The sequence below is a fragment of the Trachemys scripta genome, chromosome 3 (assembly GCF_013100865.1).
Source record: "Trachemys scripta elegans isolate TJP31775 chromosome 3, CAS_Tse_1.0, whole genome shotgun sequence".
Lineage (NCBI taxonomy): Eukaryota > Metazoa > Chordata > Testudines > Emydidae > Trachemys > Trachemys scripta.
In genome coordinates, this window is record NC_048300.1 from 141,717,217 (window position 1) to 141,861,395 (window position 144,179).

General features: G+C 41.8%; 1 protein-coding gene across 1 annotated transcript; it reads left to right on the top strand.

Annotated features, from left to right (window-relative positions):
• The first annotated feature begins 68,419 nt into the window (after positions 1-68,419).
• On the top strand, positions 68,420-72,711 carry TENT5A (terminal nucleotidyltransferase 5A). Its single transcript, XM_034766145.1, has 3 exons — positions 68,420-68,677; positions 68,936-69,457; positions 70,518-72,711. Exons 2-3 carry the CDS (start codon positions 69,002-69,004, stop codon positions 71,295-71,297), a joined length of 1,236 nt encoding a protein of 411 aa, XP_034622036.1. The 5' UTR covers positions 68,420-68,677; positions 68,936-69,001; the 3' UTR covers positions 71,298-72,711.
• Positions 72,712-144,179: the final 71,468 nt, after the last annotated feature.

Here is a 144,179-nt window from a genome sequence, read left to right on the forward strand (position 1 = left end):
ATGCCTTCATATTTTCTTACCTTGACCATTGCAACTCTCTTCTTCACAAGCACATAGGATAGTGTAATTGCCTGGCAGACTGAGGTTAGGGATGAAAAACCACTAGAAAAGGGACTATATGTGTTGGTGAGAGAAGGAACTAGGAGTTGGACAAAGGAGGTCCTGTAGGGAAGACCTTAGGAATGTCCAAGCTTGGGGAAATATCTGTTGTGTTATTACCAATGAAAGCAATTCCAGGAATGGGCTCAATTTGGACTATACATATAGGCAATGTGTGACTCTTGTGTTTGGGGAGGCTGGGTGTGAGTGCCAGATGCTCCCTAGAAGTGTGTGTGGGGGCACCGGTGCCCAGACTGTGGCCCTGCCTCCTGCTCTGCCCCGAGGCTCCACCCACACTTCACCCAAGCTCAGCCTCTTCCCCCGAGGCCACGCCCCCACTCTGCCTCTTCCTACCCCCACTCCATCTCTTCCCGTCCCCACTCTGCCTCTTCTCCTGAGGCCCCTCCACCCACGCCTTTCCATCCCCTCCTTCAAGGCCACCCACTGCTCACTCTTCTCCTCTCCTGAGGCCTCCCCGCCACATCTCTCTGCCCCCTCCCTTGAGGTACCCGCTGCTCGCCTCTCCAGCCCCTCTCCTCAGGGGAAGAGACGGGGGTGTGAAGAGGTGGAGCGAGAGTGGGGCCATGGGAGAAGAAGCCGAGTGGGAGTGGGGCCTCAGGGCAGAGTGCAGGTGGTGCCATGGTCCGGGCGCTGGTGGATCCTCCATTTCTTGAGAGCTTCTGGTGGCGACGCTCCAAAGGTGGCAGGCTGGCATGCCTCCAAAGGGAGGTGCACTGCATCCTGCATTTCTTGCCCGGTTTGGGGAGGCTTAGCCTTCCCAGGCCTCTTATACAGGACTATACAGGGTGGGAACTGCAGCTGCTTGCAGACTGTGGTGACAGAGTTAACATCAAGCATTTCCAGAAAAAAAGGTCCCATGGGCTACTACTTGTTTTACATATTCACTCCTGTTCCTATATTTCTTTCTTTCCTGTGCTACAGCTACGTTATTTAATACTTTGAGTTGTGGATAAATTTTGTGTGCAAAATGCTTAAGCATGTGCTTGAGTACAGTTCTCTTTGGCCCCAGTTCAGCAAAGCAATGTTTACCTGATACTTTGTCACAAATAGGGTGACCAGACAGCAAATGTGAAAAATCAGGACGGGGCTGGGGGGTAATAGGAGCCTATGTAAGAAAAAGACCCAAAAATCAGGACTGTCCCTATAAAATTGGGACATCTGGTCACCCTAGTCACAAACATCTGATATCTAAGACTGATATCAGTGATGGCCTATTATAGGCAGGGCCACCCAGAGGGGGGAGGCAAGTGGGGCAATTTACCCCAGGCCCTGGGCCCCGCAGGGGCCCCACGAGAGTTTTTCGGGGCCCCTGGAGTGGGGTCCTTCACTCGCTCCAGGGACCTGGAAAACTCTTGCAGGGCCCGGGCCCCCCAGAGCTTCTTCTGCTCCAGGTCTTCGGCGGCAGTTCGGCGGTGGGGGGGGTCCTTCCGCTCCGGGACCCGCCGCCGAAGTGCCGAGTCTTCGGTGGCAATTCGGCGGTGGGGGCCCCCTGCCGCCGAAGACCCCAGGCCCCCTGAATCCTCTGGGCAGCCCTGATGATAGGGGAACGCTCTAAGAACTCTGTGGTTCTCACTGATCTGCATAGGATTGTGTGACCAACTTCAGCTAAGCCAGGCCGCATTTGATCCCATGACTCATGCTGCTGCACCTCATTCAAATAATAGATAGCAGCTCATATTTCGTAAAGTAGGCAAAGTTAGCTTTTCAAGACTTGAGATAATGAAACACTAGGAGCAGCTTTACAGCTCCTTTTCGGGGGACCATGTACATTTTCAATAGACATTCATAATATTCTGAATTTTTCTTGGCTTTAACTAGTGTACCTCACCAATGGAGAGATGGCAAACATCAACTGAGCACTGTAACTGAACACAAGAGCATCTTGCGAATGAATTAACCTTGTTTTTTCTATAAAAGTGTAAAATATGGCATTTCATGTTATCTTTTACAATATTTCTTCTATTTTTGAAAAAGAAATACAATCTAAAGCAGAATCAAATGAATACCTTTAAAGGATATGTTGCCATATAAAAGCATTTAATGTCTGAAACGCCCTTGTTTGGATTACCCTATACTTTTATAGTTAAGTACTGCAGTGGAACAGAGAGAGTTCCTTTTTTTTTTTTAAACCATGCCTTCATTCATGCCAAAAACACAATATATGTTTCTGGTAGGGAGACTGTTCAGTTCATATTTATGGATAGATCAGTAACCAAAACCAATAGTGAAAGCTAGTGATCTTGTATATGGAGAAAACGCCCTGTAATTTGCTATTGGCATCACAATGCCTGGGATTTTAATCTTTATTCAAAAACTATATGTGTTTAAACACAGGTTCATCGTCAAAAAATGTTTAGATCTCATGTAAACAAACAGTAGCTAGGAAATTCACCACATCCTGTGCAATTCACAACTTTAAAGGAGATTTAAACCTCTTTTTTATTGTATATTTTCCCATAAAAGTTCTACTTACTGTATTTAGCAGAAATGAGTTTGTTTGGACGTGAGTCTAGACACACTGTAATTTGAAGGGAACAGGTACATTCTTACATGTCCTGTCAGAAAATCTTTTGTCTTCCCAGGAATATCCAGACAATTAGTTAGTGTCACTGGTAGAAAGAACACTTTACACAAGTCAGCCCAGAGAGTGAGATGGTGTGGGTCGTTGTGAAGAGGATACTGACTTTGCTTTTCCAGATGAGAGAACACTGTTCAAAACAGTTGCATAAAGAACAAAACACACTAGGACTATGTAAGTGTCATCATTGGTTTAGCTGTCTATATTTCTTGAATCTTTCTGTCTGGAGGCAAGATGGAATTTTGTGTCCAGATGTGGCCTGCTCCCAAGGGGGGAGACAGTGTGCTTTCTCTTGGAGACCTTAATTTTGCTCTTCTTTATTTCTGAGGTGACCATGGATTTATATAATGGCATTATGGTATTTTCTGTTTTATTATCTATCCCTTTCTTAATGGTTCCTAACATTGTTAGCTTTTTTTGACTTCCACTGCTCATTGAGTGGATGTTTTCAGAGAACTATCCATGATGACTCCAAGATCTCTTTTGAGTGGTAACAGCTAATTTAGACCCCATCATTTTGTCTGTATAGTTGGGATTACTTTTTGCAATGTACTTTGCACTTGTCAACACTGAATTTCATCTGCCATTTTGTCGCCCAGTCACCCAGTTCAATGAGATCCCTTTGTAAGTCTTTGCAGTCTTTGGACTTGACTAGTTTGAGCAATTTTTTATCATCTGCAAATTTTGCCACATCACTGTTCATCCTCCTTTCCAGATCACTGATGAATATATTGAACACCACTGGTCCTAGTACAGATCTGCTGATTACCTCTCTCCACTGTGAAAACTGACCATTTATTCCTATCTTTTGTTTCCTATCTTTTAACCAGTTACTGACCCTTGAGAGGACCTTTGCTCTCACCCAATGACTGTTCATTTTGCTTAAGAGCCTGTGGTAAGAGACCTTGTCAAAGGCTTCTCTGGAAGTCCAAGTACACTGTATAAACTAGATGACCCTTGTTCACATGCTTGATGACTCCCTCAAAGAATTCTAATAGATTGGTGAGGCATGATTTCCCTTTACAAAAAAAACGTGTTGACTCTTCCCAGTGGCGCTGGAGCAAGTTTTTTAGTGGGGGTGCTGAAAGCCTTTGAACAAAACTGTAAACCCTGTATCTGATCGAAAACACTTCAAGCTGGGGGTTGCTGCTGCACTCCCAGTACCTCTAAAGTTCCAGCACCCATCCTCTGCCCAACAAATTGTGTTCATCTGTGTGTCTGATAATTCTGTTATTTACTATAGTTTCAACCAATTTGCCTGGTGCTGAAGTTAGATTTATTGGCTTGCAGGATTGCTTCTGGAGCTTTTTAATAGAATTGGCATTACATTAGCTACCCTCCCATTGTCTGTTACAGAGACTGATTTAAGCAAGAGGCAACATAGCACGTTTAGTAGTTCTGCAATTTCATATTTGAGTTCCTTCAGTGCTCTGGGGTTAATACTATCTGGTCCTGATGACTTATTACTGTTTAATTTATCAATTAGTTCCAAAAGCTCCTTTACTGACACGTCAGTGTACACTGCACACCACTTGTGACAGCACATAGGATATGTGTAGCTGAACACTGCATTGAAAAGCAGCTTGTGTCCAGGCTGCGGTGTGTAGTTACATATGTCAATGAAAGGCTCTGAGAGAGCTGCCAGAGCAGGAAAATCTCTGTCAGGGGGAGGCAGCAGACACTACACTGCTTTAGCAGTGTAGATCAGGGAGGCACTGCTTGGGCCAGCAGAGAGCCATGCATGGCACTGGTTCTCAACCTTTTTTCGTTTGCACACCCTTAAGAATTTAGAATGGAAGTGCGGACCCCTTAGGAAATCTATTGTCTCCATATGTAGTTGAAGTCTTTTCAGTCAGTTTTCAGTATAAGTCTTGTGGACCCCTCAGATCTAATCCGCGGACCCCCAGCAGTCTGCGGACCAGAGGTCAAGAGCCACTAGTGTAGGATACATACCCACAGGGTTCAGGCTCACCTAAGCACTGCCTCACTGTCTATACTGCTATTTGTACCCATGCTTGGTGGACGTGCAGTGTATGTACTCTACACCCCACCGAAAGGAGCGTGCAGTATAGACGTACCTTTAGTTACCCATCTGTACATTGGGGATGATGATAATACTCCCCTAGCTCATAGTGGTAGAAATATTAAAGAGTGTGAAGTGCTCCGATACTATTATGATGGGGACATAAAGACAAAATGAAAATCTTATGAAAAATCTAATGCTTTTGCAAATGCCCAAATAATCTCTTACCAAAGAAACATCAATTTACATAAAAATAACATATATGAATAGAACAAAGCATCTCTCATCTTGAGTCTTCATTTCTACAAATGAAGCAACATTTCATTGTTGCTTTATAGTAACAGTCTAGGAGAAAAGTCAAGCTTGCAGAACTTCTCAATATAACTGCCACAAGATTCTCTGGTGCTTTGAGGCAAAAGCCAACCAGTGCTTTTTTTCTCAGCCCTTTACTGAGCTAATCATGCTAAATGACTCCCAGCAGATAAGTAATTCAAAAAGGATCTGACCTATTTTGAAATATACTTTTCTTTTAATTGCAATGAGTGAATGATGCCCAGATTCCCATAAATTACGTTAATTTGATAGGGTTACATGAAGCAGCAAAGGCGGATTAATAAAAAAATTATGGTGTCTTGCAAATGAATAACAGGGTATTTAGTGTCAAGGTATTGCAATGTAGAGACCATTGACTGTTCATTGAAATTAAGGCCTATGGCCAAGAGAGAATTATTAAACTTTAGCTAATAATGTTTATTGCTTTTCATACGGTGTCATTGTGGAAGACCATAATGCTTCAGTAGTTAAAGGAAAATGAGACAGGAGCAATATAGCAGGTAAGGCACTATTAAATTAGCTTCTAAAAGAAACACGGTCAATGTTTAATGCTAACACTGGACAGAGAAAAATTCAGCTGTAAAGAATTTCATTAAAATTACAGTGTTCAGTGTTTCATTTGATCATAATGGAAAATTTATGACAGACTGAAATAACAAAGTTGCTCCTAAGAGAGGGTGGGGGAGAGAATCGCTAGCATTTATTTAACTGTGTAACCATGGGGCTTAATTTTCTATTTGCTCTGAGTCTTTCCAGAAACCTCCCCACCTTCCCCAACACACATTTAATAAGATCATCTGTTTACCAAGCAGTCTGGTTTATATTCTGATGGTTAAAATATTTTTTTTAAAGCCCTAGTTTCTTTCAAATTGAAATACCATCACTTTTCAGATTTGAAAATCAGATTCATTCCACAGTGCTCAGAGTCAAATTCTGCTTTCAGCCCGATGTGTATGAACCACGCCTATTCAAAAGGTTCAGACCTATTTTAAGGTTGTATGTTGCCTAGGAGGTGCTGAATTGTCCCCTGGACACCACCTGCAAGTATCCCAAGGTGGAATTTGGCCATCAGTTTGATCTTGGAAGTGATAAGTTATGGTCACAGCATTTATTAATGCCGTAAATTTTTAATCATCTGTCACAGCAAATTCTGCCCCCCCACACACATTTATTGCACTTTCATTACGTCCCCCCCACTCCCCCAAAAAAAGACTCTGCTGGGTACAGTTTCAGGGATATGTCTTCATGAAGTCTTCTAGGTTCTTGTAAAATATACAGAGAGGGATATAAAATAAATGACTGCATTTGCTTTAACTTCTCCAAAACCAAAAGTATTACTGTGAAACATAGTGGACTAGAGCCTCAGATGATTTCAGTAGAGCTACACCAATTCACACCAGCTGAGGATGTAGTCCAGTGTCCTCCCATTAGCTACTCTGACTGGATATGAGAAAGGTGAAAGTGGACAGAGTTAGTGCTAAACTGAACATGTGTACAGGAACTGTGCAATATTGGGCCAGATCTTCACCTGTTGTAAATTGGCAATGCTTCATGTGCAAAGGCATTACATTGTTGGCTCATAGGAAATTTGTGACCCATTATAACCCCGAGATCCAGTTCAGCAATACTACTGTTCAGCCAGTTATTCTCCAGTTTGTATTTGTGCATTGGATTTTTTTTCCCACTCTAAGCAAAACACTTTGCATTTGTCTTTATTGCATTTCATCTTGTTGATTTCAGACCAATTCTCCGATTTGTCAAACTCATTTTGAATTCTAAACCTGCCCTCCAAAGAGCTAGCAAACCCTCCCATCTTAGTGTTATCCACAAATTTTACAAGTGTGCTCTCTACTCCATTATCTGACTCGTTATTGAAGATATTGAACAGTATCAGACCCAGGACAGATCCCTGTGGGACTCCACTAGATACATTCTCCCAGTTTGACAGCAAACCATTAATAATTACTCCTTTCAAGCAGTTGTGCATCTATCTTACAGCAACTTAATCTAGACCGCATTTCCCTAGATTGCTTAAGAGGATGTCATGTAGGACTGTGTGAAATGACTTACTAAAATCAAAATGTATCATGTCTGCTGCTTTCCCCTTTTCAGTAGGCCAGTAAGCCCATCAAAGAAGGAGAATAGGTTGGTTTGGTGTGATTTGTTCTTGACAAAACCATGCTGTCTATAACTTATTATCCTATAGTCCTCTAGCTGCTTACAAACAATTTATTTAATAATTTGTTCCAATATCTTTCCAGGTATTGAAGTTAGGCTGACTGGTCTATAATTCCCCAGGTCCCCTGCCCTTCTCCAGTACTCTGGGTCCTCACCTGTCCATCGTGAATTCTCAAAGGTAATTGCTAATGGTTCCAATTTCTTCAGGTAGTTCCTTAAATACCCTAAGATAAATTTCATCAGGCCCTGACAATTTGAATACATCTAATTTCTTTAAATATTCTTTAACTTGTTATTTTCCTATCTGGCTTGTGTTCGTTTCTCCTTGATGTTAATATTAATTGTGTGGAGGAAAAATGGACTAAGGCCTAACTTTGGTCAGGTGAACTGTATGTATGAAACCACTGAGGGTTTACAATTAACCTTTCTAGTGAAGATGAAGCAAAATAGGTATTAAACACTTTAGCCATCTTGATATCATCCATTATTCACTCTCCTTCCCTGCTAAACAGCAGACCTACACTTTCCTTCATCTTTCTCTTGCTCCTAATGTATTTATAGAACTTCTTCTTATTGTCTTTTATATTTCTTGGTAGGTGTAACTCATTTTGTACCTTAGCCTTTCTGATTCTGTCCCTACATGCCTATGCTGTTTTTTTTGTACTCGTCCTAGGAGTTTGTTCATGTTTCCACTTTTTGTAGGATCCCTTTTCGATTTTCAAGTCATTTAAAGAGCTCCTGATGGAGCCACATTGGCTTCTTACTATTCTTCGTATCTTTCCTTTATATCAGGATAGTTTGCAATTGTGCCTTTAATATCGTCCCTTTGAGAAATTGTCAGCTCTCCTGAAATCTTTTTTGCCTTAGATTTTCTTCCTATGGGACCTTCCCTACCAGTTCTCTGAGTCTGTTCAAGTCTGCTTCTCTGAAGTCTGTTTGGCTTTAGTCTGCTGCTCTCATCGATTCCTTTCCTTAGAATTTTGAAATCTATCCTTTCTGTGATCACTTTCACTCAAATTGCCTTCAGATTCACAACCAATTCATCCCTGTTAGTCAGAATCAAGTCTAAAATGGCTGTATCTCTAGTTACTTCTACCACCTTCTGAGACAAAAAGTTATCCTTAACATATTCCAAGAATTTATTAGATGTTTTTTGTTTTGCTGTATTACTTTTCCAACAGATGTCTGGTTAATTAAAGTTGTTGCCTGATCTTTAGATTTCACAAGGCAATTAAGCCAAAAACAAGCCCCATTTCTGCGTTTTTTTTTCACGGATTTGGCATGTCTGATTTTCAGCTCCCCAAATATTTGGGGTTTTCCGTTGGGCCATTTATCTGTGCAAAGTTTATCTGTTCAAAGTGCATAGGCCTCAAGCCTTATGCTAACTTGCTGAAGCTAATGTCTTACAGGATGCAGGCCTGTAGGTTTCTTGCATTGCTGCTGAATATAATGCAAAGCAGTAAATATAATAGAGGCAAGCTAGCCCACTGGGCTACAAACTACCCCATCACTACCAGATCTTGTGTTCTGGATATTTGTTATTTGTTCTAGAAATGCCTCATCCACCTCCTCTTCCTGAATTCCTGGTTCATAGGAAATCCTTATCATGATATCACAATATCTAGGCCTCTGTTCATGTCACCTTATTTTAATACCTATCTCTAGGCTTTTGTCAGTGCCCCCTTTGATACTAGTTTAAAGCACTAGATTGTGAATTGGTGTCTGAAGATGCTTTTTTCCTTAGTCAGGTGGATCCCATCTCTCCCCAGTAGTCCTCCTTTCCCCAACAGCATCAAATGCAGTGGGAGAAGGCCCTAATACCTTAATCCAAAAATGCAGATTATGGTGTTTACACATCTGAGTAGCCTCATTGAATTCAGTGGGGCTACTCACGTGCTTACAGTTGGACATATGCTTAAATACATTACTGAATCAGGGCAATAGGCTCAAAAGAGCTTCCATTAAACGCCATGGAAAATTTTTTATTGCCTTTAATAGGAGTTGGAATGAGACCTACATGTTTGTGATATGTGCATATACCAATGTGGAATGAGCCAGCCATCTTGTAGGAATTTAGGGGACATTTTAACAGCTTTAAAGATTGTGAGAACATCAGCAGCATTCCACTGACGACATCAGTCCAGACAGACAAAGCAAAAATGCATTTGTAAATTGGCAAAAATAAAGGAATTGATGAAGAGTTCCAGAATCTCATTTATGGCAGACTGGGGGAGTGTTAGGCATGGCCACAGAAGTTGAATAAGAAAGTGCTGAAGCAGCCCAGAAGGACAGTTCAAGACTAGGTAATCTTTGCACACCTTACTAAGACAATTGTGTTGTCACACCCTAGATGCATTTGGCAGGATGGGGAATACTACAGCTGTGAGGCACATATGCCAGAAGGAAAGTAAGAGCAATACACATCTGTCTTGAAGACTGGCACCTTTTAGAGCCAACATTCTAAACAAAGGAACAGCATGTTACATGTAGCCTCAGCATAACTATAAATGTAAAGTAAACAGCAGTTTGATATGTAGACATAAAATATGCTTAGAAAAAGGCTCTGCTTATGTTTGTTTCAAACTATCTCATGCAAACTTTTCTCTAAGTTTCTATACCCAAGTAGTGGGCCATTAGCTGAGGCAGTGTGACCAGTCAGACGCCCACTTTTATGCAGTGGAAGGGATCATAAAAACATTGTATGCATTATTTGTATTTAAAGTCACTCTTAACTATGTGGGTTATAGTTGAGACAGGGACATCACATCACAGCGAAGAGAAGTGAGATTTCTTCTCTAGCTCATGTAAAGTCACACCTTGATTAGCATATGTATTTCTCAAAATCTCACCATCAGAAAGGCTGGAGAAAATTCAGAGAGTGCAACACAAAGTATTGGTGAACTGGATCGATGAACATATAAAAAATGATAACAAGAAAACTATACAGCTTGGCTAACTGATGACGAAGTAAGAGGCATAACTGTCTGAAAGTACTAGAAGGATGTAAATTGTAAGGATGTAGAGGAATTATTTAAGGTAGTAAAAAATGGTATTTAGGAGTTGGAGCTGGTTGAACATTTCCAAAATCTCAAGGGAAACATGACAAAAAATGTCCAGCATCGTTTGACCAGCTCTAATAGGAATGATGGGATGAAATTACAAAAGGGGACCATTTAGGCTGAACTTGAAGGAAAATGTTCTAATGATCTAAGACTACAGAGCAGTAATACAGAGTAAGTGGCAGAACCCTCATTGCTTCAAGCATCAAAAGCTAGACTAGATGAAGAATTGGAAAGTATAGTGTAAGAGGAATGATGGGGGAACAACAAGATGAACTGATAGGTCATAATTGTGTTCTATAGCCATATTCCATGAATGAATGGAATGATTCTCTGAGTGTATTTATTTATGTACACTATGGATATCTGTTCCTTTAAATGCGTTAAATAATTGTTTATCAGAATGTAGTCAACCCTAATTGTCTTTATGACTAAAGTTGGGCCCAGAATGATGCTCCTCTTTCTGGAGCCCATGTCTGGTGGTGGTATTACTTTGCTCTGTCTTCCCATCATGCTGCAGGTTCTCAGTAGCTTTTGTGGTTAAGACTCAGTTTCAGAGGTTTCTCCCCATCTGCTGAAGAAACTCTTCTTTCTGTCATTCTTTCCCTTCTGGACACTTTCTCCCTCCCTCACCTTGCTGTTTTCCCAAAATCATGGCTCTTGCACTCCAGCCATGAGTGTTCTTAAAACAGCTCAACATCATGCTCATGCATAGGCATGAGTTGGTCTGTTCAGTGTTCTTCTGGAGCCTTCCACGCCTAACATGTAACTAAGTTCCCCTTTATTTTTAGACTCAGGATTCAATATCCATAAAAGCAGAGTCAAGAAAGGCCCAAGGATGATCTGTGGCAATCAAGTTTTGCCTTAAATAAAGATCTTTGGATATTTTGTTCAGTGCATCTTATTGCTCGTGATCTGAGTACCAGGATTCTTTCCAATAAATGTTTTCAATACTGATTGAATGTTGCTATTGGTATCTGAGACTGGGAGAAAAGTGGAAGAAGAGTGTGAAGTAAACATCTCAAGAAACTTGTGCAAACAACCGTTTACTCCCTTGTTCAGCTCAGGGCAGTGAGGGCACTGAAGGAAATAGAATTGCTATCTTAAAAGAAAACCCAAAGCATTAAGTAGAGTCACTGTTGCTACATTTGATAACCACTTTGTGTATTCAAGATTCAATTGCAGTAACCTGCCTAATGCAAAGTTTCCAGTTGGTTAACGATCTCAGCTGGAGGTGGAGATATTGTGCAATGTTTGCTTAACCCACGTTGGTGCAATTGGACTGTTTGCTACCCAACTAGAAATGAAAGCAAGTTTAAAACTTAGAAACTGGGTTGATACTGAAAAGATAGGATTCATGATTTTATCAGCTCAACAGGACAACTTAAAACTCCATTAGCCAAGTTGTGTTCAAAGCTGTATTTTTTAAAAAATGGGTTGAATGGAGGGGTTACAGTCTAACACACATTACTCTGATGAAGGTTAGGCAAAGAAGCCATATTTCAGTGCTGGAGGAGATAATATGTCTGCAGTACACTAGGAATTGAGCTTGTTTTCCCCTGCCCCTGGACCTAGATGATAATTATAATAATGTCTTGAACTGAATAGGCTCTTTATCCAAGGATCTGAGAGCACTTTTACAAACCTGAATGACCTAAGCTTTTGGCAAGCCTGTGAAGTAGGCAAGTCGTAGTATCCTTATTTTACAGATGGCGAAAACAACAAGCCATTAAGTCTCAGATCTTCAAAGTTGTTTAGTCTCCTAAGTAACTTGCTCAATACTATACAGAGAGACAGTGGCAGAGAGGGGACTAGAACTCAGGACTCTTAACTCCCAACCCATGCGCCAAGCACTAGACATATATCTTCAGCAGGAGGAGGATTTTTTGACGGATGTAATGTGTGGTTAATTGTTCCTGAATCTTTACAGCTCCAACCATATTTTTGGTTGTGATTATTAAAGTTTTGCAAATAGATATGCTTTGAAGAGATTAGGATTATATTTTGTTGCTGTGTATCTAACTGGGATTGGGTATTTCTCCCTCATGGGAAACTGTTGGTAAACTACCTGTTTAGTTATCTAGGTTTTACTGAGCATCAAAACCAAACCCACAAATAGCTGTGGTGTTTCTAGCCTTGAAATACCACAAAGAATTCTTTGATATTTAATGTTTAATTCTACGAGGAGTGTTCAATTAAATTTATTGCTGTTAAACCATGCAGTGTTCTAATACTTAGCAGCTACATAGGGCTAAATTGCGGCTTTGCCATGAGCTCTGAGCAATGCACTGCCCCAAATTGGAAGACTGGTGGTGACTCTGAGAGGAACAGTCAGCTTTCCAGGTTCCCCCTTGCTCAGGTACCATGCACCAGATCTATACCTGGCAAACTCTACACCTTACCCACCCCGTTCCCAGAGCGGCAGTGCAGCTATATACTGGCTGACACGTTGGGAGAAGCAGCAATGACTTGGCTCACACTCCATTCTGTCCTGCCCAGATGTGGTGTTAGGGAACCAGTGGCTCTGCACAGGCCACACAGAAGCTCTGCTGTGTCTCCCACTCTTCTGCTACCTACCATAAAGAGGTGCTTTACACTCCCTTGCTTGCCTATGTAATCAAGTGAGTTGGGCCATGGTCCACAGTGCTTTATATTTAAAGTGCTGTACAAGCCATAACTAACTTCAGTAGGACTAAGAGGAGGCTGTACTGCATATAAAGAACAGAAGCACATCCAGGGTTTGGGGGGCTTCCCTCTTGCAGAGAGAGAGAGCAATGCCTGAGAGCGCCTACTCTCTTACAGAGATGGAGACCTCCAGGGTTGAGGGAGGTCTGCCTTCTTGCTCTCTGTCAGTTCATTTGTAGGGATTAAACCAAAGTGCAATTTAGATCTTCTTGCTTGGATGTGTCTGTTTAGAATTCTAAACAACTTTCCACTAAAATCTGTGAAAGTGGAGAGTAAAGTGGAGGAAAATGATCATTTATCAGACTCTTCGCTTGCAGGACCCTATGTCTATTCATCAGAATCTTACATGGGCTTTAATTCAACTTTCCCATAAACAGCTCTGCGTGGCTGCTGCAGTGTGGCCAACACATACTCTTTTTTTTCTTCTTCTTTGTGCCACTGAAATGTAATGGCAATCATTGCATTGTCTGCACAGGACTTGCTTTTCTTACTTCACCTACTAAAAGCTAAATCTTGCTTTACAATGAGAAAGAACTCGATGTTAAAGATCTTGTTGCTTCAGCATTGTTGAAATTCCATAGCTAGTGTTAATGGGACATTGTCAACTTGAAAAACCAATCTCAACGTCCGTCTGAAAATGTTTTTTACCTCCTGTTGTTACAAGTAACCAATTAAATTAATGCGGCTGAAAGAAGAGAGAAAATATCTTTCTCTGTTGTTTTTTGGATTTTGTGCATTTGGCAGCACTTTCTATAGTTGGCTTTACAGTCAGTTTCCCATGTTAGTGGTGGTCTTTCATGCAGCAAAAAGGGAAAGAAAAGCATTTTTAATAATTGGGATGGGGTGCAGTTGGGGAATTGTGGCTGCAAAACCACCAACACTATCTCGATGATTCAGGGAAAGGTGTAGTACCTGAAATTACTCTTAACTCATTTTGGGATTTCAGGTCAATTATGTCGCTTTAATTTTTGCTTGTTATAATTTGTTTTCAATTCTTGCCACAGGAGGAAAGGGCTGAGGTGGTACTTATCATGGGAGGTGACAGCCTTTCCAGTTTTAGCTTTGTGTTTTCCTAGAGTAAATACGTTGGGCCAGGTTTAGCACTGGTGTTAATAGGCACAGTTCCATGATGTGGGGCATGTATAAGCCAATGGGGAGTTTGGCTTACTGGGCATTCCTAAACCTACTAAAATGCAGTGTTAATTTAATACTGTATCTGAAACATACTCTACTGCAGGGATTGGCAATCTTTGGTACGCGGCTCACCAGAGTAAGCACCCCAGCGGGCCGGGCCAGTTTGTTTACCTGCCATGTCCGCAGGTTCGGCCGATCGCAACTCCCACTGGCCGTGGTTCGCCGTTTCAGGCCAATGGGGGCTGCGGGAAGCGGTGCAGGATGAGGGATGTGCTGACCGCTGCTTCCCACCGCCTCCATTGGCCTGGGACAGTGAACCACGGCCAAAGGTTACCGATCCCTGGTATAGCTATTGATAATGTTTTCAGCCAGATCCTTAGATAGTGTATATCAGTGTCATTCCATTTAAGTCATTGGACCTAAACACAAGTTATGCTCCTAAGTAAATTTTTGAAATTAAAGGATGGTAATGAAAGGGTTAAAAATGTGTATGACAGTTTCTTTTGGAGAGAGCTCTTGGATTGAAGATTTACAATTTAAAAATGAAATCACCTGATCTTCCCATCTCTGTCCTCTTTGTTTTCCTCTCTGCCACATCCCACACTACACCCCCTTCTTTTATTCTTTGTTAACTCTTCAACAGTTAGTGGGTGCGTGCTGGGAAAAAAGCCTGACCCAAAATCACTAAGTAATGCCATCAAGGTTGACAGTGTAACTACGTTTGGAAGGTTAGTAGGGAGCTGTCCTTGGAAAATTGTGTCAGACCCCCACTAATCCATACTTCTGGGACATAATGAAGGTTAGGGAATATTCTTTAGCATAATGGAGAGGGCAGTGCTGAAGGTTTTCTTGCCCTTTAGTGGAGTGTGAATGAGGAATAAATGTTAAAGAAGCAATTTTATCTTACGCTGTTCTGTTAGCAGGTTTTACTGATGCATCCTTGTCCCCTCAGTGATATGTTATAACCCTCATAGGAATATAGGAATTGTCATCGCAAGTTAGACCTGAGATCTGTGTCATCCCATAACCTGTCTCTGACAGTAGCCTGAGCCAGATGCTTGAAAAGAAGGTGCAAGAACCCCCCAGAGACAACAGCAAGGAAAGTAACCAATGCCTGGGGAAGGTGTCAAACAACCATCAAAGCCATTGTCCAGCAAGGGAGCTACAATTCAATGACTCACCTACATAAGGCCAGACCAGGGGAATTGCTCAACCTTGCCTGGGGACTCAGCAATGCCCACCAGACATTCCTGGACTTGTGTTCTCTGAGCACATGGACTAAGGGTATAAAACAGAACACAGGGGGCCCATGCTTTGCCTTTCTCCTGCCTCCACGTATGTTGCAAGCAACAAGGACGCCAAGAAGACTTAAGACTTCAACAGAGGAGGCTGGCCCAGGTGTACTATGAACTGCAACATCCAGTGGGGTGAGAAAAACTGCTTAATCTAGATGTTGTCCAGTCTAATAGAGTTGAGAGTTTAAACTGTGTGCTTATATTTTATTTTATTTTGGTAACCACTCTGACTGTTTGCCTACAACTTATAATCACTTAAATTTTATCTTTTGTAGTCAATACATTTGTTTAACTGTTTATCTTTACCAGTGAGTTTTCCAGAAGTGTGTGGTAAATCTGCTCAGGTTTGCAAAGGCTGGTATATGTCCACTTTCCACTGATGAAGTGGTGAACCTCTTAATAAATTTGCACTGCTTGTCTTGAGCAGTGCAAGATGGTATATTCCTGAGGTGCAAGGCTGGGAGCTGGGGGGATTTGGCTGTTGCCTTTCTCTGTACAACTCATGAGTGGCTCTGGGAGCATTCATGCAATCAAGCTGGGTGTGGGGCTCCACATGTGGTTGTGCTGAGTGATAACAGGGCCTGGAGGGGTTTGCTGCTTGTCACTAGCAAAGCATTGTGAGAGACAACCGAGGCTGGAGAGTTAAGGAGGCACATCGGTCCCACCGTCTCAGGCTGCACCCAGGGATCCCATCACAAAGGGATAATCTGTTCACAAGGAAGTTATCATCCTAATTCCTAATGGCTAGAGATTGGTATAAACCCTGAAATGTGAGGTTTTATATCCTTTCCAAAACTGTTTGTTAGCATTAATTATTACAATTCTGGATATTTTTGTTATCCTTGTAAATGTGAAATCCTTTCACTGAGGCCAAGGAGTTACACAGTCTAACTACACTGTATGTGAAAAAGTGTTTTCATTCATGAATTGTACATCTGCCACCTCTTGATCTAGTTGATTCCCTTGTCCTTGTGTTCTGAGACAAAGAACAGAAGCTCTGGATCCAACTTCTCACTGTCTTTTCTAAGCTAAACAATCCCAGTCTTTTCAATCTCTTTTCCATTCCCTCAATCATTTTTGTCACCCTTCTTCAAATCTCCTTCTGTTCTGCAAATGCTCCACTCAAATTGCACACCTATTGAATATTACATTAGTGCAAACTATACTATTAGTTTATACTACTTACACTTTTTTCTGAGCAGTTAACACCACTGTTTATTTTGCTCTTCACTGGTCGACTAGAAACTTGCCTGGGAGATGCATCCATTTATAACTTGTCTGAATCTGACCCAGGCTCCTGGGAGTGTTGTGAAAACAACACTCCCAGCACTTGTTGGGAAGAGTGCCTCACGTTGGATAGCACCTCTTCTGGTCAACATGGCAATGGTGTTGACTGCCTCTAGTTATTCAATTATGGCTCTCAATATAAGTCTGGTAAATCCAGTAGTAGGTATTTACTGTAATGAACTGTTATATATTAAAGAGTAAATGAATGACATCTTGTGCTGAACTCTTCCTTAGTTATACCTGTTCAACTCTATCGCTATGACAAATGTACATGGCAAAGATATTAGAATGCATGACAATAAGAAGTTGACCAAAGGAAAACTGGATGCTAACAGTAACAAGAGGTACATCATCCAAATTCAAGGAGGCTGGCCATGTGAATATAAATCAACTTGATGCACTTACTATCAAGAAGAAAACAGAAGTCTTACAGTTGAAAATGACTGCTCATTCACCCAAGAACACAGATTATATTCCAAGATAATCTTTTTTGTACTTGAATTCTCATGGCTGAGTTCCACAGACAACAGTGTGGGTCTTGACATCTCTGAGAGAGGTTTACTCCAGCTGTACATCTTGGACTTCCTAAAGACCAATTGAGGATGCCTAGCAGGCTTTAGCAAGGGCCTTCAATTACTGTCGCAAAAACCAAAATTTTCAGTATTATTTCCAAAGTAACCTGCATGGCCTTTGAACATCCTCGCATAGTATTTCTCGTCGATACTTGTTTATAATTGAATATGAAGGTGGAAGAGTTTCTTAATGTATTTTCTGTAAAAGAGCACTGTGGGCCTGATTCTCAGCTGGGGTAACTCAGTGTAACTCTATCTTTAATGGAGCATGTTGTCTTTAATGTTGTCTGATTGATGCCAGCTGACCCTAGATCTCTGAGATTTAAGGTAGTTGCTTAGAGAAGGACTGATTCTGCTCCTGTGTCTGGTCTGCAAGTAGAGTACATTGAACTATTCATAGCATATGTTTGTCAAATTTAGCCCCTTTTTCCTCTTCACATGTTGTCCACACACAAATGATGATTTTTCGACTGTTGTTCAGAGTTGCTCATTGACTATTTTCTGAGAATGAAGTTTGGCATGTGGGTTCTTTGTGACCTGTTTGCTGTACTGCTTCAAATGTTTCATATTTATGTGATCACTGTCACAGGATGAGATGGCCCTTTAAGGGAGTCCTGGGTTCAGCCACCCCGGTCACTAGTTTACTTTACCATCCAGGTGTCATGGGATGGGAACATATCATTAGAAACCAGACCTGCTGAGAAATATAAGGGCAGCCTGAGAGTTCAGTCAGAAACTGTTTGGGGAGCTCGGTGAGGAAGGGCCAGGTTGATGGCAACTCTCCAGAAGGCCAAGGCAGAGGGCCAAGGGAGTAGGAAGGTTCCTGTAGGAGACCCTGGGTCAGACAGGACCTGGTAATGGGCTCTCCTCACCAGCCAGGTGAAATGGCCTGGCTGGACCTAACTTCCCGGAAGGTAGTAGGAAGAAGCCTTAAGAGGAAGAGACCTTGGGAAACTCCAGGTAGTAGGACCTGGGTTTTGGGAAGGAGCTATGGAGCACAGCAAAGGATTGAGGGAACTGTAGAGTTGTGGAAAGACTGGTTTTAAGTTAACATTGAGCTAATTAATAACCAGCCCCCCAAGAAAGGGGTGATATACGGCTCATGAGAGCCTGCGTGTGACTATTGGGGAGCCCAGGAAGGGGAAGCAGAGGCAGAGGATGGGCCCAATGCTGGCTTGGGTGAGCCCTGCTACAGAGATATACATTATAATATTTCTATTCCTTGATTGGGTGCTCTAGTTTTTTATCAAGAAGTGCTGTGCCTTATCAGCTAATTGTGCTTTTGTTTAAGTTGGGGAAAGTGTGGGAGGATTTTAGAGAGAGAGAATGATCAGAAGATAAACAGGTCTAGGAATTTAATCTGGTCACTTCAAACATTTTCCTTTCTCCTTTTCCATAAAAAAGAACAATATATTTGTCTGCAATCATAGACCAAGATGTTAAAAAAAAAAAGAAACTGGATTTCTTCCTAACTGGGAGACAGATAAGCCAGATTTATTGGCTGTCCAGGAGAATTCACATTCAGTTGTCTGTTGCCATGATGTCTAACTTTATTTGCATGTATGCATGCAGTCCTATTGGTTGTGGTTGCATATCAGGTCTATCTCCTTTAATTAGCTGCCTCAGTGTCAGGCCCCTAGGTGGGGAGCAGGATGGTGGGCTGATGAAGGTTGGAAAATTGCTGTGTTGAGTGTTCTGCCATATACAACTCCTTAATATTTGCTAAATGCAATGATCAAATGTCCCTATTCTGTCACTGCTGTCATCTTGCAAACAATATAGTAATTACATCTGGGCTGTGTCCCAGCTGTGAAGGGTACATAGCTGCATATCCTTGTCCTCTTCACAAATTGTCCTGTGACCTTTTCTTTTCTCACTCGTTCCCTGCCACCTTTCACTCCCAAAGCCTAGAGACTGTATGGTTTGGATGAACTTCTGAGCTATCAAGTGTTCAAACCAAGCGTTCAAATAATAAATGTATTGTCATGAATACAAGATCTGTTTACATAGAGGTAGCCGTGTTAGTCTGTATCAGGAAAAACAATGAAGAGTCCTTGTGGCACCTTAGAAACTAACCAATATCTCTGTTTAGAGGTTGCAATATGTTTGAGAATATTTTTTGCCTCTGCTTGCCCAGCTATAATTACAAGTATTCCTTCATAGCCTTTAAAGAACAGCTAAAGAGAAACTAGTCATGCTTATTGAAATGGTCATAACCCCCTGCATGCTGCGGATATAATAATCTCCCGCAGACTGATTTCTGAGCTCAGCAGCAGCAGACACAGAGTGACATAATCATGGAGGGGCAATGCTAACTCTGACTTGCTTTGCTTTGGATTGTAGACACATGTTTACCATTGCTTAAATGAGTGCATCATAGGAATATGAAATATGTACACAGATTATATTTAGAAGCTATATTTTATTGGTAAACATTTTGCCGTTGGTAAACTAGGCGTGCTCAATCAAGCTGGGGATACATGAAGCGATTGTACTTTAGTAAACTCTTCCTGGCACTTGTCCAATCCTAATGAAACGCATTGTGTGACACTGCAAACCCAGTGAGTCAATTTAAACATACCCAAGGTGTGTTCCTATATCCTGGAGATCATCAAGATCCTGTGCAGAAGCATTGGCTCGCTTTTCCTATCCTGTTATGGAACCTACGTAGATGCACTCTAATAGTATTACACAACAATAAATGAAGCCTTTCTCCTTCTTATCTCCAGATAAACTGCCTGTTTAAAAAGGGTGTTTCCTCATCTGGGCAAGCCTCTAAAAGGTCATACATGTCTGATTGCAGCTGTCTGCAGATAGTCTATTTTATAACAAAAAGAGTAAGTGAACACCTGTGACACAATTGTGAACAAGATTGCTTTCAGATTAATGTCTCCAGAGCATTTGATATTTTTTGGCAGGAACATGGTCAGTTGTTTGATATACTATAAAGAGCTGGCCTTTGAAAGATAACTTCTAGTGAAAAGCTAGAGCCCCTCCTCCTCTGTGAAAATAAGATTGTAGCTATGGGGAAGTAGATTTGTAGGCAGCTTCTAACTTCTGAGCCCGATAAAAACAAAGCAAGCACTTTTGTAGATGGAATTCAACACAGCACCGATTTTTCTCCATCCTCCTATTTTATACTAAAAACTTCCTGTACAGTTCCACCAGGGCAAATAGGTAGGATTATGCACTTCTACTATATGCTTGTTTCATCTTACAGCTCTTCCGTCATGCAATAAAATCCATGCACTTCATTCAATTCCCTGTTGATAGAATACTGAAATGCAGGAGACTTTAGAGTGTTCATTAGAGAAAATTGGAAAAATTCTATCCAAGCAACGTTTCAGTGAAAAACGGGAGAAATAAATTCTAGTATTAAGTAGTGGTGGACAATTGGACAAACCGCAAAAGGCTTGGTGGTTTGATTCAGAGAAGAAATAGTTGCTTATCTGAAAACCTGGACTGGGAATCTTACAAAAACAAGCTCTCATGAGAGTTCTGGAACTTACTACTTCACATTAGACAAAAAATACTGAGAAAACAACCTCTCATATTGTGCTTTCAGTCCCAGCTGGAGCCCAGAGGGCAGAGTCATGCAAAAATGAAAAATAATGGCAAAATTGTAGCCAGATTCTGAAACCTCAAAAGGTTGATCTGAGTTTTAAGAAAATGTTCAAGAAGGGAATGGCAGTTGAGTTCTAGTTTAGCTGAGTTCCTGGCTTCTATATTCATCTTATCCTCCAACGTCTCTGGGGTTGTGAATCTTTAGAATCTGGATCTTGTGAAAGCAGGTGGGTACTATCCATGTTTGTACCTCTGTGGCAGTAGGGCTAAGGAAATGCCTTTCTTTTCTCTTCAGGCTGACTGCCAAATTAGCCCCTTTTCAAGTAGGTTTAGAAAACTTCCTGTTGTAGAAGGAATTGATTTGGCACATCTGGGGCAAATTTATTCCTGTTGCAACTGTATTTATGGCTTTATGCCAACTCTACTTTTCTTTGTAGTTACAGTGCACTCCTTTTGTAAGAATCACATCCGTCCCACATTATTTGATTCTTCTAAGTGGTTGATTCTTACAAGCAGAGTATTTTTAGTTACTATAGGAATGATTTTGTCCCAGTGGTTTTGATCACTATAGGCAATTGATTCTTATATCAGTGATTCTTATAACTAGAGTGCACTGCATTTAATATTTGTAACTGTAAAGCACTGTAGGATGCTTTTCTAATAGGTGCTATATAAATAAAATGTGTAACTGTCGGAGCTGGAACACTTATCCCTACAATTAACCTTCTTGTTCTGGTGCTATACTGGCATCTAATCACAAGAGCTTCAGCAAAGAATACTCCTTTGATTTTTGATCTGAGGATCTCAAAGCTCTTCATAAACTTCCATTAAGCTTCAAAGCATCTTTATCCCCAATTAACTGATGAAGGAATTGGATCACAGAGAAGTTTAGGTCCAAATGTCAAGTGTCTAGTAATCGTGAGTACCATTGCTTTTGGCTGCCCAATTAGTGATATTTATGGCCTAATTTTTCATGTGCTTATTTGTACAGGTTGATGTTGTTTGGATTTGTGAGTGCTTAGAACAACTGAAAATGAGATGCCTAGAGTCAGAAGGTAGACCAACAAATTAGCTGCTACTTTCAGTAATGTCTTTTCCTCATGACTTGCTCATCATTACACAGCGAGTCAGTGGCAGAGCTCTGATGAGCTCATATGAAACCAACAAAAATCTAACCAACCTAGGTCAACATACTAGTATTTAGCTAACATGATACATTACAACACATGCAACATTTTAATTATACCTTGTCAAGCAGGACATGCAATGTTCAATTTCTGTACAATAAGTAAAAAGAACAGGAGTACTTGTGGCACCTTAGAGACTAACAAATTTATTAGAGCGTAAGCTTTCGTGGACAACAGCCCACTTCTTCGGATGCATCAACATTCCCAATGGTAATCCGCTGGTCAGGAAACTCCTGCAGCTTTCTGAACAGTTCTGTGTTCTTAAAGGTGCGAGTGTCATGCACCTTCCCTGACCAGCCCACAGTGATGTCAGTGAAGGATCCCGATAATCCATCAGTGCCTGCATAACCACAGAAGAGTAGCCATTTCTGTTGATGTGCTCTGTGGCAAGGTGATCTGGTGCCAAAATAGGGATGTGTCTGTCGCCTCACTGCAGTTCGGGAACCTCATTGCTGCAGATCCAGCCACTATGTCCTGCACATTGTCAAGAGTCACAGTCCTGCATAGCAGGAGGCTATTAATGGCTCTGTACTTACATGACAACAGCCCCTGTGGTGGATTTCCCAATTCCAAATTGATTCCCTACTGACCGGTAGCAATCTAGCACTGCAAGTTTCCACAGTACCATCGCCACTTGCTTCTCAGTTGTCACTGCAGCTCTCATTTTGGTGTCCCCATGCTGGGGTGAGTTCAGCACACAGATACAGGAATGTGCTCTTGAGCATCCAAAAGTTCTGTGGCTGCTGCTCATCATCCCAAACCTGCATTACTATGTGATCCCAACAGATGGTGCTTATTTCTCAGGCCTAGAACTGGCACTCTACCATCTCCAGCTGCTCCATAAATGCCACCCACAATCCTGAATTGTTTCTTTCTATGTCCCACAGGAACCTGGCCTCCAAGAAATTGTCATGTTTCCACGGCTCCTCTTGAGGCTCTGCGAATACTGCAGGATCATGCACCCTGTACTTGCAGAGCTCATGACAATAGTGCAGAGTTAGGCTGGCTCCATGCTTCTGTCAGAAATGGCTGACAGCGAGGAGAGATGTGGGATTTTGAAAAGAAGGCATGAAAATTATGGGATGCATATGAAATGATGGGAGGGAGAACACTGCATCATGGGAAGTTGACCCCAATGTCCCTGTCACCCTGTGTGACTCATTTTGGCCCCATCAGACAAGGCAAAAGAGAATATACTGCAGCCATGATATTGTACTACATAAAATTTCTTTACCAAATCAAATAGATTTGCAGTCTAACTTTGCAATAGCTACTGTAAAGGATTATTTTTTTTACTTCGCAGTGTGAGAAATGAGTTTACTTGGGACCTGCTATATGAATAAATAAGAGTAAGCAGTTTTATTTGTCTAGGTTTTTTGTTGTGATAAATAATTGGTATGTGAAAATTTTATCAGACAGAATATCTTGGATGTTTCTAGTTCAGATGTGAGTGTGTGGGTTGTTTTTTTAGTTTTTGTTTTTTAAAGAAGTTCCCATTAAGTGAGATCCAAACCAAATCTATCCTTTCCAAAGGAATGTCATTCTGGGCAGCAAATCCTTTAAATCTGGAGATTGGTTTCAAGATTTCACTGGGGACTTGATATATTTTTTGTGTTGATATAATTTGGTATTTTCTGATATTTTCCCGAACTGTAATAGATTGGAACTATAATAGATGATGATAAAATAACCTGTAAGTAGTATCTAATTTGTTCACATCAAATTTTGGGATAAAGTTTAGTAAACAGAATGGGATAATCCTGTAGTTTTGTAGTTGGTCTTTAAACTGAAAAATTTCGGTTAGCTTTTAAAGTATCAGAGTAAAGCCAGGTACTATTTTTTTAAAAAATCTTCTTTTTTACACACTTTTTAAACCTCATTTTACCAATATCTATGCAGAGAAGTTTATTTATCTACAGTGCATTAAATGCCCCATTCCAATGATTGACACTTAAGTACAGCTACTATATCTCAGTACTCCTAAGATCTCCAAAATTGTTAGTGTTTAACTTGCTCTGTCAGCAGAATTACATTGACTGACAACAGTAACAACTGACTTCAGAGTGAACACCCACCCAGCATTCTACTGATTTATTATTGCAAATTAATCCCATCTACTTGTCCACGAGAACCTATTAAGGCAGAATACTAACCAAAAAGCACTGAGATTCAGATTCACTAAAAAAACTACTGCTTGCAAGGCATTTTCAGCCACACCTTTTTAAATTATTATTATTTATTATGTTATCCTTTTGTTGTTTCCTAATAAATCTAATTTTCTTCTCTTGTTATTTCTGGAAACATTTCAGACTTCAAGTTTCCACGTACAGGAGACATATTTTGGCACTTCTGACCATCCCATTCTGTGGACGATTAGATTGAACTAAAGTGGTTGCCAGATGACTAGTCGACTTATTACAAAATAGCAGGTCTCACTGGAGAATGAACAGCCTCAACTCTTTATAGCCTCAACTCAGTGAAGCGTCTGGAATTTTCTTAGCTAATAGGAGAGATCAGTTTGAGATTTTTACGATGCTACTTACATATAATTTAGCAGCTGGTCTAATTAAAATAGAACATGCAATTCTTATGTTTTTACCTTGGACAGATTTAGGCTTATAGTGTAGGTTTACAGTCCCTTCCCACAGTGTGTATGCCTGCACATGCTGGTCGGGGGAGGGGGAGTAAAGAGAGGCCATGCACTGATGGGTGCTGAAAGCATTCAAGCTGAATGAGTCAGTATTCTTCTGTGTTCACTGATAGAATGCGTACCACCTCAGGAGCTTCCGCCACCCTTTAGAAGGGAGCAGCATGTACCTTTTGCCCTCCCACAGCTCAGCTGCACTGTGTTCCAGGAAACCTGGTATCAGTGGCCGTGTGAGACACACAGTCCCTGCTGGGCTATGGTTTGCCTCTGCACAGCAAAGTGGGAACTCCTTGGATACTCTTCTCCTACTTTGCAAACTTGCACAGGGCCAGCTACAATCTCAGAGCCCAATTCACAACTCCGTTACACCAGTTAAACACCAGTGTGACTGCAAGGGAGTCACCCTAGTAAAATGGCTACCTTTGGTAAAATTGCTACATCGTAATATATTATGGCCTATATTCCCAAAGGCTTTGAATATTAAAGAGGGCCTTTGTACCTGTAATAGTAATTAGAAGTGGAATTAGTTCCCAATAAGCATTTTCAAAGGAGAGCTCACTTGGGGTGCAAGTGAATTGTGGACAGCCCAAAAGATGTTCCTGCCAGAAAGGATATCCTGTGAAGTTGGCCAGGAAAATACACCCACATGAAAGAAGTGAGTCTGGGTACAATTGGTAACAGCAACCTCAAAATCTTGCCCCAGAAACTACACCTGGCAATACCTACTGATGCCCAGTTTGAACACAAGCTGCCCTGCATTGAATCACTAGACCAAACTTGTGATATCCAGCAGCACATAAAATCAATCAGGCAGTCAGCTTTGTGGCAGCTTGGCACTGCAAAACCAAATGCTGTGACCTAACATTGGAGCCAGCCCCAAGCTCTGAGATGACAAGCTGCCATAAAACCCGCCGAACTTCCTGTGAGGAGTTACTAGACAATGTGGAAATTCACACGCTCATGAGCCATGCTAGGCATGCGGGGGTGGCTGGCAGTCCCGTGCACGGGGAAGACAGCAGGAAAATAGACAAATGGTCAGGGGAAAAGCCAGGGATGCCACAAGGCTCAGGCAGAAGCCACTCTGCTTCTGCCATTTGTACAGAGCAGAGCCAGAGCCAGAAAATGTTATTTATTAAGATAGATTCCCCCTTGAATGGGAGCAACAGCAGCAAGTTCCAAGCCTGTTAGATGACATTGGACAGGGCACAATCAGACCCTGTTGCTGGTAGTTTATAGGAAGAGGAAACCACAGAGATGCTGCTCATGCTTTGAGAACAGTGACTGAGCCCAAACTCCCCCCCAGGATGGTCATACCGCAGTGTGCCAAGACAGCCTGATCTCTTCTAGTGGGAAAAGGGGCTGCCCGTATAGCAGGTATCTGACTCTTCATCTTCCATGGACGTGGGGAGCATGCTGATGGAAGTGTGCATAAGAGTGCGATTGCTGGTGTAAATAGGAGTGGCACACAACATATGCTCCTAATTTGCATGCATCTGAAAAATGAACCTATTGGATGAAAATGACAGAATCACCATTTTTCATTTGGGGCATAAATTATACTGGGTTTGTACTGTGGCCTGTCTGTGTCAGTTCACTTGAACCCACATTATTTACTGCCTCCTCTCCACAAAACACAGATCACTCCTTATGCTGGCTGCTGGGAATGGGGATGTACACAGCAAAGGCCTGCTCTGAAATCAGTGAAACCAGGAGCAAGCCCTGAAGGCCTTCTCTACATCACAGATTTGAATTGTTATTGGTTGGACCAATGGGATAACAGTGTTGTAAGCATCAGGGGTGCACACTAGACATTCTGCTTTGAATTAAGGACTTTACCCACTGGCAGAACCTTTAGAAAGCCAAAGTCAGACCAGCAGCTCATGCAGCGGGAGAGCACTTGACACCACTGCCCAAGTCCACCACAGCATGCTGTACCTATGGATAATCTTTCATGGGCAAAGTTCTTTTGGGTCTGCACCACGATCACAGACCAGTAGGACTGAGTTGTCCCAGGTCTCAAGAACAGTCAGGAGTGGCCACATCGCTTGGAGATAAGATCAGGCTTTTTCTGCACCTCTGTAGTGAAGCTGACATTGAAGCACCAAGCCTCGATGAGAGCCCCACTCTCCATGAAAGAAAGCATGGTGCTCTCTCTGGTGCCTGGCTGACCAGTACCAATCCAGGACAGCCAGACTGAATCATTGGAATTTGGAAGTACATTCTGGATGGAGTTGTATTGATCACAAATAGCTGTAAATGTGCAATGTGGCTAATGTGCCAGAGATCAGTGAAGGATTTAAACAGTTGGATTATCTAAGCTAATGTGCCTCTGCTGGAACCCATGTACCCATTCTCTGCACTCTCTTCTCAGCAATGCCAGGGAGCAGAAATGGGCACTACTCTATGGTAGTGGTGATGCTGGCCTTCGTGGAGTATAGGAGGTTCAAAAATGGGATTTTTCAAGAACAGTTGGAGTAGAACTCTCTTTCCGTCTACCAGCATTGACCATGATGATGTTCTTTCCTCATTTTGATGTTTCAGTTTATAAAAAAAGAAGGCTGGATTGATGGCGGCCTATATGTACATAGGCGGGAAGAAGAAATCTGATAGTAGAGATTTCATTAATCTAGCAAATAGAGGCATAACCAGCTCCAATGCCTGGAAATAATGCACACATTTTTATGTGAGGGTAATTAACCATTGGAACAACATACTAGGGAATGAGGTAGCAAGGCTTCACTTGTCGGATGTCACTTGTCTAGAAGTTATGCTCTATTTCAACTACAAGTTATTGGGCTTGATGTAGGAATTATTGGGTGACATTCTATGGCCAGTGTTAGGTGGAAAGACTAGATGATACTATTGCCATGTTCAGGCCTTTAAAATCTATGAAAAAACAGGGAAAAGATGATTCAGTTATACACTGAACAGGTGCAGGATAGTGGTGGTGGAGTGTGCTTTTAGGAGATTACCATAATAAGGCAAAGACCAGTAATAGGGGGGATATAGTGGATGAAAATTGGAGATGTGTATATTTTCCTTTCCCTGGTCTGGTGCAAGAATGGAATGCCTCGGAAAAGTACATTCTGGACGGAGGGCATGATGTTGAGCAGGAGGTAGTAGAGCAGGGGCCAGTTATTCTGTTAATGGGGCAGTCAATTTCTTCTGTTGAGGGTTAATGTTAGAACTCTGAGCAGACCCAGCATGATGAGATACTGTTGACTTCTTTTAAGACTTCCTGGCTACTTGGTCATCTGCTCCCTGAAACATGCTTCTCTCTGGAGGTTCACTCTTTCATTGAGATCCATCATTTGTTTTTCATTTTTAGCTACTAAGGAGGTGACAACTTAGTTTCTCTAGTTTATATTTCCTTCCTGGTGTGCTCTATAATCTGCCGGGACCCTCCCTTCTTAGTGGCCATGAGAAAAGCTCCACAAAAGATATAACAATTGGCAATCCTTCTGTTCCTTGGCCTTGCTGAGCTGCTCCAGAGCCATACATCCTACCTACATCACACAGACTCTTAGGTTGTCTTTAAAAATTGTACTGGGTAGGAGGGCAAGTCTGGTGGATAGGGCACTGGATAGGGGCTTTAGAGACATGGGTTTAACTTCTGGTTCAACCACAGATATCCTTTTTGACTGTGGGCATATTGATGAATCTACCTTGTGCCTCAATACATATCTGTTATATGGGGCAAGTGTTTCCTTACCTAACTGGGGTGCTGTGAGGATAACAATTCTCTAATGATTGTGAGAGATAGATGTGGGCACAATCACCTGTGCAGGCAAGAAATAGCTGCGTGCTTCTAGCTGCATGTGTCTTTGTAGCCAGGGCCGGCTCCAGGCACCAGCCTACCAAGCTTGTGCTTGGGGGGGCACCTGGAGGGGGGCGGTGTGTGTGGTGCTCCAGCTCCGGCTGCCGGGGAGAGCGGGGCCATGGCCGGGCACTCCGTCCTCCCCCCCAGCGCTCTGGCCACCGGGGAGAGCGGAGCCCCGGCCAGGGAGAGCGGAGCCCCGGCTGGGGCACTCTGCCGGGGAGAGCGGAGCCCCGGCCGGGGCACTCCGCCCTCCTCCCAGGGCTCCGGCCGTGCTCCGGCCGCCCTCCCCCCCCGGGGGGGGGAGGGGGCGTCCAGAGGCTTTTTTGCCTGTGGTGGCAAAAAAGCCACAGCCGGCCCTGTTTGTAGCTGTGCCAATTTCAGCCATATTGTCTGGCAGGCAATGTTTCTGATTTTTAAACAGTTTTGACCCTGTTAATTTAAAAAAAAAAATTGTTTTATTTAGATAACTGCTGCACCCCTAGATTTTGGCCTCCATAACCAAGCCTGTGCCCACAAAATAGTGATTTTGAAAATATAGCCTGGTAGCAATTAGTCACTTTTTAAAAGAAGTTCCACAGATGCACTGCATGATTTATTGTAAATAAGGCCCATATTTCACACACAGACACTGAATCACTAGCAGTGCCAAACCCAAGGCACTATGTATGCACATTTTTTCTTTGTATTTTACCTCAGAAGGCTTGGACGTGTGAACTGTGAATCGTTGAGCATTTCACAATGGTTTCTTATTAAAAACTGCTGTAACAGCTGGACAATGGTGCTTTTGATCATTTTGTTGTGTGTGTGTGTGTGTGTGTGCGTGTGGTGGGTAATACCAACATTAATACAGAGTTAAGATAGAAAGATTTTTGCAAATTAAACTGTTTGGACTAGAACATTAATGGAAACAAACTGTATNAAAAAAAAATTGTTTTATTTAGATAACTGCTGCACCCCTAGATTTTGGCCTCCATAACCAAGCCTGTGCCCACAAAATAGTGATTTTGAAAATATAGCCTGGTAGCAATTAGTCACTTTTTAAAAGAAGTTCCACAGATGCACTGCATGATTTATTGTAAATAAGGCCCATATTTCACACACAGACACTGAATCACTAGCAGTGCCAAACCCAAGGCACTATGTATGCACATTTTTTCTTTGTATTTTACCTCAGAAGGCTTGGACGTGTGAACTGTGAATCGTTGAGCATTTCACAATGGTTTCTTATTAAAAACTGCTGTAACAGCTGGACAATGGTGCTTTTGATCATTTTGTTGTGTGTGTGTGTGTGTGTGTGCGTGTGGTGGGTAATACCAACATTAACACAGAGTTAAGATAGAAAGATTTTTGCAAATTAAACTGTTTGGACTAGAACATTAATGGAAACAAACTGTATGAATAGCTTATTTGATATACTGTGTACATTTAATATTTTTTTAAAAAATCCAACATTGACTCATGACAATAAGACCATTAGTTTAGATGTTAATGTTTTAAAAAAAAAATTAAGCATGCTCTAAAACAAGTAGAACCCTTCATTATGCACCCTAGTATATACTGCCCTGGACACCCTGGCCTTCAGTTCAGAGCACATAATTCACATTGCAGTTTATTATCAGCCGCTAGACACCACAATGGGGACCATTGCTTAATTATAAGCTGGATATGAGTCAACAGTGTGCTCTTGTTGCCAAGAAGGCTAACGGCATTTTGGGCTGTATAAGTAGGGGCATTGCCAGCAGATCGAGGAACGTGATCGTTCCCCTTTATTCGACATTGGTGAGGCCTCATCTGGAATACTGTGTCCAGTTTTGGGCCCCACACTACAAGAAGGATGTGGAAAAATTGGAAAGAGTCCAGCGGAGGGCAACAAAAATGATTAGGGGTCTGGAGCACATGACTTATGAGGAGAGGCTGAGAGAACTGGGATTGTTTAGTCTCCAGAAGAGAAGAATGAGGGGGGATTTGATAGCAGCCTTCAACTACCTGAAGGGGGGTTCCAAAGAGGATGGAGCTCGGCTGTTCTCAGTGGTGGCAGATGACAGAACAAGGAGCAATGGTCTCAAGTTGCAGTGGGGGAGGTCCAGGTTGGATATCAGGAAAAACTATTTCACTAGGAGGGTGGTGAAACACTGGAATGCGTTACCTAGGGAGGTGGTGGAGTCTCCTTCCTTGGAGGTTTTTAAGGCCCGGCTTGACAAAGCCCTGGCTGGGATGATTTAGCTGGGAATTGGTCCTGCTTTGAGCAGGGGGTTGGACTAGATGACCTCTTGAGGTCCCTTCCAACTCTGATATTCTATGATTCTATATCCTGCTTTCCTTTCTAGTCCCATTACTTGTAATGTAAATTGCTGCAGTTTGTTGTCACTTTTACCATTTAATCTACACTAGTGAAAATGAAACTAGATCAGTGGTTCATTTCTTAAAATGCAGTTAATCTGAGTAACTTGTCTTTTGCCATAAAAATAAATGCTAATTACAAACATGATTACACTATAGGGCTAATTAGCCATTTAAGAAGATATGTAAGTACATAATTTTTTGTATTTTATCTGAAATATTGTAGTCCTACTTACTGTTTGCTCTCTAGCTTCTGCTTTCCTAAATATAGAAGCCCCAGTTCTCATTTACATTCTAGACTCTGATTTCTTAACTATGTAGGGCCAGATTTTTATGAGGCTAATTAGCCATTCCAGGAAGAAATGTAAAGCCATAGTCAAAATTGTAGACTATGCAAAGTAAGTTAATTAAAATCAAAATAGCGGTGAAAGCCTAATATTGCAGGATCTGCGATTTCTGCAATATCGCAAATTAAGTAGGACCTTAATTACAAATAATGTAAATAATTACTATAATCCTTGATTTGGTAAAAATTAGAAAGGTTCCAGGCAGCCTACTCTGCATTATTTAAAATTTGTAATTATTATTTTCACTGTTTTGGGGTTCAGGGTGCAAAATCGAATATTTGTTATGTCGTGATTTTGAATTTTTTGCCTGGAGAAGCTGTTGACTGTTATGAGCCAAAGGGCAGGACCATGAGGAATCCTTGTGTAAGAGTAGGGGCTATTAAATATAATGTAAATACACATATTTTTCACTATTTTCATAATTTGCTAGGTGCATCTACATAACTCCTAAACGAAGGCAAAAACTCATCTCTGTCCATGTAAGGAGAGCATCCTCTGAGGTCACTGGGAGTTCTGGACATCAGGGAGATCAGAATATGAGAACTGAGATCCATCATATAGGATCAGTGAGCAGAATTTAGCCCTAATACAAGTGGAATTGCAGTAAGTACAGTAATTTATAAACGGAAGCGTTAACAGGCAGTAAAAATGCTGTCTTATTTTTGTTGACTGGGCATATAATTGTACAGTACAAACATCCGTACTTAATTTCCAGCTCAGTAATGTCAGGGTGAAAGTTCTGTACTGATTCACTGAAATCTTAACTCTGCAAATCTTAACTCTTAGGTTACTCATGTTTTTTTGGTTATTTTTGTGTTACCTTTATACTCTAGGATTCTTGAAAGGTAATGTTCTCTCTCATTACTACAACCTTAGCTGTATTTAAGGATTTTTTGAATATTTATATTTTGTACATATGTACAGGTATATTTTGACAGAAATGCAGCCACCATTAAAGTAGAACATGGCAACTGTCAACAATACATATCAGTGCACATAAGATAGGAAGTGAAGAATAATCTATTCAGTTTTAGAAAGGGTATTTTATTCTACAGAAAGTAGAAAATAATTAGAGAAAAATCACCAGAAGGCTGGTCTAATAACATATAGTGGCAAAACAGTTCCATAGAAGCCTAATGACCATAAATGGCTAAGACTTCAGATTTTACGTGAGTTTTACTTGAGAGAGGCAGCTTGGTCTAGTGTCTAAGGCCCTAAGCTAGGAGTTAGAAGATGTGGGTTCTATTCCTGGCTCTGCTGTGTGACTTTAAACAAGTAACTTCTTCTCTTGGTGAAATCCTTGTTTCATTGAAGTCCATGGGACTTTTGTCACAAATCCTCAGATTCTGCTTCTTTCCCCCACCTTTGTCTATCTTATCATCTTAGATCGAGGCCTTCTGGGGCAGGGACTGTCTCTCACTATGTGTTTGCACAGTGTCTAGCACAATGGGACCTCAGTCTTGCTCGCTTGAAGTCCTAGGCATTAACGTAATACAAATAGTAATAATGTTACAGTTGATCTGAATTATCATGAAAATAACTTAAATACATAGATATGCTCTTAAAAAGGGTTTTGCTCTGTTTTAGTTTAAATCCTGTGTCATCCTGTGATGAAAAAAATGCTACAGAAAAATATGTTCTTTCTGCAGGCTAAGAAACTGAGGAATGCACACAAAGGGAGAACAGACTTTTTAAAAAAGGAAACACCACCTTTGGTGTATTACAGTTTTATTCCTGAGTGAACAGAAAATCTCAAGGCACATATTTCTCCAAGGGGGGGTCGAACTTTGTGAGGTTTCATAGCTGAGCAATGTTGAATGACCATACACACTGCTTGCCTTCTTCAGTCCAGTATTTCTTTTTCCCCATCTCCATAAAAAAACTGAAAAAGTATCTATTACAATGACCCAGGTTTTGCCGTTCAAATCTCTCTAAATTACAGGCTTTTCCTCAGGCCATTTCAAGTGGAGTATATAATGCATGGCTGTGTTACTCATTGACTTCACTGTAACTTGTTATTACTACACTAAACTGTAGTGGTCTGTACAAAAGGCTTTACTATAAATATCTTCCTGGCTGCGCAGATGACAGTCCCTACCAGTAGCTCCTGCATTATTGAGCCTCTAGTTTTCTGCTCCTCTGCTGAGAATGTTTTTGAGCCGTTTTGAAATGAGAAGCCTGTAAACACTTGATGGCTGCTGGACTCCTGAAAATCTTAGTAGCTGGAAGTCAATAATGTTAGTATACAGCTGGCTTTCACCCTGCTCATCATTTTGTGGCGAGGGCAATTCTTTTTTCAGATTCCAGGGTTTTTTAAGGGACAGGAGGCGATGAAAGAAGGGTAGCATGGCTCTGTCCTTTATGACACAGCTACTGTATATTATGTTTGTGTTGCCATTATTTAAATGGTACTTGGCTAAAGTTCACTTTTGAGAGGTAGTATTGCCCACCCCAAGTGTTCAAAAATCATGAGTCAGATCCCAAAAATCATGAAATTGGTTTTAAAAAAATCTAGATTTTTTTTAAAAAATAGCCTTTTTCTTTGCCTTCTAGTATTTGAGCCTTGAGGCATCACATTTTCAAGCTTTTCTCTTCAACTGTGGGGGCTAGAAACTTACTCTTAAGAAAATGTTAGCTGAGATCTTACGTAATCATATGACTCCCAGAGCTGAGGCTTTAATATCAACTCCAAATATCCTGAGACCTGTAATTAAACCTTGAGAGCAAGCAACAGTGAGGAAGATGGCTTTGATTCCTGTGTTACAGATGGGGAAAGAGAAGCAGAGGGTTTAAGTGAAAGTGACTTGCTCAATGTCAAGTATTTCCACTCACTCCCCAGGAGTTTAAAAAAATATGAGTCAGGCAGGTCCTAAAAAATCATGAAATTGGTTTTACAATCATGAGATTTAAAAAGACTCCAAACAAACAAATTTGGATTCTTTTTATTTGTCTTCTAGTTTCTGAGCCTTTAGGGTAATCTTGCTTCACATTTTTAAGCTTTCCTCTGCAGCTGTGAGGCCTAGAAGCATCCTTTTTCATTTTTGAATGAAAGCTGATTCCAGCAGTGGGGATTTCAATAAAAACACCAAATATCACAGGAGCTGGTGACACAGAGATCACTGAGATTTGGTGGCTTCTTTCCGCTTAGCTGGTTACTCATTCCTCTAAACCATGCTGCCTTTCAATATGTTATTGCCCCCTTTTGAGAAGAAAATCATTGAAATGCACCTGGTCTGTGGTTGTTTTTGAAACTAGGATTTTCCTTAAAAGAACGGGCTGGATGCGAGCTCTGTTCGTTGAACTGGCAATGTAGTTCTCTGACAAAAATACCAACATGGTGTGTATTTTTTTAATTGTCTATGCACACAGTCCTGGATATTTGACTTTTTGATTTTAACAGGCTAGTTTTATGACATCCAGTGAAAGAAATGGCTGTATGAAATGCTGTGTAGTAGTTGTCTACGGAGGCTTATAGCTATAGGCATAAAATTCTAAATTACATAACTACAGTGCTACTGTAGATCAAGTGATACTGTCTAAGCAACTACCGTAACAGAGGTTCCAAGGAACTGAAAGCTTTAGCTGCCCTAAATTACTGGAAATGTTGAGTACATATGCCATAATAAAAGGGTATGCAAATGGTGGATGGTTCTGCAGTTATAGCAGATACAGCTGCACCAGGCGATTAGTTTAAATGGACAACAATTGAAAATGCAAACCCAGAATGTCTATCAGGACTTTGAACTCCTTTTTCTGTAAGAACTAGTTTTCCCAGACACCCACACCTCTGTCCCTCTCCTTCTGACAAATCTTTTCTTGATCTGGTAGACCTGTCCCAACTTTTGTATGAAACTTAAAACCTAAGGCCTGACCACTTGGGGTCACTGAAAATCACATGGCACTTTTTGCAAGAGTAGGGTTCTTAAACCTCATGTCCTGACCAAATTCCAGTTTGAGTAACTATATTCAGGGGGCCTGTGTGGGGATTCCCTTAGGCCCAGCACACTTGGGGACATCTCTGCTCTATAGTATAGAGCTCAGAGCAACAGTACATAGGGACTGGGAGGAGAGCATCTCTGGCCGGCTGAGCCAGGTGAACCGAAGGGAGAGGGAAAGGGAAAAAGGAGGGAACTGAGTAAACTGCCTTGAAACCCCACCTCCTTGGATTGTAGGTAGAAGCAGAATGTCTCCTTGCTGCCCAGCTCACCCTTACCAATCCTATGAAAGAAAATGGAAAGCAACTGCTGTCATCAGACTCTAGAAAGGGGAGGGTGCAAGATCTCTTGCAGAAAACCATTACAAATCAATGTGTCTTGGGCAGTTGGAGGGTATGGGAATCTTCAACGCTCCCCGTAGGAACAGGGAAAGGAAGGAAGTCATCTTTCCTGCCTTCCTCAAGGGAAAATGTATCACCATATCTTTCGTGTGGTAGAATAAGGGAGGGTGTGCTTAGAAAAATGCTACATTGAAAGCACTCTGCTTGCCTATAATTAGATCTTAAAATGTTGTTGTTTTTTTTAAAGTATAGGCAGCACTTTCCTTGGTCTTGTTACCACTGGCCAGATGGAATAGCATTGCTACTTCTCAGACTCATGAGGGCTGCTAAAATGTTTTTTATAGAGTTTCACATTATGGTCCAAGTTCTGCTATCATGTAGCTAAGACTTCCATGGTTCCAATGGGAGTGCGTTGTATAACTGAGTGCACCATTTTGTCCCTGAGAGTAGAATTTGGATCTTAGATTCCAAACTCATGTGATATTTTATTCCCGGATAGAACATGTTTGTGGCTGGTGATTTCTGCTGCTATTGCTGTTTAAGGTCATCTATACATGCAAAATGTGTCTCAGTGGGTACTTGACAATGATAACCTAGATAAATGTTTTAATTTACATAAACATTTCCTTTACATTTCCGGAACTGTAGTAAATAGTCTCAAATCCCAGAAGCCATTTAGACCCTGCAAGTATCACATTGTTGGGGTTTATTTTTGAATCATATTGATGTACTGCATTATTACATTGGTCACAGTCCAGGTCTAGAGGATGGCTTGATGAACGAGATGTTTAACACATGCAGATATTAAAAAATTATGCTAATGAGTTAACATTTGTTTTGCTAATAGCTATGTACCCTCATGCAATAAAAGAAAACCTAACTGGACAGGAACAAAGTGTGGAGACCAAATGGCCTTTAAAAACAATGAACAGCTCAGGAAACCTCCCTGAGCTTGCCACAGATCATTAAAAAAAAATTAAATTACTCTCCACCTGCTAGTAAGCATGGAGAGTGGGCATTTAAAAAAAGACTCTGGATGTTCACACTTAAATTGCTGTTGTCTTGTTGCATTCCATTGTCCATACACAGGACCACCCTGGAAATACAGTTGCTTCCTGTTCTGAATGGGTTTTCTCCACCTGACATCAGGAATGTAAAGCTGTATTGTGTGGCTGCTCAAGACTGCAGTTCCCCAGAGGCAGTTGGGCTCCACCTACCCCAGGAGCACAGAGAGTAGTGGGGATGACATAGGGAAAGAAAAACTACTGACACTAACATCTTATAAGATGAGGAACAATAGAGGCCCATTGAAGAATGGATGGTTTAGCCACAACAAATCCTGCATTCAGTTCAGGGCTTTGATACCACAGAAATAAGCACCTTTGAAATAGCTGAGATATTTTGGGGCAGATCCTTGGGTGGTGTCAATTTGAAGAGCTCCAGTTCATCCCAGTTGAGGATTTGGCCCATAGTTTTCACAATAGAGAGCTCTGCAGGCACATGAATTGAGTGCCATGTTTCACTAGTGCACTATGGCAACCGAACCCAGGGATAGTTTTACGTTCTGTACACTGTCCACACTGAAACATCATGGGTAATTAGATTCACGTAGAACTGGTGCAGCTGAACTAGCAGCTAGTATAAATTCATTGGAGTGTAGCTGACCTGCAGGGTTGCAGTGTCACATAAGGAGTTTAATGAACATAAGGACTTGAATTTTCTACTTGGGACAATGACTTCATGTGTCTAATTGCCTGTGAGTACTGCAGCATGATTTGGTGAAGTTTGCTGCTTTCCCATGCTGGTGACTGGGTATCTTTTGCAAAGCATCATCTGTTGTACCCTAAGTGCAATTTGCAACCACAGCAGAAGCATTCTTGCTTGTAATGGAACAGAGATCTCAGAGCTGTGTAGCGGACTCTGTGTACCTCCACAATTGCACTGTTAATGAATTAACTGCTTGAAAGCATTCTGTAGTCCCCCAAACATTTATTTTAGCCTATCATAGCAGATTGAAGTTGGCTAGTAACAAGTGCAGCTTTCTGTGTAGTTTAATTCTGATTCAAGTCACTTATATTATGCATAGTATGGCTGTTTTCTTTGAGAGGGTCTCGAGTAATTTTGTCAACTATATTTCCATACTTGCACATAGAAGCTCCCCAGGCATACCACCTTTGTATATGTATGTCTGCGTGTGCTGCATAGCCTAAACGTTCAAAAGTGACACATGATTTTGGGTGTCCAACTTGAGACACTTTATAGGAGCTTGATTTTCAGAAAGGGCTGAGCAACTAACCTTTAAAAATCAGGTGTCTCAAGTTGGGCACCCAAAATCACTAGTCACTTCTGCAAATTCAGACCATATGTAATCACAGCCCAGAATCATTCTGCTCTGTTTTGTGGCAACACATTGGGTTTGAGAGAGATGCATGGACTAGACCTGCCAGGATACTTCTCCTTACTAGTAGGAGAACATTCAGTCACCAGTGTGTGTTAATGATGCGTGTCTTGGGAGTTCAGCCAATCATTTCACAAACTTTGGTGGTTTATTGTTGCACCAAGACAAAACAATATAACAAATACACAGAAATGGGAAAAACCCTTAAATATTTAACATGTAAGTACTAAACTAGGAGACCTGCAGCAGGCTCCCAAGAAGTGAGTCCTTTGTCGTTAGGTTCTTGGCATTTCTGGGCCTTGACTGCAAAAACTCCTTCTTCTCAACTGCCATCACCTCATGGCTTTAAGCTACATCTAGCTGGCTTTTATAGTCCTGCAGATTCTGAACAGGCTGGTACCTACTCTCTCAGCATGTTTTTCTCACCAAAACTGCCAGCCTCTTTCTGATTTTTCTTTCTATCCTAGCTGGGCTGTTCTACCCACCTGCAATGAGTAAACAAAATTAGACACTATAATCAGAGTTCCTCTGGAGACCCTGTGGTAGCTGCATAACTTCCCAGAGATTGTCTGACTGGGTACTGTAAGTTTATTCTCTCTAGTAAATTGTCAGAAAGCACTGGAATGCTCCAGTGTCTTTTATACCCATATTTTCTACTTTCCCCACTTAATGATGGGGCATGCGTCCAGTTACAAAGTTATACAGGGAAAAAATAATTCATGGCAGTATTACCAAGTAAATTGCATGGGGCATATTCTGCCTTTCACAGGGTAATTCCCATTAAAACAGGGGGTCTCTAACTGGGGGTCGTGAGCTGTCAGTTTCCACCCCAACCCCCACTTCACCCCCAGCATTTATAATAGTGTTAAATATAAAAAAGAGTGTTTTTAATTTATAAGGGGGGGTTGCATTCAGAGGCTTGCTGTGTGAAAGGGATCACCAGTACAAACGTTTGAGAACCACTGCTTTAAAATGAATCTCCTATATGAATATATTGTAAATATATTTTTATCTCTTTATCTATAAATTGTCTGGCAAACCTTTAGCGCAGACACAGTAAGCTGCACTTGTTTGATGCTCAGCAGTCAAAGGTTCCTTATTCATGCTTGTAAAACATTTTAAATGTTATATAATCCACATCAGGGGTTGACGACCTTTCAGAAGTGGTGTGCCAAGTCTTCATTTATTCACTCTAATTTAAGGTTTCGCATCCCAGTAATACATTTTAATGTTTTTAGAAGGTCTCTTTCTACAAGTCTATAATATATAACTAAACTATTGTTGTATGTAAAGTAAATAAGGTTTTTAAAATGTTTAAGAAGCTTCATGTAAAATTAAATTAAAATGCAGAGCCCCCCGAACCGGTGGCCAGGACCCAGGCAGTGTGAGTGCCACTGAAAATCAGTTCACGTGCCGCCTTCGGCACACGTGCCATAGGTTGCCTACCCCTGATCCACATCATAGGCAGCTAGGGTGCTGGTCAATGTAAACCATTACAATCAATATTTAAACAAAATTGGGTCAAGTAACCAGCTGGTCAAAATGGCTAGGGAAAAGAGAAATTAAGAAAGGAAGTTTAGGCAGGGAAGGGAAGATAAAATGTCAGGGATTAACTGATCTAATTAAGAAGACCTTGCACTGAGTCCTGAAAAGCTACTAGGATTCTGGTTATTGATGTAAGTGGTGGTACTAGCTTGTGCCTAATGAACAGTTGTGACAATATGAGAGCAGAGCTTAACAGGCTGAAAGAGAGCCTAAGCAAAGCACAATATCCTAGTGCCAGTCATATATTTGCATAGATCAGTGAGTGTACTGAATGAGCACTCTGTCAGTGGCCACACTGATTCCTTTGGCATGCCCACAAGCAAACTGGGAAGTGGAAAGTGAAACCAGACAAAATTACGCGATGCCAAAATAGAAAGAAGCTCCTGCTTTGTGCTTTCATACCCCCGGATCTCTCCAGAGCTGCTCTGGAAATGCACACGAGAAGAGGCAGTCAGTGATTTTCAGATACCTGTCATATTTTCTCTAGCCTGTTTCTGGCAGGCACACTTTCTGTCATTAGCTGGTCTGCCAATAGCCAGCTTAACACTTCTAAGAGAGCGAATGCTGAAATGGAGCAACATATCCTGGAGTTGCAGGATGCTCTTCAGCGTGATCCTGTTTCCATTGTGCTATTCCAGTGAAGTGTTGTTGCCTTACACTCGCTTACATTCATTATTTATCAATGGCAAACAACTAATAAAACAATTTTTATCTTACTTCTAACACAAATCTATGAGCTGCTGCATGCAATCAGTTCTCAGACTATGTGTCACCTGACAAAAGTTCCTCATAAACAGGGGTCGATTCAGGAACCCCACAGAGAGCCTGAAAGCCTGGTATTGCTAAGGCACCATTTAGGTTTCTGGATTTACCAAGCCTTCTCAAATAACCTTTGGCTGCAAACTGAACATTTATAATGTGGGTGGCGTAAAGGGCAAACTTCATGGGAATGATTACCCGCTTGCCAGGAATCCCAGGGACTGCACCTAATTTGCATATTTTAATTGCATAGCTGTTCCAAAACAAAGCAAGCAAACTAGAGTCAAAATGGGTTGTACCTTCCCTGAAAGTTAGATTTTAATAAGACTGAATATTTGTATCCAATTATCTTAATTCCCTGTCCCCAACTATGCAATGTCAGTCACTTCTGCAAAGAAAATCATGTTTAGACATGCAACCTGTCCTTCCCCTATTATGAGCTGCACTATTATCTTAAGGATAGTGAAAGTGGCCTGGCTGCATGTTACCAAAAAGCTGATTGTGTGGTATTTTCTAACCTCTGTGGAAGCAGGAGGTATCTGGAACGTCACAAGATTTCCAGCCCAAGTTTGCATACACAAGAAGCATCTGAACTTTGGGGTACTTATCCAAATGGAACTTCCAGAGCTAAAGAGGTGTTGCTTTCAAATGCTGCCTCTTGGGATCATCACAGGTCCTACAGTGATATTAGGTCTTTCTCCCCCAAACACAATTTACCCCACTATTCTATAATTTCTCTAGTACAACATAATAGGTCTAATCCTTAAAACCTCTTTTGCTCAAGAATATCACATTTTAACATAAGCTGTCTGCTATGGATTTAAATATATTCTATGATCAACAGATTTTGAGGTGGTCCTGTTTATTACCACATACAACAATTCAGAGTATATCGCCAGGTAAATTGCAGTTTTACATACAATGACAATAATTTGCCTTCAAAGAGTAAATAGCAGTGTACTTACAGAAGACCATGGCACTCAGCTACGTCCTTGCTCAGCAAAACTCTCACTGATGTCAAAAGGGAGTTTTAACTGAACCACAAATAAATAGATGATAGTTGCCTTTCATTTGTATGGAAGTTGTCTGACCATTGTAGAAATAAGAGTTAAGACTAAAATTAATAATAAATAGATCTATAAATTATAGTAATGATATACAGAAAAATACCAAGTGTCAAGATTTCCATTTCAAACAATATTGTTATTGTAGTGCTTTTACAATGGATTGGCCTGAAACTTGGCTATTGAGAGGGGAATGTGCTCGTTGAGGAAATTAGCTTTTAATCTTGTTTTGTTTGTTAAACTTGGCAATCATGGGAGTCTAAAAAGTCTTAATTAAAGTCAGTTGGGATATTAAGAGGCAAATAATAGGACAACAAGTCAAACAAGCTGGAGGAGAGAAAACAGAAAGGCAAAGGGGAACTTTCAAACAGTTATGCTAGACGACTCCGACTGACATTAATGGGAGTCACATGAGCAGTACTTTGAAAAATGCAGGAGAGAAGAAAATACATCATTTAAAAAAATTCTGCAGACTTCCAAGCTAACCCATTCATTTAGTGGAAAACAAGGAGGATGTGGGTTCTGTGAAGTTGTTGGACAGTATCTCTGCTGTAATTTATTAAAAGGAAGGTTTATTTTACCTCAGTTATGTATGTTGTATGTTAAATATTGTGCCAATGTGTGGCTGTCCTTCTGAAACCATGCAGAAATCTCATGATTTTGTTGCACATTCAAAATGTAGCCCAGGTTTGCTGAAAAATTCATGGGCCTTTTGGCTGAATCTTAGCCTTGTTTCTAAGTAAACCCGAGGACTCAGATGAAAATTGGGATTTATGCTTAAACTTCTGGGTTTGTCCAAATCCTAAATACAAACTACAATATAGGATTATGATCCCCTGTGAACCAAAATCAATGAGCATCACTGAGTTAGCACAGCATTTGCTAAGTAAATCTTGAATCAATTCAAACACATTACTCTTATTTCATAATATACAGTGGATAAGATGTGTGAGAGAAGCAGGAGTAAAAAACCATGTCTCCATCACAATGACTGTTTTTATCTACTCCATTAGAGGTCTTGCAAGCAAGCTAGTTAATCTCTCTGTTTTCCTAACATGTAAAATGAGTCTAATAATACTGATTTGGGGCACAATCCTGTAAACCTTTATTGCGTGTTCTAAAGCCCATTGACATCAATGGATTGGGCGCTACCAAATCCACAGCCTTGAAAAATGGATCACAGACCATAAAATCTGGTTTCCCCCATGTAATCTGGGGGGCGGAGGGAGCAGCGGTACTGCCGCCCTTACTTCTGTGCTGCCTGCAGAGCTGGGTGGCTGGAAAGCGGTGGCTGCTGGCCAGGCACCTAGCCCAGAAGGCAGCACCACCACCAGCAGCAATGCAGAAGTAAGGGTGGCATGGTATGGTATTGCGACCCATACTTCTCTGCGCTGCTGGCATCAGCACTGCCTTCAGAACTGAGTACTTAGCCAGCAGCTGATACCCTCCGTCCACCCAGCTCTGAACAGAGTGCAGAAGTAAGGGTGGCAATACCGCCACTCCCCTACAATAGCCTTGTGACTGCCCCTGGTGACCAACTTTTGGGTCAGGACCCCCAGAGTTACAACATCATGAAATTTACGATTTTTAAAAAGCTATGACTCTGAAATTTACCAAAATGGACCATGAATTTGGTAGAGCCCTATCAATGGGATTTCAGGACTCCTTTTGAAGTTCATGGGACTACTCAAGTGAATGTGGCTTAGTCACATGAGTAAGGGTTGAAGGACTACATTGCTAATTATTTGGGCACTCTGCATGTAGATCTGGGAATGACTCTGGTTTTGTTCAACTTTTCAATTTACTCTGCATTACTAGACTAAACAGGCTGTTCTTGGAGCAAAGAAATGCCTAAAACTACAGTGTTTTTTACCCTTTCCATATTACTTGGCTTTGTTCATGCTCTAGTGTAGTGTCAATCTTGGAATCCAACCAAGCAAAAGTAGGTGTCCTGCTTTTTGTCACTAGAATTCTGGTCATACTGTGGCCACAGCTATACATTTAGCACCCAGAGCAAAGTCTCAGTTATTTATAAATGTATAGTATTTATTTCAATATTTTAAAAATTAAATTACAAGGCTAAGAAAGAAAAAGTGGATTTTTCCCCAAACATCAGCATAAAATGTCAGATAAAGAAAAGAGAGAATTATTCTGTATAGGATAAATTGAAAGCAAATAAAGAGTGAATCATAACATTATCAAAGCATGAATGCTTCCATATTTGGTGGTCTCTCTGCATGCAATAATATTAAAAAGCAAAATATGGGAGTTTGTCTGATTTTAAGAACAGGGTTGTTATTATCTGTGTTGCAAGTACAGCCACTCATTCTTGTGCCAATAATTTTTTTTTTTTTCAAAAAAATGTTTAGTACTAGAGTAATTATATGAAAAGGCAAATATTAATGCTTTTAGGTAGATGGATCTGGTTGTTTAATAAGTTTCTGCTGTGCAAACATACGTAGCCTTAATTTTTTTCCTTTCCTGTAAAGTAATGTAACAAGAGCTACCTGATCTAGTGGTACTGGGTAAAAGTAAACTGGTACCAAGCATTTACTGAGAATGCTGCTCCTAAAAAATCCTATCCCAGCATCTGGGATATGGCACTATCTATCTTGTAATTCTATAATCTGTCCTCACCCTGCTTCGGCAAGGCCAGTACATGTATTGGTTTTGTGATCTCCAGTTAAAGAATACTGGAGGAAGTGAAGGAGGAGGGGCCATTCTGTGGTTATGGCACATGACGGAGTGCAACAGACTTATCGACAGATCTTTAAAAGTATTTAAATGTCTTATACAGATAGGTGCATAAGATTTTCCATTGTACTCAATGTGAATTAGGCACCTGTGTGCTTTTGAAAATATTGTTAGGTGCCTATCTTCATCGTTAGGCATTTAAATACCTTTTAAAAATCTGGCCCTTGATCTTTCTGTGCCTTACTTCCCTCCTCTGTAAACTGGGGATAGAAATACTTACATTCCTCACAAGTAGGGTGGCCAGATGTCCCGATTGTACAGAGACAGTCCAGATATTTGCAGCTTTGTCTTCTATAGGAGCCTATTACCCCCCACCACCTGTCACGATTTTTCACACTTGCTGTCTGGTCACCCTACTCACAAGGGTGAATGAGGCTTAACTCATATTTTACCAAATTCTTTAATGAATATCCAGTTTCTTGCAGAACTGATCAGGGTTAAATAATCTGTCTCCAGAGTGGCAAACATCTGCCCTTCTAAACTCTGGAGGGACTTAACCTTCAATCTTTCCCAAATTTCTATGCTGGCTCCAATTTCATGGGACGCTCGTACACTATAAGAAAACAAAGAAAGAGAATGGATGGTGCAGGCTACTGGCAAAGTTTTACACAGCTTTTCACTTCAAGTCCACAGCAGTAATGACTGCATGTTTTTACTATCAGATGGCTGGTTGGTGGCTTGGTAAAGGGGGACTTTTGATCTGTGAGTCTAGTTGCTATTAGAAAGGCAACAAAACTATCACTGCTGTTGACATTAATTGGCAACCTTGTGGGCAGTTTCAGTAAAGTGGCCAAAGGACTGAATCAAATGATAAAGTTGCAGGGGAAGAAACTGACTGATACTGTATTACTTGAGAAACAATTGCAACCATATAATTCAAGACCACATAGTAATGGAAAGAGACAAAGTTAAGGCGGCAGAGGTAACTTTGACGATGCAACCTAATCATTCTCTTAAGGTAGCAATTGTGTGGATTTATAGTATAAATGTTTTGCATTGAATCAGTTTTTTAATAGGGGAGGTCCAACCCAAAATCCTGGGTCAGAGAACCCCAGAGCTTTGGGGAGAATTGGGTCTCGACCCCAGCTTTGTGGCTTAGACTTATCTCTATAATATGTCATTCAATCATTTTAGAACAGCTCTGTTTTAGAAACTGGGCTCAACTGCTTTAGAAGTTTTTTTCAAAAACAAAATAAATATCCCTTAAAGCAGAGACTGTGTCCCTTGTAGTGGTGAAGAGAGAGGACTTGGTTGTAATGGGAGTCTTTATTGAAGCTGCTGGACATACACACCCTCTGTAGCATCCTGGCCTTCTTCACAGGAGTGAATTTCATCAGGTCTGAGAACAGTAGCCTCTTCTGCACAGCTTCATGAATGAGAGGTTTGCCTAAATCCTGGCCTGGATTCTGCAATCATGGAATGGATTACTGACTACCAAAGTCAATGTTTTGTGTGTGTGTCTAAGAGCTGTTTGATAGAGTTATAAGCTCTGGGGATCAAGCCCAGCTGACTGCAGGCTCACTGCCTGATTATTGATTGATTGACTGAGGCATCATCCACAACATTAAGCAAATACACAACAGACAACACATTTGAATGATTTTAGTTTAGCTTGGGCATATTATAAAACAAGGCTTTGGTCATCTGAAGTGTGCAATATTGCCCTGAAATGCATTGCCCAAAAGGCAACTGGTGTTCTAAAATGTAAACTTACATTTTTTTAAAAAAAGAGAAAAATCAAGAAGACGTGGGGTTGGGGTACATCTGGCTGGGCATTCTGTTAGAGAGGTTGCAATTTCAGTAGCTGACCCAAAAGCTCCATTTCTATTGAAAAGTTCTTAAATTATTTAATCATTTTGGGTTAAAGTCTGAACCCATTTGACTTCTGCTTCAAAGCTCCCTTTTAGATAACAGTGTAATGCAGACAGATGATTCAACAACCTTCATTATGGTTGTCTCTGTTTGCCATCTAGTTTGATTTATGTGTTACCTCTTCCAGATTGTAGATTTATAGTTTCCCTCACACCCATATGCAAATTAGAGACAATAGAAGGATGCAGTATGGTGTAGTGAGGCAGGATGTCAAGACACAGTAAACTTTTTAAAAACAACATCAAATGAAAGGCCTTAGCGTAATGAAATGGAATCTTGTGGTGATAGTAAAGGATTCTGACATATGTCCTTTATCTATGTGAACAAAAATACTCAGTGGAGATCTGTGTGACCAGTTTCAAGACGGGGGGGGGGAATAAGCTGTTTGCACTGTAACAAATGCCAACAGTACTGACATGAATTATGAAATTGCTGGCTGTGACTCATCAGCCTTAATAAACTGAATGAACTGGAAGTGGAGCAAATCCTTTTTCTCGTAGGAAGACTGCTTGATTTTGCATTTTTGCTCAGAAAAAGGGCTTCTACTGAACAAACCTGTCTGTCATTGTATTGTTATCCAATGGAAAGGAGAGAGACATTCATTGTTAGGGAAAGAAGATGGGAGACTGGGGTTTTGTGAAACTTTCAGAACTTTGCTGAAAGCTTTAAAAGAAGTGTGTTTTTTTTTTTTGTTTTTTTTTGTAAAATGTATTGGGATTTCCCCCAAAAATCTTAAATTTCAGATCTACATTTCTCTTCTCTATCTGCAGAGAAGTGTTCAGAAGACTGCAACAAAAAGCAAGGTTCCTCCCTCTCACTGCTAGAGGACAGACGTCCATCATTCCTAAAATTATCATCTCATGTGGAGCCAATTGCTACCCTTGTTGGCAAGTTTCAGCAGAGTGGCCAAGGACAGAATAGTCTTTATTGTGATGGGGTGTACAAACACCTCACTGGCTGAGGGTGGGAAAGGGTTAATGGTTTGCTGCCCCTTGCCCCCAAAATGGGCTATAGATGGCTCTGCCTTTTAGCATGTGGAGATTAAGATACTGCGATGGTAAAATTCAGAGGAGTTTACCAGGAGATCTGGTGCCCACAGCCACGAGTGCTGTCCTGTAGATGTTATCTCAAAGGCCCTGTGCTAAAGTGACCCCGCCTCGACTGCGGGTTACACACTGACTTTCCACAACTCAGAATGCTGCTCCTGAGTCAGGAATAACTTATGAAATAAGAATCTCTCCATTCTCCTCAGGGCTGAGTGCACTGCACTGACAGTCACGTTAGTCTAGTCTAGTGCAGAAAGTGAAGGGATATGTATTTAAAAGACTGACCTAAAAACTCCAGTTGAGATGATACTGTTTCTAAGGCTGTCCTGGTTCAGAGAAAAAAGGAGCCAGGGATGCACATTCACATTGTTAGGGTAATTATAAGATTGAAATGGCCATTTGCTTTTCTGTGTTATGATTATTTTATTTTTCATTTTTTCCCCTTACAAAACAGCAGCAGCAAAAGATGAGTTCAGTTCCAAGAGCACAGTTACATGTCTTCATACTATTTATGGCATGCACGGTGGAAAACAAATACATCACTCACTAATGCTAACATTTATCTGGCCTCAAAGTACAGATTGTAGCTAGAGTGGGTGGACCTCACCAGTATGACAGAGCACAAATTATAGAAGAATTACTAAGAAAGTCATAGAAGAGCAAGGGAGAGAATAAATATGGTCAGAAAAATCTCTATATCTTCTTCCCCATTACTAATTCCATATAGCCCCAACCTGGTTGTACTTATCAGTAGCAATAAGCCTTTTCAGAGCACATTGAGAGATGTGTTTTAGTTCAAAAAGTCATTCACTGATGACTTCCAATGCATCAGAATAATTCTATTAATGACCATAAAGGTCTATCAGTCTAGGGCAACACCAGCAAGCTAGTCTTCATTAATCCAAGTATATGGAGCAAGTTGAGTAGTGGGAGAAAAACAAAAACAAAAACCAAGCTGTTACTTATTCTGAACCATTAGTGTGTAATTTTCAGCCCATATAAATCCTCAATTTTCAAGCTGGTCTCCTCTTTGAATTTAACACTGGCAGCACAGAGGGCAAGGGGCAACAATAAAAAAGACAAAGGTAGATAGGGCCTGATCTGAAGCCCATTGAAGCAAACAGAAAGTCTTCCATTGATGGATTTTGGATCAGGTCCATAAATAGCAAGGAACAGATACAAATACAGAATATTCTATATATGTACTTGCCATATTATATCTTGGGTTTTGGGGAAATCTGTTAAATCGCAGCACTGGAAAAGCACCTGTATATCACAACAGTTGCAAACTGTGTGTGTGGAGGACAGAGAGGCAGGGGGTGAGGCATATGACTTATTCGTACCCAAAAGAAAGACTTGCACTAAAATAAATGTTTTCAATAGAGTCATCCAATATTTGCTATCTTTTTGCTGAAGCAGAATATGGAGCGCCTCCATGAAAGGGCCTGGAGGTTAAATCAACTATTCTTAGTCAAATACCTAGGAATTAAATTTGCTTCTGCACACAGCAGATCTGTCCTTCAGTTTTCCCTTGGGTTTAATACCTCATGCCAGATGATTCCTTTGCACTTTGTACTTCTAAAAACCAAGCAAATAAAAAAAAAGAAAGATTATTGAATGTTAGATGTGCAGTTTTGCTAGGATACATGTGGTTTGCTCATCTCTACAAATTAGTTTTCCAGAATAGTTTCTGAGATACAAACTAACATTCATGTTGATATACGAGCCTCCAGTACTGCAGTGAGCACCCAGAATGGCTTGTGACACAGCTATTTTAAAAAGTCATGTTTTGAAACATATTTTTATTTGCTACATTCATGGAGGAAGATATTCAGCTTAACATTTGGTGCCTGGCAATGGGACAACTAGAAAGCAGGTTCCGTTTCTAAAGGAACGATGAGAGTAGACTTCTGCTTTACATCTGGACCTTACTTTAAACTAGTTGATACTGGGCTTTTGTCTAACTTTCATTAAATTTCAAATATTACAAGGATTGCTTTAAAATATTTTTGTATGGAAAGTAGAACTGTTTGGATGATTTATTCTAAAAGTTTCTGTTTACCAACATATAGCTTACCTGTAGCATATGGCCCAGATAATTTCAAAGGTAACCTGGAAGGAGAGAAATAGTTTTCACAGTCCAAGTGCACAATGGTGAAGAATGATATACACTTCTGGCTGTACTCATGTCGATGGCAGGACTCCCAATCCAACTCTAATTTGAAGCCAATTCTCCCCAGTGCTGAGCACTTCTGTGCAGGATTTGGTCTTTGAAGAGGTGAAGCTCCAACATATCAAATCAAATGAAGATCTTCAGGACCAGAGGAGAGCACTTCTGGGTTTCCCACACAACCTGTGTTATGCTAACACAAACGCTCCCCTGCAATGTTTGTAGACAAATGTTCAAAGTTTGAAAAAAATTTATGTTAGCACACAAAGTACCATAACTTTTGAAAACAGTGCTAGTTCCTGGCATCTGAGTTCACTAAATGATCAAGGACAAAGAGATTAATGGGTTAAAGAGGGGGAAGAACAAAATGGAAAAATATATACCCAATGCCAACCAAACCCACAAATGTAACACCTCCTGTGTAATAATAATAATTTAAAAAAAGGCAGGAGAGAGGGAGAGCTGCAATGGTAACAGCAGGGACAAGGCATTCTCTTTAATTGCAGTGTGTGACTGTGTATGAAGTCAAACCACCCTAAAAAGGTTCAGTCTTCAGAAGGTCCAACTTAGCCATAATCTCTTCCTGCCCATAGTCTTCAGGATGTGACCTATTTATTTCCTGTTGGTTTGTTTCTAGATGCTGGGGGGCGGTACAGTGGAGCATTCTCCCCTCACACTCTGTACACACTGTGCTGGGCAAGGGACAAGTGCAGTCTCTGCACTCAAGGGAATGCAATGACAGCTTCTTATATACACCCTGAGGGACAAATGACCTCAGAAGAGGAGGTGGGACTGGTCCTGTTTTGTACCAACCAGCAGAGTTGGCAGACCACGGAGAGGGTACCTAAAGGATGATGCCGGTTGAAGGCTCCTGCTGGAATAGCACATCTCTGCATACTCATCTTGTAGGCCACAGCCTTAAAAGCACAATCCAGCCCTGAAAACTGAGACTGTGTGTATCCAAGGGACAGATTTCCAAAGGGATTTAGCTGCCTAATGGGATTTTCAAATGTGCCTTAACCAGTTGGGCCCTAACTCTCATTGATTTCAGTTGAAATCAATGGGAGTTAGTTGCCTCCTAACTCACTTTGGCACATTTGAAAATCCCTCGACACCTATCTTGATCTTTAGGTGCCTAAATATCTTTGAAAATCTGGCCCTAAGGCTTCAATTCTCAGTTGTCTCTAACTCCCTGATTCTGGAGTTGGCGAGGCGCTGGCTTGGTTCTTGGCATAATTTAGAGTAGCCCTGAGGCTTCTATTACTATGCCCCAATGGAACATCCTCCAGCTGGCAGTCACTGGACTGCAGCAGTGCCCCAGCCATGTATCCACCTACTCTGGCAAGTCTCCTGCCTTGGAGCTGCAGAATTGGTATAGGAACTGGCTACACTGGCTCCTCACTAAGAGAGGACTCCCTCATCATTTTCTTTTAAATACATGTCTTTGCTTGTGAAAGTTGGCAGCTGGAGGACATGGGAAACTGAAGTCCTCTTTCTGCCTGTAGATTAGATCACAAGTAACAAGGAGGACAGGTCCTTAAAGGAGAGGTGCAGCTCAGCTCTCCTGCTTCTGGGTCTTGGCCCCTTTAAGACTAAGGATTCTGGGATTTTTAATCTCTCTACTCTTCCTCCACCACTTCTCTCCAACGGATTACGTGAGGCTAGGCAACCGATCCCTCTGTGGAGGATGTCGGGTGGGGCTACCAACAAGTGACAGATTTGCCTTTGCCTTAAAGAGAGACCAAAGTGGAGACCAAAAACTGGAGTGCTGGGCCATGCATGCTCTTAAAGAGCCAGCTTGCCATGCTGCAGTGCTTCAGAGACATCCCTCACAGGGATCTCTTGCTCTAGGGGGACCACCTTTTGGGTGAGAGGATAGTTCAATTTCCAAGCCATTTAAATCCTTGGCGTCTCTGCTTATACTGCCAACAAGGTAACAACTGTGATGTGATGTAGTTTCCCTGCAATCTGATCTCCTCTCCACTAGTTACTGCACTGAGATGAGACCACCAGTTCATTTCACACAGGCCACTGAATAGCTCATCATATGATAACATGTTTCAGGCATTTAGCTGGATTATATCCTCAAATCTGTAGTAATACACTCACCATGTCTGTTGCTATTCCCAGGAGAGAAAGAGAGAGAGAGAGAGTAATTTTTGGGGGGGGGGGGGGGGGGAAGCCATTCATTTTTGCAAACCCAACTGTTTATAAGTCAGTTAGAAATAGTGAGCGCAAGGCTCAAAGTAAACAAACTGTGCTTTAAATTGTGCTTATCACCATCTCTTGTCAGAGCGTAGGTGTACTTATTTACTTACTGTGAGTGTTACTGCGCTTTTTAAAATGTTTTGACTCACAGCAGCAACAGATTACAAAAAATTAAATGTTATTTGCCAGAGAAGTGCCATTCACACTCAGAGTGTGACAGAAATAACCAAAAAAATGGTAGATTCTCGAAGGTCAGAACTTCCCTATGGGACCAAATCAAGTGTATTTTTAGGTATTATAATACTTGATGGTAACAGTTTGTAAGTGTAGAAATCTAGTTCCTACCCTATTAGTTTAGAAGGAAGATTAAGTCAATAAAACTCAACAAGATCTTTTCCCATGCACAATCCTTTCTACCAATACAGTATATTTTGCTCATGATAAAGTCCCTATAAAACAGATTGAGGTTAGATTTTTTTTTCTGCTGCTGAATCATCTGCCCATTTGGAAATATTGAACTAATGAGAATACCAGTAAACTTGAGTTTTGTTTTATAGATATATCCATTCTTCCCACCACACATGCATACCATTTTGATATATGAAAGCAATACCAGCCATGAGATGAAAACTGTCTATGAGGAACTATTCATCATGTTGGCTGTTTGCCTGTAGTCATGGTTATTTTGATTAATGTTGCTAGAAGTCCCAAGGATCTGAGAAGTTAAAAACGTTTTTCAGTTTCATTAAAACCCTTTTTGCCAAATATATTTTGATCATCTAGTTCTCCCTAAAACCTTAACAAAGATGATGATGTTTTCTAGAGGTATGTTCAAGGGAGAATGTCTCAGTTTGGAAAAGTTATACACAATATTCATGATGTGTGCCATTCACATAGAGACAGGTCCTCACCTGGTTTAAATCAGCATAACTCTGCTGATTTCAATGGGACTGTGCAAAGTTACATCAGCTGAGGATCTAACCCTGTATATTTAATAACACAGTTGGATGGGCTCTGTGCTCTTTTGCAGTGGAGAGTTGAGATCATTTCAGGAGACTGGGGCTTGAAAATAGATCTTAGTTAAGTGTAATGGCAGCAGGTAGGAAAGACGGGGACATAATGGGCAGAGCTCCTGAAGAGAGAATGTTATAGCAAAACAGAATGACCTCCTTGGCCATTATAGGAGATATGTTCTGGATTCCTTAGCAAGCAAAGTTGGGAATCTGGCCAGTTGCTTTGAAGATGGAAGGGATAATAAAAATTAAAACCACGAGGAAAATCTTTGCATTTCCAAATGGATAATGTAGAAGTAACCATTTACCCTGGAAATAAAAACAACATGAAAGGTTCTGATGCCTATTCATAGCTTAAATACAACCATTCCCCAACTATTTAGTAATGGGTATATCTCAATGGAAGTCTTTGACATCAGTACTCCATAATCTGTGCTGGTCACCTGTTGGCCTCTGAGTGTGGTTTAGGGTTTCTGACCTATAAAAGTCTTTGGACCTACCTATTTGAAAATTGGCCTCGTTCCCTGTGCTACACTGAAACAGATGGATGAGTGGAAGCATTTCTTGATCTTGATTCCCCTAACTATAACAGAGGAAGGGCAGAGAATGGGATATAATTTTGGGAAACAAATCAGAGACTTGTGGGAGAAAGCAGGAAGAACTTCTCTGGCAGGTTGGTGTTGGCTGCTTTTTGTTGGGGAGGGGAGGCAGAGTTTCCAAATGGCTGCCTTTAAGCTGCTCAGACTTTAGAGGTAGCCACAACAGAAATGGGTTAGTAGGCAAAATGTTGGTGAGGTGCTCAAAGGTGAAAAATAAATACAATGGTTCTGCACTGCTTACATGGACAACACCATCCTGTGTGTGTACAATTGTAAATAGAAAACACTTGACCAGCAGCTGTCACTAGTACTCCAGCTACAAGTATATCTACATACACACACTTCATGGTTTTATCCATCTGATACATTGTAGAGCCATATATGTCCTGCATAGACACACATAGATGTGTACATTTTAGTACTAAAAAAATCCTGCTGTACCAATTTGAGAAAACCTGCTGTAGAAAACAAATGAAAGGAAGACAAGTGGAGAAATAAATGGTAGCTGGAGGCAAAAGAAAATCTTTCAGAAAGCTTTGGAAATGTGTGTGGAAAATCTGATTTGGTTGATTTTCTTTTTTTCTGGTCTTTCTTAAATGAACTGTATTCAATGTAAGCTGATCATGCAAGATATATGCAGAGAAGTGAGGGCTCCAATACACTGGTGAGAATGGAAGCATGATTCCTATAATACCTAGTGCCTGTCATGAAAAAACAGAGTTTATGTAACAAAGGCATAGAGAAAGGATAAGAAAACTTGATGCGTTTGAATGTCAAAGGCTAGAGATATTGAAAGCTTAGATGTTGCAATTGTTTGTTTTGGAAAGTACAAAGTATTGAGTCTAGAGAAAACCCTAAAGATTATCTCTCTCTGAAATAAACAATATTTTCTTACCCCTTGACATTATTATATCAATGTGATCATTAAATGATGTATTCTGTCATTAGAGTTTGACCTAAACTCCTAAATAGAGCTATTATTTCCAATGACCTTGTTCTTCATTACGTTTTACAAGTCAGCAGTGAACTAATAGGCAGCTTCCTGCTAATTAATCCTATTTAGCTAAAGAACTGTTAGCCTGCATTATCTTATCTCTGTTAAAAGGAAGTTTTTTCAGCCTTGGCACCAGATTACTACAATGAATGACAACTCCCCATCCCCCTAACACTGCATTGATGTGAAGGCAGAAGAGTAGAAAACCAGCTGAAGTACACCAATGCCATCTTGTCCATCAGAGAGCTCCTTAACACGCTGAACTGTCACGGTCATTTCAATACCCGGCGGCTTTGCACTCACCCTAAATACAGCTGGTCAGGCTGGAAATGTCATTGTGATTGGACTTGCCAGAGCCAAGGGGTCATTTCAAAAGACCAGCTAGTGTTGAAGACTCCAAGAAGGTACATTTGCAGCTGGCAGAGCTGGATGAAAGTAATTGCTTATTTTTGTATATAGTGCTCATTTTTACTTCTGACTATTAGTTCCCTGACAGAATTGAAACCCGGTGTGAGGCAAAGAGGAGCCTCTAGCAGAAGAGTACTTACTGAGATTTAATGGCTTGCTCTAATTATGGAGTCTTATTGGCCGCTCCTTTACAACAGGTTTTGAAATTAGTGGTGTTACACCAGTGCAATGGAGAGGAAAACAAGTCACAGCATCACTTTCTAGATCAGGTGGTAGAAATGCAATGGGACAGGAAGCACTGGTCAATGCAATATGGCGTGTGGGATATATAAGTTTCAGATTTTTGTTTGCCTTTCACTAGCCGGCAGACCTTCTCTTTTGTTTTAGTATGACCTTGGGTAATTCTGTAACATGCAGGATGTACCTGAAGACAGAGCATATATTAGGACAGAGGAAAGAGATGTTTATAAAGAACCTCTATTTTTATTGATGCTTAAGCATCAAACGTTAATTAAGAAGCTATGTCTATGAAAAGTAAGTATTTAAAAGGCTAATTATCTAGTGTCTGTTTTCAAGGACCCCCAAAGAAACTATTATGTTGGTGAAATAAATCATGCATTTGGTTTTGCCAGGGAAGCATGGGCACCACTGTGTGCATTTCACCTGAGCTGGCTGAAATAGTCCCTCTGTGCTGTACATACATCACTCTGTATAGTGCTTTGGAATTTATAGCTGTTTTCTGAGTATGTTTGTTTGCGTCCCAGCTCCTGGTGCAATTTATATCACTATTCCTCCTCCCCCAAGTCACACTGGTTGATTTTTAGAGTGAAGGCCTCAGAGATGCTGCTTCCATCCCTAGTGACTACAGTAGTGGCAGCTGATGAAAGGAAGCTTGCTTGTTATATCGGGGTGAGGAAGGCAGGAACAAGGAAGCAGCATAGATTAAAGAGTTATGTCAAATCACCTACTTAGAATGTTCAGAAACCTGTGTCTCTGTTCTAGGGTGTTGAGCCCTCTTGGTACAATGGTTGCCATTAATGAATAAATATTTGTGGTATATATATCTCCCTGTAATTAGAATAGGAAATGTCTGTTGTGGTTCAGATACTGTGATAAACTTTTTAATGGTGATCACTGGGATTGTACCTGCCATGGTGAATAGGATGGTGCAAAAGAAATAGTCTTCATACTGGCATACATGGGGATCTCTGCCACCAAAAGAAGCAGGATGAAGGAAAACCAGGCAGTTACTAAGCAGGAAAAAAGTAAATTGGGGCATCAGCACCAGGAAAAGGCCCACCATCTGCTTTTCTTCATCAGCTCCTCCTGCCATGACAGTGTTGTGTAATTTTACCCATACATAAAGACAAGTCCCTTAATTGTGTAGTTAAGCAGGATGAATAAGCTAATGATTCTTTTGATGTGAAGTTAAGCATAGCAAAAGTCTGTTTGTAAAATGACACATTAAATTATAGGTTCCTTGTGATTCATTATTAACATTATTTAAAGTATTCAAATGTAGCAGAAAGAGCAGCATTTCACTGGCAGAGGAGACAAATTGTAAGATGAACAATAAGTCTCTCTCTTTACCTTTAAATTAAAATTGGGCTGAAGAACTGTAGGAAGTCCCATTTTATTATAGAAGGATAAAACCACTTATACCAGGAAAAGAGCCAAAAGAATAAAAATCAGAGAGGCATGAAGAAATGTGAGCAATCTCTACTACCATGTGACTTTAGTTTGCTTGGCCTATGTTTAAGGACTGCAATGTGTTCCTGATTAGTAGAGACAGAGGAATTATGTACCACACTTAGGAACCGTGTGGAGTTTGTCTAGAGATGAAAAGGAAGAGTCAAGTCTGTTCTGGAAAGACTAAGGAATAATCTGAGGAGAGAATGGTTTCCATATTTAAAATGGTGCGCTAGGGAAGGAAGAATGTATGCTCTTCCTACTTTGGATCCTTGCTTTCCTGCTCTAATTGTTGGGGAAAGATCTCTAAAGCTGCTTTCTTCATCAGTTCCTTAGCTAAAAATACTGACATTAAAAAACAATACATTTGGTAAAATAAATAAATAAACTTACTAAAGAAATTGCCAGCAATTACATGTTATGAGGAAGTATCAGAGGGGTAGCCGTGTTAGTCTGGATCTGTAAAAAGCGACAGAGTCCTGTGGCACCTTATAGACTAACAGACGTATTGGAGCATAAGCTTTCCTCCCCACCCAATTACAGCACTACACAATTGGCTAGATACATTCTCCCCACCCCCCGCTTTTTCTAGGCCATTGCTGGATGCCAGTTTGGTGGACCCAGTTTGGTGGGTTTGATATGGCATCATCATGTGACATAGTATAATATATTCCATCTTTCTTTTTTAATCTCAAGCGACTGAGGCCCTGTGATTACTAGGGTTGCATGAGGAACAAAATCTGAAGGGATTTACACACATACCTCTCTCTTTTGCAAGTTTTTCAATGCTTTTAAAATACAATCTCAGTTTTTGTATTATTGAACATTTATATTGTAACAGTGCTTAGAGGCCTTGAGGCCCCAATGTGCTAGGCATTGTATAAACAAGCAATTAACTTTTGTGATGTCCAATAAAAATGCCCTTTTATTTGCTAACATGACCCCTTTTTCATGCTTGGATATTTTAATTTGACTGCAGAGAAAGCAATAAGGTCACTTCTGCACAGTAAACATCCTTCAGTAGGCTTTTGCTGAACAATCTGTTTTGGAACTCTTGTGCGTATAAATGATGCATAAAGACCTCAAGCCTTTATTCACCGGATTTTAAATCTACTGGCACAAGTTAATTTTAATTTTGTTCTTCATTTTGAAAACCAGCAATAATCTCATGCCTGGTAAAGTGGGATGATCTGGTTTCACGGTTCTTTGGCAGCTGTGACACAGAGACAAGAGGAAATGGATAGCTGATCTCTGGCACATGTAGCTCTTTGGAACAGGGCCATAACTTCCTAATACCAAATGAGTTTGGGATTACAGTTTATGAGAATCAAAATGGCTAAAATCACATCTAATCTGTTTTTGACGCATTACTTCAATTTGATCTTCAGTACTGAGTAATGCTGACTAAACCCACTTTTTGTGAGTTCACTGGGTGTGGTGTATGAAAGGACATTTGAGACCATAGGGCTTTAGCTGATGAACATATAAGCAATCAGAGGAAGCTACTGTAAGTAACTATAAACATTATGAGAACCCTTGAAGTGCCTCTCTTCCCCCTCAACCATGTGGCCTTTGGGAAAGGACCCAGCAATTTCTCAGAGCAATTAAGTACAATAAAATATACTGTGGATACTTATCATCCTAAAATGATAGACATGTATAAAATATAAATATATAAAATAAAATATACAAAATATAAAATATACGGTGAGTACTTATCATCCTAAAATGATAGACATGTTTCAAGTAAAAGCACCGTGTTGTGTAATTAGCACAAAAGAATAATGCAGATCTCCTTCCATGTTGTGAAATACCCATTTAGATGGCTGGTGGGAGGTCCAGGAGCAGCAGCTGGCATGGAAAGTCTTTTCAGGAGAGGTCGCAAAGAGCCAAGAGGCAGCATGGAGGCACCAGGCCTCTTCACAGATCGTTCTGCACTCCAGTGGATCCCCTGTGATAGCTGAGGGCTGAACCCTCCTTCTGCATGGAGGACAAATTCCGCACCACTCCATGGAGGGAATCTAATGGAGTTTGCTGAGACCTATCTAGATTCTTCTGCATACTGTGTGTCCTGAGGCAAATTCCTCTATTACTCCAGTGAGAGCAGAATTTGGCAGGTGCAGTATAGCTGAGGGCTTTCCTTGAAAAGCTACGTTAGGACACAATGTTTTATGAACATTATATTATTTGTAATTTGAACTGAAAGTGAAACAAATCATGATATTATTACACTGATGTCTGAGAATCCTTGGGAGTTAGTTCTGAGAGGCAAGACTGATTCCCCATAAGAGAAGTAGGAGGAGGTGGAGTAACAGTATTGATCTACTTTATTGTATTCTTCAGGTTTCAACCCTTTACCTCACAGAACTATGGCCTTTGTGGCTGCAATTTCAGGTATTATAGAAATGGGCTGAAGGGGAAGCAGTATTCAGAGCTGAATCCAGATTAAGTTTAGGCTAGGACTCAGGACAGGATTAAGTTTAGGGCAGTGTTAGGTTAGGAGTCAAGGCTGAACTAGGGTGCAAGTTCAGTGCTGAAATTTCACAAATGTTGCTCAACAGTTTGGCTCAGAATGATGTATGGTATAAACCATGGTAGATCAGCTGTTTTTACAAGATTTCCTTGATTATGGGGAACATCCAAGTCAGATCTGGAAAAAGGCACTTCCCAGTTCGGATCCAGCTCAGAATTAAAACCATACATTGGATTTAGATTTTGGGATTGAGGCCTGAGACACCATGACTGATCCCTCAAGTTTGAGGATAGATAGAAAAGTATGGAGCCAAGGTCCCAGTTGGGGTCCACCTCTAACATATCTGTGGCAATAAAGTGAGAAATAATAAATAAAAACATTCTGATTTTTAAAAAAGCATTATACAAAATCAGTGTAGCCAATATGAAATAGATTTAAAAGCTATTAGATCTCAGAAGATAGATCTCAGGAGGTAATTCTAGCCATGGAATTATTACCTTATGGAGGCGTTTCTAGTGGGGCCCCATAAGAATCTGTTCTTGATCAAATATTATTCAATATCTTTATTAATTAGCTGGAAGAAAATATAAAAAAACTGCAGGTAAAATATAAAGGTGACACAAAAATTGGTGGAGTGGTAAATAATGGTGGAGAGAGGTCAGTCATGCTTACCAATCTGAATTGCTTGGTAAGGTGGGCTCATTTGAACAACATGTGTTATAACACAGCCAAATGTAAGGTTTGATATCTAGAAATGAATAATGTAAGTCATACTTATAAGATGGGGGATGACTGCATCCTGTAATGCAGTGACACTTAAAAGGGTGGTGGGGTCATGGCAGATATGAATATGCGACTCACAGTGCAAAGCTGTAGTTAAGAGGGAAAATGCAATCTTGGATGCATAAGTGGGGTGATATCAAGGATTAGGGAGGTGGTACTACCTCTTTATATGGAATTACTGGTGTCCAACTTCAAAAAGGAAACTGAAAAAATGGAAAGGTTCAAAAAAGAACTACAAGAATGATGTGAGGTCTGGAAAACATGCCTTACGGTGAAAGACTATAGAAGTTCAATCTATTAAGTTTATTTAAGAGAAGGTAAAGAGGTGACTTGACCAAAACCTGTTACGTACCTAAATGGGAAGAGATTTCTGATAGTAGAGGACTTTTTAATCTAACAGAATAAAATACAACAAAATCCATGGTTGGAAGGTGAAGCAAGATATATTCAGACAGGAAATAATAATAATAAATAATAATAATAAATAATTAATTAACAATACCTAGCTCTTATACAGGATTTTTCATCAGTGGATCTCCAAGCGCTTTACAAAGATCAGTATCATTATCCCAATTTTACAGATGGGGAAACTGAGGCACAGAGCATGAACTTGACTTGCCCAGTGTCACCCAGCAGGCCATCACTTGAAGCCATTAAGTCAAGACTGGATCTCTTACTAAAAGATATGGTCTAGCTCAGTCAGAAGTTATTGGGCTTGATGCAGGAATTACTGGGTGAAATTCTATGGTCTGTGTTATGAGGAGGTCAAATTAGATTATGATGATGGTCTCTTATGGCCTTAAAAATGTATTAATCCATGAATGTGTTTTGTTTGAATGAACAGTAAACCCAGTTTCCTTGTCAGATTACATGATGTATTTTTACATGAGTTACACTAGCTAGTTCATTGTTCCAAAACAAGACAGCTTGTTTAGATCTTAAATTGATGGGTTTCTGCAGTTCGGCTGGTTAAAAAGCAGAACAACACTTAGATATACTGGAGTATTCCCATATGAGCTTAGTGCATTGTAGGATAAACAAAAGATGGAAAAATAAAATCTGCAATAATATCCTATCAGTCATATGCATATGGAGCTACATAAAAGTATGACTCATGAAACATTGCAACTCTGTCTTCCTACGTGGGTAGAAGAACTGAAATATTAAACTCTGTCACATACACATGGAAAATGTAGTCTTAAGAAAAGTCCTCCCCCAATTACTGAGTCTGAATTTTAGGACAGTTTATTTTACTCACACTCAAGTGATGCAGTGACTTTTTTTAGGGTAGATTACACGGGAATCCATCATATTATAGGACCTAAAGAGTTTTTATTCCTTTATGGCTTCTCTGCACTCCTGTCAACTGAGATTAGTTTAGAGAGCAACATGAGCATACCCATCCTTTAGTGCCGTGAACAATCTCATCAAATAAAATAGGAATCTGTACCATAAACAGTCTTGATAAATTCAAGTGTCAGTGGGCGCTCAGTGGAGAGTGAAATATTCTCAAACCTCCTGCCTAATTATAGGGCCCTACCAAATTCATGGTCCATTTTGGTCAATTTCACAGTCATAGGATTTTAAAAATCATAAATGTCACGATTTCAGCTATTTAAATCTGAAATGTCATTGTGTTGTAATTGTAGGGATCCTGACCCAAAAAGGTGTTGTGGAGGGGTTGCAGTACAGCTATACTTTTGCACTGCTGCAGGAGGTGGTCTGCCTTCAGAGCTGGACAGATGGAGAGTGGTGGCTGCTGACCAGGACCCCAGCTCTGAAGACAGTCACCTCCTGTAGTAGTGCAAAAGTAAGGATGGCATGGTATGGCCACCCTTACTTCTGCGCTGCTGCCTGCAGAGATGGGCCCTCAGTCAGCAGCCGCCATTCTCTGGCCGCCCAGCTCTGAAGGCAGCAAAGCAGAAATAAGGGTGGCATGGTATAGTATTTAGAGTAGCAGCATGAAAGCTTATGTTCAAATAAATGTGTTAGTCTCTAAGGCAGGGGTCGGCAACGTTGGGACGCGGCTCGCCAGGGTAAGCACCCTGGCGGGCCGGGCCAGTTTTATTTACCTGCTGACGCAGCAGGTTTGGCCGATTGTGGCCCCTACTGGCCGCGGTTCGCTGTCCCAGGCCAATGGGGGCGGCAAGAAGCCACGGCCAGAACATCGCTCGCCCGCGCCGCTTCTTGCCACCCCCATTGGCCCGGGACGGCAAACCGCGGCCAGTGGGGGCCACAATCGGCCAAACCTGCTGCGTCAGTAGGTAAATAAAACTGGCCCGGCCCGCCAGGGTGCTTACCCTGGCGAGCCACGTGCCAATGTTGCCGACCCCTGCTCTAAGGTGTCACAAGTACTCCTGTTCTTTTTATGGTATTGTATTGCCACCCTTACATCTGCACTGCTGCTGGCGGGGTGCTGCCTTCAAAGCTGGGTGCTCAGCCAACATCCGCCACTCTCCAGCCGCCCAGCTCTGAAGGCAGCACAGAAGTAAGGGTGGCAATACCATAAGCCCCTTAAAATAACCTTGCAACCCCCTTGCAACTCCCTTTTGTGTCAGGACTCCCAATTTGAGAAACCCTGATCTTTCCCGTGAAATTTGTATAGTATTGGTAAAAGCACACAAAAGACCAGATTTCATGGGGGGAGACCAGATTTCACGGTCTGTGACTTTTTTTCATGGCCGTGAATTTGGTAGGGCCCTACTAATGTATTTACTACAAAGAAATTGTGTTGCATTCTAGCAAAAAATATTAAGAGGCTTTAAGATGTCTAGTGCATAGCCATGTTTCACTACATATCTAGCAGACAGAAAATATTATAAGCACAATATTTTGGCCAACATGTGATTTGAAATATTGTTCTTACTGCCACTGTTTCTCATATGAAGTAAATCAATACAACAATCTATGCTAATGTATTGCATATTCATACATCTGAAAACTGCACCAATAACCTATTGATGCACATCACAGTATGGCTTATTGCTATTAGAGTATGGAGCATATAGTCTCAATTTCATTTTTTTTAAAACAATTTTTTTAAAAAGAAAAAAATGTGTGTGCGCATATCCTCTTTCCATTATGAAAAACAGTACTTAGTAAAAGGATAAGAAGAAAGGGGGAAAAGGGAGTGGGGAGAGGTACTAAAAAACACCTTTTCCTTGCAGCTGTGAATGTATTTAGTGTTTTATTTTCTAACTCTTTCTATCAATTTTAGGGTTCCCTATACTACTTTTCTGCTCCCTCTTTGTAAGAGAGAAGCTTATTAGTCTTATTATTTATTAATAATGTTAATATTTATTATTATTTGTATTACATTAGCACCTGGAGCCCCCAAACAGATCAGGGCGCCATTGTGCTAGGCACTGAAAAGACATATAGTAAAAGACAGTCTTTGTCCTGAAGAGAGTACATATTCTTATTTCAGACAAGATGTAACTGGTGGGTTAAACAAAGAGGGAACAGGCATGGGGCAGCAGTTGATACAAACATGTTAAATCAGATATAATCTGGAAAAAAATAGTGAATTCTAAAATTAAGGAGAGAGAATTTTATTAACTTCCTGCATCTTTTACATAATGGTGCAGAGTGAAAAGTTCACAACAAAGAATCTCTATATAAATATACACACATGTGTAAAAATAATATTTTTATTATTTGTATTGTGATAGCACCCAAAGAACCCAATGAACATTGGAGCCTAATTGTGCCAGGCACTGTACAGACACACAGGAAACATGGCCCCTGCCTCCAAATATTTACAATCCAAATACCTCTTCATGCTACCATCGGTTCTCAAACTGTGGGTCAGGACCCCAAAGTGGGTCGTGACCCCAAAGTGGGTCGTGACCCCATTTTAATGGGATCACCAGGACTGGCGTTAGATTTGCTGGGGCCTGGGGTTTGGTTTTGGCCCACCCACCCAGGGGCTGAAGCCCTCAAGCTTTGCCACCCTCCCCCACCTGGGGCTTCCTCAGGCTTCAGCTTTCAGCCCCCTCCCCCACCCACCAGGGGTGGTGGGGCTCGTGTGGGCTCATGCTTCAGTCCCCTGTCCTGGGGTCATGAAGTAATTTTTGTTGAGAAGGGGGTTACAGTGCAATGAAGTTTGAGAACCCCTGTGCTATACAAATAATGTATTTGAACAGTATATTAGCCTCATATTGTACTTCTCTAATACACTGATAAAATACTCTCAACTGGATTATTGTCCACATTGACTGATTTAAAAAAACTCACCTTCTTCAGGTAAATGTATCTGTAATTAAAATGATAGAGATGTATGCTCATGACTTAAATTACTGTTCATAATAATTGAGATGTTAGCAATGTCAGTCATAATTGAGATGACCTATGTAACCTATGCAAATGTTTCCAAATTTCCAGCAATATAATTAGCCTAAATTAAGTTAATCGTCACTATTCTTGACAATTTCAGCTCATTTAAAGAAACATAATAGAATGCAGTTTCACAAACTGTATATTGTCTAATAGTGAATATTAGAGATTTTTAAAGGATATTTTTCCACACTAATGCTTATACGTACTCATGTATATATACACTTCTAGGCCTGGTTGCTCATTCAGTTTGGACAGGGCTATAACAGCATACATACTGAAGCAGACCAGTAGTCCCATCTTGCTCAGTATTCTGCTTTTAGAAGTGGCCTATTTCAGATTCTCTGGGGGATGGAAAAAAATGAACCACACATCTACTAGCCATATTTAGAATACTATAGGGAGAGTGATGTGAAAGGAATTTCTTACTGATCCAAATAGTGCTCAGTTTGTACCCTGAAGCATGAAGGTGTCCCCTTGTAATATTTTTTAAAAAACAAATATAACTGCAAACGTTATTACTCTAGGTATAAATAGCTAATGTTTTCCCCGTTGTTTCAAGTGAATGCGGGTATAAATTACAGGTACCATACAATAAGAAAGGCATCATGAACTAAGGGCATTGACTAGCATTGGCCTATAACAAATAAAAGGCATTTAAATGGAAGCCCCTCCCTTAATAATATTCACCTTTTCTTGAAATGACAGCAACATGTTTAAACTTTTACAACCCAATTTTTATTTTGTTTTGCAGTACTGCTGTTGGCCATGTAAAATTTTTCAACTTCTTTCAAATTCCATAATCAAGTAAAAAAAAATCTGAGCAGACTGACCTCAGTTTCTCTAAATTACCAGACTTGCTGGGAATAATCCAGCAGGTTTTCAAATGTGACCCTGGTACAGAAAAGATTCCATATATAGTTTTGGAAAGTGAAATTGCAGTTTTGCAGAGACCATATAAATTTGCATAAGCATACACACAGAGGTAAGCTATACTGAACATATGGTACGTTATCAGCCTATTTTGTGCTCAAAAAGGTGGGATTGGGTTGAGCTGGAAGTACTTCTTTACCACAGGCCAGAAGAGCTGGTTTCCTTCTGGGAGTGGAAGTTGGCAGCTTGACTCTGTCTGTAAAAATGTCCTACCTAAGCCCAGAACTCCGAGGAATGGTATATAAATGAAATTAAACTAGTATTTCTACTGAGGTCTGTCTGTGGGACATACAGTGAGAGTTTCAGACGTTTTCAGGAGGGAGAACTGGGGTTTGGAGCTAACCAATTTAAGAAGGGGGGACTATTTGCAAAAATGGGACCCAGATCCCCCCCCCCCCCCCCCCCCAAAAAAAAAAAAAAACAAACTAAGGTTGGATCCAGGGTTTGGCTACATCACACCCTACTCCACGCACGCTTCTGCAACGGTGCTTAGAAATGTCAGCGGGCCAGAAGTGTGATGTCTGTTAGGGTTAATGCCAATGCCCTGCTTGGGTCCACCGAGCTACAAAATCAATGGAGCGTTGTTGACAATAAATGTAGTTTTGTGATAAGTGAGTATAAATGTGAGGCAGCTAGTTCCCCTTTGCAGCACCCCTCCCACAGCACCTTTCCCAGGAGCAGCCAGGAAAAGGAGCTGCAGACAGACGCGTTCTCAGGGGCCAAGGGCGATCCCCTGCAGCGGGGATAACAATGTCGCGTTTGCTGAGCGGGGATCGTCCCTGGGTGCCTCGGAGGGAAAGGCGTTCTCAGCGCCAAGGGAGGCTAGGGACCCGGTGTGTGGGTGCACGGTGCCCAGCGACCGGCAGGGGGAGGCATTGCCACACAGCTGGGCCCCCGCTGTCCCGGGCGAGAGCAGAAGGAGTGGGTTACTGCTGCTTGCCTTTCCCATTTGCCTCGATCGGCTCGTCTCCTTCTGCCCCTTGGAGGGCACGTGCGGGTGTTAATAAGCTCCCCAGCCAATGTTCTATGGAACCAGCTGGGCCTGCACATTTGGGGCGGCCCAGAGTGCAATCAATATGGCAGCAAAGGAGGGCTTGTGTGCGTGGCTTTGTTCTCCTCGGCAAAGGGCTTGCAGACTAATGTGATTCCTCAACTCTGCACGGAGATCTCCTTCCCCAGGGAGGGGCCCCAGAAACAGTGGGTGGGTGTCTGGTGGGGAAGGGGGCGAACAGCCCCCAACCACAGCCATCACTGTTTATAGCGTTCGCTAGGGTAACTGTCCACGGGCCGCCCCATCTCCTCGCCTCTTCTGAAGCCTTAAAGCAGAGCAGCTGGGAGCCACCCCACTGTGCTGAAGGCAGAAACCCTCAGCTTGCATGGAGGAGCCGCACTGTGCGTTCTCTCTCCCGTCTGCTTGCCCGGTGCTAATACTATAAGGGCGACGAATCTACCCCGGAGCTGAGCGGCTGCAAATAGCCAGCCCTTCTATGCGTCGGTGTCCCCACCCCAGCTGCAGCCCGTGAGCGCACGGAGCTCATTCACATGGAGCTGGCACGGCCCCGCCTATCCACGCTCATCCAATTGGCTCCTCGCCCTGCGGGGCCGAGGGGAGGGAGAAGCCGTCACCGGCGGTGATTGGCGGGGCCCTTCGCACAGCCCAGCCCTTCGGAATCGCCCAGCAGCTGTTGCTGGAACGTCCGGACCTGTGACGTTCTGTCCCGTCCGGTTCCCTCTGGTCCAGCGGCTGCTCGCCTTGCCCATCCCCCTGGAACGTGCCAGCCACATCTGCCGCCATGCGCCAGTCAGCCCGTGCCCACGCCCCTTTACATGTGTCCGATTGATCCATCTGAGGAACTGCGTAGCAGGAGCCTCTAGTTATAGCTACATTGGGCAGCTCACAGGTGAAGCTGTTGCCTGGACTTCGGTGACACATATGGAAGATAATACTAGAGATAAAAGAGTGAATTTCCTTTTTACGGTCTTGTTTATACAACATCTACCCACTGCAAACTCAGGGCGCATCTCCAACCATTTTAAAGCATCACAACTATTTAAAGCAGCCTACCAGACATTTTAATTGAAGAAAAGATTAGCCTCACGGCTGTGCAAACGAAGGCTGAAGTTTTTACATTGTAGCATGTATAGTACCTACTGCCTGTCTGCACTCATATGCCTTCTTCTCTGCTGCGTGATCTGCGTGTAATCTGCTCTACTTGTGTAATGTTTGTATTTATATTGTTAAATCCTTCTCAGAGGAAAAACTGGATATACCTGGATCCTGCCGATATTTGGCCCCAAGCCTCCGACTGCGAGGGTGGGGGAGAGCAGGGGGAAGACGGCAGTTCATGCACCACCGAGCATGAGCGCTGCAAAAATCCGGATTCAGCAGCAGGAGCCTGATGGATCCAAACAATTTTTGGCCCTGAACCCCCAAGTTCTGTTGCCTCCATAGAAAACACGTCTTTCAGCTCTTACTGCAGGGAAAAACAAACAAACAAACAAACAAACAAAAAAACTGGACCCTAACATAGCGCGTGAGTGCCGCTAAAACCCAGAACCCAACCTACCCATATGCATCCCCGCTCAATAGTACCGCAAAGACAGCACCTGGAGCCTGCTGGAACCTAGCATTTCGGGTTTGATTTTTTTAAGCCCCGAAGTTGTACTATAAGAATAGACGGCACATATTTCTCATCATCCTTAACCAGAAAAATACACGCTCAGACTCATCCTGGTACAAGAACAATGCAAAACACATATACGGCACCTGAGTCTTGTCAGATCAAGCATAATGTTGACCACAAACCTATATTGCATTGCATAGAGACCAAGTCTTAGTCCACTATAAAAAGCTGAGGCACCCTCCCACATGAAAAATCCAGCATCTCCATTCATCCATTTTCACCTTTTAGATAAATAGCAAAGGGAGCCATTTTTTTAACTCAGATAAATCTATCCAATCTAGCTAATGTATCCAATGCACTGAGTGTCAAAGCAGTCCAGGAGATTTAGACACATTAAAATGTGATAAGAAGATATGTATCTCAATTCCTAGACTGCTTTGAAAATCTCAGTCAAGAGTTGATCAGCTAAAAACACAAATAATGAGATCATCACCATCTGACCGACCAGACCACTGCTAAATTTCAGTGTCAGGGCATAAAATTTGGCTGTGCTTAGAATGATGAAGATGTGTGATCTGGTTTCACCGAAACGCAACGAATCCAATAAAGACTTGTCTGATGTAAAATGTTGTCTAAACTTGATGTCTCCTAGAAAAGGGATGGGGTGGGAGGGCAAATACGAGGCTGATGGATCCGCGAACATATTTGGGTGCACCACGGTCCCCATTTGCCGGTGCAGTAGTAGGAGCTAGAGGGGATTTGGGAAGGAAGGGCCAAAAACTGGTTGGATTCTGTAGGCTCCGTGTGCCAGATTTGGCATTTTGTGGCGTTCCTCTACAGGGATACCCCGGCGTCTAGATTTTTTTGGCGAAGTAGGAGCAGCACCACATGGTATCTATTCAGGCATTCGCATTTGGGGATTAGGAAGTAAGTTTTGACTGGATCCAGCTGCCATATGCGGGTATTGCAGCATTTCTGGTGTGGAATGCTTAAGTGTCCGAATTTTGCTTTGGTTCGGGACCAACGGCTGAATAGGGGTTTCTTTGGTTCGTCCCGCGCTACAGTTTTGGGGGATTGGGGCCAAGCAGTGGCAGGATCTGAGTAGCTCCAGCTTTGCATCCCGGCCCGAGGTAGAGCTTGGGGCGAAGGCGGTTCTGGAACGACTGTTGACTACGCCGAGAACAGCTGTTTATGCATATGAGGTGGGCGTGGCGGGGGAGCCTAGCCAAGGGCTGCAGCGGGCTGTCCATGCAAATGAAGGGGGCGGGGGGAGCGTGTAACTCGGGGCCCCGGAAGAGCGGAGAAACCCCATATAAAACTACTGGGGACATTTCCCAGGCAGAACTACGAAAGCTCCAGAGACAGCAGCACCCGGGGCGGCCGGGCACAGCAGCTCCGCGCAGCGCAGCACAGCACACGGCGCCGAGCAAGCCAGCAGGCGGAGCACAAGTAGCCAGGAGAAGCAGAAAGCGGGGCAGATAGCGGCTCCCGGGTCGGGCGCGCTCCCAGGCTGGGCACAGGCACAGCGCCGCTTTGCTGTCTCCAGCAGGCAACTCTCCCCCCAGGTGATAAAGATCGGAGCGATCTCTTCCTTTGGGCGGGGTGGGTGGGGTGCGTATGTGTGTCAGTGTGAGTTGGATCCCCGAGGGTCTGCATCTATAGACGCTGCGCCTCTGGGTGGGAGCGGGGGGCTGCAGCTAGCTCGGCTGTTAGGCGCTGAGGAGAGCGAAAGCCCCTCTATGATGCAGTGTCGGAGGGGGTCTAAAGGGCTCACTGGGCATGTCAAACCCTGCGCTCATTGCTTGCTTTCCTGTTCCGTTAAGAGCGAAGCAAGGAGACATCTCGCAAAAGGGACGTACCAGGCTCCCGAGAGGAAACGGCTGCGGACCATGGCTGACGATGAAATCGCCCGCAGCCCCAGCAGTAGCAGCTGCAGCGGGAGTGGGAATTGCACGGGCACTTGCGGCGAGAACCCTCATTGCAACGTGCTGAGCTGGGAACAAGTGCGGCGCTTGGATCGCATCCTGAGCGAGACCATCCCCATCCACGGCCGGGGCAACTTCCCCACGCTGGAGATGCAGCCCCGGCAGATCGTGAAGGTGGTGCGGAGCCGCCTGGAGGAGAAGTGCATTGGGGTCCGAGACGTGCGACTCAATGGCTCGGCAGCCAGCCACATCCTGCACCAAGACAGTGGCCTGGGCTACAAGGACTTGGACCTCATCTTCTGCGCAGACCTCAAAGGGGAAGCCGAGTTTCAGACTGTGAAGGACGTGGTCTTGGACTGCCTTTTGGATTTCTTACCTGACGGAGTTAACAAGGAGAAGATCACCCCGCTTACCCTCAAGGTAAACATGCACTTGTCCAGACACACAGCCAAGGGAAGCAGCCCCTTATAACAGTGGAGCCGCGGGGAGACAAGGGTGTCATGAAATTGACACCTACAACATGTTTTTAAAAGTGACTCCTCTGTCATTTTATACCCCAGTTGAACCAAAGAGAGTTTGACTTGCAGTAAAGCGATCAGGGCAATACATACTGAGCTAATAAGGAGGAGGAGCCAGGATTAGTGAACTCCCCCCCCCCCTTTTTGTCATTACGGATATTGGGTACATTTACTTAGAAAGTTGAAGTTTACAGAGCCTTATTTTAAGAGTCACTCAGAGGGGTAGAAGCATAGTTTAAAAGGATCATAAGCTCATTGAACATTTATATGTATCTGCAGGGAAAATACTCTCTTTGCAGTGAGCACTTTTCTCAGAAGATGGAGAAGCTGTACATTTTCTTGTTTTAAACAGAAATTCTTGTTTTAAACAGGATTCATTTTGTGAGTTTATTATCGTTTATGCCAAATAGCTTATGTCAAATGGCATATACCTATTTTGTCTGTTTTGGGGACATTTTTTAAACTTGGGAGTGTTTTGGGGAAGCTGTGCTGAAAGAACAAGCTTTGATTAGTTTGAAAATATAGAAAATATATTTTTGTGGTGCCTATAGAAATGCTTTTGTATTATATTTTAATAGTGATCTTCCAAATCCCCAGGAATTATTGTATGTGTGAGACAGAAAGAGAGTGTGTGGGCATATATGCTATGTGTGCCATTAATTTTGTTACTTGTCTCTCTCTTTCTATATATATATATATATATAAGTGCTTTAAAAAAACATTGTTGCAAAAGTTGTTCCCGACATGGCACAATCCCATAAGGAATCCCATCACCACTTGCAACTACTGTGCTGCCACCACTTACGTTAAATACGTCTCCTTCGGTTTTTATCCAGACTCCTTAAAATAGTTCGCAAAAAGTGGGCACAGGGTGGAGGTGGGAGAGAATGCAAATGAAGTCTGTGAAGGGGAATTACTTGTATTGGTTTCTTCATTTGCTCATTTTGTCTTTCAAATTATAGGAAGCTTATGTGCAGAAAATGGTAAAAGTATGCAATGATTCAGACCGATGGAGTCTCATCTCCTTGTCCAACAACAGTGGCAAAAACGTGGAGCTGAAGTTTGTGGACTCTCTGAGGAGGCAGTTTGAGTTCAGTGTAGACTCCTTTCAAATCAAATTAGATTCCCTTCTGCTTTTTTATGAATGCTCAGAGAATCCCATGACTGAAACTTTTCACCCGACCATCATTGGTGAGAGTGTCTATGGGGATTTCCAAGAAGCCTTTGATCATCTCTGCAACAAGATAATTGCCACCAGAAACCCAGAAGAAATCAGAGGAGGTGGCCTTCTTAAGTACTGCAACCTTTTGGTAAGGGGCTTTAGGGCTGCCTCAGAATCTGAGATTAAGTCCCTTCAGAGATACATGTGTTCCAGGTTTTTCATTGACTTCTCAGACATTGGAGAACAGCAAAGAAAGTTGGAGTCTTACTTGCAGAACCACTTTGTGGGATTAGAGGACCGCAAGTATGACTATCTCATGACCCTTCATGGTGTGGTGAATGAGAGCACAGTGTGCCTGATGGGACATGAGAGGAGACAGACTCTAAATCTTATCACCATGCTGGCCATCCGTGTCCTTGCTGAGCAAAATATCATCCCCAATGTGGCCAATGTCACCTGCTATTACCAGCCAGCCCCATATGTAGCAGATGCCAACTTTAGCAATTACTATATTGCCCAGGTTCAACCGGTATTTACGTGCCAGCAGCACACATACTCGACTTGGTTGCCCTGCAATTAAGGACCGTTTTAATACACCTGGTGGGGAGAACATTTTCTAACAAGCAGAAAGGAGTGATACTCTCCTTAAAATGGGGTTCTTTGTGCAATGATGATCTGCTCTAGCTTTCAAGTTTGGTAAAGCTTGTGGTTCTTCTTATAAATTATGTGAGCATGATCTAGAAAAGAAGCAGAAATAATTGGATTCTACCCCAGAGCACAAGAGGCCTGTCATTAAAAGCAAATAGCTTCCCCTGAAATAAACAAGGGAGGAATGCTTGATGACAATATGGGTTGGCAATACCTGCTCCCATAGCTTTGGCATAGAGAAGGTTGGAAAGCCTTTTTTTAGAATGGGATCTGCAAAAGGGAGAATATGGAAAAAAAAAAAAAAAACCTCAAAAACAAAACAATTTGCTTACATATATTCAGGAGTTAAAAGTAGAGGCATGAAGCAGAGATAAGTTCAAATAAAATGTATATTGGAATTACTGCCTTTGGGACTTGCAACAAGTGCTGTCTATGGGATGATTGTGTAGAATGTATAGCTTGCTTGACTAGAATGCTTTAACAGAAACAGCTTGCTCCAAATGAACAGTAGGAGATTGGTACAGTTATCATAAATCCAGAAAAAACACATGACGATAAAGTCCATTTTTTCCAGCTGCATGCGTGCTTCACATTTTAAAAATGTGAAAATGCAAGAAAAACAGGTGTAGCAAACAAAATATGCTCAAGGACCAAAGATTTCACAAATAAGTTATCCAAGCAAAGGAGATACAGTAGAATATAAAAAGATGTTACTATATTTGTACACACCAATGTTAATCAAAAGTGCCTGATGCTTTCAGAAAATTTGAAGTGAGAAAAATATAGTTTTGTGGTTTTTAACCGTGCATTTTGTTTTATCAGGGACACAAGAAGACAAAAAACAAACAAAACAAACAAACAAAAAAACACAAGCTTGTGAATCAGTGGTGGAGAAAATGCCCTATTTTTTCCTTGGCAAATACCTGTATAAAGTTAATATTGTCAGTGTGATGTTATCATAGGTACGTGTGTGTGTGTATGTTTGTGTGTGCGTGTGTGTGTGTATATATAATATATATATATATATATATATATATATATATATAATACACACAAACATGCACACACAATGTATATATTAAATGTGGTCTAGGAAAATGTAGCAATTAAGGAATGTTTAAATAAAGTACTGTGTGTTTTCCAGTTTGCAACAGGATGTCATAGGACAGTGAGCACCTTGCAGTGAATTTATAACCCACACCTGAAAATTTGCAGTAAATGAACCAGTCAGGATTAAGGTGGGATACAAATAAATGTCTTTGGTTGCAAGAACAAAGATTACAGTAATTCAGTGAGTTGCTTGTGAGCCATAATAATTCCACAAATGGATAAACATTTGATTAGCTGATGCTTTTTTTCACATTTTGTACTGTAATACCATTTTGACATTTAACCCACTAATTTTGTGACTGCATACCTCCATGATGTATAATTCAGTGGAACGTGGATCAAAGATAGGCTATTTAAACCCCCTGACAGCTAAAGAATATTGTATTAGTTGGTCATTTGAACACTAATTGTTAATATTTAAAGGAATATTTTAATAGAATGCATTATGCATTCCAGGACCACTAGAATTTAGTAAATGTGAAATGAATCCTTTTTAAGAGTGTTGCACGGTTGCTTAAAATTATATTTTATATATATATTATATATATATTTTTATGCAAATATTAAACATCTTTGATCTGGTTGTCACACTGCATTTACAAGTTTAGTACTGTACTTTATTTAAATGGAATCACTTTACATTGGAACTATAACTATTCACTTTCGTTTCCTCGCCCAAGAGACCAGTGGAGGGTGGGGGGTGGGAAGAAATCGACCGTTTCACTATTTTCACTTCAGAGACATCTCTTGGGGGAGGACTGGTTTTGAAATTCTAGTGCAGTATTTTCTGCATCATTTAAGTTTCAGGTAAAAGAAGATTATGTTTAAAAATGTGTGTTTGGAAAGGGAACTGTTATCCTGGAAGTGTGTTCTCCCCTTGTCATTACAGAGCTACTAAGACAAGTTTATTTTTGCTGCCCTTTGTACTTTTATCTTTGAAGGCAAGTTTAACAGGAACCTGATTTGTTTACTGAAGCACCTTTCTTGTGACTTCTTCAGGAAATGGAAAAGCTATTTCATTGCCACTCATTGTGTTTACTTGGGAGTCCTTGTCCCCACCTTCTCTTTTCTTCTGTCCCTCCCTTCCACATTGGCTGCATTCTTTCCTCTCTCTCTTTGGTTAGGGGAAGGCCTTTCTTGATTAATTATGAAAAGGAAGGGTTTGTTTCACATGGCCTATTACTTCAAGCTGTAGATCAAGACTGTGATGTACTTGTCAAACCCAGAGCATTGCCTGTAGCTGTCTGAAGGATTTTCTAACGGAAGCTAAGGGGAGGGCTGGGGAAATAGGATCAGCTGGTAATGTGGTATGTCCTCTCTTACCACAACTATTTGCAGCAAATAAATGAGTCATCCGCTATTTAAAAGGGTTTGGGAATCTATAGCTGTGCCTCAACCACAAAATGCTGATAATACATGAGACAATGTTCTTTTCCTTTGGAGGGCAGCCTTTTTTTAAAAAGTTTTGATTTATTTCCTCTTTCAGCTGAAATTTTATTACTTTTTATGATTGACAGCAGCTGTTCATTTTGTAGTACACGCAGCAGGGCTCAGCCTACTGCACCTTTCAGCATGCACATTTTGATACATATATAATATGTTTTGGGCTATATTATATAGGTATTATACCTATTTTGCATATGTAAATGAACAAGTGGTGGAACTGGTAGGCCTTTGTTTTCTCGGTGGCTGGTAGTTTAAAAGGTGTCTGATGTTAGTGGTGGGAAGGAGTCATGAGTTCAGGCCAAGAGTAAAATAAGAACATCTTTTCAAAGCTGGATTGCTTCTGTGGTTTGCACACCTTCCCCTTCATAACGTCTGATTTTTTTTTTTTTCTCTCTCTTTCTCTCGCTTCAGAACACTAGTACTTTTACAGGAAAAAAGCTCTTGGTATTCAGTAGGCTTCACTTTCCGATCCAATCAGCCATTTCAGCTTAGAACTTGCTGAAGAAACAGTACTCCCTTTAAAATGCTGAACTGATTAAAAAGGTTGACCTGATTACAGTCAAACTGTTGTGTGACAGTTGGATTTATTGGTAATCAATAGGGAGCTAAACTTGTTTTAATATAAATATAATGAAACATCTGAGAGCTTTGAAATCAGATTATTTTCTGATATGTATAAAACCCTCAAAATGTAAGAACTTTCTCTTAAAAATAGAAGAGAAAGTAAAAACACCAATGAGATCACACCATATCTTTCCTAACTCCTTTTTTTGTGTGTGCTTTAAAAACAATTTGTTGCTTATGTTACACAAAGTCCTTCAAGCAAAGCTTTAAATCACATCTTGTTAAATGTTCTGCATATGAAGCGTATTATGTTGGAGGCTCATGCCAGTTCAAAAGAAGGCTTTTTGTTGTTGTTGTTTCATTGAGAAAATGAAGTGTGTTAGGTAAAACTGCAGATATAAGAAAAGGAAAGAAAATGTAATGACATATTCAGCATCTATTTGAATATACTCTTTTGTATGGTTTTCTTTTAGCAGACAATTTCCACTGCAAGAAAGAAAATCCGTGTACTATCTTGCTGTTGTAATAATGGCTTGCTAACAAAGTAAATAGCAAAAAAAGGCCTGCAAATTTCAATACAGCTTGGCTGAAGCACTGCAAACTCTTGCAGTCTGTAGGAGGCTGTGCACATTTGATCTCCCTCAGAATTCCATACAACTGTTGCCTTCTGTGAGGCATCCTGTTGCAGCAAATTGCTCCTTGGATTGCTCTTGTGGAACATTTTGACTATAGGCTCTGTCACAGACAGAAAAAAGAGCTGATGGAAAACAGACTCTAAGAGCTGAAGTGTTTGCATCAGTGCTAGAGGGAACAGATTGTGAATTTTGTTTACAGCATCCAATATTTGGATTTTTTTTGTAAATAAAAAGTTATTTTTTTCTATTGATCTGTGTCTGCTGTCTTCAGTGTCTGAAATAGCTCTGGCTTGTTCCTAATGAATACCGACTAGCTTTCATTTAAAAGGACAAGGACAGCACTTTTCTGAGAAGCGCAGCATTCAGCAGCTTTCTGATTGGAGCACAATAAATTTTAAAAAGTCCTGCCTTTTGCCAGCCAATTTTGACTGGGTTCACTCAGCTACGAAAGAACCTAGCTGGCTGGTGCCAAAAATACTTGGCAGAACACTGACGGAGCAATGTAAATGACCTTAAAATCCAAGCCCCATCAAACTAGCAATTCTGAAGAACCAGAGCCTCAAAACATTATTTGCCACCTTTCCTGGACAATTGGGTGAGAATATTAATAATATTGAACATTTATATAGCACTTATCATTTTCAAAGCAGCACACAAACATTAAGGCCCAGATTCTGATACCCTTACTGATGTGCAATAGTACTTTACTCCTCAAATGATCCCATTGATTTCACTAAAGCAACTTGTGGAGTTGGAGTAAAGGATCAGAATCTTGGCTTGAGTAATAGAACTTCTGTGTGTGTTGGAATCTAAATGCCCATTTGATCTCGGACTCTGAATCAGTCTGTTTATTTCCCCAGATTCTACATTAACTCTATTTTCCTCGCTTATGATGCTGTAGCTGTCAGTTGAGGTACTTTGTTTGCCGTGTTTATGGTGGAGAACCTCTGGTAATGAAGGCTGATTTCCTCAAAAGGCACTTCAAGGGAATATAAAATATTAATTGACAATGCTAATGGCAGTACTAGGTTTTAGTGTACGTCCATTATCTCAATTCCCCTTCCCCCCCGCCCTTTTTAAACCAGACTGACCCTTCTAAAAAAAGTGTTGACTAGAGACTCTTCAGTACATTAACTGTTACTACACTCCTCTGTACATGGCTCCCTGCTTGGAAGGCCCATACATTTAAGTGCTTGCCTGAATGTGCTTTTTGTAATGATGAGTGAACCTATATTCCCTTTTAAGAAAGTAAACTCAGCTTCTGGGAACTGCTAATTTTTCCAGGCACATGAACAAACACCTGGCTGAACGGTAGGTTCATTCTGCATAGTACATCTCTTTCTTTAACTGCTCTGCGTGTGTAAAGTGATTAGCAGGCTGTGCTGACGACTGAGATGGTGTATAGGAGAGGGGATTAGCTAGGCCTGAAAAACTGCACTGCATTTTTCCAAAATTAGAGGGGAAATGTGGCCTGAGGCTCATACTAGTATTAAACCATCAGGCTCCAGCAATTTTCAGCCAGTCAGGCAATTAAGGCTGGGATTATCAAGGAAGTAGAAAGGGGTTAGGTGCCCAATTCCTACCGAATTTTCCTAGGAGCTGGATTCCTAATTTCCTTACGCAGCTTTGAAAATCCAAGTTTGAATGAATTCTCTTCTACTTTTGACTGGGTTAGTGGCTCCTCTCCTCAAATAGTACTTTAGAGATGGGATCATAAATTAAGCCTACAGAAGACTTTGAGGGGCTTAATTCTTCTTGAGTGCTATGTTATTGAGGGTACAGTTTTTTTGTTTTTGTGGGTGGAAAGGTGGGACCATTCAAAAGACTGTGGAGTAGGGGAAGGAAAAGTTTGAGTAGAGCTTGATGGGTTAAACTAGGAAACAGGAGCATGGCTCATGCCATCACCCTGCATTTCCTAACCAACAGGAGAAGAGAGGCAATTTCATTAATAATATTCTGCAAGTTGCCCTGGCTGCAAGCTCACTTGAGGAAAAACAAACGAACACAAAGATTTCTCGAGGCATGAAGCTGAGCCTAGGTCATGCCCAGTTCCTTCCTTGTCAAGGATACATACAGCCCCTGCAATGAAGGGTTTTATGACTTTGGGAATAAGCGATTTCCAACCTAAATAACTGACTGTTCTCATCAGGATTCCCTCTGCAAGCTATATATTGATTTTCCAGAACATCATGTACTCCTCATTGTTGCCAGGAGTTTGTGTGGATCTGGTCATGTCATCATAAAACTGCCAAAATGCTGCATTTTTTTTCTTTTTCAGTAAAATTCAATATGTTTGGCGGTGTTCACTTCTGCAAATCATACTGTATTGTTCTATACAGTAATAGTAGAACCTACGTGTTGCTGGAGCTGTCAGTTATAGGCTTTTTGGCGTGTGTCAGAAACAGTGCAGTGCAAGGGTTTTTGACGTTTGGATGAACAATAAGAGCACCATGAGTCAAATCTGCGTTTCAGTGCTGAGACTAACAATAACCTGCAAAGGCCTGATAACACATCAGAAACAAAATACAATACCTTATCACGTTTGCATAGCTTTCAACTACATAGCACGATTATTTCCAGGATGCTAAACTCAGCCCCCTCATAGGTTTGCTGCCCCTTCATGCTGCTTTGGGCGATGCGTGGTTTAAAATACCCTCTACGTATTATGTCTTGTGTAGCTCTGACCAATGAAAGGCTATGTTGAAAAATTGACATTTTTGCATTCGTCTGAACCCTTATTGCAGAACAACTACATTCTTCCGGGGAATTCAGAGCCCCAAATAGCTTCCCATGCTTCTTCTTTCTTGCTTGGGACACAATAATTGCACAATGTTTTTTGATATATCACATTTCGGTCTTAGGTCTCCCATAGTTTTGGAGTGCCCAGCTAAGAGACACATTGGTCCAGTCTTTCTAGAATGTAGTAAACTTGAAATGCACATTGATTTAGGCTGGGATTGAGGGTGATCAGCTCTACTGAGATTTAACTTGGGGGTTCCTAGAAATGGAAGGATCCAAAACTGCCAGCCACTTTAGACAATGTAGGTCTGTTGTAATAAAACAAGCCTCAATGTCTAATTGAAATATCTGTTCTCAGCTTTTTTGTTTGCAGTGAATAGAATAATGTTGTCCTTCAAATCACAGCTTAAGTAAAAATGGTAAAGGGGAAGCACATTTTGGCCATGTATCTTGTCTCTATCAGTGACTTACTTGCCCCCTTCCTACCTTTCGGATGGTTAGAGAGGAAAGACTCAAGGGGGAGGTAAGGCATGGTTTCTCAAACTCTTTTCTAGGGAGCACACTTTTTAATTGTGTGTGTGTAAGGTGCTGGCCTGTTTTCCCAGCCTGTGAAGGACTCACTGGGGAATGTCTACATTGCAATAAAAACTCTGTGGCACAGCTGTAGCTGGCTCAGGTCAGCTGACTCGGGCTGCAGGGCCAAAAATTGCAGTGTAGACATTCAGGATCACACTGGAGACCCCTGAGTCAATTGACCAGGGCTCTGAGATTTGGTGCCGTGGGTTTTTTATTGCGGTGAAGACGTATCCACTGTCACACCCACAGTCTCTTTCAAGGCACATATTTATTTCTCCAGTGTAGAATGCAGGGAAAACCTTGAACACAAAACTGTTCCTCTGCCCAACCTGGCCTACCATCCCCAGGGCCTTTCTGCACTGCCTCTCTCAGTCCCTCCTGCTTCGGGCCTACTGCAGAAACTCATCTCCCTCCTGCTACTCCTCTGTCCTCCTTCTCCAAGCCATCTGCCTAGGAGTTCTCCTCCTCCAGGATCTACGAGAAGCTCCAACTGCCCTTCTGCAGCAGCCCCCTCAACTGAGCCCTTGTCAGCTTCTATAATCACTTATTCCCTTCCCAGCTGGGTCTGATGACTGAACAGGGCTGGCCAGCCCAGGCCTCCCAACCCTTAAAGGGGCAGACCATCCTGTTACAGAGTGTCTCACAAACAATTTGTCCTGTCTTCAATGGTCAGACTACCTTCCTTTTTAATTGTGACTTAATGGACCACCTCCACTTTACCCACAACACCTTTGTGGCAACTGCAGCATTTGCTTGCACAGAAAAGTAATATCAGGAAAGTGTTTCTGTATTTGGAACTGTCCTTAATTCAGTGACCATTCTGACCTGCTTTGAAAACAGTTAAGCCACTATCTACTTTGATTCTTCTGTGCCTCGCTTCTCTCTCTCCCCTTGCTTCTCTGCACATGCTTCCCTGCCACCTGGTCCCCTTCTCCAACTCTTACACTTCATGTGTTGAAAGTCAGGAGGAGGAGGAGCTAGCATCATGTGACTTGCCAGCTCTTCACAGACTACCAGTGATCCATGGGCTACAGTTTGAGAACCCCAATGTGTAAGTCCAAAGCTGACTGCGAAGAGTTACAAAGGAATCTCACAAAACTGGGTGACTAGGCAACAAAATGGCAGATGAAATTCGGTGTTGATAAGTGCAAAGTAATGCACATTGGAAAACATAATCCCAGCTATACATACAAAATGATGGGTTCTAAATTAGGTGTTACTACTTAAGAAAGAGATCTTGGAGTCATCGTGGATCGTTCTCTGAAAACATCAATATGCAGTGGAAGCCAATAAACCTAACAGAATGTTAGGAACAGGATAGATAATAAGACAGAAACTATCATAATGCCACTATATAAATCCAAGGTACACCCACAGCTTGAAAACTGCATGCAGTTCTGGTCACCCCATCTTAAAAAATGTATATTAGAATTGGAATAGGTACTGAGGAGGACAACAAAAATGATTAGAGGTATGGAACAGCTTCGATTTCAGGAAAGATTAGAAAGACTGGGGTTTAGAATTGCGATGCCTAAGGGGGATATAATAGAAGTCTATAAAATCATGAATGGTTTGGAAAAAGCAAATAAGAAAGTATTTACCCCGTCACATAGCACAAGAATCAGGGGGTACCCAGTGAAGTTAATAGGCAGCAGATTTAAAACAATCATAAGGAAGTACTTCACACAACCACAGTTGCCATGGGATGTTGTGAAGGTCAAAAGTATAAATGGATTAAAAAAAAGAATTATATAAATTCATGGAGGACAGGTCCGTGAATGGCTATTAGTCAAGATGATCAGGGCTGCAACCTCATTATCTGGTTTTTGCCAGAAGCTGGGAATGGGCAACGGGATGGATCACTTGCTTCGCTCTGGGGCACCTGGCATTGGCCACTGTTGGAAGACAGGATACTTGGATAGATGGACTTTTGGTCTGACCCAGTATGGCCGTTCTTATGTTGTCCTTAAACCTGTGATTGCCAGAGGAAATGAACAGATCTGGCACTGGGCACTGTTGGAAGACAGGATACTGGTCTCATCCAATATGGCCATTCTTATGGAAGATGCTTCCTCACCGGCAGTCCTAATTGCCCTGTCTACACAGAACATCTAGCCTTTCTTTCAACAAACAAGATATCTAAATGTGAATCTCTTGGTGCATTTTATGACACAGACCTCAGGAAGATTTGCTCTAAAGCAAGCAGTGCCTTGAGGTAGGTCCTAGAGAAATGCATGAGTATATAAATTTCACTATCTGAACGCCAGATATTACCAGATAGGAGGCTTGCCACACCTGCTTTCCAGTTATTTATTTTATTTACGCATACAGCAAAAAAGGTACAGAAATATCTTCAAAGGGTACCAAGTCAGACTTTTCCATGTGGTACTATGTGCTCCCAGTGTTTGATCTGCCTTTGCCACTTTGCCTTAATCCCCTGTGTGGATAAAAAATCCAAATCCTTTGTGACATCAAAGTGCAGTATTTAAAGCTCTTAAAGTTTAGTGTCATTCATTAGTTTGAGGTAATCCTCTATCCCATACGGTTTCAGATATACTTGACTTGCAGTTAATGTACTTATTTGCACTGTAGTTGTAGTTAATGCACATAAATGAACAATACATACCAATGAACTGCCTTTAAATTAGGATTTAATTGACTAAAGGATATGCTGTTTAAACAGCACAGATGTGATTAACAAAAATCTCTCCAACGTGAACGGGTCTTCTTCACTCCTACTATTAGACAAGTGCTGAAATTTGCATGAGCTGATTTCCTCTGCTGTGGAAGGTCCTACTTCCTCAGAAGTAACATTTCACAGCAACATGAATGTAAACCGCCTGATCCACAACCCACTGCAGTCAATGGGAGCTTTTCCTTTGATTGCAGTGGGCATTGGATGAGGTCATAGGAGCAGTACCAGAGGGCTCAGAAAGGCAAAATTCATGTGTGCCCAGAGCATACACATGTACATCCCAGGGGAGAATTTGGCCTCATGATTATTATAATTTATATATAACATTTATATTGTGATGGCAACTAACAGCCACAACCAGGTTGGGGGTCCATTTTACAATGCACTATATAAACATACAATGAGAGTCCCCAAAGACCTCTTTCCTGGATGGCTGTCAAAGAGCATACTCTTTTTCTTATAAATGTTGGCTCACCTGCACAGGCTACATCAGCCATTCGGCCCAGAGTCCATCTCTTCCTAAAAATAAAGTCACTATCACAAACATCAACAGCCTTTCAGCATTAAACTGGCAGCAGGAAACTATTATCCTGCTACACTGTTTTGTTCCATGAACATTATCTCTTTAATACATCAAATTACAATGTTTGAAAAATCTTGATATGCTAAGCAACTTCTAGATAAAAGTTGTTAGCGAGTTTAATCACTGCAAACCACTATAAATAACAAGGTTGGTGGGAACTAATAATAGCCCTTTTTGTAATTCAATAGAATAATCTGAAACTCTGTTGCAAGCCTGTGATTGTCCTCTGTGTGCAAGCAAGCCATGTGCTATGGTTAAGGGTCTATCTGTGCTTTCATTATAAACCCTTACTTTCCAGGTTTATAGTTTGGTTGCAAAAGTGCCATAGAGGCCTAAACTTGGTGAGTCCACATGTGGTTTAAACCCACCAAAGGCAAGCAATTCAGAGGTAGGAATGGAATTCCCTTCTCTATGTCCCCTGTTGTGCCAACATATTTATTGTACCAGAGAGGGACTGATGATTCTAGTTGATCTTTATTCCATAGGAATGGGAATGTTCCACAAAATATAATTAGTGGTAAATACTAACTTCATCATTACATGAATAAAAAAAGTAATACATTTGCAGAAACTTGGGTTACCTCTCTGCTGTTTTGACAAAAATGAGTGGGCATGCTCCCAAAATTTGGCAACGCATGTACAAATTTATTCAAACTAGAACTTATTTGCTCTCTGGGTAGCAGATGGAGTTCAAAGCAAATCAATTTAAGTATATTTATATAATGTTATTCTGACATAATCAGTCTATTTCAGACTTTCCCAAATGTAATTGCTGTGGTCTGTGTAGTAATGAGAAATGTTCCTATTAAAAATATCCAATCAGGCCCATTTAATCTCGAATCAAAAATTTAGACCCAGTTTTCTTAAATGTAGACAAAAGTAAAAATACTAAAAGTTTAACAAAGCAATGGTATAGACCCGCTGGAAAATGTATCACAGCTAATTACTCAGCTAATCAGAGATATGTCAAATCCAGGCACAAATTAGCTAGTTCTGATATTGGCCTAGATTATTGTTACTGTCTTCCCCCACTTTCTGGACCCGGTCCATAGATCACTCTCCCTCCTATACAGGATTGGGTCTGCTTCATTCTCTGTTGGTCCAGGGTGGAGACTGGACAGGCCAAGGAGAAGAATGGGTGGGCTGAGGAAACCCACATTGTCCCTCCCCTCTGACCCAGTGAGAGCCTGAAGAAAAGATACTACAGCTGTGACAGGATCCCAGGGATACAACCTGGAATTGTGGGACTGCTGTGCTCCCTTAACTCTCCAGCCTGGGTTGTCTCTCACGATGCTTTACTAGTGACAAGCCTTAAATCCCTCCAGGAGCCATTATCACTCAGTCACCCACATACAGAGACACACCCAGCTAAATTCATAGAGTATCAGGGTTGGAAAGGATCTCAGGAGGTTCTCTAGTCCAACCCCCTGCTCAAAGCAGGACCAACCCCAACTAAATCATCCCAGCCAGGGCTTTGTCAAGCCTGACCTTAAAAATCTCTAAATTGCATGAATGCTCTCTTAGGCTTTGTCTACGCTACCAAGTTTGTCACCAAAAACTGCCTTTTGGCGACACAACATTGAGAGCGTACACACTGCAATGAGACTTTTGTCGGGAAAAACGCCTGCTTTCGGTGACAAAAAACTTCCACCCCTACAAGAGACTTTTTTCTTTCCCCTCCCTTTATTGCCAACAAAGAGTCAGTGTAGACACTGCTGTTTGTTTTGTCGACAGAACTGGTTTCCGCCAGTATCCCAGAATGCCTGCCCTGATTCCTCTGCTCAGTGTTTTGATCTCTGCTGCGGGAAGTATCTGACAGCTGAGTGTGCTGCTCTGTTTGGGGAACAAGGAGTAAATCATGGGAATGCTCCTGTTCTGTCCTGCACTAGGAACACAGCAGCAGGCAGACTGGTGTTGCAGGGAGGGTGGGAGGAGAGACTGCTGCGCTGCTTTGACATTCCTCAGCACGGAGAGCTCACAGAGCTACTCATGATGCCACACCCGGCAGCTGAGGAGGCTGTGGGAGAACTCGGAGGGAATCCTCCCAAGATGCACAGCGATCAGCTCCACCTTCCCACAACACTGCACTGTGGGATATATACCCACAGTGCATTGCTCACACTGTCGATGATGGTGCCCACAGTGTGGACATGATCTGTCGACAGAGGGAACAAGTGTGAACAGCCTTTGGCGATTTTTGTTTTGTCGACTTTTGAGTGACGACATAAAGTCTAAGCCACTCATGAACTGTACAGAGGGAGACACTAGCAACCCACCCCAGCTCCCAGCCTTGCATCCCAGAAATGTACTGTCTTGCACTGCTCAAGACCTTCTTTTGAACAATGCAAGCTCATTAATTAGTTTGCCACTTCGTCAAAGGATAGTCAACATACACCAGCCTTTGTAATCTGAGCAGAGCCCCCAAGCACATTAGATAAACTCACTGGTAAGAATACATTAAAATAAGTTTATTAACTACAGAAAGATAGATTTTAAGTGATTATACGTGGTAGGTATAATGGTCAGAGATCGTTACCTAAGAAAATAAAAAGTAAACGCGCATCCTGAATATTAAACTTTCAGTCTATGCAAGATTTGAATCAAACAACTTTTCTCGCCCTGCTGGATGTTGCAGGTAAGCTACAGTTCTTAATACACAGGCTGAATTTCCTTCTCAGCCTGGGACAAGTCTCCTCTGTTCAAAGTCTTTGTCTTCCCAGCGTTCTTGTTGTCTTCAGCAAAGGTGGAGGAGGTGAGAGGTGATCGCACGGTGCCATTGTGCCTTATTTTATACTCTCAGTTCCTGTCCCAGGGAAGATACTGGGCCCAGGTATGTCCTGGTGGTCCTTGCTGAGTCACAGAGTTGAGCAATCCCCATTGTGTGGTGCTTGCACAACTGTCTCTTACAAAACTGTAAATCTCTTGTTTACAATTCCCCTGCTAGTCAGTGGCTCATGATGGTCGCTTAACACCCATTTGGGTGTGGGTCACTGCCTTTGTTGTCCCTGGAGACCTAGCAGTGGATGTCTCCCAAACTCATAACATATTTCAACAGCAACCATACAGCAAAATCTCATCACTTTGTATACCAGGGATCGGAAACCTTTGGCACGCGGCTCGGCAGAGTAAGCACCCTGGCAGACCGGGCCGATTTGTTTACCTGCTGCGTCTGCAGGTTCGGCTGATCACGGCTCCCACTGGCCGCAGTTTGCCGCTCCAGGCCAATGGGGGCTGCGGGAAGTGGTGTGGGCCGAGGGATGTGCTGGCCGCCGCTTCCCGCAGTCCCTATTGGCCTGGAGCGATGAACGCGGCCGGTGAGAGCCATGATCGGCCGAACCTGTGGACGCGGCAGGTAAACAAACCAGCCCGGCCCACCAGGGTGCTTACCTTGGCAGGCCGCGTGCCAAAGTTGCCGATTCCTGTTGTACACACTGTGATATACATATTTTGACAGAACAATGAGTTGCAGCAGATCATGATGTTTCATATGGTACCTTACAAGGCATGCTTTGTATGAAACATCACCACCATATGCCAAAGATGACTCTGGGGGGTTACAGGGTGTTATTTTGAGGTATAGCATGTCACAATAGCCTACATCTGTATCACTTTTTCCTTGGAGGTCCCCAAGCAGCTGGGGGCAGAAGTCACCTCTGGAAAGAGGGCTCTGAAGAAGCTGCACCTGCAGGAGGCTAGGGAGGAGAGCTGGGGATAGAATAGATGTGCAGGCAAAGGGCCACCATGCAGCTGGCCCTGGACTTCCATGAATACCCTGGGATTCTCCAGATACAGGGGCAGTGCATTGCAGCAGGGGCACAAGTTAAGGCAGCCTTTAGGGCTATTCTAGCCTAACCTGCCGCAGGGCCCAAGCAGCTCAAGGATAGGGGAAATGAAGCTGCCCTCCCCACTGCAACCTGTGCTGGGCTGTGCACTGGCACAAAGATGAATCTAGCCCTCTGAGCTTTTTCGTTGCCACAATAGGCAGCTGTAACACCTTCAGGGCTCCATCCAGCTCCTATTGGGCCAGAGGATGGGAGGGAGCTCTGGGGGCCAGGGAAGAAGGGAAGGGCTCTATGGGGAAGGAGCTTGTACTGGCTTGTAGCAACCTGAGCTGTAGGTGAGGGAGAAGAGAGTTACAGGCACAGGGGCTGGCAGGGGGAGTTGCTGGAGTTGAAGATGGTGAGGCCTCTGAGAGCGTATTACAGGATTGCTGGGAGTCTTCCAGCAGTACTGCTCTGAGCAGCTGCCAATTCAGCTAGCAGATAGTGGAGTGAGTTGGGAAGGTGATGCTTCCATGTGCCTTCTATTGACAGGCTGGGCTGCAACACTATGCTGTTCTGGAATGCAGTTCTTGAGATTGCATAGTTACATTATTGCTTGTAGCACCATGGAGCTAAAAACAGATCAGAGATTACTAGCTGTGCACGTGACTGACAAAATCCCAATTTTAATGGTAGCCCATAGGCCTGAGACTGCCACCTTTACTCAGTGGAGCCAAAAATTTGCATTGCCTGACAATGACACTGCATTTCTCTGACACCCTTCAGGAGGACGGTACCATCCATGGTGTCCTCCCCTTCAGAGGTGCTGGATACGTAGGTGGATAGGTCTACCTAGGTTAATGCTTCTGAAAGCAACCTTAACTTTGGCCCTGTACCTGCATCCAATCAGTGTGGTGGATTTGGCCCAGGCACAAAATGACCAATAGTAGAATGGCTTGTACAGCTATTCCATGCTGAAAGGAAGGCAGTGGGGCCAGAGGAGCAGTGTAGCATCTGACTCTCTTGGAACTTCCCCTGCTGAGCCCCAAGAACTGCAGAGTTAGTATGCACTAATTCTATTTTATTTATTTCCTTTGTGAGAGAGAGAGAGAGAGAGAGAGACCCAGAAGATCCACTGAAGTGAAGCTTTTGGAGCTATCTTGGTTGCTCCGTTCCCCTCCTTTGGATATAAATGAAGCAAGGCACATTTTGGCCCATAGGGCCTAACAGCAAAGCAAGAACAAGTTTGTCACATTCTTTAATCCTCTAAGGTCCAAGATTTCTGCACGTTTTTCTTTGTAGTCTGATCCCTTCATTGAGTGTCTTTTTTCCTTTTACAAATGCATGCCAAATCCCAGCTTTTTCCCTTTGAATTTGAGAATTAGGAAATCAAAGGAAAATGAACCAAAACTTTCCAAAGTGTCTTTAATTATAAATCAATCACTTTTGCACCACTGATATTTTTCATCCTGTAAAAAGACAAGCCCTACTGGAAAAATATTTATCCAATAAACAAAAAGAAATCCTGGACATCAAAATAAATGTAAGGATAAATAGTCCAGTCTCTTGACAAATGAGAAATTAAAGTCATTCATTTTCTTTGGCTTTCCCGCTGCCCTTTATTCAGCCTTCATGTAACCAATGAAGGGACAGAAGGATTTTCACCCCTGATTTACCTTTTTTCAAGTTGCCTGAAAGGCATTTGGCTCTTAGCAATGATCATCAAATTGTTGCCTATTGTCAAATCCTCTCAGGTTAGTAAGACTGCACTGCTGTTTTTAGCTTTGTAAAAAAGGTCTTGTCAATAAGAACCCTTCCTTGAGAAGCACTGTTCATCTTTGTTGTACAAAGCTGCTTATGTTTCTCCTCTCCGAGTTCCTCCCCTTTCTAAGATGTGACATATTGGCCAAGATGGTTCATAAACCTTTAGCTCCTCCAAATATGAAAGCACCTGACAGTTCATGATGATCCAACTGATCGCTGCTGAGTGTCCGGGCATCAGAAATGCCTCCTGTTGTTATTTTGCTATGACTGTCAGCCATCTCAGTTTGCTTATACAAGGCCCAGTCCTGCAAGGTACTGAGCACTCTTCACACCCAAATCAGTGAAAGCTGAGGGCGCTGGATGATGCACAGAATTGGGTTTGACATAAAGTTTCAAGGGCACCATATCAGGAATATTTCTGTGTAATCTTTGGAAACACCTTATTGGGCATTTGAAGCCAGTACCAGCAAATGTTGAACATACTTTCTCACTACGATCCCTCCAAGCAGGCTAGAAAGTTAATTCACACTAGCTCCTTTGACTCTAAAATCCTCTGCTCTTTTGGACAATCCTAGTTAGGAGGCATACATACCTAATCTCTCTTGGGCTAGTCAGCCACTGATGTCACCTTATCATACTCAAAGCAGAAGGATGATTAGTGTTTCACATCTCAAATCAATCTGAGATGATGTATTGAAATACCCCCCAGGAGAACTGGTGTAGGCAGGAGATCAGTAAATCTTGTCAGGAGCTGGGAGGGAGGTGAAGGGGGGAGAGACTTCTTTCTGAAAAGCTTTGCTCAGCTGAGAATCAAAGGGAAAGTAACTGCTGAAGACTCCTGGAAGCCAACAGACTCCATCTACCCATGTGAAGTCGTTTGCAGCACTGGAGCCTTAGAAAGTCCCACACAGCAGCTGGGTTGGTTGTTTTCAGGTAATAAAATGCTGCTTGAGGCATGGGTTAAAAAATAGCAGGAGAAGCCAACCAAAAATCTCACTGCACAGCCTTTGTCTATGCCACAATTCTCCTGTGACTCTCCATGAGGAACTATTACGCTCTGCTTTGCTAGTTGGATCTGGTGTTCCAAATTAAAGCCTGGCAGCAAGCAAGCATCTGGAGAGAGGCCTAGCACGTGCATGAGGTCACAGAGCTGGATCATGCAGCCTGGACCTCGCTTTTGCCAAGAACAAGCATTAAGGGTGATTTTCAATCCAGAAGCATAGGAACTGAGCGTGAGTTTCTGCAGCCAGTGGGTTTGGGGCAGGCTGCACCAGTGGGTCCTGACATTTACATTTAGAATACAAATGACTGACCCATTCTTGGTTTTTCTTTTCAAATTGCTGTTTGAGCCCTCGCAGTTAGCAACTGGCTCCTGCAGGACTCCCACATGTGGAGCTGCCATTGAAGTTAATGGGAGTTGCCCCTGGTGGCCTTCCCAGAGCTGGCACATGATGGGTGTGTAAAATTGCCCTTCTGAGTCCCCTGTGCCAGCTTTACTCCATGTTATAGTGTGGCCCACTTCTTCAGAGAGAAACTATCTCAGGGACCACATCTCCTCCCAGCACTCCCATCCCAATTCTGTTCACTGGCCGTATGGCCAGTGCAGGCACTGGTGAGTTACTGAACTTACAGAAACTTCAGAATTAAATTAGTTTCCTTTCCCCCAAAACTAACTCCACTATCTCACTTTGGTTTAAGTTTCTCTCCTCTGCCTCATATGTCTACTCCAGCCTCCCTTATTCCCAGTGCCTTTTCTCTGCCCATTTTCCTGCTATTCCCTGCCCCCAATACCCAACACTTCCTCTCTACCCTACTACCTGGTGCTTTCCCCCCTCCACCCAGTCACTTATACTTGTCTTCCTTGTTCCACAGCATCCCCTCCCTGCCCAGTCACCTGCTTTTCCCTTCATCGCTTTTCAGCCCTTACTTACTGCCTTCACCCTCCTGTCATGTCTCACTGATGAAGCCCTGGACTCCAGCCCCAAGACTGTGTCTACTGGCTGTCTTAGTCCCCCTGACAGCTATGTATTCATGTCCCGTTCTCCTCTTGGGGTTGCAAGAGCCCCTCGTGTAAGGTGCTAGGTTAGACCTCCTCTTCTACAGCTGTTGCTGGCACACATGTGCTTCACTCAAGAGCCAGGGCATCTGTAGAAAAAGGCTATAAAGAAAAGAGGCACAACCAGCAGCATGTGACTAGCAACTGCTCCTCATACCACCAGTGCTCTCTGGACCACAATTTGAAAAGAATTATATTAGTATTTTCATGTACTACAGTACTTGCCCTAGCAAGGCACATCCAGCCAGGGAATCATTTTATGTTTCACATTAACATTGCAAGCTTCAAAAGTCACATATGTGGCCTGATCCTCCTCACACTTTGACATGTGTAAGTTGGAGTAATGCCTGGAATCAGTGGAGTTACACCAGTTTGAAACCAGTATAACTGAGAGCAGAATCAGGTCCATCATTCCTAACATACAAAAAGAAGAACACTCATTTGATCTAAACTTGTTTTCTACTCTCTCCCGTACCAGCTGGCCCAATCACTTTTGGCTCCAAGAACTCTTAACCAACTAGCTATTAAAGGAGAAAGGATTGCAGAACCCTGTGACCTAATAAAGGAAGAACTTGGCATAGATATTAAATTTAGGGCAAAGTAGCACCAGGCCTACCCAAACACAAACATGTCTCACTAATTGTATGTTTATTCAAGATGGAGCCTACCATTAGTAGTGAGAGAATAACACAGGGTGACCCAAAGTCCTGGTTTATTGAAGTAGTTCTGGTTTTGAGGGCCACTACTGGACCTTTACAGACTGTCCCACATCCTCCCTCTTCATTATTGAAACTGGAGTGAAGATTTCCCCAGCCCAGCTGCGTCAGATGTGAAAAAACCAAATATATTGCAGAGCACATTACAACCTCATGGATATTACTGAGGTTTGGTTAAACAAGAGTTTTTATAACTGGGGATTACACTTTATTGTGTATATAGAAAAGAGTAAAAATCAAAGAGGTGAGAACTATGTAACTTTAGCGCCCTCATGGCCAAGACAGAGTCTGCTCTGCAGATAGCTCTAGCCAAGAGAAGGTGAAATCCCTTCCACCCAGGGGCACCTGTTCCAACCCCCCCCCCCAGAGTGAACACACCCACACACAGGAAAAGTACAATGGATATAAGAAAGGGAGACATTTATTTACGGAGGGATGAGAGGAGAAAAACAACAAGGGGAAATATAGGGGGAGCAGTAAAACAGGGCTGCATCCAAACCAAGAACCCATGGGCCCAGTGGTAGCAAGTCTGAAAGGGCAGACACCGAGCAATGTATCTGCACACAGAGTTCAGGAGTTCTGAACACAGTTCCAGTCCAGTGGTGAGTCTTGGGTGCTCCTGGTCGTCTTCGGCACCAGTAAACTTTCCCCAACAAACCCCTCCGGTGCCCTCTTCTGCCGCTCTCTGCAAAGCCACAGAGAGGGACCACCTCCCCACTTAACTAGCTAGCAGTCTCCCTCCTTGTTCCCAATGCAGAGTCACAAGCCCCAGTACTCACAGCCCCATGCAGCTCTGGGCAGCCGTGATACTGGGTCCAGTTCCTTCTCAGGCAATTCCTCCCTGGCACAGTGCTCCTCCTGGCTCCTGTCCTGGGGTGGTCCCGGTTGGCTGCCTTGTCCTTCCCAGGCTTCAGGCAGGTTTTCCGCTGCTTCACTTTGCAAGGGCCTGCTTGCTGCAGCCCTTCTCTCTCTGGAGCTCCAGAGCCACACCCCCAGAGTTTCCCTCCTTTCTCTCACTGCTCCCCCTCTCCCCTTAGGAAAAAGATTTAAAGGGGCCATGCTCTTTAAACCCCAAAGGGGTTACAACTACAAGAAAGACATTAACTGAAACAAAATTAACTATTAAACACAAAAGTAAAAGTTATACAGAGCTCATTATTTAATTCTGTAGAACTCATCCTGTATGTTTGTACCACTCCTAGCACAATAACTAGAGATAACAAATAATAATATCATCTTCATGGGAAATCAAAGAATATTGCTAAAACACAGTCCGATTTCTAAGAAGCTAGGCAGAGGTAATCAAGAGAAAAGTAGATTCATAGGACCAAACTTTGTGATTTGTCATTGTCTTCAGCAGGACCAGGATTTGTTTGTCTCATGTTCTTCAACTGGAATAATTAGAACCACTTGTGACAACAGACCGGCATTCCAAGGTTCCAGAGATACCACAATTTCCTCTTCATTAATGAGAAGTAGTTCAGAATTCCAAGGCAGGATTATTTGCAAAGACTCTTTATAACTTCGGTCTCTCCAAGATGCCAACAATTTTTATTGTGAGAAAAAGTATGCAAACATTTCCTAATTCCAACTCTGCAATGTAGTACACAATTGTTTCTATTTATTTACCGTAATACTTTTATATTCTTTTAAACTCCAGTGTAATGTAAATTTAATTTAACCAATATATACTAACCCACAACTGGTAGTAATCTTGTTGACTACATTCTGCTTAGGTTCCAAATGCCTAACCCAAAACCTACTGAAGTCATTGGAAGTCTTTCCCCCTCATTTTAGTGGTCTTTGGTATAGGATTGTCAAAAAATAGGATTATTAGTTGGATGGCAGCACTTATTCACAGTGTTCACTGTATGACGCATAGACTCTATGATGGCATCTGAAAACACTTGGCATTTTTTCTGAGATTGTTAGGAAACAATATTAAAGAATTATATGAGTGTGTTGACTCTCCTCTTTTTATTTATTGAGTAAGATATTGAAACTTTACTAAGCCTGATGGTTAAAGCTCAAAAGGTTTGGAAGTTTAAATTTGGATAGCCATCATAAAGTGTGGATGCATATCTAAAGCTTATCCAAATACCTGAATCTTTGAGACTCTCAACTATGCCCATGTGACTCTGTGGTATCATTCTCTCTTCCCCCTTCCCCACCAACTCACCTGTCTCCCCAAGAGCCGTTTAGCCTCAGAAAATAGAACGTTGATTTTATATTTTTCTAACACACAGTAACACTTTTCTGCTTAAAATCAGCAAGGAATGTGTAAAAGATTGACCAGCAAATCAATCCTAACCTATTTTCTCTTAACAGTAGCAGTTTGATGCTGTATTTTCCACTTACGCACTTCACTTGGGTATCTAAAGTTCCAAATCCTGAAGAGCTGAAATAAAAAGCCGAAGACTGCTCTTACAGACATTTTTTTACCCGTTAAGTCACTGTTTTTCCACATTAGTCACCAGGTAAAGATATTGGGCTTCGATTCAGATGATGACAATATCTAATGTCTTTTCCACATTCAATTTCAAGCTAGGAGAAGACCTCCTCTCTTGTTTTCACGGGAATTTTGTAAATTCCAGTAGGTATATTTTTCCAGCCTCACAATTTTATTTGTAATTGGAAATTGCCAGTTGAAATATCACCTTTCCTATGGAAAAGCTGCTAATACTAAATCATAGCAGCTTAAGTATATTTCAAGTACTCAGGTTAGATGGGCTCTTTATGCATAAAGCAGAGTTCTTCAATAATATTCTGATAGGATTTGCTGTGGCTATCATTGAGCACATCTTAGTTTGTTTATCCTTATCCCTATATAAAGCTTATAGACACATGGATTAAGAAATCAGGTTACATATAGTTTAAGGTCCTTTGAGGTAAAACTTCTCTTTTGGATTCCCTTTCTGACAGCATATGGTATAGTTGAAGCAGGCAGGAAAACAAGAGGAACTTTTGCATGTATGCTTCATTTGTAGCTATAGAAATCAGATGTCACAAAACGGTGCCAAGGTGTCTAGTGAAGTGCTGGCATCCTTCTAGCAATCCTCTCTCCATTATTTTTGCATTGGACACATGAACCTTCCTTCTTTATCCCCTAGTTACTCCACTACTGAGGACCTTTGGGATTTCTCACTTTCCCTGCCCCACCACCATATTAATGATATTCTGGGAACTGTCTCCATGATTTCTCCTCCTCCTCAAGATCCCTTGTAATACAGAGACAACTGGAACAGAGCTGTCCTTAGCTGAAGCTGCGGTGCAAACTGACAGGTCTCTCCTGCACTTGGCCAGGTCTCTCAGCTCCTCTACTTTCAACTTTTCCATTCCTTTCAAAGTGACAGACTGGGAGATCTGGATGAGCAAACTAAGCCACCAACACCTCTAATTTGGAAATAAAACAGTGAGAAAAAAAATCAGGAGTTCCTTGAGGCAGTGGGATATTGAGATCAAAGCCAGGAGTCTCTTGCCAAAGCCAGTTTAATTCAGATTGTAAACCATTTTGATGTAGGGAGTATAGACCTGATTCTAATCTCACATGCTTGCAAATCAAGAATAATTCCACTGTAGTCAGTGGAAGTACCCCACTCTACAACCAGTGACAGTGAAAGCAGAATTAGACCCCAATGTCATTTTCTGTGTTCAGTACAGGGTCAAGTATACTTTTGCCACTCAACAATTAATAAAAGCTTGTTAATGACTGTTAAATATTAAAGGTATTATCTTGTTAGCTACTAGGTAAGCAATTAAAATGTAAAAGGTGTACTGAACTAGGAGGTCAGGAGAAATCATTTGGGGACTAAGCAGACTATTGGCGGCTCTGGCTAAAAGTGGTTTTCTTGCCAGTCAAAAGGAAGAGATCTACATTTGTTCATTTCTGAATTTAGAAGAAGAGACTCTCCCAGGCCATTACTTCAGGAATAGCCTTGGGTTCTGGAAGGTGGGATGTTTATTGACACAAAAATGAATTTCCAAAAAGGACACGTTGACACATTCCACTGCCAATGGCTTAAAAAAATTTCAGATTTTCCATTTTATGGCTATTTTAACATGCAAACACCGTCCAGCTACGAGTTCTCCAGATGGCAAATATTTTTTGCTTCTTAAATGCAGCGTATATGTAATCTGTATAACTATATACTGAAGTTTTTATTCCCATTGACAACCGCTCTAATTATTAAAGTTTAGGATTTGCTATACATCCGCAGGGAAAATCTCTCCAGATGCTCCTGTCTGTTCCTGCATTTTTGGGAAGAGATGCACAGAAGCCTGTAACAAAGCTATGTCTGCACCACCAGCAGCCACTATAGACAGCATCCAATATACTAAATATACACTGTTACCTGTTTTCACTCTCTTGGTATCAGCTATGCCACCAACTCCCCCCACCACCACCAAAAAAACCAACCCAAAAACAAACAAACAAACAAATAAAAACCAACCCAAACAGAGAGGTATTGGAAGATACTGTTAAAACGCTGCCATTTTCAGCTAAGTTTTAAATGAAATCTTTGAGCTGTTAAAACGAAATAGACATTACATCACTTTTATTTTTTCCCTCTCAAGTTCATCATTAATGAGTTACTTACGTGTGCAAATTATAGTTCTGGCAGTTGCCCTCTGCAAAGATAGTCAACTACTAATTTTTTTTTCTTTACCCACATAAAAAAAGACAGACCTGAATGTGTCTAAGGCACTTTGCTTTACCCATATAGTTGGGCAATATTTTATTTATCAATCCTCACACTGTTGGTTGGCTCTTTTTTATATTTTTAAAATATACAAGATCAGTAACTTGGGCAAGAACTGATGCACTCCAAAAAGGATACTAAATGCTAAGAATACAATGATAACCCACTAAAAAATTAGACATCTTCTTGGGTAACTATTAGTAAGCCATAAAGAATCTCTGATTATTTTGAAATAAAAAAATGCTCTAAATATAAAACATTTTAAAAATGCACCCCTTCTATTGGAAACAATATCTGTGATTACTGAAGCTAAATCATTTCACAAGACATCATGGTTCTGAAAAAGAGATATTCCAGAATGGCTGGCAAATACAGCAATCAGATGGAAAGAATTTCTGGATGTTCAGCCAATCTGATCCATGTTCTGTCTTTTTATGCAGGAAAATAAAATCTGTTTTTCCCCATAACTTCAGGCTGCTACTACCAATCATTTCACTCAGATCTAGTTACATCCTAACAGAAAAGCCATCAATAAATTGGATGAAAGTGAAGAGACATAAGGGCTTTTGTTCGAACAAACTTTTGGAGACTGAAGCACAGGTGGTTGCTGCAGGTGTAATACAATTCATTATGGTCCAATTCAGCAGTTCATCCCTATTCAGCAAGGCACTTTAAGCACACACTGCATTTTAAGCAGGAGAGCAGTCCAATTGACTTCAAACCTAAAAAATCTTATCCTGGTAAGGCCAGCATAGGATACCCACTCATCAATCAATCAATCAACCAATCAATCCAGACAGTTGGAGACACACAAAACAGGCTAGATAAAACTGGAGGGAAATTGCACAAGGCCCTTCAGAGAAGTTTTTTTAAAAAAATGTTTCTTTAGGCATTCCTATGAGAGGTATAGAGTGTGTTGGGGAAGAATTTCAGGTCTAGTTTCCATGTTGGCCATATTGGATTTTAACTGGTTGTTGTTGGCCTCCATGTTTAATCCCTTCTTTATGCCACTATTGACACCCTTTTCAGAAAGTGTGGGAAAAGGGAGTAATCACATGACTAAAATCTGCCCAGCAAGAGCAAAGTTATTTAAGGGGCGTTCACCCACCCCTCAGGGCTGTTTGCCGATCTGGAGTGCCAGATGCAGTAGCCAGGCCTCTATCTTTACTACTGTGGTGCTTGATGGTCAGTGGTCTCCAGCCAGAGAGAGGGTCTGGTACAACTAGCAGGTAGTAGGAGCGGTCCAGTAGCCCACATAGAGCAGAGCTGCTGGGATAGAGCCAGAACAGGTCAGGGTTGTAGACAGTGACTGGTTCCCCCTGATTTCCAGATCTGGCACACGCTCACCTATAATATTACTTGACTTGTCCGCACACCTCACGCATGATGGTGTGTCAAAAATAGAAGGCAGAAGAAGGAAGACAAATCATCATCTACTTACCTGGCCCTGAAGTTCATGTCCTGCATCCTGCGATCCTGTCCCGAATCCTGTGTCTGATTCCTGATCACTGTGGTGTCCACCTACCTGCTTCTCTTGTCATCGAGATATGGTAATGTTATTAAGTTTGTTTCCTGCTATATTTCCCCTAGTGTTTCTGTAAGGGCTTTTGGATTCTGGCTTCAAGCCCATTTTATCTGTTGACAACCGAGTTTGTTTTATTATTGATAGTTAAGTTGGGGTCCTTATCTGTACACCTATGTTTTGTTAAATAAACTTACTTGTTTGCACTTCACTATTTAGTCACATCTCCTATTACTAACCAAGCAGGCTGGTTAGTAGATACTGGTCAGGGGTGGAAAACCTGAGCTTGGGGCCTTCTGATACACATACACAGTTCTAGGGCTGACTGATTCAGTCCTTGCCCCAACAAGTGATAGCCTTGGGCTGCAGGGCGGGAGGGTAAAAGCATGTTTTGTGTAAACAATTTTTTTTTTAATCTACGGAATTGCACAAGTTATTTTCAATGTTTTTACTACTATTTGAACCAATGGTCCACCTCTTCCATTTGATGCCTTTAGCAGTGTCATGCTTGATGTTTTCTTCTCTGCTTGCTCTTGTTCTCTGTCATACACCCCAGTCCCCTCATCCCCACATGGCCTTCTGCAAAACCCATCAAAGTCAATACTAATTTTGCAGTTGACTTCACTGGGATTTGAAAAAGGCCTGTAATGCACCTAGTCAATTCTTCAGTGTCTTATGTGGAGAGAATAATTCTGTCTTCAGCTCCTGATGTAAATTCTGTGAGTTGGAAGTGCAAGGTCCTATCAAATTCTAGAGCAGACAAATTGATCTCATTTTAGAAGAAGTAACAAAAAATTGGAATGATGAGTGTTGGAGAAATCAAAAAGACACGGGGCCTCTGCTTCTCCATACAGCTGAGAGAAAGTCTTTTGCATAATTGGTAGCAACTGAGCATCCTAACAAATACTCAGACTTCAGTTTGGCCCACCTATTGTCAGAGATGGTTGATAATCAATCTACAAACCTCCCATCCTCTGTCTTATATAGTGTCTGTGTTTCTCAGGGTATCAATTTTCAAAACAACTTTAAGCAGGCCTTCAAATGTATACCCACAATTTTAGCAAGATTTTTGAAAATGTAAGTCCAAATCCTAACCACAAATTATACTCATGCAAACCCATGTGTTTGGTTTGAATTTAGCAGGGTTGATGGGCATAGCTGAAAGCAGAAGTTTTCCTTTAATATCAAGCATTAACTTGCTGACTTTTTTCTGTCTCCTAAAATGTATTCCATTCCAGAAGGTGAGATCGTTCAGATAAACTTCATTTAAAGCATCCAAACATTGAAAGATTTATCTGAATTATACTGATGACCCGATCCTTTTGAGAATGACCATCTACTGACTCAGCCTCCTGTACACAGTTCTGCTTAATTACAAAACAGATCTTGAAACACAGAAGCTCAATAGCCACTCTTTTTACCAAAAGTTTGGTATTTAAAAAATTATTTAAAACTAAGCTACTCCAAGAAGAACAGCACAAAAGAAGTAAAGTTTGGCTATATGTCCGTTCAGCATTTTAGGATTTCCCTGTGTGATTCAATGTATTCTCCTTGTACATAAGTAATGAATTCTAAACCTCCCTAAAATTAATTAATAATAAATATTAATAAACTAGAAACAGTAGTGGACCACTGTATGTGTTGGTATGTGTGTTAGTTTAGGATTAAAGATTTATGGAGAAAGTCACCACTGAAGCCTACCTGTACCAGCTATCCTCAATTAAGGGGCAGTGCATCTTTTTATATGCACAAATATCTGGTGATGATCATTTGTCATGCCATATCTTGGGAAACATGACTCTGCAGGAAAAGGCCCTTTGCCAAAAAGTCAGTTTGATGGTAGTTGTACAGCTGTTTTTCAGTTTAGTAGCCAAAACAATTTTGTTTATGTTATTGTTGCCCCCTTTGAGTCAATATAGTCATGCAGCGTTTGAAAACCTGTTCATATTCTCTCTGCTTCATGTATTATCACCAAGGGTGAACCATCCAGAATCAGTTTGTTGTAGCTTAATGAGCGGGAAACAAAAATGTGGTCAGAGTATGTTATCTCCCCACATGAGTCCGTACATGCCTTCCTTCTTCTATATATCTACTATGAAGGTTAGCATTTATTTAAAGCACCAACTGCCTGCTAGGCACTTTACAGACCTATGTGAATATAAGGTCCCTGCACCAAAGCATTTATAGCAAACAGTGCAACTGAAAAGTGAAAGTTTATCATGCAACATGTTAGTGCCACAATTTCTCTGTGGTTACTTTTTAATAATTTAGATGAGGCTGTTTTCCAGCCCCTTTGCCTCATCAGAGCAGCACAAAGTGGCAGGAGTCCAGGAAATGATCAGGCTTAAAATGTGGAAGCAAGAGGAAAGATCTGTAGCAGCAAAAGTAAGAAAGTATGAGAAGGCATCACCATCTCCCAGCATGGTCTATTAAGGGGTCTTTGCTTCTCCTGACTGGCCCACCTTAGTTTAATCTGAGTCAGGGCATTTCTTGGACCCTCACCTCTAATTAAATCTAGCAGTCTGCTTCAGTCTCTTGGCTGTGTTTGTGGCGGCAGCCTGGTACAGGAGTATCACACCTTTGCTATCCCAGGCCTTTCAGCCTGTCCTTCCCTCTCTGTACTCTCTCCTTTATAGCAGGTCTTGTTTCCTCTGTTGGTTGCAGCTCTGGCAGCTGTGTGGGGGTGTGATCAAGCTGCTTCCTTGTAAACAGGAGAGACTCTCCTCCCCCTCTGTCTATGCTCAGTATGGGGGTTGTAGATCCTATTACAGAAGGCATATGACAAAGAGATCAAGCTGCTTTAGTGTGTACCTTCTTACACACCCTTGTTGGTTGCTGTTATGGCTACAGTCCCACCTTTCTTTAATTTACACCATTTTACATTTATTCAGGTTGATTTATCAATAAGAATACACCTCTACCCCGATATAATGTGACCTGATATAGCACGAATTTGGATATAACGCGGTAAAGCAGTGCTCCGGGGGGGGGGGGGGGGGGGGGGCTGTGCACTCTGGTGGATCAAAGCAAGTTCAATATAACACAGTTTCACCTATAATGCGGTAAGATTTTTTGGCTCCCGAGGACAGTGTTATATTGAGGTAGAGGTGTATAAGAACATAAGAACAGCCATACTGGGTCAAATAAAAGGTCCATCCAGCCCAGTGTCCTGTCTTCTGACAGTGGCCAATGCCAGGTGCTTCATAGGGAACGAACAGAACAGGTAATCAGATGTTACACATAACTTACATTATGTCTGATTTTAGCGTTATGGGAGGATGCAGTTTAAGCAATTTGGGGCAGATTTTCAAAGGTGTTCAGGAGGCTAAAGATTCAGATAGATGCTCAGTGGAAGTTTCAAAGGCACCTAAGTAGGTTAGACACCTATCTGAATCTTCAGCCTCCTAAATACCTTTCAAAATCTGGCCTTTAGTTCCTCTTGTGATGCTTCACAGTTAAAGCCCCTGGGTCTAGTAAGTTTTGGATTGAGTATAGCTCTCTATCTTTAAAATATCAGACGAAGAATATTTTTGCTTACAAATGATATATTAAATAATAAAAAAGCAGCACATTAGTCTTGATGAGTTTATAGGATAAATTACATCCTCTGGAAAAATTAGAAAATTAACTTTTCTCAGCTGGCCTCTGTGCCTGATTAAACTAGGCAAAGTCAGAAACCTTCAGGCAAGACTATCCCTGGCTTAGTTCAATGGCAAAGCAATGGAATACTTTACGATAATCCATTAGCATCCAGAATAATAGTTTGTCTGGTTTAGGGCAGAAAGCAAAATGCAACAGAGCCCTTGCCTGCTTCACTGTATCTGTTGGTGCAGACTGAAATAATTAGATGACAGGCAAAACATTTCAAGTGGATTAGACACTTTTAAGAGCATGAGTCTCATTGACCGATATGATATGATTAAATATGATTAAAGAGATCAGTAGTCAGCAATCAGACTATACAGTGGCAATAACTAATAGCAAATGCACATGGATTATATATTATAACTGGTAGGCTGAAATGTGTTTCCAGGCTCCTAATCACTTCTGCACTTTTATAAGGTTTATCCTAAATCTACTTAAGCCTCATTTAGAATCCACATTGTCCACAGAATATCGTTATTTTGTCTCACAGATCATTCTTCATCTTCTACTGCTAATCCTTATGAAGGCATTCTCTCTTCCCACTGGTGTAAAGCTGGCTTTTTCTATCTGTTGGTTACAAACATACTTTGATTATTAATTTGTTTATTTGTAACGCTCAGGCCTCTACTTGAATTGTGGGATGATTGTCAAATAATTGCGGCTGAATTGCGGACAAGATATGGAAAATCACGGAAAAGTAATAATGGACATTTATTAATTGCGGTAATTTGGAAGGCCAGAGAAGACCTTTTGTTTAAGAAAAATTTGCTGGAACAGTATAAATACTCAAGTATTATGTTATGCTTGCTACATTTTTTGATAACCAGACATTTTGCTGCAACTATATTGCAGTCATTAATGTGCGGACCTGATCGTTTGAGCCCCAGCCACTATCAGCTCGGATAAATGTGGTTCTACTGTACTAAGTGTGTGTTGCAAACCTCAAAATGTATGCAGACTTGTGGACTGTGTAAGTAAGCTAATTAAAATCACAATTGCTGGGGAAGCCTAATATTGCGGGATCCACAATTTCTGCAATATCGCAAATTAAGTAGAGTCTTAGTAATACTTAAATATTATATGTGAACATATTTCAGGTTGTAGGATCTGTGTTCAGTATGTGTACTTGTTATTACCCTGCATTGATGATGTGACTGATCACTTTAGGCACACAGAATTATTTCTGTTACCTGACTGGATGAGTGTAAATTCAATAGGCCCTGTTTCAGGACAGCACTTAAAACACATGGTTGAGTCCATCTGTGTTCAGGGAAAAGTATGTTTTCCAGAACAGGAAGCCTTAAGAAGAGGAGGGCATGATCAAATCACTGTTTTGACTTTCTCAAATAAAGGGTGGGAGAAGTTGGAGAGTTAGCAGTTTGGCTGGCAGGGCTAGGGAATTACTAGGACTTTTCCTTTCTAGGGTACTTAATCAGCCCTTGCCAGAGACTCCTTGCTAGGAAACTTTGGTTACTGCAATATTTATTTCGATTTCTAATAAGTATAAATATTTTTAAAATGTCTATCCTGGTTTTTAGGTGCTTTGACATAAATTAAAAATACAATCACATAAGAAATAAGCCAGATGCTTTCATACCCTCCATATTCAGAAAATAACCAAACAGAAATAAAATCAACCCAACAGGACCTTGCTTCACCCATACATATAACCTTCACGGTGATCCTCCCACTCCTAAATGGACCTTACAGAATGCCCTGAAGGGGAACTGAGCTGAGCTATTGCAGAGCAAGAGAGGGGAGTAAATTACAAAGTCAGGAGTCCCTCCTGGAGAATAGCACGCTGATGGCTTTAGTCTAAACTGTGGGGACTCTAGTGCCTGTGCTGCCCACAATGGCGGTGGTATCACACAGTACGACAGGCAATCTGCCAGGAAGACAGGTCCCAAGCCAGGTCCCAGGACATTTCTTTTATAGATAAAAAACAACGCCCTACACTGTCTCCAGAAACCAACCGGCATCCCATGCATGTCGCAGAACATTGGTATCATTTAACCCCAGGGAGATACATCACTTATCCCTAGTGAGTTGTCCACAATCACACACAAGCCATTTCTAAGTTCATTTAAGATGAGCACATTGCAGTATCCTAATCTGGAGGTGACAAAGACCACGGTTACGGCAGCAAGATCAGTAGCCACAGGAAACTGTTTCACGGTTACGGCAGCAAGATCAGTAGCCACAGGAAACTGTTTCAATCTCTGACCAACCAGCAATGAAAAAAAAGGCTTTCCTGGACACTACTGATATACAATTGCCTAAGAGTAGCACGGGTTCAGCAATAATTCAGGGTCAATCATACCCTCAACAACAGTGACAGGTATAAGCCTTAACTTGATTGAGCTTCTGCTAATATTCTTTAAGTGTGAGAAACTATATATATATATATATAGAGAGAGAGAGAGAGAGAGGCCCTGGGATCTTATGTCAAATCAATTTTCTCTTGTCACATTTACCCAACTTTTGCATTGGGTATGCATGGATGGTTCCTGTTGTGAAGATTACAGCCAGATGCTTGTCTGATTTATTGCATTCTGACTCTGGCCAGGAGTCCTGTGCATTACTGGCTGTTCAATTCACCTACTCTTGTCAGTCTCATTTAAACTATGTTTGTGCCAGACAGAGCTCTGCTCTGGGATATTGTGAACTCATCTCCAGAGCTGCTGTGGAACACAGTACTTAAACTCAACCCCTCATATTTCACAGGTGAAGGCCTGGCCCCATTGAACTCAATAGGAGATTTCACCAGATATATTGTAGCAAGTGCGTATATCGAATTTATTGGTCTCCAGTGTTTATCAACTACCACTTTTCACCATAGTGACTGCCACAAACGTATTAGTAATTGTGGTATCAGTGTTTTTCTAGGTCCTCTTTGGAAGGACCTGTAATAGTCTCGATGTCCAAGCTTTGCTCTTATATTTGTACCAGGTCAGAGGCCTGAAGCTGGGGGGGATGTTTCAATGCATCTGGGTCTTCTGCCATGTTAGTTATGCATTGTTTTATTAATTTTAATTACTTTTACTAGGCATCAACACATGCAATAACAAGAGAAGTAGTCAGGGAGGACACAAGCCAAGACATTGTCCAGCATTTGGTCCACTATGCTATAGAGGGAATGGAAATATCATTTTGAAAATATATCTTGTAGATCAAATGAAGGGGGGAGAAGGAAGGATGGACATCTTGTAGGCACCATGAGTACACACGTCAAATGGTAAATACAGCGAAACATGAACGTGCAGAGCTGTAGCTTGGAAACTGGATCACCATGAAATGTCATTTGAAAAAAAAATTAATACTATAGCTAAAGAAAGGGAACAGAAATCTAAAGCAAACGTTCTCTCATATTCAGCACATAAAACACCAGTACAATGGCAAGTGTAACTATTACAACTTATTTTAAGTATTACTATAATTTAATTCTTTTCTGAATAGTAAGTACTGATGAACCTTTCTTGTGTTAGGACTGAAAACTTGCTACTAAATGAGTAAAAGAGACATTTGTTCTAAATGCTACAGAATCATCTATGGAGCATAAACAGCATAGGAGGAGAACTGTCAGATGTATTAAAGGGAAATACCACATGAAAAGAGACCAATCAGTACCCCCATTGATATATCCATGAAGGAAGTGTCCGTTTTCCTTTAAGATAAAGTAAGTGTAGACTTACTATGGAAAAACTGTGAGTCATTGAAAAGGTAGAACAATCTACAGACTGGGTTAATTGTAACAGAAAAGCTAAATCGAGTATGGGTACATCTAGATCCATGTGATCTCAAATCAAGCAATGCAGCCTGAACACTACCTAATTAAAACTGTTGAAGTAGTACTAGCTAGCCTCACAGAAGCAAAAATATTCTTCGTATTAAATGTAAGGTATGCATTTTGGCAAGCTATGTTGAAGAAGTCATTCTCTAAGCTGGTGATTTTCATTATAATTATGGCCAATGCATTCAGTGGCTTCCTCCAGCCTACCAGCATGTAATCAGTTTTCAGCGTCAGCCAGTTAGCCCTCACCCAAGCCTCAGTATCATGCAGATTCATAGAGCAACTATTGAATTATGTTGCTCTTCTTCATCAATAATGCCATCTTTGAAGGGAACTCCTTGTCAATATGGCAACCCAGCTTGTACCTCTTCAGCCATTTCCTCCAATACACACATTGGCCTCAGTAGCAGATGATGTGATGGCAGCATCTGTTAGGAATCAGAAAACTTCATAGATTCCAAGGCCAGAAGGGTACATTGTGATCATCTAGTCTGACCTGTATCACACAGGCCATGGAACTTCCCCACAATAATTCCTAGAGAAGAGCTTTTAGAAAAACATCCAACCTTGATTTAAAAATGGTCAGTGATGGAGAATCCACCACAATCCTTGGTAAATTGTCCCATTGGCTAATTACTCTCACTGTTAAAAATGTACGGCTTATTTCTAAATTTGTCTAGCTTCAACTTTCAGCTATTGGACCATGTTATACCTTTCTGTGCTTATAAACATATAGCTTGGTTTTAATGTAATTAATTAATTATGCATTTTTAAAAAGTGCCTATTACTGTGGTGTGTATGTGTAATTTTATGTAATTGAAATAAGGAAAGAGATCCCAAATGGGGAATATGTGACTACTGTACAATGCCCTGCACTGTCCTGGAAAATTTCCCATTCTCCAAAAACAAACAAACCCCTTATAGAATACCATCTGAAAGAGACTACTGACCAGACCCAGGCGGGCATGGAGGGTGGGGGGAGGGGGAAATACTGTCCAAAAAGATGCCTTATTAAAGTGGTAAAACTCCAGGATCTAATCTAGGACAGCCAGGGAGAGTGAATGCTAGAGAACAGGACCCTGAGAATATCCTGCAAATATATACCACGAATTTCAGCATAGGGAATGCCAACCGACCCATGGCAGCCAGTTGCAATGGACCATGAGATTGCACCTTTGGCTTGGCAAAAGGTGGATATACAAGTTAGCCCTCAGTTTGACATCTGGTTGCAGTTCTTGTCAAATCCAAAAATGTTTCCTCCTGCCAACAAGCATTACTACTGTTTTATCTGGACTGAACTAAGAGCATCAAGCTTTCATCCAGATGTTGGGGGTCACTCTGGAGTTACACTGGAATTACACCATCAGAACTGAGATCAGAGTCTGGCACTGGGTGGGCAAAGAAACAGCAATATCCAAATGTGATGAAAAAGAGAGGAAGGAATTTGCCATGAGGTGAGGCCTTGTGGAGTGGTGATGTGACAGGGTGAGGGAGAAATGGAAGATTTGTCACAGTGGACTTAATTAAAAGGAATCTGATTTTTCAGATGAAGTTACAACTCTGTTGCCAGTCATTTCCCCATAAAGCTATGCAGTTTGTGTCACTTACCCATAGAATGCCATATAAAATGGATCATGTGTATTAGGATTTGTGTTGTTCGACATGGCAAAGAAATGGAATCCAGTGTGCCCATATTTGAAAGGAGTCCAAACCAAAGACATATTTGGATGTTCTTTGGGAGAATGTTGTGATACCAATGGCCTCATCACACTGTGCCAAAGATCTGCTGAAGGAAAATATGGTATGCTCAGCTAGGTCAAACAAGCCAGACTAGAGCTCATGGACAGAACTCCTCAGTTTGTACACTTCATGCCAGGACAAACTAAGTTCATTACCTTCTATGCGACTTCCAAGTATATACAAGTGAAAATAAACACTGGTAATAATTTCTGGCTGTAGTGCCAGAGCTTTTACAATAGAGAATCTTCCTCCTAATGGAAATTAGAAAGGAAAAGGAAAAAAACAAATCATTTAAAAATTACAAGAAGTTTATTTACAAAAATAGAGAAATTGTAATGAAAAACTAAAAGAAATCTTTCAAATGCATGAAGAAAATTTTTGAAATTAATCCAAAAAAAAGAACAGAGCAGTTTTTATTATTTTGCCAAAGGGAAAACTTTGTTTATTGTTGGATAAAGGACCCAATTTATTAAAATGTACTTACTGGTGTGTTTCATCCTTTACACTTGAGTCAAGGTGGGGATTTTTCACCTAATTAAAAAGGAAAAATGGGGTACTTTTGTGCTGGGATATATATATAAGTTATAAGTGTACAGAGATTAAATTCAGACATGAACTAACATCCTTTTTTCTGCTGATAAGACTGAAGAAGGATCTATGTGAATTTTTGCTACTCAAGGGGACACAAACCTGGTCTCTTTGAAATCATTGGCAAAACTACAGTGGAGGCAGGGACAGTCCCATGGGCTAGATTCTCAAGGAGGGCATATGCATTGCAACTCTGAGCATTGCAATGCCTAACTTTTAGGTGCGTTGTCACCCAGTGGAATTCACAACCCCGAGTTGGCAACCCAGGTTCCTCTATAATGCACGAGGAGAGCTAGGTGCCTAAAGAATGGGATTCACTGAGCAGGGAGATGCCAAATTTAGCCAGTAGGACATGCTGCAGAAAGGGACCTGGCCAAGTCCCACCTCCTTAAAGGAGCATTAGGTGCCTAACTCCAGGTAGGAAGGGGTGCCTCCCTCCTCTCCAGATTCACAGATATGAACCCTGTGCTGGAGTTGGGCACCTAAGCTACGTCAGCCCTTTCTCACAAAAGGAAGTAATGGTGACAGTCTCACCCTTTATACTCAATAGCTTACTGGTTAGGCAACTCACCTGGGCTGTGAGAGACCCAGGCTCAGATCCCTGGTCTTCTTGAATTGTAGTAGGGACCTGAGTCTTGCCTGTCATCCAGGTGGGTGGCCTATCCACCAGGCTAGAGAGTCAGGCTCACACTTTGGCCCAATTAATATTTAATTATTGATACAAAGTGGAACAGCTTCAGCAGGCGAGATGGAGAAGGCTTCACCTCACCCCTGTTGCCCGGTGCTTAGGACACTCAACTAGGAGGTGGAAGACACAAGTTCAAGTCCCTGCTCCAAAGTAGAGCAGGCAGGGGAACACCTAGTCTGTGAATCAAGCTAGGGGCTAGAGATGAGCTAGGCATTGAGCTGCTTGGTGGTGTCAGGACTTAGATGGCTAGGCATGTGCCCATCTTCAGAAATTCAGGTGCCTCATGGACTTCACTAATGGAAATGGAAATGCCTAAGGCTATTAGGCACCTAGAGGGTTAGGTGGCAGCTGAGGTAGTTTTGTGAATGCCACTGGTGCCTACAGGGGCAATTAGGTGCCCAAACCTCCCTGGTGAATCTAGCCCATAGTGACTTTTGCTTCATGGTCCTTGCAATAACAAGCAAAGGCAGAGGGATACTGACAACTGTTATCTGTCATACCACACTTGTTACTATCACTCTCCTCCATTTTATCAACAGCCAGTAATATTCCCTTTACATGTAAAAAGTTCTGAAATGCCACCAAAAATTGGTAGCCTCTAAGAATTTTATTTAACATGTCATTAAAACTGAGAAAATCTACTGGATTTTATAAAACCTGTTTTCCCAGAAAGTCCAATTGTGTGTATGTTACACAGCAAGGGAGTGTGGTTCTTCTTTTCTGGTTTTATTCTATAGTGCACTTAGCACTGTGGAAAGATGTCAGATTGCTAGCACAGGGAATTGTACTGCACACAACACCTCTGCAGGTGGGAAGGAGCTTCAGGCTTCATTCCTGTTCCCTTTTTGTCCTCCATGTCGGGACTGCCAACAAAGCTGCCTCTTGTTAGAGAGGTTTTTGTGATGTAGACACGTGGGAAGAGGACAGGACCAGTGAATGCCACAGCAGGAGTGCCAGAAAAACACCCCTCTGTGTTATAATACCTCCAGAGCTCCCCTTTTCTACTGTTGGTGGAATATGTTGTATTAGCCCTTACAAACCAAGTGACAGCATACCTCCTCCCATCATGTTCAGCCAGCTCTACTGACCAACATGTGAGGGGGTGGGGAGATAAAGCCATGTCTCCCTCTCATTTTCTTCTCCTAACCTTCCCTTTCCTCCTTGAGTGAAAAAGGTGGAATATCAGACACCCTTCCTGCATTCTTTCTACCCCTACCCCCATGCTCAGAGCTGCAGGGACATGATCCTACACAGCCATGCAGGAAGTGGAGTGGGGCCTGACTCTCCCACATGACTTGTTGACAAGAACACCATCTAGGCCTAAGTAGCAATCAATACCCAAAGGCAATTTGTAGGTCCAGGTTGTGAGGCTGAAATACTTCATTCAGTTCCATTTCTTTCTTTAAACCAAACTATTCCACCAGAGTTTGCATTTTTCAGGTGTGAGGATGTCATGCTCCTTGCTGTGTGAATCATCACTCACTTTTTAGCTGAAAAGTTCCATGAGCCAGCAGCCACTGAGACTGATTTAAGAGGGGCTGGAAAGGAAGGGAGAGAAAGTGTCATTGCCATCATTTTAGCAAAGGTACCATGAGTGGCCTTCAGAATAAAAACAGCTTGTGAGTGTGGAAATCGGGGACTGACAGAATACTGCCTTTGGAAGACAGGGATGTATTTAAATCTTTGATACTAGAGTAGAGGTGTGGGGAAGTGTATTTATTCAGAAATCTCTAACTGCTCACCACTGAATACATTAACTGATATTTGTTTGGAGTAGAGTTTAAGGTGTTGATTTTGATCTATAAAGCCCTAAGGCAGGGATGGGCAAACTGCAGCCTGCGGGCCGTATCCAGACCACCAGCTGTTTTAATCCGGCCCTCAAGCTCCCACTGGGGAGCGGAGTCTGGGGTTTACCCCGCTCCGGCTCTCCAGCCAGGGAGCAGGGTCGGGGCTGCTCCACGCGGCTCCCGGAAGCAGCCCACATGGCCCCCCATCCAGTTCCTATGCATAGGGGCAGCCAGGGGCCTCCACTCTGCATGATGCCCCTCCCTCAAGTGCCACCCCTGCAGCTCTCATTGACAGGGAATTGCAGCCAATGGGAGCTGCGGGGGCGGTGTCTGTGGACGGGGCAGCATTCAGAGCCGCCTGGCCATGCCTCCACGTAGGAGCCGGAGAAGGGACATGCTGCTGCTTCTGGGAGCCGCTTGAAGTAAGCACTGCCTGGAACCTGCACCTCTCCCCATTCCCCAACCCCCTGCCCCAGCCCAGATCCCTCTCCCGCCCTCCGAACCCCTCGGTCCCAGCCCGGAGTGCCCTCCTGCACCCCAAACTCCTTATCCCGAGCCACACCCTAGAGCCCGCACCCCCAGCCAGAGCCCTCACCCCCTCCCACACTCCAACCCCAATTTGGTGAGCATTCATGGCCCGCCATACAATTTCTATTCCCAGATGTGGCCCTCGGGCCAAAAAGTTTGCCAACCTCTGCTCTAAGAGTACATTCTCAGGACAGGGAATGTCTTTTTGTTCACTGTTTTATGCTTAGGATAACAGAGTCATAGTCTATGATTTGGGTCCCTGGGCACTATCACAATACAAGTAATCATAAATACTAATAGGAATATCACAGTTGCAGTCAGCGAGGTCATTCAGATCCAGAGTAATCTGTCTAATTTGTTCCTCTGTTGATGAGTAATGATCCCAAACTTATGCTGACAAAGCTTTGGGGGTATAATAATGATATGCAGAAACATATCCCCTGAGAACGTCTTCCTTCATATTGTTTTGTCTCTACTGACTCTCTTTAGTGTAGGGTTGCTCTCTTATAGGAACTTTGTTCCAGCTTGTCTTTCTGGGGCTGGCCCTTTAAATTTGGCAGAAACACACAGCTGCAGCCCTAAAGTAGCCATTTTGTAGCTGATTGTTGCTTGCTGCTTTCACCTCTCTTGTAGCTGATAATGTTCTTAACTTCTGTTATGCTGTCACCTGCTTTTAAATTTTCATATTGCTGAGGAGATGGCACATTCTTGTAAGTCTTTATATAATACCCTCATGTATTACATATAGTTATCTCTCTGTAATGTGTGTCTATAGAAATCCTAATATCTACAGAGCTATACCTGGTGTATGTATTATTTAATAATATAACTTTAATTAATGTTTCATCAGTGTTTGTTCTTGAAGGGGTGGATTATTTGTCCCATTCTATAATGGAAAATTATTGCAAAGCATTATGAATGGTCAAGAGAAATGGCCGTGTATAGAGTTTCTGTCTAGAAGGAGAGCACTCTTCTGCAGGCTAATTGATGAATTATAATTTAAGGTTTTGTGTTGGTTTGCAATGACACCACAGTTTGCCTCTGGTTTTGTGTTGGGAGCAATTGTTTGGTAGTAACATAGGGGATGATACAAAAGCTGAGGCTGCAGTCTGAAGTCTTAGGATATGTCTACACTGCAGTTAGGAGTGAGTCCCCCAGTTCGGGTAGACAGACTGGTGCTAGAGGGGCTTGAGCTAGTGCTCTGAGTGTAGCAGCACGGGCTCTCAAGCTCTCTCCACCCCATGGCTCTGAGCTTAGGTAGCTAGCCCGAGTCTCTGCCAGCGCCGCAACACCCCCCCTGATATTTTTAGCGGGCTAGCGCCGGTCTGTCTGCCCTGGCTGGGAGGCTCACTCCCAACTGCAGTGAAGACATACCCTCAAGGTCTTAACATTGTGGCATTAGTAAATTTTGGATTATTTCAGTTCATGTAAAAGTGCCTTATTCAAATAGAGTAACTGAAAAGATGGGTGAGAGGTAGAGGAGGATTAAGTGAGAAAATAATGTAAGCGATCAGAATTTTTATTAGAAAATTCAGGGGAAGGGAGGTGACCTGTGAGGAAATAACTTTTCCCAATGTATCGAACAGATCAGTTATTGGGAGAGAACCAATATGGCGAAAATGAAGATCAATGGAGAAGAAACTAAAATGTCCCACCAAAAAAAAAACAAAAAAACAAAAGCGGAGCTCTTCTTTTAAAGAAAAGCAAAGCACCCTTTACACTAAAAATTCTGACATTTATTTAATAGCATAAACTTGCTCAGCCAGATTTTAAATTAAGTAACAGGGATAAATCTTAGCGCTTGCACCTGTAAGTTTCTGATGATCGTTGTTAGCCAGGACTGCCGCTGAATGACTAAACCTGCTTAGTGACACCATTAGGGCTAATAGAGTGAAAGAAGGAGACAGGTTGGTTTAAAAACAGGATTGGCCAGCACAATATAAATCAGGCAAGTAGGATTGTGATAGAAAAGTTGAATTTTAATTTGTCATATTTAGCTGGTTCTGAGTTCCTTTAGGGGCTCAGTCCTGCAACATTCTGTTAATGGGAGATGAGGGCACTGTACATCTCATGTGGCCTTTCAACACTTTAGGATCAGACCCTAAATGTTCTTGCTCTGGAGAAGACTATAATTGACAGTGTTAGCAGTGCAAGATGATTGGGATCCCACTGAGAGTGGCCAGACTCTAGGGACCAGCCATTTCGCACCCTGTGCATCTCAGAGGCTATGGAGTACCCTTACAAATCCTTGATCCACCAGGATTCATGGTCAGTCCTGGGTGGGCAGTAATTTAGGGCAGTGGCTGCTCTAACTGATGTCAGTAGTCCCCCCGAGACATGCACCTAACACAATGGTGGGGCATGTGAGGGGAAGAATAGAAGCTTCTACGCTGGTTTTACATGAGGGAAACACTCAGCTGGCTGGTCACACAGACTCTATGGTTGTTTTATTATTAATCATGTTTACTATGGTAGTTTGTGTAGGGGCCAACCAAGAATTGGGTCCCATGGTGGTAGGCACTGTACGAACATGGAGTAATGGATGGTCTTAGCCCTGAAGAGTTTACAGTCTGAATAGACAAGCCAGATCTAGGGTGAGGAAAGGGGTAGAAATATGAGCAGAATGAACAATGTAGTGGCAGCAAATGTTATGTTTATGCTACAATATTTGTGTGTGTGTGTATGTGTTACTTAGGTGGTGAAACACTGAATGGAAAGAAAAGGACAGGGAAGTGGGCAAGGACAGGGTAGGAGAAGATGAGGGAGCAGGTGTGGAGTGAACCTGAGGTGAAGTGACAGTGAGAGATGGGGAGTGAGAGGGTTGGAGCAAACAGCCACTCAGGACAAGGCAGAGAAAGCCTAGTCAAAGCTGTAGAAAGTTCTCTGTATGTCCAAAGGCTCCTGCTTTGTCTGTTCTTCTCCTGCCGACTAGAGTCTCTGGCTGTTTCTTCTCTGCAGTTATCCCTGAAGGCCACGTGGCATGGGGTAGGCCACAGCATATCTGAGGACCTGGTCTAATATCATGTATGGAAGAATTGAACTGCAAAATTCTCATTGACTTGACTAGAGCCAGGATTTCACCCCATGCCATTTTTCACATTAAGCTGTTTTTCCGTATGCTCCATTAATTGATTTTAAAAAAAATCAGTGTTCCGAGTACATTATTACTCCAGGTTTCCAATGAAAAAGTTAATTTACACTCAGTCCCAAGATGCTTGTTTCCAGATGCTTGTTATGCACTGGTCTGAAAAAAACAAACTTGTGGCCTTATGGTGGATCTAAATTCAGTAGTAATACTACTAATGTGAAGTATGTTTTTAGCATACATGCCAATGTGAAGATGAAGAATACACAAACGTAGGCTTGTGTCTTCTCTGTGATCAATACTTGAGTTCCTCTGTGATGAAGGAGCCCTCTCTGATTTCTAGTAATATATCAATATATCAAATACATGAGAATTTTTCCCCCCTCCCATTGCAATTCTTATTCCTGCTGTAACTTTATTTCCCTCCATGTTGAATCAGTTTGTCTGGAGGCTGACCGAAGGCATTGCTTCAGGCAGCACTGGTGAGTTTGGGGAGGGATAAAGGTGGGCATAGTTACAAGCCTTTCTAGTTAGGTTCTTAAGGGACTTCAGTAATTCAGGAGAAATTCAAAACAATGAAGCAAAATCAAGAAATGTACTTCCTAGCTAACAGAGGATAACAAACAAGTATCCTGTAGCAGGAGTTAATTCAGGATCCCCTTGACAGCAAGGGTACCCATACTCAGATACCTTACGCTCCTCACCATGATTTGGAGTTTAATTACTGGGTGAGGTTCTATGACCTTTGCTACACAGGTCAGACTATACGATTGCAGACTAGTTGCCTTTTGGCCTTAAAATCAAGGAATCTATAGATAGATGAGATAGTTGGAGAGCTGCTGGGGAAATGTGAGCTAGAGGAGGAACAGCACATATTACTCTAAAGTAAAAGTAAAAAAAAAAAAAGAAGCCACCTTCTTGTTTTTTGATTAGCCGAATAATCTAAAAGGCAAGGATTCATATTTTTCATTTGAATACTCACGTTAAAAATGTGGATATTCTGATAAATATATATATATATATTTAAAATTGTAGGGGTAAGTCACTGGCCAGTAAGAGTGGTGTGATGTCTGAGTGTTCAGTAACCTCTTGACTTGAAAAGATCATAGTAAGTGATTACTGACTTGGGCTCTTAATTACTCTAAATGCATGTGGAAATGCATGAGTTTTCCCCCACACAAATAGATGCACATATTTTTCAGTGGTCCCGTATGCAGAGAATTGTAAAACACTGTGATATCCTTCAGGATAAACTGTGTTATGTAAAGTAAGCTTATAAATAGGATTGTTGTGCATTAGTATTACTATCATATGTTCTATCCTCTTCTCCTAGCAGATACTTATATATGACCTGATCATGGGGTCCTTACTGATGTGGTAAATGGGCCAACTCCTCTAAAGGTTACCATGTTGTGAATTGGGCTCCTAATAGATTAAATTCAGGGGTATGAATGTGTCCATTAAAGCCAGTTTACAATCTGCATGATTTAATCCCTTTTAGCAGTTTAAAATTCTGAACAGTGGTTTAAAGTTACTGTTAGTATATAAAATGAATATTCTGGACTTCATTTTCCTGTTAGAATTGCATTTTTCTTTTTTTTTTAGCTAAGGAAGCTTCATGTGAGCGATGGAGATCTAGGCTGTTCAATTATCGTTACAGTATATTTGGCAGGAGCAAATAAAATGGACAGCTCATATACTCCCTAAATAATGTCTATACCGTTTTCTTCAACATTTTAATCAGTGTGGAGCCCCAGTTAGACTTTTATATATAAGAGCCAGGGAGACATGCAAGCAGGCAGACAGACGCTAAAATTTACCATGTTACATGATTTTTTTTCTACAAAATATGCATTTACCACAACCCCTCTCCTCACAGATACTCTTTATAATCTTTTATTTCTCACTACTGTATGTTAAACCAGTACTTTTGATGGCTTAAAAACAAACACAACTGACCAAAAGAAGAAGGAAAAAAGTATTTGTAACTCTTCGGCGCATTCGCTGAATAGTATTAACTGTTGCATCTGTTTTTTGTAAGTGATCACATTTTCTTCCTGGCACTAGATTGACAAATATATAAATCAGCAACTTGAAATATGTGTACACATTTTTCAAAGTAAAAAAAAAAAAATGCTAGGACTTTCCTATTTTGCATCTTGTAAAATAGAAAAAGCAATCTTTTTTGAATCAAGTGTTCTTACTGAGCTAGGCTAGCTCTGCCAAGCTTTGCTGTACACAGTGCACATTCAGAGTTGCTGGGCCCTGTTGACACATTCCAGCGAAAGGGGTGCTGCTACTGCTGACTAGAACGGAATCCAGTGCTTGCTTTTCTTGCTCAGGCCCAACCATTTCAGGAAAGTATCGGTAGCATTTGCATCCTGGCTGTAAAGGAACATCTGTTGATGATGAGGGGCCAAAATGCTGTGGTGGTGAGTGGCTAGACTGTAAAGAGATGACACTTACACAGTTATACAGTTGTTGCATGATACTGTAGTTAGTTAAATATTTTAAATTAAATTTACCAGTAATTCAGATGAAAGCTCTTTGAGTCATTGTCTATAGTTTTGTAGAGTGCCTAGCACCACAGGGCACTGCCACAATTAGATGTGTATTTATTTATTATTAACAATAAAAGGGGAATGAGATCATCATGCTATATCTTGACTTTAGTAAAGCTTTTGATACTGTCTCGCATGACCTTCTCATACACAAACTAGGGAAATGCAACCGAGAGGGAGCTACTATAAGGTGTGTGAAAAACTGGTTGGAAAACCATTCCCAGAGTAGGTATCAGTGGTTCACAGTCATGCTGGAGGACATAACGAGTGGGTCCCGCAGGGAACAGTTCTGGGTCTGTTCAATTATTCATCAATGATTTAGATAACGGCGTAGCGAGTACACTTATAAAATTTGCGGATGATACCAAGCTGGAAGGGGTTGCAAATGCTTTGGAGGGTAGGATTATAATTGAAAATGATCCGGACAAACTGGAGAAATGGTCTGAAGTAAATAGGATGAAATTCAAGAAGGACAAATGCAAAGTACTCCATTTAGGAAGGACAATCAGTTGCATACCTACAAAATGGGAAATGACTGCCTAGGAAGGAGTACCGCAGAAAGGGAACTGGGGATTATAGTGGACCACAAGCTAAATATGAGTCAACAGTGTAACACTGTTGCAAAAAAAGCGAACATCATTCTGGGATGTAATAACAGGAGTGTTATAAGTAAGACAGGAGAAATAATTCTTCTGCTGTACTCTGCGCTGATTAGATCTCAGCTGGAGTATTGTGTCCAGTTTTGGACGCCACATTTCAGAAGGATGTGGATAAATTGGAGAGAGTCCAGAGGAGAGCAACAAAAATAATTAAAGGTCTAGAAAACATGACCTATGAGGGAAAAATTAAAAAATTGGGTTAGTTTAGTCTGGAAAAGAGAAGATTGAGAGGGGACATAAGTCTTCAAATACATAAAAGGTTGTTACAAGGAGGAGGGAGAAAAATTGTTCTTCTTGACCTCTGAAGATAGGACAAGAAGCAATGGGCTTAAATTGCAGCAAGAGAGGTTTATGTTGGACATTAGGAAACATTTCCTAACTGTCAGGGTGGGTAAGCACTGGAATAAATTGCCTAGGGAGGTTGTGGAATTTCCATCATTGGAGATTTTTAAGATCAGGTTATACAAATACTTGTCGGGAATGGTCTAGATAATACTTAATCCTGCCATGAGTGCAGAGGACTGGGCTAGATGACCTTGCAAGGTCCCTTTCAGTCCTATGATTGGTCCTTTCAGTCATGATTCTATGACCATGGTATGACTCATTCCTGATGTGCATATGAGGGTTGTTTGTGGACTGGCCCATGGCAGATGGTAACAGTGGATTGGGATCCCTGTAGTAGGATGCTGACATCTTACTTCAAGAGTATTCCAAGAATTTGTGTGTACAATTGGGGAAGAGAAAGACATAACTGATTGGTGGCAGGGTGGACAAAAATAACTGAAGTGGGGTTGATGAGGCCAGAATGAATTGATGAGGGGCAAGGAGATGCACACTGATTGACGTTGTGGTGCAAAGGGGTACACAGTTAATGTGGAGTCAAGGAACAGGCAGATATGGGCTGGAGGGGCACAGTATTAATTAAATCGCATTTGGGAGAAACTGGAGCTCTGTATTATCAGGCAGCACTTCATACAAATGTCTGTAACCTTCTGTAATGATGCTTACTACTTTTGTGAAGTGCTTTGAGATCTGTTGATGAAAAGTGCTGTATGAGAAGAGCGAGGTATTATGTGTGCAAATTAAGAATCTACCCTTTATGTCATAAGATGTTGACAAGTATGTATATATTCTGAAGCTTGTGTCATCTGAAGCAGGAACTCTGAATATTTCTCTGGATATCTGTGCTTACCTGTGGAAAAAGGCAGCATATGTGCTTTGCTTAGTAGGCCAGAACTAGCGGGACTGCACTAAGCAGGAATCAAGTCTGGAAGCAACAGGGGGTTGTGAACCCCATTAATTTACATGAGGATGCTCCTGCTGATCAATTAGTTCTGGATGAATTGTGTCTAATAATTGTCAAAGCACTTAGAGTTTATTTAGGCACTTTCATGTACCATAAATATAAATGATATATACATTTGTATTGTGTTTGTCAATCAAATGTTTTGGAGTCTAATTCTATTGGGCTTTTCTATAAAAAGAGGAGTTTGATTTGAGGGGAGACTTTTAATTGCTTGTTTTATTTATTCTAAAGTTAGTGAAATCTCCAATTCAAGTTTCTTTTTCATTCAAGTTCTTTAAAAGAATATTCTCAACGACAACTAAAAGGTGTCATAGACTTCTAGCACCTGCACTTGTGAACTAGGTTTTGTTTCATAATTTTGAATGTTTTGTTTATTATTTTGGTTCTGTCACTACAGCATCATTTTCTTGTCAAGAATTGCTCTCTGGAGTGATTTAAATTATGTAGTTTAAATCTGAATTTGATTAATGTGCTACAATTGTCATCACTGATGCTCTCCCTAAACAATTCATCTCCTTTCCTTTTCCTCTGTTTTTAGAATTTCAAGTGTTGTTGTTTTGGCTCTTGATGAGGGAAAAAGTAAATGATTCTCTCTTTCTCTCTCCCTGCACCCCCAAGTAAGCCTTCAGGGAGTCCCGTAATATATCTGACAAGATCATGGGAGACTTGGTTTTATTCATTTATTTCTTGAACTTTATAATAAACTCACCAAATTTAGAGTCATGAATCCTTAGAAAGGAGTTTTGCCAGAGAGCATCAATATTAAAGATTGAAATGGAAACATGATCAGAAATATGAATTGTGTCAATGCAACTACTTATCTGTCCTGCCAGAAATCAACAACATATCTATTCTAGAAAATGGATGGGGAAAATGTATATTTACTGTATGCCAGATTTGAAAGATGCCGAATAACTTGTAGGCTTAGGCCAACATTTTCGACTTTAGGTACCCAACGTTGGGCACCGAAACCAAGGGGCCTGATTTTTAGAGACACTGAGTCCCTGAAGCTTCATGTGACTTCAACTTATGCACAGTATTAAATGTATGAGTCTCTAAAATGGGTTTATATAGGGATCTGTCAAGAATGGGATACTTACTAAGGCCTGGTCTATACTACCCGCCTGAATCGGCGGGTAGAAATCGACCTCTCGGGGATCGATTTATCGCGTCCCGTCGGGACGCGACAATCGATCACCGAATCGGCGCTCTAACTCCACCAGCGGAGGTGGTAGTAAGCGCCGCCGACAAAAAGCGGCAGAAGTCGATTTTGCCGCCGTCCTCACAACGGGGTAAGTCGGCTGTAATACGTCGAATTCAGCTACGCTATTCACGTAGCTGAATTTGCGTATCTTAAATTGACTCCCCGCTGTAGTGTAGATGTACCCTAAGTTGTATTGTTCACTGATATTCAGAAGAATATCCTTGCACTCCACCAATGTAACCAAACCCTCATATTATTAGATTTTAGTGGGATCGAAGCATATCAGACTATTTTGATACCTCATAGTAATGGCTAAATATAAATATTTATCAAGCAGTGTTCAAAACAAAGCCATTCACTGGCATATAGGAATCCAGGCATGAAAGAGAAATGCTATAGAATTAACCTGTGCTTGTATGCTCTGCTCAAAGGAAATTAGTAGGGTCCAGTACAGAGGGTCCCTCCCACCCGCAATGAAAATATAGAGGCTTTCCCCCCAGACTTTGCAGCAGAAGGCTACACAAATAATATATTTAAATATCAATTTAGAGAATATGCAAAGAGCACTCTAATTTCTAGCTAGCATTGATGAAGTAGTACACCTCTACCCTGATATAACGCTGTCCTCGGGAGCCAAAAAATCTTACTGTGTTATAGGTGAAACCGCATTATATCAAACTTATTTGATCCGCCGGAGTGCGCAGCCCCGCCCCACCGGAGCGCTGCTTTACCGCGTTATATCTGAATTTGTGTTATATGGGGTCGCGTTATATCGGGGTAGAGGTGTATAAGTTAGTCGTAAGGAGGGAAGATGATATCCAATTGTTCGTTAGGGCCTTCATCAGACGGACTAGGGATGATCATGCCCACTGGAGACACAGTTGCCTCTTGTATCCTGAATTATAAGTTCGGTTCACAACTCCTCTATAATAAGAAAAATAATAATTGCATGAACATTACATCAGTTTTTTATTTGCCTTACAACAGATGACCATATTCTGCTATCAATTTCCTGTCCACTAGCTGAGAGGAAGGTTGCGTTTGCTGTTTGCTTGTGCTTCTGCTTCATGCTTATGATGATGAAAGTTTAGAAATCAGGATTCTCAAATAGCACAATATTCAGTATAAGAAAGTGTAGCAGACAGAGGAAAATGTGGAATGGCAGCAAACAATCCTATAGCAGAGGAAGGCACAGATAGCAGGGAACATTGCACTCTGCAGTGCTTAAGGCCAAAGGTGGTTTTTTTGAGCAAAGATTCATGGCTTTTAAGGCCTGCCAGACCCCTGCTACCTATGATCGTTATGCCCAATGAATGTACGTAGTGTTCTTTTAAGTGGTTATGAGTTAATGAATGAGATCTGCTTCTTTTGTCTCAAATACATTTTACTGCTGAGACATTAGTTTATTGTAAATTAGAAAATTTAACTGGAGCAGAGTTGGATTTAGTTCATAGTTTCAAATATTCATGCTCTGTTTTTACTGGTACTGAAAAATATTATATATTTGGGACTATTTTATTGTGCTTATCATGGGAATTTTTAAAGGTTTGAAACATAAAACCTCCAGGAATTCAGTGAACAGTGCAATTGCAATAGACAGTTTCTTGCCATATTTAGATGATAAATTTATATTTTGCTTTTGGGTAGTCTAACCAGGAATTAGTTTTTCTGACATGAGACATAAGTTATATAAAACTTATGGGATGTTATCACTTTAAAAAAAATTGTTCAATAAGTACTAGCATACCCAATCCAGCTCTAATTTCCCAGCAGGCAATCAATTCAACACTGCTGCCTATATAGGGAATTTTATAATGTGTGTGAGACATCTAATCTATAATAGAATTATGAAACATTATAAATTACAATGACCCAAAATTATTGCAGAATTTGTCTTGCATACATTATAAAACTGGTCATTTAGCTTTGGTTGTTGCTAGGATGTTAGATCTAGGTAGAAGTCTTACTGAGTGATCAGTGCCCATTGGTGAAGCAGGTTGCTGTCACATTGTGTGTGTTTCTCTTACTTGCAGCTCACAGCCATAATTCTGGTCTATTTTGTTTTGCAAACTTTATTGCTGGAATGATGATAATGATAATTTTAGCTCTGCTCCCTCTTAGCTGAAATTATACAGCATTGCCAGTAAAAATTGCTAACACAAGTGTGTAACATGAAAACAAGGCTAGTTAGCATGGGCAATGGATGGAAAAGTGCTGTGTGTCTATGATTATACTGGTAAAGTTTACGATCAATATCAGCATATCACAGTGCCACACAAGCATGGACAAACTCAGCACCATTCCTCTTACTACAAGATGGCGTAGAGCTGAGGGGGCGTAACAGGATGGCTTGCCTCTTAACGGCTAGAGGCCTGGGACCAGCCAACCCTAGTTCTTAATGAGGCACACCTCAACAGAGATCACCTGATTTCCCTACAAAGGGCATTAGGAAACTAAAAAGAGGGGACGTGGAATGTTCAGGAAGCTGTAGAGAGACTGGGGAAGAGAGAGGCCTGCAAGGAAGACCTTGACTATCATGATCAGTGGAACTGGAGTCAGAGGGCGCATGTTCCCTGATGGAACTGTTGTTGACAGGACACCAGTGGAACCTGAGTGAAGCTGGAAGCAATACAGCCACATGCACAGAGCACTTCACAGAGTTTAATAAATTGTCACTTGTTCAACTTAACCTGCATTGAGCTTCACTCTGTGCTAATGAACCATCATAGCAGGGTCTGAGCTGTGAGTTCTCTGCAGTGCAGTGACTGGCAGCATGAGAAATGGGTATAGCTCTTTTGCAGGAACTGCTTTTCTGCTGGTGGCTTTTGTCAGCAGAGCCCTGTAAGACACTGAATAGGAGATGGCCAAATAGAAAAAGAGATGCGTCTGATGAAGTGGGTTTTCACCCACGAAAGCTTATGCTCCAGTACATCTGTTGGTCTATAAGGTGCCACAGGACTCTGTTGCTTTTTACGGATCCAGACTAACACGGCTACCCCTCTAATTAAGGATATAATACGTCACATTGCTATCAATGCCAGTGTGTCACCAAAGTTCATGTACCACATAAATTTTTATTATCACCGGAGAGACAGTAAAAGCTAAATTTGATCAAATCACATAATTAAATGTTACTGAATAAGCCAGCTGACTGGGTTAATAATATGGTCACTGTAATAAAACCAAATAAGCTTAGGATTTATACAGATCCAAAAGATTTTGAATAAGGCCATTAAACTTGAGTGCTACTTTATACCAACAGTTGTGGGAGTCATGAGTAGACTTCAAAAGGCAGGAGTATTTTCAGTGTTGGATGCCAGCCAAGTGTTTGGCAGCTCCAACCTAATAGAGAGAGTAAAAGTTTACATCTTCAACTTCCCTTTTGGTAGAGATATGTTAAAGGGAATTTCAATGAATGTTAAAGGAAATCCTTTTGGGATTTCCTCAGCATCTGAGATGTAACAAAAATACAATGTCCCACAGCTTTGAGGAGCTGGATGAGGTTGAAGTACTTGTTGATATGTTGATTTGGGGTGAAAATGATCAACACCACAGTTGGGGACTGTATCTTGTTCTGTGGCATGGTAAAGAAAAGAGCCACAAATTTAACAGGAGCAATTGCTGTGTGGGCCTGGGTGAGGTCAGCTATGTAGGAGACAGACTCAGTACAAGTTTGTTGCCCAGTGATTTAAGCTTTCAAAACATAGACTAATGCACAACTGAACTGTTTATTAGTTTAAAAAAGAAATTCTAACTATTGTTTGGCTCTGAATAGTTTCATGACTATGTTTATGGGCAGAAATAGGTGGAGGCAGAACTAGAAATTAATGGAGATATCCCATCTCCTAGAACTGGAAGGGACCTTGAAAGGTCATCAAGTCCAGCCCCCTGCCTTCACTAGTAGGACCAAGTACTGATTTTGCCCCAAATCCCCAAGTGGCCCCCTCAAGGATTGAACTCACAACCCTGGGTTTAGCAGGCCAATGCTCAAACCACTGAGCTATCCCTCCCTCTAAATCTAGATCTTTAAATGCTGGAAACCATATTAAAGGAAACCATTGTGCGAAGCACTTCCTCAACTTCAGAAAATGCTCATGAAATTGCAACAGTGGGGCTAATTATATGTAAAATGCAGACTACATAGTGAAGGCAAGAAGCTGCAGAATGGGGAGTTAGAAATAAATATGACTCACGTACTACCCATTACCAAAGCAACATTTGACATTCTCAAATGAAAAACTCAAACTGACATAGGCTACTTCATTCACTGCACAACACCATGTCATGCAAGATCCCTGGGGAAGGGATCTCCTTATGTCTGTGGAGGACCGAGACAGCTGCCCCTCTGCAGGGTTCCATTGCTTTTGCCTGGCTCATGTGAAAGAGGGCAGTAACATTTTCCATGGCACTGTCCAGTGACCATCACTGGGACTTGGATGGGTGCTCCTCCATCCGTGCTCTGTGGGGTTCTGGCTCTCTGAGCATTTGTGTTCAGGTCAGGGGCCTGGTCATATGGAAACAGAGTCAGATGTTGCTAGACTAAAGCTATATTAAATCCAATGTTCTGTCAGTGGCTACTGTTGCATAGCCACAGGAAGACCCAACACATAGTTAAGAGCTCTATAATAAATCCGGGGAAAGCCAGATGATAGGGAAGTTTTGTTTAATAATATGTGCCTTGTTCCAGGGAGTTCTCTTTTCATGGCTGTTTAATTATTAAATAGCTTTTTCTAAAGGAAAGGATTAATTGAAGAGATGATTGTTACTGAATTATTTAGGGTAACAGCAATTTCTCACTCTCTGTGGCATCCCAGTAGGGCTGTGTTTAATAGAGGTACTTTGAATCTGATGTCAACTGCAGTATTAAATAAAGAGGCTAATCATCATACCAGAGGTTTCCAACACTCAATTAAACATGTTTAAAAAAGGAGAGAGGCTTTCTGTTACCTTTATTCAGGAGTCTGGAGACACGCCACAGTATGAGTAACTTCACAACTCTGGGAAATTAGGTCAGCCAAATTTATATTGCGTCCTTTAACTCACACAAAAGACAAATGGGAATCTTTGTTAACCTAAATCCACAGACCATCATTTCTGCTCCATGGGGATGCTTTGTGCTTCTCTCTGGAACCTTTATTAGGAATTAGAATTACCATTTTTAAAGCCCTCCAAGAAGAACCAGTGTTGTTTCCTTTAGATTTATTTAAAAATCGGGATCTGTACACCTTCATATTCTGACGCTCTGATCTGGATCTAAACTTTGCTGCTGTCTCTATGTTAGGTCAAACCAAAACCCGGGATCCAAAGACTTTCAAATTTGGGAGAAGTTCAGGTGCAAATCTGACCTTCGTGGCTTGTGTGATGGCTACCCTCTTGGCCAGCAAAACAGGGATTGAACTGGAGATCTCCAAAGCTAAAATCATGTACTGCTACAGCTGAGCTGAAGGCTCAAGGCTTTGTACTTGGGGGCAGTAACTCCTATCCTCTGTGGATTGGAAGAACACACTCATCTGTGGGTTACACTTTCACCCATCTCCTTTTGTGAAAAAAGATGATAATGAACGAGACACCTTGTACAGCATTTCTAGACAGAGCTTAAAAACAGTGTTTTTACTGCACATTGTTTTGTGTCAAAGTTGTGCATCTTTGTAGCTGTCACTCTATTTTGTGGTGTAGTAGACCAATGGAATCTCTGCCAATATGCCTGTCTGTTACAACCAAAAGCATATGTATTTCTCTTTAGTCTGTCAGACAGAATATATTTCACCAAATCCAGATGTCTCACAGAAAAATGAAGCAGTGAAACAAAAACAGGACACTTAATAATTTTTAGAGATTTGTTTCTTTTCAGGAAGATGGCTTGCTAAGAATCTTTGGAGGGAATAGTTGCCCCCTATATTCTGCTGATGCCTCTAGAATATCCTAAAATTCTTTAAAATACTTGAATAACTGCTAAAACCTTTTAGAATTTTTCATAATGTTCCAACAAGTTTTTGGAGATGTTATATTATTCCTTTTGCACTTGCTATCATGGCTGTAAAATTGCTTCTTTCTCATTCTAGACCAGGGGTGGCTCCAGGCACCAGCACACCAGCGTGTGCCTGGGGCGGCAAGCCGCAGGGGGGCAGCCTGCCGGTCGCTGTGAGGGCGGCAGTGAGGCTGCCTTCGGCGGCATGCTTGCGGGAGGTCCGCCGGTCCCACGGTTTCGGCGGCAATTTGGTGGCGGGTATGCTGAAGGCGCGGGACCGGGGGGCCTCCTGCAGGCATGCCGCCGAATCTGCGTTACCAGCGGACCTCCCGCGGGCATGCCGCCGAAAGCCGCCTGACTGCCGTGCTTGGGGCGGCAAAATACATAGAGCTGACTTGATTAGATTAGACTAATCCAAAATGGTGCAATTCAAGGAGCTCACACAACAGGAGGAGTGGTTCATGAAGCAACACAGAACTCTTGTATAAAGATACTCCTTTTCTTCCAAAAATGGTTGGGAAGAATAATCTGCATTATGATTGTGACCTATTGACTGAAATAATAGCTAGTTTGTCTGAAAATACAAAAACTCTCTCTCACTCTAATGAAGACAGGTGATTTTAGGCTAGTTTTATTTATCTTTTTATTGTACACCATCACATGGGATGGAATGATAGATGGCTGTGAATGAACATAGTGGCTTTGAAATCCTTTGTGATTTTGAAATACTGGGAATATATGTAATTTTCGTGTATAACTCTGATAAGATACACACAAATGGGCAGCTAAAGAATAGCCCATTATTAATAATGTGCACCAGTCAATAGCCCTTCTGAGGGGATACATTTTTCTATTTACCCTGCTGAGGAAAAACAGGAAGTCTTTATTTCTGTTACAAATATTTAAATAAAATGAAAATAAAAAAACAACAGCAAAACAAAAAAAAACCCCACTCTATTTTTCTGATATAGTTTTTGGGTCTTTGGTATAGTCAGATATGCTTTAAAAATGAACACTTTCAAGGTATGCACTACATAAAATAAAGAGTTTTGTAGAAAATTTAGTTTGGCAACTGCTATTTTATTTGTTGGTTCAGACTGTGCAAAAGGAAGGATATATATGGCAACAAGAGACCTACTTTCTAATCACAGTCTGTCAAATTAGGGGCTGTCTGAAATACTGGCTGCTTTAGTTTGCTGGTATTTCTTTATTAGAAGAAAAAAGATAAAAGGGCAGAAGGTCAAGATTACTTGTCAATATCAGCAAGCATTGAGGCCAGTTTAATGACTATATTCCGCATAGTAGCACTTTCCCTGATCATTATAATCCCAGAGGTGAAACAGAAACAGTAGTGTTCTGTATCTGCATGAACTATGTAGACAGTGCATGACGAAAGCTCTGTCTACTTGGTCTCTGGTGGGTTCTGGAGCAGAGGTTGCAAGCTCCTGACATTTACACAAAAATGGCTGTAGTGTCATAAAAGTTCACAGGATGGTATAATATATATCTGCTATTACATTAAAAGGTTCTATTTTTGCACATCATATACACATAGAGGAATTAAGCAGTAAAAAACCCCATGAAATCTGATAAAAATGAGCTCCTAATGAGCTTTAAGATATCAGTGTGAACTGGGGGTGAGGGGTGGGGGGAGAAAGAGCACTTCTCAGAGGACAACTTCTTTGATTGCCTAAAATGCACTGTATAGGACACATTCACTGGTACTGTATGAGCCAAATCTTGAGATTCTCACTTATACGTAGGCAAAAATTTGATTGATTTCATTTAAAAGTTTGATTTGAACAAAGGCTTCGGGCTCGATCCACAAAGGTAGTTAGGTGTCCAGGTCCAAGATGTAGGTGCTACTGAGATCTGCAAAACCCCAACTCAGCTGCTACCTTACTCTATAGGCATCTGAAGTCCCTAAGCACCTAAGTTTCTGCCTACCGACATGTGCAAAACTGCCCCAGACCTGACACCACGAAGCAGTGTGGCACCTGATGTATGCTTAAGCAAAGATGGGATTCTCAAACTGTGTTTTCCAACCTATGTGATTCCATAGTGTTCTCAGATCACACTTAACCCGCACAAAAGACAAGCCACACAGATGGGTAGCGATCAATAGCCCAGTGGTTATAGGACACTCAGCAGGGATGAGGGAGACCAAGTTGAATCCCTGCCCTAGAGCAGGGACTTGAACCAAGGCAGGTTTCTCTCTATATCTCCTGTTGGAGCTGATTCATTTTGTATAAATGATTAACTATTCATGGGGCCAGTAAGAGCCTACAGCCCACTGGTTTGGTTACTCTACTGCCAGGTGAAGACTTGGTTCCAGTCCCTGTTCCAATGAATATTTAATTATTTGTACAAGGTGGAACAGCTTCAATAGGAGAGATTAGGAGCACTCAACTGTGACATGGGAGACCAAATAGGCAGAGCAGAGATTGAAAACAGGTTTCCCACAGCCCCAGTTGGTACCCTAACCACTGAACCATTGGCTATAAAGGGGTGAGAGTCTCTCTGGTTCTTCATGAGGAAGGACTGACCTGACGAGCCTTAGGTGCCTAACTCTAGGAGAGGGTTCATAGCTGTGAATCTACATCAGAGATAACTGGAGGACAAAGGCAATCAACTAAGTATCAGAGGGGTAGCCGTGTTAGTCTGGATCTGTAAAAAGCGACAAAGAGTCCAGTGGCACCGTATAGACTAACAGACGTATTGGAGCATAAGCTTTCGTGGGTGAATACCCACTTCGTCAGACCCGTCTATAGTCTATAAGGTGCCACAGGACTCTTTGTCGCCTTGTCCTCCAGTTAGGCACTTAGTTACCTTTTTAGGGGTAGGGCTTAGGGGATGCTCCTCTGTTTAGCATTTTTCTATTGGCTAGTTTAGGTGGCTTCCTGCTCAGCTTGCCGGCTTCTGAGAGTCCCATTTTTAGACCTCTCTCTATGCCAGGGATCGTCAATCTGCGGCACGTGTGCCAAAGGTGGCATGCGAGCTGATTTTTAGTGGCACTCTGCTGCCAGACGGGGTCCCAGCTGCCGGCCCCACTCAGCCCGCTGCCGGCCTGGATGGACAGAACCCTGGGTCAGCAGTGGGCTGAGTGGGGCCGGCAGCCCAGACTGGCAACGGGTCTGGGGTTCCGTCTGCTGCCCCCGCTGCCGGTCTGGGGTTCGGTCCGCCGGCCCCTGTAAAATGTATTACTGGCACGTGAAATCATTTATTTACTGTAATTTAAGAAGACTTGGCACACCACTTCTCAAAGGTTGCCGACCCCTGCTCTATGCATTGAATAGGGAGCCTGGGTGCCTGAGGTCTGCACATTCCACTTGGTAGCAGGACACCTCAAAGTTAAACATTGCTCACCTAAGTCTCTTCTATGGATCTATCCCTTGAAGATTTGGCCCCATATTGGAGCTAATGATTCTCCGGAAAGGGATTGTGGCATACTAGCAGGTGATGCACTTCTTGCTCAGGGAGAGATTTTCAGTGAGTCAAGCAAGCATATAAGTGCTATGGTGGTGGGTGTGGTAGAGGAGTCTAAATAATATAGTTAGAATAAACAAAATCATTTACCTATGTTCATGGAAGAAAATGTCATAAATACAGGTCACCTTTTCTGCTTGTACTCTGTCCAGTCTGAGATTTCTCCCAGACCATGGCAGTGAAATCTCCTGGAGTTCTCTCTCTGTCAGGTCCTAGCACTGAACTTTCCAGGACCCAGTCATAGGATTTTCTAAAACTCCACCTGGGGAGTCTGCTTGCACTAATGGTCAGCTGGAACCTTACTTTGGGGATCTTCAGGCTTACAAGTGAAGGTATTCAGCTTGCAAGTGTACGTCTAAGTGAGTGGCAGAGATTTGTAAAAGTTGTTGACTTTGAATTGAAAGTGATGTGAAAGTCCAAATGCTATGACAATGTAACCAGTTTGTTACCTCATACTCCTTAGAGATGGACAGCTCAGTGCTGCTGGTGTGTTTTGCTCTGAAGCTCAATAACTTTAATTTTATTTCAACACTAAATGACTCAGGCAAATTATATATTTTGCATCCAGTCTACATGCTTGATTACTGGTGGGAATTTAGATTTTGTCAAGCTTTCATCAGGCACTGGCTATTAGATCCAAATTACTTGGCAGCTTTAAAAAACACCTTTTATGTTCCAAAGAATTAATCCAAATGAACACTGCCAAAGTGTGATCGGGTGTTCACCTCTCACCAGCCCTGAAGGAGCTAAGATGATGCAGTTAGGGCTAATTAACCTTATAGGCTGCACCTGGGGGAGAGTCTGGTTTGACTAAAAATGCCTAGTGGCTGTTAAAGTCTAGTTGGGGGAGAAACTGACTAAGGTATAAAGCCAGGAAGTTTGCAGCAGAAAGGGTTTGCAGTGTGGAAGCTGGCAGCCTTTCTCTGGGCTTAGAGAGGGAAAAGGAGGAAACCCGGGGGAGGGAAGAAAAGCCCTAGAATCCTGTCTCTAGAGAATAGTTTACCCAGAAGCATGGAGGAGACAGCCTGTGGGAGGCAGAGTAGGGAGCAATGAGGTTAGAGATTGTTCTGCTGATTATATAGTCCCTAGGCTGTAATCTGGAATAATGGGTGGGCCTGGATTCCCCTACCAGACACTGGGGAAGAGGTACAGGATTGTGGGAGATGCTAACTGGACATCTGGTCCACAGGGATTTTGATACTCCAGGAGGAGTATACTGTGGCCGACTCAGAAAGCTGAGTCACAAAGAGAGAGCACCCTGAATCCTAGAGAGTGAGAGGTGCTGCAGGGTAAACAAGCATCTGAAGGAGGCACTAGACTAGACAAGAGCTGATCCCCAGACCCAGTCACAATGGGGTGTCCCCAGTAGTGTGTGGACCACGTTAGAAAATAACAGAATGAAGAGGTTCCCTACCTGGAATGGGAATTCTATGAAAAATCTACATGCCGTAGGCCTATAAACTTTAACAAACGATTTTCCAAAAATTGCTCCTTTCTCCCCCTCCAGGGAAATCCAGACTCTCTTGCTTCTCTGAAGGAGCATATCAAAGGAGATGTCATTTCCACATGAGATTAATTATGGATCAATGTGAGATTCTAAATTTTCTTTCTTTAGAATCCTATTCTATTCCCCAAATGGGACCTGACCCTACACTATTGAAGTCTACGGGAGATATTTTGTTTATTTCAACGGGAGCAGGATTGGGATCATGTTGTGCGGGCATTCTTGCAATAAAATCAAATACATGGTTCAATTTGGGACAAGGATCTGCCATTTCCATTGCTTTGTTGATTACCCCAACCTTATTGCTCCATTACTGCTTGTCAGCTTCAGGGTTCAATATTGTAAGTAAATTGAGTGGCCACAATGAAGTGCAGGGTGGTGCTGTAACTATCAAGGAATACCAAGAAGTGGTTGGAAATGTACATGAGTTGCCTTGAGTTTGAAATGCTGTTGACCATGAAGACACCAAAGAAACAATCTGAATCTAAACAAATTTGAACTAGGGTTTTCTCTTGGAAAGTGATGTAAGGTGAAACCAAAGATTGTACTTATGTCTTTAACCAATGTCAGATAATTGACAGTGATGGTTATCCAGTCATCCTGAAGCTTATCCTCATTAAGATTGGCAGCTTCATCTTTAGACACTGAGGTGTTTCTCTGCATACTGTCAGGATAATCTTGCCTGTAGACAACATATGCTATTGTTAACCTAGTTTTTTATTGGGCAGGATATCAGGGATAAAGAAAAAGTAACAAATACATTTATCTCCTGCTTTGCTAATAAGCTATTTTTTATGTTTAAACTAATCTGATTTACTTTTTCCAAATCAAACTCATGCAACAATACATTTTAAACAAAATAATATTAAACTGAATGATTAATCATAAAGCAAGAAAAATGTTGTCAGGACAGTCTGACACATTTATTAAACATTAAAAACATAAATGCCAATACACTACAGAAAAACATAATCAAGCAAAAAATTCATCCTCAGAAAAAACTAAATCAAACTGTTTTAAAGTACTTGCTCAGTTTTAAATAGCCAACAGTTAATTCTCTCTGGATTGTTTCTCATATTAGGGTTTTATGATGTCATTCATATTATCCTGTCTTTGTCAGATTTTCAGGAAGTCATCAGGATTTTTTGAAAGGCTGCTAGGCATAATTTATTTGGAAGATTTTTGTGTTTTGGATATAAAGGTGTTATTTGGGTTTTTAATGAAGCTGGAAATAGACATTTTCACATGAACACCACGGCACTCAAATAAATTAGTCTTTTGTGTTTTATGTTTCTCAAAGATTTAATACATCGGAAGCCATTTACAGGTCAAAACAATATGAAATCTACTCTCCTTGTGGTATTGTTACAATTCAGGAACTGAAATACAGTGAAAAGACCAGATAACACTTTATTGTCCCCATAAATGGTCCCCCTAAGATATTAAAGACTGTGAAAGACCTAAGTGTAAATACTAGATCTCACCGACATCTCGATGCTCCATCTCTGTAATCAGATGGAGCCTGCACTTGTGCAGAGTAGAGCTGGGTGAGAAATGGTTTTGCTGTCCCATGAAAGTTTGTGAGATTTCCAAATCAGGCAGAGCAGGGACTTGAATCTCTGGCTTCCAGCCAAAACAAACAGAAGGGGGAAGGCTGAAAAATTGCAACATCACCAGGAAGAGACATGCTTATGTGACTGGGGACTCCCGGCTAAGAAGAACAGACACACCTGTCTCTAGGGCTGATCCAGAGGACAGAAGAGTGTGCTGCCTGCTGGGAGCTGAGATACAGGATGTGAACTTGAGGCTGAAGAGGATCCTAACGGGAGCAGGAAAGAATCCATTGATTATCCTTTATGTGGAAACAAATGATACTGTGAGAGTCTCACTGGGCTGCATCAAGGAAGACTATGCCAGGCATGGGAAGACACTTAAAGAAAAGGGGCTCAGGTAATCATCAGTGGGATTCTACCTGTCCCTAAAGGAGCATGGCAAAGGTTCGACAAGTTTATGATGATCAACAAATGGCTCAGGCAATGGTGCTATAAGGTGTGGTTTGGGATGTTCGATTACTGGGAGGCATTGATGGACAGAGGACTTTTCTCATGGGATGAACTCCAACTGAGTAGGGAGGGAAATAAGACTTATGGGATGGAGATTGGCATAACTGATTTAAAAAGCTTTAAATTAGGAATTTGCAGGAGATGGATGGGAGATGCTCATGTAATCTCCATGCCTGATTCTAATATTGAGCAGGAGGAAAGTCAAGCAGGAGGATATAGCAGTTGAGAAGGGAACAACAGAGGATAGGAAAATGGACAAGAGGAAAGATAGTGCTAATACTAATAACAGTAACAGTCAAGCAGGCAATACTGGAAGTAAATGACTGTTCCTAATTGGGCGAGGAATCTGGGAGAAGCCAAGCACAAACAACTAAAATTTCTTTATGCCAATGCAAGAAGCCTGGGTAACAAAATGGATGAGCTAAAATTACTGGTGCAGGAAGTGAAACCAGATTTTATAGCGATAATGGAAACATGGTGTAATCATGACTGGAATACAGGTATTGAAGGGTCTGTGTTGTTCAGCAAAGACAGAAATACAGGAAAGGTGTGGGAGTAGCATTGTATATTAATGATGAGGTAGACTGTAAAGAAATTAGAAGTGATGGACTGAATAAAATGGAATCTGTTTGGGGAAGAAAGGTACAGCGGCTACCCTGGGATAGTGCTTGGGATCTGCTACAAAATATAGATTGAAGGACAAGTGCTATGAATAATGGTAGGGCCCAGATATTCCTTGATGTGAGAGCTGACAGATTTCTTCACCAAATAGTCACTGAACCAACAAGAGGTGATTCCATTTTAGATTTAGTATTGGTAAGTAGCAAGGACATCATAGAACAGCTGGTTGTAGAGGAGCTATTTAAGTTAAAGGTCATTGTTGGCATGAGAACAAATGGATATAAACTGGCTATCAATAACTTCAGACTTGAAAGTAGACAAAGGTTTATAACCTTCAGAGGAGTGAAGTTATGGAACAGTCTTCAAGGAGAGTAGATGGGGCAAAAACCCTGACTTTTTTCAAGACTGAGCTTGATAAGTTTATGGAGAGGATGGTGTGATGAGATTGCCAGCACTGGCACATGGCCCATCTGAGACTGCTATTAGCATATATCTCCAGTGGCTAGTGATGGGACACTAGCTAGTGAGGGCTCTAAGTTACTACAAAGAATTCTTTCCCAAGTGTCTGGCTGGTGGGACTCACCCATGTGCTCAGGGTCTAACTGATTGCCATATTTGGGTCAGGAAGGAATTTTTATCCAGGTCAAACAGGCAGAGACCCTGGGGTTTTTCGCCTTTCTCTGCAGGATGGGGCACAGGTCATTTGCTGGTCTGAACTATTGTAAATGGTGGATTCTCTGTAACTTGAAATCTTTAAATTAAGATTTGAGGACTTCAGTAACTCTGTGAGAGGTTAGGGCTCTATTACTGGAGTGGGTGGGTGAGGTTCTGTGGCCTGCGAAGTGCAGGAGATCAGACTAGATGATCATGATGGTCTCTCTTCTGGCCTTAAAGTCTATGAGTCTCCCACAGCTCAGCAGAGTTCCTTAGCCAGTGGGCTACTGGCTATTCTGCTAGTAGTGGCAGGGGTGAGAGAGGTGTCTCTTGCTACAGATTTGATCACATATTATATCCTGGGCCAGATAATTTTTTCCTGATGAAAGGTACATTCCTACAAAAACCTGTGGCTTTGAATCAGCACTTTCTGTTGAAAAGTTCTCAACCAGCTGTAACACAGCATCCTATTGAAGGTAAGGGGACTCCACATCACGGCTGCTACTCTGAAACCTCTCAAGAAGTCCTGTCAGTCGTATGCCTTCAAGAGGTGGCGCAGCATTAGCACCATTAATGGGAAAGGATGTTGGGAAAAGTATCATGAGTTTTCTTTCTTAATTTGGTGACAGAAAATATCTTTGCCAGCTACTCAGTGTTGCTCTGGCAGCCTTTCTGAAGAGTCCTCACTTATTCACCTTAAACAAGATTGAAAAATATTCAGTGGGTGACTCTGAAAGTGAAATATTACACAAAAGAAATAAATAGTGGCTGACCCAGAGGTGGTAACATTCAATTTATCTGCTATGTGGGAGACCTGGTTTTAAAGGTGAGAAAAAACAAAACAAAACAAACACCAAACCAAACCAGGGCTTTTCCCCTTTTGTGTATTTCTTTTTATGATGTATTTAAAAAAAGCCTGAAAGTTTTTCTTTCTTTCTTTCTTTTTCTCCCTCTTGCTTATTGTTTTAGGAATTCAGGTCCTATCTAGCCCCAAAGATACTCGAATGATTAGAGAACAAGGGAAAGGTTAACACCACAAGAATGAAGAGGGAGCAGGGATTTTTAGTTTGGTTAATGTAGTGAGGGGGTGTAGGGAGGGTCTCCCTCCCTGACAGACACCCATGCCCGCCCTGCTGGAAGCAGAGGGGCGGGACAGGAACCGTAACTATAAAAGGCAGGCCCTCCAGTTCAGTTTGAGCAGAGCTGCCAGAGGAGCAGAACATCTCCCTCCTCCCCTGCTGCGGAGAGCTAATCCCCCCTAGACTGCTGTATTGCTCTACCTGACTGTAGGCCAGAGCCATTACCGGACAATATTACTGCCCCGCCCTGATTGAGGGCCCTGGGTGGACATATAGACTGCCTACTGCTCTGCCTGGCTGCAGGCCAGAGCCGTTAACTGATTATGCTCCCACTTGATTGTGTGGCACCTATAGACTTATTGCTACCCTGCATGACTGTAGGCCAGAAGCACTGACTGTGTGCTGCCCTGCTGTGGCTGAGAGCTGGGGCTCACAGACTAAATTGTTGCCTGGCCTGGCCTGCAGGCTTGGACCAATTAATCATTAACTGTCAGCTAAGTGGGGAGAAAAGAGGTCCTCCCCCCTGCCCTCTTTTCTCCCCACCCCCCAACAGGGTGGCTCTAGGAGCATTGCAGTGAGAGAGCGTGGTCTCCCTCCCTGAGGGCCGGGGAGAGGACCGCCAATGCCTTACAGTTAATTTATCTTTGTTGTTGTTTTTTTATTTATGTATTCAGTGAATAATTAAACTTTTGGATACAGAGGAGTCTTTGTTAAAGATCCAATGCCCTCACCCCTTCTTTTAAAGTGCAGAAGTTCACAATAAACATCCTAGATAGCTCCCAGAGAGCCTCCAACCAAATCAGGGAAGACTGGGCTTTATAGTACTGATTTTTTTTTTTATTTTTTTTTTTTTTTACGGTAACACAAATCGTAGAGAAACCTATTCAGGCCTTCTTTGTCACAGCATAAAAAATAGACAAGGTCATGAGTTCAATTTAAAAAGAAATCTGTTGCAGGTCACCTTTAAGAGTGACTTTAAGGCATCTGCTTCCAAGGCCAGTGCAAATCTCCAGGGATCTCTCTCGAAACTGTCTTTACCAATCATCTTGAACAAGCTAAGAAAAGCTCACACATGTGCCCTCTCTGTTGGAAAGAAAATGCAAAGTATTTCACTTAGGAAGGAACAATCAGTTGCACACATACGAAATGGGAAATGACTGCCTAGGAAGGAGTACTGCAGAAAGGGATCTAGGGGTCATAGTGGATCACAAGCTAAATATGAGTCAACAGTGTAACACTGTAGCAAAAAAAGCAAACATCATTCTGGGATGTATTAGCAGGAGTGTTGCAAGCAAGACTGAGAAGTAATTCTTCTGGTATCATCCACACTGATTAGGCATCAACTGGAGTATTGTGTCCAGTTCAGGAAAGATGTGGACAGATTGGAGAAAGTCCAGAGAAGAGCAACAAAAATGATTAAAAGTCTAGAAAACATGACCTATGAAGGAAGATTGAAAAAAATTGGGTTTGTTTATTCTGGAGAAGAGAAGACTGAGAGGGGACATAACAGTTTTCAAATACATAAAAGATTGTTGCAAGGAGGAGGGAGAAAAATTCTTTTCCGTAACCTCTGAGGATTGGACAAGAAGCATTGGGATTAAATTCCACAAGAACAGTTTAGATTGGACATTAGGAAAAACTTCCTAACTGTCAGGGTGGTTAAGCACTAGAATAAATTGCCTAGGGAGGCTGTGGGGTCTCCATCACTGGAGATTTTTAAGAGCAGGTTAGACAAACATCTGTCTGGGATGGTCTAGGTAATACTTAGCCCTGGTCTACACTACGAGTTTAGGTTGACTTTAGCAGGGTTAAATCGAATTAAGCCTGGACATGTCCACACGACGAAGCCCTTTCTTTCGACTTAAAGGGCCCTTTAAACCGGTTTTTTTACTCCACCTCCGACGAGGGATTAGCGCTAAAATTGGCCTTTGCGGGTCGGATTTGTGGTAGTGTGGATGGAATTTGACGTTATTGGCCTCCGGGAGCTATCCCACAGTGCTTCATTGTGACCACTCTGGACAGCACTCTCAACTCAGATGCACTGACCAGGTAGACAGGAAAAGCCCCACGAACTTTTGAATTTCATTTCCTGTTTGCCCAGCATGGAGAGCACAGGTGACCACAGCGGGAGGGGGAAGCAAATGAATACAGAACAAATCTGGTCCATCTATTTTTTACATCTTAAGCTGGCAGCAGACGGTGCAGCATGACTGATGGCCCTCGGCATCTTCTGGGTGCGTGGCAGAAGATACTGTACTATGACTGCTAGCCATCATCGTCAAGACGGTTCAATAGGACTGCCGGCAGGACTGAGTCTCCAGGAGACAAAGCATGTCTGCCCAGGTGCCTATGATTGAACTGGAGTACGACAACGACGGATACCAATCGTAATACACCATCTACTGCCAAAAGCCAAGGGGCTGCTGCTGTGTAGCAATGCAGTACCACGTCTGCCGACACCCAGAGGACATATGGTGACGGTGAGCTGAGCTGAGCGGGCTCCATGCTTGCTGGGGTATGTTGTCTGCACAGGTAACCCAGGTAAAAAGGCGCGAATCGATTGTCTGCTGTTGCTCTGACGGAGGGGGAGGGGCCTGATGGCATGTACCCAGAACCCCCCGCGACACTGTTTTGCATCATCAGGCATTGGGATCTCAACCCAGAATTCCAATGGGCGGCGGAGACTGCGGGAACTGTGGGATAGCTACCCACAGTGCAACGCTCCGGAAGTCGACGCTAGCCTCGGTACTGTGGACGCGGTCCGCCGGCTTCATGCACTTAGAGCATTTTATGTGGGGACACACACAATCGACTGTATAAAACCGATATCTATAAAACCGGCTTCTATAAATTCGACCTAATTTCGTAGTGTAGACATACCCTTAGTCCTGCAGTGAGTGCAGAGGACTGGACTAGATGACCTATCGAGGTCCCTTCCAGTCCTACAATTCTATGATTCTATGAAAACACCATAGTGACAACAAAGGGAAGCATGAAAATAATTATTAATGTGAAAATCTGACTATATAGAGCTGACATTATTAGGCAGTAACACTTGCCCCAAATGCAGTACATATATAACTCTTCATACTTTACCGTGTAGTCTTGGGAATACATGAGTAATGTATGTATTACAGTACATTTCTCTGACTTCAATGAGTTGTGCTTGAATATTCTCTTTAAGCTAAGTCTTTAATGCTTTTCTAGCACACCTGCTAACTGCAGAAATAACTAATAGACTAACAAATAATGTAAAAGTCTAAATGAAACTTTTTACATTATCAAAAGGAAACAATTTCATCTAAACCGACATGTTCCTGTGAAATGTTTAGTTTTTGACTAAACTGCATTTTTTCAATGGAAAACTGCTAGGTCAAAACATTTAATTGGCACTAAAAATCAATGTTGACTGAATTTCTGATGGCTGTAGCCTCTCCCTTGAGCTGTGGCTCAAGGCTTTTCCGGGTGCTGGTTACTTGGAGTGACTTCTGTCCTCTCTTTGCATAGGGTGGGTCCTGTGCTCTTTTTCTGATGCCTGGTGTCCCACCCAAGGGGACTTCTCAGTGTGCCCAAGATACCAGGGGTGTATTCCCTAAGAAAATGAAGAATGCTACTAATGGGCAGGTAGTATAAAACCCCTTACACAAGAAATGAGTATATCAACACAAACCCCAGCAAAGAAATGGCATATCCCAAATAACTTTATAACAAAGGTGTTCTTTACTGGGAATAGGAAAAATGATTTGGGGAAAGAAAGGCTTAGAGTTAACTAAGTACTACATACTAACAAATCAACCAATTCCCCATCTCCCAACATTCACAGTGCTTCCCAACCCCCAGCTCCCTCCCTAGCAACTTCCCAGGCAGAGGGTACACTGAGGGTGAGGCCAGAGATGAGTGCTGCAGCACTGTGAACATTGGCTGGTTTACACAAAAGGGGATGTTCCCTTACTTTGCCTTTGCCCTGGGTGGATCAGGGTCCTCTCCTGGCTGCCGCAAGACCTGCTGGTTCCCTGGTCTGGAGTCTGTGGAGGTCTTGGCTGGTTCCCAGTAGCTGGCACTTGGGATGCTGATCTGTGGAGGGCTGGGACTGCCTGAGCCATTCAACTTTCCCACAGCAGTCCGAAGATTCCCTTTGTGGGCAGGGGAGAGGAAGGTAATCAGAAACTCCCTGAGCTGTCCTGCTTCTCTCTCAACTCCCAGACTCAAAGCTCAAAACAGTATGAAACTAAAAACTCATCTCTTTGTCTGTGAGTCAGATTGTCCCCACCCATTGTGGGAGCTGAGCAGCTTTGGATCATCAATGGCCCAGTGCCCTGTTTGTCCAGACCACCCCATGCAGAAACCTCCCTATTGGCCTCAGATGGTGTTTCTAGTCCATTCTGTCCCCACACGTGACTCCAAGCATGCTTGGAAATGGTGCCAGAGTGCCCAGGTAGCTATTACAGATTTAGTCCCCTGGGTAGCACTCCCTACAGACTCAGGCTGGAACCTTAGGAGCTGGCAAACTCCAAGTGGGTGGTTACATGGTTTAACTTTAAATTGTTTTAAAATCCATGTTAATTAAACTGGTACAAAACCCTGAGTGGATACAGTTTGAGGTCAGCTAAATCATTTTAAACCTGGTTTCAGTTTGTTTAAGGGTTTTTTTCAACAGGATAACTAAATCATTTTAAAGTCACATCTTTGGGTCAACTGAGGAAGCTTTCCATATAGACAAGGCCTCTGTTTCCTATTGTTTGTTTTTAGATAAGACCAATGCTCTTGCAAGGTCTTTACCTCTGAGAACATTGATGTGCACTTTTAACCTTAACTCCAGCTTATTGAAGCATTTTTGATTGGGGAATATCTCTGTTATAGGTTTTCAGAGATTTTCTACAATGTACCTAGTAGTACACAAAATATTTTTGTATGAAGAGGCCTACTGGCTTTTGTGTAGAGGAGGAAGGAATAGGGGGGTTGAGGGAAAGCAGCTTAATGCCATGCAGTAGAATCCCAGCCCTTAGAAATGAGGAAAGACTGATTAGATCATCCTGTTTGGCTCCCTTCAAGTGAAGAAGTGTTCTCTCTATTTCCCGTGTTTTTAAATTACAATTATTAACCTTTTTTTGTATTGCATTAGTGTCTACTGGCCCCTCTCATGAACCCCCTTGTGCTAGGCCCTGTATGCACACAACAAAAACATTGTCCCTGCCCCAATGAGTTTACAATCTAAGTGGTGGCTTTAATCGAATTTGAGGAGTTTTTCCTTTTTGAATGTATTCCTGAAAGTACTTAGTTTTAATTATCTCTCTTCCACCAGCTTCTTTTTATTTGCATTAAGAGAAAATGATTCTGACTGAGGGTTTGGTTCATGGGAACTTTCCCTTTTATCTGTCATAGACCCTGATCCTGCAAGCTCATCTGCATTGTCAGGTACGTGAACCCAATGGAGCTCTACTGATTTGAGTAGGGTCCACCCATGATAAGCTGATTAGGGGCTCAGCACCCTAAACTGGCCACAAAACTTGTCCTGTTGACATATTTTTCATTTAAGTTAAACTAAGATTATATACACATTTTTAAGTGATTTTACACTGATGAGGCAGGCTCTCGCCGACCCTGTTTTCCAGATCTGTGGGTATATGAGCATGAGTGAGTGAGAAAAAGAGAAGAGGATGTGACCAAAATAAAAAATATTCCCTGTGGAAAAATTAGACATGTCTCTTCACATAATGAAATGATGTTGTCTCTAGGCACCAGCCCTGGGAGCATCAGCTGTCTCTCTTTAATAGGAAGTGAGCATATTCCTAAAAAGTCAGTGCACGTTTTAAAATTTCATTCCTCTTCCATATGTCACTGAACTCTTTGTAGCCTTTCTTATGAAATAAACAAAAATAAACAACAGGCTGGAATGTCTTTAGAAAAAGCCTTAGGCGTCTCATGACTCACCTGCTCCACGGTTTCTACTTTTCCCCACAGAAACACAGAGAGATCTCTGGAAATGGCCCTCCTTTAGCACTGCCACTTCAGACCCTACAGTAGAAAACATTGCTTCATTTATCCATAGATGTGCATAATGTTCTTCAAATCACTGCCATTTATTTCAATGTTTATCCAGGCTCTGGTTGCTTTAAATGGAATGGGGCTATTCTGAGGCATGAAGACTGAGGATGAAACACTCACTCCCCCATTAATTAGCGTTGAATGGGCTTTGTGTAGGAGGTCTATGTGGAGATTGGGAAGTGCAGTTTCCCTCCTCCCACTGAGCAGTTTGATACTCTGTAGCTGGCACTACCATGAATGATATCCCATTCTATAAAGGGATGCTCATCAAAACATAGTTAGGCAGAGTGCTGGCTATTCCTGTAAAAACTCAATTGTGATGACAGAAAAGTTGCTATGTGGACACAAACCAAACAGTGTTACCTGTAACCATTTCATGAAATCATGCCTGTAACCAGCCATGCAAACTCATGGTTGTAGGTGCAGTGTGGACAGATCCTTAGCTATTAATTATTTGAGCTATGGTAACATTTAGAGCCCCTAGCTGAGATCAGGGCCCAATGTGCTATGTACATATCTATAGTAAGAGACATCCCTTTCCCAAGCACTTAGAATCTAAATAGACAAGAGGGAAGGAGAGAGGATGAAAACATGCAAGCAGAGTCAGCCCAGTAATGGATGGCAAAAATCTTGTCAATGCCACTTTAATTTTTTTTTTCCAGTTCTTATTTTTTGTTTTGGAAATGTAATATGGGGTTGGAGGGAAGATGAGGGAGATAAGCTGGAGGGAATGAGTTAATAGGCACAAAGGAGTGGGCAAAACACACATGTGGTGTGTGGGGGGTGGGATTGCAAGGGGAGAAAACAGGAGCTATGGAGAGGAAAAGAGTGGGAGGAAGAAGAAAGAAAACGAAGAGGAGCATAGGGACCTGGAGGAGTGAGCTGGGAGCCAAGGGACTGTGAGGGAAATGTGCAGGAGGAGGTCAAAGCAAACAGCCAATCAGCGAACAGAACATAATCAACCAAATCTATGGTGAAAAAGGTCAGTCTGGCCTCACCCTTTCCAAAGCTATCCAGGGAGCAAGGGGGCCTGAGTGGGCCTCCCACCTGTGCCCTTGTACTGTTTCTGCTCCAACTGCCTCTGCTGGGGGAATTTCTGTACTCCAAGGCTGTTTCTGCCCCAGTACTAATGCTTCTACCTCCCGCTTGGTGCTATGTGGCTGGGGGAAGGGGCAGCATGGTGCCTGCTGCCCCCTTCCCCATCTGGTCTGGGTCCAGCTAGGGGACAGAGGAGGGCAGGGGAGCCTTTAGTGAGCAATTGCATACAGTGGTGTGTTAGGTCAAGTTAATATGGGATAAAATCGCATGCAGAGGAAAATACAGCTGTGCTTGTGGATTAACCCTCAGGGATATGCTTGTTTACCCTTAAAGTTCTCTTGCATGAGGGCTGAATACTATATTGTTCATTCTGGAATCACACAAGTGGCTTATTTAGAATTTTGCACACTATTTTAAGCTAAGCACTATGATTTGCATAGATTACCAAATGTTTTGTCAGGTGACATTTGCAGTGAACTATTTACCTTCACTTCATTCTATGTTGCCATTCTTCCCTCTTTCCTGAATCCTGTCAATGGGCCTGATTCATTGTTGCCCGGCTCCTTGTTCAGTCATTTACATCAGTGCGAAGTAAAAAGTATGAAAAGTAGAGGCTCATAGATGTTAAGACCAGAAGAGACCATGTGATCATCTAGTTGGACCTGCTGCACTGCATGGGCCATAGAATTTCACCAAGTGAGTCCAGCATCAAGCCCATAACTTCTAACTGAACTGTTTTAGAACGACATCCAATCTTGATTTAATGAAAAAATAGGGGGAAAGCAATACAAAGTGAGCATGGTTGCTTTATGCTGGTGTACATGACTAGATGCAGGGTAATGATGAATCAGGCCCAATACTTTCCTTGAAGATGAAGGCAGCAGAATGGGGCATAGAACCTACCCCTAAGTATTGATTGTAACCTTTTTGAAATAACATGTCTGGCAGGTTGAAAAGGTTGGACACCATTGGCCTACGTCATGACTTTAAGATGTAGCCAGTAGCGATGGGGTGGCAAGAAGGGATGCTGTGCATGTACAGCAAGCCCTCAGGGCATTGCATGTAGGCATCGGGAATCACACATGGCTGCTGTGGTACTTTTTTACAGGCTACAGCACTTGTTCCCTCGTGCCATCCAGTTGTACTGGCCAACAGGAAGTGAATGGGGCTGTAGTTCTACTTTACTCCTGCCCCTCTCCACCCTTTCTAGGGAGCACAACTATGCTTCTGGCACTGAAGTCTCCCAGGAGTATAAGAAAAAAAGAGGTACAAGGGGCTGAAAGCTTCACTGTGCACTCTCAGCACCTGCACAGGACTTCCAAAAAAAAAAAAAAATTCTCCCACATTTGCTTCCAAACCCAAATATATCCTAGGGGAATTTCAAGCATATGAAATTGGACTGCACGCAGAGTACTTCAAAATAAACCACAGCTTACACATGGCAGTACATTTGATTAGCTAAATTCAGGAGTCCAGTCTGGCCTTACACTACACCGAATGTGAATTTGTGTGTTTAAATAATTGGCCCCACCACAAGCTCAGTAACTTTACTTCTGTGCTCCTGTATAGGCCTTCACCACTTTTGGCTGTCGTTTAGGCATGTTATAGTTTTTCTGTGCAACCTGTTGAAAATATTAAGGGACATGCAAATTGATGCTTAACTAAGCCCACAGTTGCCTATGCTAACAGGGCAACGTGGCATGCCTTTTTGAAAACTTTTCCTACACAGCTTAAGTTTGTTTTCAGTTTAAGATGATTCAGACTCTCCTTCAAAGGGACTCACTTCTCTTAATTAAATGGATGATGTGTCCCTGTTTGAAGGACACCTATATCATGTTTCTGATTCATGAAAATAATCTGAGTGTCCTCCAATTTTTCTGGGATGACAGATTTTGGCTGTTCACCTTTCTGTTCATGGAGCTCTTAATGGGATCTCTGGGATTTAAAAAATGTTATCAGATTTCTTAGTCACTGGCAGGGTACTGAGGACATTTTTCTAGAAGAACTGATTGCAAAATTAGTAGCCACTTTATTCCTGTCAGTTTCCTTCAGAAAGCTCTCTAATATAAAAGCTTTGGGTGTTGCCACTGGTGGGAGGCTCGTTTCTCTTTAGTGATAAAAACAAAACCAGTCTTAGCTGCGTTGTCTTGGATGATGATCAATCTCCAAAAGAAGCAATTGATAAATACCAAAGTGGATGAAAGACAGAGAGAATTTAGTTATTTTTTAAAGTGTTTTATTTTTAAGGGAAACTACAGTGAGTAACTATCTGAGGTAACAAAGTGAGAATTTGAATGTAAATAATAATGTATAAATATGAAAAAAGTCAGGGCAACTCGTATGGTAATATATATGATTAATTTAGGAATGGCAAATGTTCAGGTTCCTACAGCCATGTTAATTCAGCCACACTGCACTGATGGACTATTTCTTATTTATATTTTTCTTGTCAAGGGACAAATGGTATCTAGTCTCTGCACAAGGGAGAAAGGGCACAGGTCTCCTCCTTCCCAACCCTCTTCATGCAGAGACGGAGTACAACTGCAGTTCTTGCACTTCTCTGAACACAAACACTGCCCGTGGCTTGAACCACTGAGTCACCCTGCTGTGCTGCAGGAAGGAGATTAGGTCCCCTAAATCAATCAGTGCCTCAAGATCCACACAGGTTTTGGATATCTAAACCTTCCTTAGAGGTTTTTAAGGTCAGGCTTGACAAAGCCCTGGCTGAGATGATTTAGTTGGGAATTGGTCCTGCTTTGAGCAGGGGGTTGGACTAGATGACCTCCTGAGGTCCCTTCCAACCCTGATATTCTATGATTCTATGACCCCTGCAGAGGCCCAGTGCCTCTAAACAGCTCCCATAGCAGCACAGTTCTCGCCTAGGCTGTCCGAAACAGCGGTTGCATCCAACTCCCCTCCAAAAAAATGTCTGGGGAAGGTGTTCATTATGCAGAGGGGCCATCAACAAAATCGTAGGTCAGCATTGTTGAAGATCTCTCCATTATTGTGAGGGTGGAGGGAATGGTGCTATGGAGAGCAGTAGCTCCTGCCTCCTGACCTTTGAAGCACTACTTGTGTGGCGTATCTGTGACTGCTGGTTCCTGATCTAAAAACTGTAAACAAGGGGACAAACCCTACTGCGGGATTTGAAAGACTGACACCTATTAGAGCCCTGTGTTGGTGTTGGAGGTGATCTCTTGTAAGCTTTTAGCATACATGCAGGCTTGTCAAGCGATTAAAAAAAATTAAAAATTAAAAAAAATTAATCATGATTAATCGTGTGATTAATCGCACTGTTAAACAATAATAGAATACCATTTATTTAAATATTTGTGGATGTGTTCTACATTTTCAAATATATTGATTTCAGTTACAACACAATACAAGTGTACAGTGCTCACGTTATATTTATTTTTAATTACAAGTATTTGCACTATAACAAAAACAAAAGAAATAGTACTTTTCAATTCACCTAATACAAGTACTATAGTACAATCTCTTTATCATGAAAGTTGACCTTACAAATGTAGAATTATGTACAAAAAAACTGCATTCAAAAATAAAACAATGTAAAATTTTAGTGCCTGCAAGTCCACTCAGTCTTTCTTCTTGTTCAGCCAATCGCTCAGACAAACAAGTTTATTTACATTTGCAGGAGATAATGCTGCCCACTTCTTGTTTACAGTGTCACCTGAAAGTGAGAACAGGCATTGGCCTGGCACTGTTGTAGCCGGCGTCGCAAGATATTTACATGCCAGATGTGCTAACGATTCATATGTCCCTTCATGCTTCAACCACCATTCCAAGGGATGTGCAGTCATGCTGATGATGGGTTCTGCTCGATAACCATACAAAGTAGTGTGGACTGATGCCTCTAGTAGAAGGTTCATTTTCTTTTTTGGTGGTTC

Bases quoted from the DNA above. Each gene is read 5' to 3' on its own strand.
- TENT5A (XM_034766145.1), top strand. From the start codon at position 69,002: ATGGCTGACGATGAAATCGCCCGCAGCCCCAGCAGTAGCAGCTGCAGC. The intron at 69,458-70,517 runs GTAAACATGCAC...TTCAAATTATAG, and splicing joins TCACCCCGCTTACCCTCAAG to GAAGCTTATGTGCAGAAAAT.